Source organism: Hibiscus syriacus, unplaced genomic scaffold (assembly GCF_006381635.1).
Source record: "Hibiscus syriacus cultivar Baekdansim isolate YM2019G1 unplaced genomic scaffold, ASM638163v2 tig00110221_pilon, whole genome shotgun sequence".
Lineage (NCBI taxonomy): Eukaryota > Viridiplantae > Streptophyta > Magnoliopsida > Malvales > Malvaceae > Hibiscus > Hibiscus syriacus.
This window is the reverse complement of record NW_024062635.1, coordinates 3327547-3463640: the sequence shown is the minus strand read 5'-3', so window position 1 is coordinate 3463640 and position 136094 is coordinate 3327547. Positions and strand designations below refer to the sequence as shown.

The window sequence follows — 136094 nt, the reverse complement described above, 5'->3', positions numbered from 1 at the left end:
GTCACTATCTTCACAACAAGAGAGAACGTATCAACAAAGTCCACGCCCTCACGCTGACTATAACCTTAGGCCACCAAGTGGTCCTTGAATCGTTCAACATCACCAGAAGCAGTATACTTTATCTTATAAGTCGATTTTCATCCAATCCGAACCTTCCCCGGAGGTAAGGAAACCACCGTCCACTTCTTATTTGATTCAAGTGCTTGAATCTCTTCTTTCATAGCTTGAACTCATTGAAGGTGTTTAATGGCTTCTTGGAAGATTTTTGGTTCAGAAAAAAGAAAAATAGAAGACAAAAAAGATTGAGTAGAAACATGCAAATGGTCATAAGATATATAGTTGCTAATAGGATAAGGAATAGATGATCGAGTATTGCAAACAAAATCATTTAACCATTATGGTTGTTTGGACACACGAGAAGACTTCCTAGGACAAACCGAAGCTGCTGGAACAGAATAATGAACCTCTTGGGATGATTGCTCCATGGTATGAATAGGTGGAGATGGAGGAAGAGGTGAACTGGTAGTTTGAGGACTTGGTTGCAAAACAGGTGGACTAGAATCAGTTGCTGGTTGAGGTAACAAAACAAAAAAATCTGATCTAGGACAGTAGGATTTGAGGGAAAAATATGAGAAGTTTGTTTAAGAAAGCTGAAAGGAAAGATGTGTTCATGAAAAATGACATCTCTACTAACAAAAATTTATGAGATTCCAAATTAAACAAGAGAAAGCCCTTTTGAGTGTTCGAATATCCTAACAAATATAAGGTAACGCACGTGAAGCAAATTTGTCTAGATGATGTAAATTTGTGGCATAAGAAAGACAACCAAAGACTCTAAGGTCTGTCAAATTAGGAGGTTTATGGTACAAACTTTCATAAGGAGTTTTCCAACCTAGAACAATAGTAGGCAATCGATTTATTAAGTAACAGGCCGTAAGGACACATTCACCCCAAAATTTAATGGGAACATTGGACTGAAACCTAAGGGCTCAGGCAACTTCAAGAAGATGCATATGCTTTCTCTCAACTACACCATTTTGCTGAGGGGTACAAACACATGAACTTTGATGCAATATGCCAAGAGATGAGAACAAGGACGAACACACCGAACCAAAAAACTAGGACCTATTTTTTTTTTTATAGGAACTAGGACCTATTTTCACTATGGATAGTTTGGACAGTGGCAGATAAATGTGTTTTAACAAAAAATTTTAAGAAATAGACCAACATCATTCTTAACACGCAAAAGGTATACCCAAGTCATAAGAAAAAAATCATCCACAATGGTCAAGAAATACTTATGGCCACTATGAGTAGAAAAACGATAGGGCCCCATAAGTCTAAGTGTATAAGCTCAATCTAGTTTTAAAGAATAAGAGCATGATCAAGATCATCAACAATACAAGAAATTTTTTCATAGTAGTAGAAGAGGCATGTCCTAATCGAGCATGCCAAAGAGAAGTTTTATTAGAACTTGAAAAATTCAAAGACAATTGAGCAGAATTATCAAAACCATCATGCTTATAAGACAAAGAACTACTACAATAAGTACCAGAAAACAAACCAGCAGCTTCTTTATGAGATTCAAAGTAATAAAGCCCCTTATACTCTTTACCAATCCCCATGATCTTGCCATTGAAGTGATCCTGCAAGACACAAATATTAGGAAAGAAGAAAATGACAAAATTTTGCTCTCGATCTAATTTGCAGACAGAAAGAAGATTGTGAGAAAAACTAGGAACATGAAGCACATTGGAAACTCGAATATCATTGTTTAAACGACAAGACCCGCTATGTGTGAGAAGCTCAGTGTTTACCATTAGGCATATGGACAAAACGAGGGTTCAAGAAGAAATAGGATTTTCTAAGCCCTTGAAAACAGATAAGATGTGATCAATAGCTCCTATATAAAAAATCCAAACCAGAGAATTACTAACAACATGTAAACCACAAGCAACATTACCTGCAAGATTCCCACAGGAATCTGAAGTAGGAGCCTGATTTAACAAACCCAAGATCTGGTTATACTGCTCAGAAGTAAATGTGGGCACGACTGAAGCAGGAGAAGAAATCAGCAAACCAAGATCCTTGCTCAAATCGTTGGACTCAGCTCCCATTGCCATAGCTGCCTGAGGAGACTTCTTCCGAGTAAATTTGAAGTCAGGAGGAAACCCTATCAGACGATAGAAGTTCTCCTTTCGATGCCCTTTGATCTTACAATATTCACATGTCCCTGAAAAACGTCTTCGATCTGCCCCTTTCAAAACATTGGAGAACATAACAAAAGTCTCAATAGATCCCTCGGAAAGCTGTAATCGTTGAGATTCCTCTTGGGCAATGATAGAATAAGCTTGATTTACAGTGGACAACGGCCTCATGATTAATATTTGGCTTCTTATCGTCGAATACGTTTCATTCAAACCCATCAGAAACTAAAAGAGTTTCTTATGGACAATATGAGCTGAGTTCTGCTATGCAACCTCACAATTGCAAGAGGAAACGAGCTAAACTCATCCCATAACTGCTTAAGACGGGAGTAATAAACAGAAACGGAAGAGTCTCCCTGTACCAACGTAGCTATCGATCAGTGAAGGAAGAAACCCCTAGAACTGTCGATTTTGTCGAAACGCTCCTTCAAATCATCCCAAACGACAGCACTTGAAGCAAAAACGATCCCACTGATAATTCTTGACTCACTGAGTTAAGAATCCATGAAAGAACAATGGCATTACATCGCTCCCACTGCGGATGAAGCAGCAAATCATATTGCTCTTTGCAACAGTCGCCATTGACGAAGCGAAGTTTGTTCTTCGCCAACAACGCGATCCTCATGGAGCGACTCCAAACGCTGTAATTATCAAGTCCGACGAGCTGATGCGAAACGAGATGCACGCCTAGAGCATCGGATGGGTGCAGGTAAAGGGAATGATTGCTATCAATCTCCATTGAAAAAGGTAGAAGAAACCAAAAAAAAAAAAAGGGTCAGAAATCCAAGTGGAAAAACAGAAGAAATAGGGGCCAAAAAACCCCAACAAACTAACAAATCGGGCCTCAACACCTTACTCTTGATACTATGTTGAAAATTAATACTAGGGAAATATTTTCTCTATTTCATATCTCAAAAATACAATATGAGCATTATATTTATACGAACTTTTGAAACTGAAAAAATAATAACTAACTAAATGCAAACTGAAAATAGTTACAAAATAACTTCTATTCTACATCTGTTAACATTATATTTTTATTCGATATTCTATTCAAATTAAGTTTAAAAGAATTTCATCCTGTAACATCCGTAGTCCATATATGTCTCGATATATGAACTAAAAATATCACATTAATTTGACAATTATTTTATGAGCATAAAGACTTAAACTCTCGTTTCTTTTTAAACTTTCATTGTTTTAACATAAAAACTTTACCTTATTCATATAAAATCATAAAAGAATATTTAATCATTGAAATAAATTCAATTTCAATCAGTAAGCAGTTCAGAGCTGATCATAACTATATATCACTGCTTAAATATTGTTTAATTTAAAAACTATTAAAAATATAACATTTATATTATTCATTCAAAAATACGATTAAATAGTAAAATTAGTCAAAACTAAAACAAAGAATCATAGTTACTATTATATACCCTTTTAAAATAAATTCCATAAAGCATATCATCAGGTGTAATTTATATGTCACTAATAAGTCAAAGATAGGATGTCTTACTGATTCTGTAGATAGATTTGATTTCCATAAGATGCTTAGATAACTCATCACTTCACATTGTTTTCTTTACTCGAACCTACGCATAAAATTTTTCACGCGTTAAGTAAAACTTAGTGAGACGGTAATATAGCTAAAAATGAGATAAAACATAAATTTCATAAAATATTATAAACATAAATCTGTAATTTAAATAAAAGCAATAAAACTTTCAAACCAGGCTATTCATGCAGTTTTCATCTTGAAAAGCTGAAAAATCATTATCTCATGATTTTATTAAAAATCATGTAAATCAATATAAAATATCATAAACAACTTATGTTCTTTTCATTTAAACATATTTCAAAACTTTCTTTTCAATTCTATGTTCATTTCTTTCATATTCTGTCATAACTTTCACATTTACTTTTATAGTTCAATGTATATGTAAGAGAATACAAGGTATGTGAGTCAGACGAGTGTGCGTACTAAGCACTTTAGTGTTATCATCTCAATCAGAACATATCACCACACACAGTGTTATCATATCAAAATCATAATATAGACACAAAATGCAATCACATCTGAAATATACTAGTGTACCTACCGATAACACCACAATATGTCATAAACACACATGGTGCTATCACATCGGAATCATAATATGCCCACAAAGTACAATCACTCTACCTCATGACATGTCAATTGTACCAACGACTCTCAATGCAATATACAATGGGCTTTATTTTAAATTCATATAATTTATAATTCAATGTTTCCAATCAATAGCATTTTTTCAATAGCATTCTCAGAAAAATCATAATTTGAGTGAATCATACCCTAAACATTCATAAAGCATTCATGCAAACATTAAATAAATAATTGTATTTAAAATATAAACATACTTTAAAATAATATGAGGTTGACTTATCACAAGTCATCTTCAATCAAATTAATCAAATAAATTATTGCACTCATTTTACACTTTACTTATAAATCAAAATATAAGCCTCTCTAAGATTTAGGTTTATTCCTTTGCTTTAAATTTCTTTAATTACACAATTTTTCAAAATTTCATATTCTAGCAGTTTGCAGTACCTTCAAAGAAATATTATTCTGTATTAATATACATATTAAAAAAATATTCTGTTTGTAGTGATGAAAACTAGACTCAAATATAAATATAACCATATAATGAAATCCTTCTAGTTTCACTTGTACACTTTATAGCGGATTTTTAAAGTTTATTGACAGAAGACGTTTCGGGCAGAATCTGCTGCCATGTTTTCTGACCTATCACCGATTAAAAAATTCATATCTTTTTGTATATTCTTCGAAATCAATTACCATTTGTTCTAAACGAAACTAGACTGATATAGAAATCCAATAGTATAATATTCATCATTCAATTATCTTTTTTATAATTTCTGGTGATTTTCTAAACTTATTGTTTAGAACATAATTTCTAAGCAGATTTCACCAACTTGCATCATTAACTTATTCACTAATTCCACTAGCTTACTGTCGCAGCCATTTTTTTGGTAAAACAATTAAATATTGTTTTAAAAGTGGTTACGATTTTAATTTTGAAAAATTGGGGATTTTGAAATTAAATTGGATAGAGTCGCCATCGACCTTTGGGTTAGGTAGGTCGAATACCTAAAAGCGTTTTTTAAAAAAAAATTAAGAAAAATCATTTTTAAGACAAAAAACTGGTTTGCGTTTACAAAGACTCGATTAAAACGGGTTCGAGAGTCGGTTACAGTCAAGGAATGATTAGCACCCTTGAACTGTCCTTTCGCTACCATTTAATTTGTCGGTTGTCTTAATTACGAAGATTGAAATTTAAATTGAAATTTAAAAATTCAATTCGAATTGCTAACCTTTTATCGATTGAAATTACTACTGAAAAAGTCAAAAAGATGTTAGATGATAAAATAAAATATTGAATGCTAAACAAAAAGAATTTTAAAAGGTTAAATTAAGAAATAAGAATAAAAATAAGATAAAATAATAATAATAATAATAATGTCACAAGAGAAATAAATAAAAAAGAAGAAAATGTTAAAATAAAAAATTAAGAAAATGTTAATTTCTACCAGAAATACAAAAATTTAGGAAATAATAATAATAATAATATTTTTTAGAATAAAATATTAAAATGATATATATTAGAATATAGTGCCAAATAAAAAAAAGTAACAACAAAACGAAATAATAATAATAATATTAATAATAATAATAATAATAATAATAACAACAACAACTAAAATAAATTGCATGAAAAAATAAAGGGTTCAAAAATGAGATAATCACAACTTCATTTGATAAACATAGTAAAATATTTCAAAGGATCAAAGGACACCCCCACGTGAATATCCCACTGACCCAGAACAAGTAAATCACTCCTTTAAATAAATTGTTTATGCGTGAGCATAATGTAAATAAAATAATAATAATTATAATCATTATAATAAAGTAAAGTAAAAGAAAAAGTAGACTTAGGGAATCGAACCCACTTGATTTGTGGCAGCTTTTCTTTTCCACTCTTTTTTTTTCTTTTTTTTACTCTTCTTTGCTCTTTCTTCCTTCAACCGACAAGAGTCTCTCATTGTTCCGGTGCAAGTGATGATGGAGCTTTCGAACAGGTAAGGTTTTATCTTTTTTCGGTATACAGTTCTTTTTTCCTCCTGATTCGAATGGGTTTTTCTTGCTTCTCCCCGAATGCTCTATCACTGTTCTTGATCAAACCCCCACTGTATGTTCTCCTCCATTTTTATTCCCCGTATTTTTTCCTTGATTTTTCGTGTATTTTCTTTGAGTTTTTTCTTCAATCTCCCCCGTATATTTCTACCGTCCCTCTTGCATTTCTTCTTGTGTCTTCTTGGTGTGATTTCTATATGCATTTATAGGGCTAAAAAACCTATTTTTGGTTCGGTTTTAGACTCCTAATAGGACTAAAACTCTTGTTTTTTGTTATTTGTTGGTTGGCTTTGGAGTCTTACAACATCACGTCGCCAGGAAACTCGGAGGTGGAGGATGTTGAAATGGGTGTGCGATGCTAGGGAGGGTAGAAAATTAGGGTTTCAAAACACTAGTTGGTTCAGGTTATAACTTGGGTCAATTCGGGTTTGAACCGGGTCTCGGGTCGGGGCTCCATTCGTATTCGGATCCGGGCTGCAGTTGGGTTCTACTAAGTGTTGGGCTTGTACTTGTCAACAACTTGAAATGGGCTTCGGGTCTTGTGTTGTAATTGGGTTGGGATGCATGGGTTGTACCTAACAAAACAATGGAAAAATATTAGTTTAATAAAAATAATAATAACAATTGAGTGTCTACAATTACCCCTCTTTGTCCTTTTTCGTGTAACGAGAAATAGGACAAAGATAAAAGGACACAAATTTTCGTTCGGTATGAAGGGGTCGCTGAGTCTAATATCCTCCTTTGTGGAATTGGAAATCGAGTCTAATATTGCAATTAGGAACAATTCCTTGTTAAAATTGAGTTGCGAATGACTCCTCCGTCATGAAGTCGAGTCATTCTTGAAATGATTCCTTCTTCATGAAATTGAAAACGTAGTTCGGAATTTGAATCGGAAGGTGGCTTTTGGTTGCTAAATCGTAGTCAACCTTGGTCTTCTTCTCGGTTTAAATACCTTGGCTCGAAATTTCGATTGGTAAGTAGTTCCTTGACACTACCATGTATTTGATAGGCCCTCGAGCTGAATGGAATCGAACTCGAAAGTTTTCGTTGATAAATAGTTTTTCTAGACTTAAACTACGCTGCTGGAAGATAGTTTCTTGCCACTCAAACACGGCTAACTCATGTCTTCTTCTTGACTTAAAGACCTCGATTTAAACTTTAACCGAAAAGTAGTTGACACATCAACGAGCTGAATGAAATCGAACCCGAAAGTTTTAATTGACAGATAACCCTTCTTGCCTTGAGTTATGTTGTACTAAGCTAAGAGATTGCCCCATATCTTCTTCTTGACTTAAAGACCTCGGCTTCAACCGGAAAGTTTGAATGGAGTCGAGCTGAATAGAGTCAAACTCGATAGTTTTTATTGACAAATAGTTTTTATCGACTTATGTTATGCTATAAATTTGACATGTCTTTGAGCTGAATGGAATCGAACTCGAAGGTATTTGTTGACAGATAGTCATTCTCTCCTTGAGCTATGCTGTAAATTTGATATGTCCTTGAGCTGAATGTAATCGAACTTGAAGGTTGTTTTTGATAGATAGATCTTCTCGCCTTGAGCTATGCTGTAAATTTGATATGTCCTTGAGCTAAATATAATCAAACTCGAAGGTCTTTGTTGACAGGAAGCCTTTCTCGCCATGAGCTATGCTGTAAATTTGATATGCCCTTGAGCTGAATGTAATCAAACTAGAAGGTCTTTCTTGAGAGATAACCCTTCTCGCCTTGAGCTATGTTGTAAATTTGATATGTCTTTGAGCTGAATGTAATTGAACTCGAATGTCTTTATTGACAGATAGCCCTTCTCGCCTTGAGCTATGCTCTAAATTTGATATGCCTTTGAGTTGAATGTAATCAAACTCAAAGGTCTTTGTTGACAGATAGCCCTTCTCGCCTTGAGCTATACTGTAAATTTGATATGCCCTTGAGCTGAATGTAATCGAACTCGAAGGTATTTGTTGACAGATAACCCTTCTCGCCTTGAGTTATGCTGTAAATTTGATATGTCTTTAAGCTGAGTGTAATCGAACTCAAAGGTTTTTTGCTGGTAGTTAGCCCTTCTCGCCTTGAGCTATGCTGCAAATAGTTCATTTAAGTGAAAAATGACTCCCATTCATGGGTCTAAGCCGGTCATAGTTCTTTATACGACTCCCCTTTATGGGAAAGCCAAGTAGTAAATTCTATCCACCAGATATCATCCGTCGTGGAGTTAGAGTCTGGCTTGAAGACGTTAACTGAAAGCTAGCCACTCGTCGTTGGGTTATGCTGAACTGGATCTGTTCCGAATTGGTTCTCGAACCCGTCTGAATTTGATTCTATGATCTGTCGATCTTTCAATAGGTCAAATTGGTTGAGGTGTAGCTCCTCACTGCTGAGTTAAGCAACCACCATCAATTTCTGAAGGTATTTTTGAATCGAGTATCTTTTGTCTTGAAAGTGAAACTTGACTATAAAAGCTGCAAAAAATTATGTACGCTAAAAAAAGATAAATGTGATGCTTTTAAGTATGTCTAAGATGCATGCAACATGAATTAGTTATGTTTTATCTCTTGGATGGAGCCTCATTTTGTCTTTCTGTCTTGTACTCGGAATCGACCATGCCCCATTTTCTTCTCAGCTCGCTGACAAGATCACAAATGAGTGTTACAAGTTATATCTGATCAGTCGGACTGATTGCTTTCAAGAATGTGAGATGCTTGAAATTTGACATTGTTTATTCTTTCTTCAATAGAGGAAAAATGAGCCTCAACAGCTTCAAGGACTTTTCACATTTGAGACTGTCTTGTTTGAAAATATTTTTCTCAGTTCTTTTATTTTAGGAGGGGAAAAAAGATATGAGAATATAAAAATTTTGTAAAACATAGCCCCTTAGTTCGGGCTCATAATCAAATAACATCATAAACATGAGTTCAAATAATAGCAAAAGAACCAATAGCTCAGAGTTACAACTCTTTGACAAGTATCAAAATTGATAAGGTTTCGGGTTGGCCTCCTATTTTATAAGGTTTCGACCACCAAAATGTCATTTCTTTCTCGGCCCTTTTGAATATCACAATATGCCCCTCTTTCTTTGGCTTGGTATTTTAATCGGATGCGGACAAAATGATTCAACTAGCATAATTAATTACTAGACCCTCTATTTTGGTTATCTAAAATCTTACATTTGTTCAAGCTCCGTAGACTCCTCTAACAAAGGCAGTGCAAAAATATCGATCTAAAAATGAATTTCTCGAGTGCCCGTGTGAAATTGACTATAACATGTGTTCCTTAACTCCCTTAGTCCATCTTTTCCAAAACTTCTTATTTAGATAAATTTGATTTAATTTGCCATTATTTGGCTAGTTGAATCCATAAAGACGGGGTGTTTAACCAATTGCTCTAAAGGGACAACTCAATATTACAATCACCTTTATCAGGCTAACTGAATCTTATCCATAAAGCCAGGGCATTTAACCAATTATTTTAGAGGGATAGCTCAAGCTTTATTATATAGATATTATAATCAACTTTATCAGGCTAGCTGAATCTTATCCGTAAAGCCGAGGCGTTTAACGAATTGCTTTAGAGGGACAACTCAAGTTTTATTGTATATATATAATATTATAATATGGGTATACGGATCCAATTTCTTAAGTTATTCAAGAAGAACCTGTTATAGTCTAGGTATTGTTGAAAGTTGGAATCTCATCTTTAGAGTTCAATTAAGCAACAGATCTGAACTAGATTCACCTACTCGATTATTCTATCTACAAAGATCATAATCATCATTGAACGTCTTCAACAAAAGTATAGTAATTTCATACAAAAAAGATACCCCATGTTGCCCACTCCTATGCATACCTAATACCAAGCCTCATGTTCATTCCCTTATGAAAGGAGAAGGCTATATAGGTCCCTGCAAGAGAAGGATATGGTGTTCGAGTGTGCCTTTTGGGGTAAAACCAAGGGTCATTATTTGATTATGCCACTTTGTCAAAGATCTATAACTCCGACCATTTACAAAGTTTCTTAACTCAGTTGATATTCAAAGAATTTCAAGTTATAAATTTGGTTCTATGCTCAACAATAATTCATTTAAATATCCATATAAAAAGAAAGTTCAAAAAACAAGTTACAAAAAAAATATGAGAAAGTTCAAAAAACAAAATCAAACAAGATGCTGCAAAATAGAATAAGGCCTCATTAGGATGCCCTACTAGTTGGATCAGGGCCTTCATCTGCACTTGCTCCCCATTTCTCAATCGTTTCAGTTGTCGGGGCTCCTTTTGATGTACCCTCAGACGTACAAATTTCTGCTTCCTTTTGAGCAGCTTCTTGGGAAAATCCCACTTCCTTGTGATTTATCAGCTTTTCCTCTCCTAATTGAAAATTGGGCCCAAATTTAGATCCAAAACGATTTTCCTTGGTGATGATAGTTTTGGTTGGATCCCGAACGTATATTGTAGCTGTGATTGGTGTAATATTCGTCAGGCCTTCTAACCTGCATAAAACCCCACTTGTCTTTAGGAAATCTGATATAGGTGTTTGAGGCTTCTTTAAAGTTGCGTCTGACCCACTGATTCTTAAACCCACAGGCCAGTCTCAGACTACATTCATAGAAGCCCTTATGCCTAGATTTCCTTTCCTATCCTCTTGCGCCTTATGTTTTTCACAGGAATCCTCTGTTGAAGCAGTTTGAGGTGTCTTCCTGGCTGCATCTGCCCCATCCATTCTGAAACCCACGAGCCAGTCTCAAATTACATTCATGGAAGCCCTTATGCTTGGATTTCCTTTTTCACCCTTTTGCGCCTTATGTTCTTCACAAGAATTCTCTATTGAAGCAACGACTTCTGAGTTTTGGACCTTGATCACTTTCTCTTCTACCTTGCACCCCTGAATTTCTAGTTCTAAAGGATCCTTAAGGTTGCTAGGAACCTTAACTGAATAATCTGGGGTTCCATCCTGATTCATCCAAGGAATCTCCTTATAGGTCCACTTCTCACTCGGGGGCCACTGTGGCTGGACATATCTCGGTATAACCAATCCGACTGTGAGCATTTTTAATGTAGTTTTCCAAGCGAAAAGGGAGAGAACTAAAAATCCTACACTTTCTTTTTCTTCTCATCTAGTCCCCATGACGAGAGACTACTTGACAATGGTTTTGTAGATAGAGCTTGAGTATCCTGACTGGATGATTGTAAAGGGTTATAACCTCAAATCATGAGAGGTTGATCATTCTTAGCTTTCTTGGTCAACATTTGGTCTTCTTCTATGACCTTCTTTGGGTAAAGCCTATCTCTCACAAGGGAAATTTTATCCCTCATTAGCTCTTCCTTCATTGTTGGCCCAGTGGAACCTTCTACAACCACATTTAGTTTTTGGAGCTGGCCTGAAATATCCGGCTCCTTAACAGGTCCTCTGGCCGCTGTCATTTCAGTTTCAACACCAACATTCATAGTCTCATCCAAAATGAGATCCACTAGTGGTTTCTCTCCATGGATCACAATATTTACCATGTTCATTAACTTGGTCATTTGTTCTCTTGATTCATCCTGAAATCTTCTTGTTTGATCAATCATCTCCTGTTGGGTTTTTACGACTTGCTCTTGAATTTTCTCAATCTTACCAACACGCACTAGTATCTCATTCATCGCTTTGGATCTTCTTACAAACATGCTTCAGTTAACTTCAATTTGCTTTCAAAGTTTCTCTTTTAATTGCATTTTCTTTGAACGAGTTCGATGTGTCCAGTTTTTGTTCCTTTTTTATAAGACATCCCTTGTTAGTTAATGTGAATGTAAAGAAATGAAAATAACAAAATGCAAACTATTTCTAAATGCATGATGCATGAAATGTTCGAGGCATTGATCCAAAAGTGTGTCTGTTATTATAAATAATCCTTATTGGGACAAAAGTGTTATTTTTAAGAGACAAAAAACCACTAAGTCTTCTAGACCCCGAATGGCTTCTGACAGGTTGACTCATCTTCTGCCTTTATCTGTCGCCGGTTAAATACCCTGTCAAACCACTTCGGCTTCTTTGGCTAAGCCGTGCAAGTGTTGAGCTATTTTTTGTTCTTGTTTCCAAAAGTATCGCACAACTACCTCTCTGGCTTTCATTCTCTGCTAAGTTTGTTCCCTAACGGAAACACCATTGGAACCCTCTATCGATAGGAACTATCCGATGTTTATCTCCTTATTTCTTGAATTCATTAACAATGGCCTTTAGTTTCAGCTATCGCTTTTCCATCTTATTATTGTTGTCTTTAAAGGGACTCCCCGGGTCAGTAACCTTTTTCTCGTCTTGCCCCTGTAACTTTTTCCAACCCATTTTGGAAAAGTTGACTTTTGATGTGCTTGGTTCATTCTCAGTCTTTTCTTACCATAGTCAGACTTATGAGCTTTTCATCTCTTGTATTATAACCTCTTTGTTCATTAATGCAAATTATTTACGTTTAACGAACACGTTTTTTGTGGATCAACACCTCTTTTGAATGATGCAAATGATAAAAATAAAATGAAAGAAAACAAAAATGAAAAGAAAAAGTTAGTGAGATAAGGATAATAATCAAAACAATAATGAAAATAAAAAGTCCTACCCCACATGCTTATTATTCCTACCCAGACATGATCTTTATCCCACATGTTAATTTTGAACCAGTCCTAACCGCATAAATTTCTAGTTCACATGCTTTGAACAGAAAATAAAGCAGGAAATAATCTCAAAGCAACCTAGGGTTTGAAATGAGGTTTTGGGGTGAGCTCTAATTCGCTGTAGTCTCCCGGTTTAGGTTCTAAAAAAGGTATTTGAGTTCTCCTTGCTGGTGCCCCCTTGGTCTTGTCAGACCCTTAGTCCTAAGCCCATTACAAGCTCATGTGGACTAAGTTAAACTCGAGATGATACATTCTCTTATGCCTATGTGGTGAATAAATTAACATGAAGACATAATGTATATGAATCACGAAGGTTACTTGATAAGCCCGCACGAAGAATAAATTCTCACGAAGGCGTCGCTTTCACCCCCATTTAAAAAGGGTTTGGAGCTCGGGTTTAGAGTCAGAGATGAAAATGTTTTCAAAAATCTAAAATCATTAAAAAAAAGTCAGTACAACTATTTATTTGAAAAAATAATCAAAGATAAATAATAAGAATCGAATAAATAAATTAAAATTTAAACTTGTTATTTTCGCTTATAAAGATAACCGAAAATTAATTATGGCCTAACTCACTTACCTATCCTCAGTAGAGTCGCCAAGCTGTCGCGGCCATTTTTTTTGTTAAATAATTAAATATTGTTTTAAAAGTGGTTACGACTTTAATTTTGAAAAATTGGGGATTTTGAAATTAAATTGGATTGAGTCGCCATCGATCTTTGGGCTAGGTAGGTCGAATACCTAAAAACGTCTTTTAAAAACAATTTTAAGAAAAATCATTTTTAAGACAAAAAACTGGTATGCGTTTACAAAGACTTGATTAAAACGGGTTCGGGAGTCGGTTACAGTCAAGGAAGAATTAGCACCCTTGAACCGCCCTTTCAGTACCATTTAATTTGTCGGTTGTCTTAATTGTGAAGATTGAAATTTAAATTGAAAACTAAAAATTCAATTCGAATTGCTTACCTTTTATCGATTGAAAATACTACTGAAAAAGTCAAAAAGATGTTAGATGATAAAATAAAATATTGAATGCTAAACAAAAAGAATTTTAAAAGGTTAAATTAAGAAATAAGAATAAAAAATAAGATAAAATAATAATAATAATAATAATAATAATAATAATAATAATAATAATAATAATAATAATAATAATAATAATAATAATAAGGTGAAATAATGTCACGAGAGAAATAAAAAAAAAGAAGAAAATGTTAAAATAAAAAAATTAAGAAAATAATAATTTCTAAAAGAAATAAAAATAAAATAAAAGGCAACAAATATAAAAATTTAGGAAATAATAATAATAATAATTTTTTTTGAAAAGAAAAGATTAAAGTGATATATATTAGAATAGAGTGCCAAATAAAAAAAGTAACAACAAAACGAAATAAAAATAATAATAAAAAAAACTAAAATAAATTGCATGAAAAAATGAAAGGTTCAAAAATGAGATAATCCATACTTCATTTGATGAACATAGTAAAATATTACAAGTAAGAAAAGACACCACGTGAATATCCCACTCAACCAGAACAAGTAATCCCTCCTTTAAATAACATTGTTTATGAGTGAACATAATGTAAATAAAATAATAATAATAATAATCATTATAATAAAGTAAAGTAAAAGAAAAAGTAGAGTTAGGGAATCAAACCCCCTAATTTGTGGCAACCTTTCTTTTCCACTCTTTTCCTTTCTTTTTTTCTTACTTTTTACTCTTCTTTGCTCTTTCTTTTTTCAACCGACGAGTCTCTCCTTGCTCCGGTGGAAGTGATGATGGAGCTTTTGAACAGGCAAGGTTTTTTTCTTTTTTCGGTATATAGTTCTTTTTTTCTCTTGATTCAAATGGGTTTTTCTTGCTTCCCCTCGAATGCTCTATTACTGTGCTTGATAGAACCCCCATTATAATTTCTCCTCCATTTTTCTTCCTCGTATTTTTCCGTGATTTTTCGTGTATTTTCTCTGAGTTTTTTTCTTTGATCTCCCCCGTATATTTCTACCGTCCCTCTTGCATTTCTTCTTGTGTCTTCTTGGTGTGATTTCTACATGCATTTATATGGCTAAAAAACCTATTTTTGGTTCGGTTCGGTTTTAGACTCCTAATAGGACTAAAACTCTTGTTTTTTTTGTTGGTTGTTGGTTGGCTTTGAAGTCTTACAACATCACGTCACCGGGAAACTCGGATGTGGAGGCGGATGGAACGGGCGTGCGACGCTGAGGAGGGTAGAAAATTATGGTTTTGAAACCCTAGCTGGTTCGGGTTACAACTTGGGTCGGTTCAGGTTTGAACCGAGTCTAGGGTCGGGTTTGAACTGGGTCTAGGGTCGGGGCTCCATTCGTATTCGGATCCGGGCTATAGATGGGTTATGCTGAGTGTTGGGCTTGTACTTTTCAACAGCTTGAAATGGGCTTCGAGTCTTGTGTTTGTAATTGGGTTGAGATGAATGGTTTGTACCTAACAAAACAAGGGAAAATATTAGTTTAATAAAAATAAAAATAATATATAATAATATAATGATATACTATAATATATGTATTATGCAATGTAAATACAATAATAAAATAATAAAAATAACTTGTGAGGTCGGACGAAAATGAGTGTCTACACTTACCAATTAAACATATAGGCTTGAAACACACTTCGTATACACTAGGAGTCACTTCTTAACGCAATTATAACATTGGCTCGTCGCAAGCTAATGTTTATTCGATAACATAAATACAAGTTAAATGCACTCACATTTGCCTTGCTATTGAACCTTCTCCACGATATTCTTCTCGATCCCACACTTTTCCCTCCATTTTCAAGCTACTTGAATCACTAGATTTACCATGGTCTGACGATGTTATATAATAACATAAAAATTCAAACTATACGTTAGTATTAAACTAACATAATCTAAAATTAAATATAAAATTCAATAGAAATAAATTTGATACTTAAATCTATATAAAATTAAATCATACTTCCATCAAAATTTTCAAACTTCTCAAAATTCTTTTTTAATCCCATGTATATTTATTTCCACTATCAAATCAACCCTTTAATTTTTTGCCAAGTACACCATCAAGCCATAAATTATGAATTCTTTTTAGAATTCATATTAACTTTCCCATTTAATTCATAATGGCCCTTCACCATTATGATCATTTTACATTAATCACACAAAATTTCCAGCACCTTACTAAAATATTCAAATCAACACTTAAACATTCAAAAGGTCAAAATTTCATCCTAAACTTTCTTAGACTTTTCAAATTCAACCTCACAACTTGATAAACTTGCAATTAAATTTCAACTTAATCGTTAAACCCAAAAATCAGCATACTAAATAAAATTTGCAGCATTGCCATAATTACCCAAATGATACTTCTACATTTAATAAACTTGAAATCAAGTCCCTATAATATTGAGACTTTTCGAATTCTACCCTCAACTTTACCAAACTTACAATTTGGTTCCAATCAACTTTCTAACCTAAATTTCTAGAATTTCAACTATCATAAATCAGCATTGAACCCTTCAAATATTACATTCTTGCAATAATATCCCACAATTCTCAAAACTTGTATGTTAACCCTTTTTCTTATTCAAGCTTTGAAATTGGTCCAAATTGATCTCCAAGTTACATGAAACACTTCTAATACCAATACAAGACCATAGGAATTATTTCAACATTTCCCCCTAAATTTCCCTAATGACCGAATACCCTAAGTGAATTAGAGCTTGATTTCTATTCAATTTCAAGCATGAATTCAACCTCCTAACATTAAATTCATGCATTTCCAATCATCCTAACATCAAATTTGTTAGGATTTGCGGAAGCTCGAATCGACAATAGAAAGAATTTGACAATAAGGGTTGATTTGGTTTTTGTGTTTAGGGAGTAAAGAGATTAGAAAGATACACAAATTGCACATCGGTTTATAGTGGTTCGACTTCTCAACCAAGTCTACATCCACTACTTTAGTTTCTTACCAAGGATTTTCTAACAAATTCACTAATTTGTTCTTTTTTTTTACAGGATCAAGAGTAACCTTTACAACTCTCTAGTTTTTCAATGGCTAAACTAGAACCAATCCCTATCTTTTTCACTTGGCTAAGATAGAACCAACCCTTTTACAAAAAGGATAAAAGAAGTAAACAAATAAACCTCTCTAAGGTAGGTGTTTACAAATAATTAAGCTCACAATAACAAAAATATTTACAAGATAAAGTAAAATAGGAATGAAAAACTCTTCTCTTGTATTTGATTGCTTGGATAGGTGTTCTAACCCTTCTTCAAGTGTCCTCAACTTGTATTTATATGTTTAAATGTTGTTGTGGTCGTTTCTAGCCGTTGGAGGTGTTTTGGAGCCGTTGGGGATCAATTTTCGTGCAAAATAAAACTGCCTAGAACAGAGGGTATCGATACTCCTAAAGGGAGTATCAGTATTACCTTTGTTATTTTTAAATACAACTAGCCGTTGGGGCCTGGTGGTATAGATACTACTATGTAAATTAGTATCGGTATCCCTTTGGGTATCAATACCATTTTTGCATTATGAAATCTGTGCAATGTTGGTAGTATCGATACTACCCAGTGAGTATCGATACTTCCTTTACCTTTAGTATCGGTACCATATAAACAGTATCGATATTGTTCATGAGATATCGATACTGTAAGAACAATATCGATACTACCTGTACAAAATCGTATTTTGTGCTCAATTCCACTTTTAAGGACTTTGAATTATTTTTTGAATACTTTGAAAACTTTTGAATAAATTCAATTCAAGTCCAAAAACAGTTTGCCTTAAATTGTTATATCAAAATATAGTTCAACAAAATTAAATCAAAATCCATTCAATCTCTATAAACCCTAATTTGGTCAAGCCTAACATAAGACTTTACACATGATTTTAATCATCATACATGCTTTAGGATTATTCACTAACATCAAAAACATAAAAATCCTTCATCAGTTTTTCAAAATCCATAAACACTATATAAACCCTAACTTTCAATCTCAACACATAATCATCCTCTCCATGAAATATTAGTACCAAATGATAGAGAATTTCGTGTAGGTTAATTCTCTATCTAATAACTTAATCCAAAAATCAAGTGTATGACTTCAAAAATCAAAAGAAAATTCTTACCTTGGCGAGCTTGGTGGTTTCGGCCAAATGAAAGAAATGGTTGAAAAATTGTTGTCTCTTGATAATTCTAGTACTAATTCATAATACACATGGCATTTAAACTAATTAAATTGAATTTAAAATTCAATTCATGAGAAATTCTATTTTTACCATTAATGGACCTTAATAATTACCGAATGTCATTGAATTATCTTCCATTAAAATATTCCATAGTCAAAGATGTACAAGCTTGGCTTTGACTTTCGATTTTGGCCATGAAATTTTTGAAAATTACATTTTAGTCACTAAAATTCCACTGTTTAACCAAATTTGAAATATTACGTTGACCTAAGTTAAATTTCTCTAACCTAAAATATAGAAATAATATTTCCAACTATTTTCTAACATCCTTCAAATTTTCGTAAAATTCTGATTCGACCCAATTATTCGATTTCAATATCAAATTTTATTGCTTTATAACATTTAACACAAATCTCGTACAAAAAATCTAATTCCCACAAAAATCCTTGTTTTAAGCCAAACTGTTCATTAACGGGCTAAAATATATAACTTTTTAAAATTACATTTTTTGTCTCTAAACTTTTACAAAGTTTATACTTTAGCCCCCAAACTTATATTTTAGTGTCTAGCCAAAATTTGGACACATCCACTTAAAATTTACCCGAAATATGAAGATGAAAAATCATCTCGATCCTACCTAATCTGACATCTATCTTCAAAGTCCTAACCAAAAATATTTTTTTTACAAAAATAAAAACAAAAAATATTAAAAATAAGTTTAAAGAATAACAAAACTCCAAACAATAGAGAATAAAGGAGAGAAAAAAAGGTATTCATCTTTATGGCATGATGATTTTTGAAGACTGAGTTTTATATATATATATAAATAAATAGATTTTTTAATGTAGAAAACAATATAATTCATTCAGACCAACTAACGATGGAAGAGAGATTGAAAACAAGAAAGATGAATAATTTTGCCCTAGATTTATGAACATTGAGACATTTTTGTGTGAAACAAATACCAATTTGAAAGGCATAATGCACAATCGAATCTTGGTGATTGCGAATAGAGTAAAATGGGTTGGGAGGGTTATCTTTACTTTTACAGTACCTGATCTGGATTACTCGATTACTAGATCGAAAATCGATGGTTTATACAAAAAAATTCATTAAAAATAGTGTTTAACGTTTCCAATGTTACATTTTTATATGTCTAGACTGCATCGATTGTTAAGGGACACATGTCACATTTATAAAGTTATAATTTTTATTTAAATTAAAAAAACATAAAATTATAATTTATTTAAAAAACCCAAATATTATAAATAAAAAATCCAAAATCTCTTAAAACTCTAATTTTAATCCCTTAGCACCTTCGACTGCCACCAACGCCGTCAATCAACAAAACATCCAACATTATTCAATAAAAAAACCACTCAACGGTCAAAACCCCTTATTTTCATGATCGATCGAATACTCAACAATTGTGTAAATTCAAAATTTTGTGATCAACTAAAAGGGGTTCTCCATGATACGATTGTCGATTTTCTGCTATAATTACTTCATGAAGCATGTGGGTTCGGTCGGTGGGGGTTGGGTAGTTGCATGCCATTAGGGTTTCAATCGATGGACGGCGTAAGTGTTGATCGACGATGGTAAGATATTAAAATTAGAAATTTAGAGATTTTTAGGTTTCTTATAATTTTAGAAAATATTGAGTTTTTTTTAAAAAAAATTAAGCTTTTTTAAAAATTATATATTTGACATGTGTCAGATAACTACATTTTTTAACGGACGTTATAGCCTATGTACCTAAAAATATAACATCAGAAACAGTAGACACCTATTTTTAGCGAAATTTTTTATGCTCCTAAAGTTAACTTTGAATATAGTTTGGACACTATTTTTTAGATTAAGACAATTTGAAATTAGTAGACTTGAAAATGATTGTTAGAAAATTTTAAAGTTCAAGGATAACCGACCACAATTAGTTTAATTGTCATCGATAATTTTAGAATTTTAGAAATTCTAGAGTATAAAGATGAGAGAATTTGAGAAAGGAGAGAGTGAAGAAGGAAACATGGGAATTAAAACTAAAAAGATATTTTTATTGTAAATTATTTTGGATCAAGTGATTTTTTTTTATTCTAAATCTAATTCTGATCTAATTTCGGTTATCATTTTTTTGATATTTTTTTTAAAAAAAAATCAACTTTATAAATTTAGACCATATTAAAACTTCTCAAATATAAATCTCATTCTGTAATATCCCAAATTTTGGACTACTGATTAGAATGTAAAAATTTGAAAATTTGGGGACCAAAGTGTAAAGTTGAAAAGTACAGGGATTAAAAATATAATTAAAAGTTATATTTTGGGTTTGTAAATAAGTAGTTCAGCCCAAGACAATTATCGTAGTGGGTTTCAGATTTTTTTTTGGAGAGTGCATAAAAGTTTATTAAAGGATAAAGACCAGAAGGATATTCAGATAGTCGGATCGAATCAGAAGTCTATAAATCGAAGGAAGGTAATTTTGGGTTAGAGAAATTATATTAATATTTTTAATTAGTGGAAGTTAAGTTGGATTGGTGGAAATTGGTGAGAATTTATAGTAGGATAGTGCAATTTAATGATTAAAATGAAATTTTAGAAAATTGGAGGGTCAAAAAGAAAAATTGAGAGATGAGATTTTGATAGTTATTTAATAATATTAAAATGGAAATGAAGGAGTGGCATGGGAGTAAATTTAGGAATTCATTAATGGTAATTTAGGCTTTTTGGCCCAAAATGAATAAAAAAAGTCATTTTTAATTGGTTTTTAAAGGCTAAATTAGGAGATTTTTTTGTTAGAATTCTCTTGAACTTAGATTGGAATGAATTGGAAATGGTGGGCTGAAAAAATACGAAAGAGGAAAATATAAGTTAGATTGTAAGTGTAAATTTAATTAATGAATGGTTATAGTTTCAATTTTATCAATGCATGCCACAATATGGGTTTACTGGAAAGGTTGGCATAGTGTTTTCAAATTCAAAATGATGGTTAGATCATTGATGTTTCCTTGGGTGTTCATTATTAGTGATAGAAGCAGCATGTGAGAATAGAATTAGAATTGCTAAGGCTTTATAAGTGCTTAAGTTGAGTTTGTTGTTACTTCCTGCCCTTTCGAGTTTATTATATTAGTTAAATTATTAATTCGTATTTGAAATTGGATATGTCGGGAAATCGATGGTGTGTAGATCGCGATTGAAAACCAAATAAAAAACGAACTAAAGGAAAAGGATTAAGTTCAAGAATACAACGAAAAATAACATTAAAGTGTAGTGAGGCAACATATAAGTGCAATTAACTTTTTAACGAAACAATACGAGGAAGACTTATGATGAGTCAACCTCGATCGTTTTTATTTAAAAAGTTTTTTTAAAGTAGTAATTGAGCATAGATTTTATCAAATTGTTTTATTTTATAGTGTATGATTGCTTTGGGTATGAACTGTCCAATACAGTGTTTACGAGATTTTATTCGAATTGAATATATGATTATATTACATGCAAAATAGCATATGATTTTTAGTAAGCCTATTGTATTAAGTAAGAGTTAACTGTACAATTGGTATGCCAAGAGGTGGAGTGAACAAGTACAAGTTTACGAGTTGCACCAATATAAATTGCTCATATAACTCGTGTGTCTTAGTGGTGTCGAGGTGGAGTAATCTGGTGCAATGTACAGGGTATTTTATATGTTATATGATACGAAACTATTACTGTTATGAGTCAAGTGTCTTAATGATACACGAAGTGGAGTAACCTAATGCATTTTACACGTTTTACTAGCAGCAGTTTCGACTGCATAGTAGGCTCTCACTCATATGACTCACGTACCATAGATTTCTCATGACATTACAATAGGCAACGATACGAATTAAAAATAGAAAAGTACAAATTTTTTATTCATTGTTAAAGTAAAAGATTTTACTAATTGTTTTTATTTTATTTTATGCATGATTTATTTAAACAATATTTTTAGATACTATTGTTTATTTTATATGTTATTTATCTTCTAAGTTGCCTCACTAAGTGGAATACTTAACGTGTGATTGGTTCACATGTAGGGAAATCGACGTCAGCAAAGTAGAGAGCCAAGCAGAACATCCTACATTTTAGCATACCAGTTCAGACATCCAGAATCAGTATTACATATTTTTGATGTTTTTGATATTCATAATTGACATGTATGCATTTTTGTTTTGATGTTTTGATTCGAATGTCTTAACTCTTTTTGATCATACAATGAATGAATATTATCTTAAACATTTTATATTATAGTTTTTTTCTAAATGTTATTTCAATTATTTTAAATGAGATAAAATTTTATTGACTTTTAAACAGTATATATTTTATACTTTTGATGCGACCTCGTATATAAGACTGCATGCGAGATATAGGTGTTACACACTCCGTCTCTACATCCAACATAAAATGATTATCAATAATCTAAGATACAATGAACTAATCTTATTTAAAAAAAAAACTAATTATATTTCCTTTTATGAAAGGGTACATCCAATTGAAAGTTGAAACATGAAAGGGGGACAGAATGATGCATTAAACGACGAAGCCATTCACTACTTTAATACATGTGTAAGAATAATTCGCCAATGAACTTGGATCTTGCCTCCCATCAACTGCGTCAACCCCATATTTACACGCTCAGATTCAACGGATAATTCTGAAAAATAAAATGAACTTGCTTTTAAAGCTAACCGGCGAACCAAAAATAATAATAATTCATCTGATTATTGGATAAACCTAGTTTACTCCTAGCTTTTAAATGCCACACGGGTATTGCTGTACCAGACAAAAAATAATTAATATGGTACGTAATTTTTCATAGAATATTTATCTGATACATTGTATCCCAACAAACATTACTTCAGTTTCTTTTTAATCTGAGAAAGGAGGACTAATCCCCCTTAGCCACGTAATTGGTTTGGTAATTTGGTCAGCTTTCACACTCTCAAATCAACTTTTACCCAGGTGAACAATTACCCCCTTCTTCCTTGAACTTACCCAAACGACCGTTACTGACGCGTGGAGTTCTGAATTTAATTTAAAACGATTCCCCGTCAGAATCGTTGGGTCAAAGCTTTTATATAAAGCCAACGGCTAGATTACCGTTCCTCCTCCACTCTCTCTCATCGCCGGCGATTTTATTTTGGCGAAAAGATCGTGCAGATCGCAACAGAAACGAAAGAAGCAACGAATTCGCAGGAGTAGTTTTGGATCATCAAAGCCACGGTTGTTGTTGTTGCTGCTTTTAATTTAAAAAGCTCCCATTTTTTAACATTTGCTTTCGATTCTTTTTCCTTCGGTGAAGAATCCGCTATCCCATTTTTAACCCTTTTTTAACCTTTACGAAAGTAAATTTATTACAGCTATGGTCCGATCTCTCTGACGTCCAGTTCAGGGATTGCATTTTTTTGAGTTTCTTTCTTCGTTTTTTAATTTCCTTCCCGAACAGTGAAGGGGGGCATGTCTGTTGCTGGCGTTGCCTGGAGTCCGGTTCGTCCAGACCCGGTTCACTCCCTCGGTTATTGCGATAACCAAGCGGCTGAGTCGATCTTGTTCTACCTTTCCGTTGCCGGTTCGGTGATTCCGATGCGGGTTTTGGAGTCGGAGTCGATAGCCTCGGTCAAGCTCAGGATCCAGACAAGCGAAGGGTTCGCGCTGAAGAACCAGAAGCTCGTTTGCGGCGGCAGGGAGTTGACTCGCAACGACTCGCTCCTTAAGGATTACGGCGTAAAAGGTGGGAACGTCTTGCATTTAGTTTTAAAGCTGTCCGATCTTTTGCTTATAACCGTACGGACAAGTTGCGGGAAAGAACTCGAATTGCATGTTAACAGGAATAGAAATATTGGGTATTTGAAACAAAGGATAGCTAGGACAGGAAAGGGCCTTCTCGTGGCTGTCGGTAAACAAGAAATATTCTTCCATGGGGGGAAAATCGACGACCAGAAACTAATAGATGATCTATGTACATATAATGATGCTGTGATTCATTTGGTTGTTCAGAAATCAGCCAAAGTTCAAGCTAAGCATGTAGAGAACGATTTGGAGCTCTTGGTTGTGGCCGAGTGTGAGTTAGATGACAGTAGAAGTAGTGTAGAGGGAGAAGAAAATCAACCCGAGGGGCATCAGATTGTGGAAAATGAGCCAATTGTTAGAGATTTCTGGCTGGAACCTGTTTTTGTTAAACCCAGGGTAAAATTGCCTTCTTTTATGTGGGATATGATTCACTCCACATTTGATGGTTTGGAGATGGGGAACCAGTCGATTCGATCATCAGAAGGGACCGGAGGGACTTATTTCATGCAAGATAAATTGGGGCTTGACTATGTTTCAATTTTTAAGCCTATAGACGAGGAGCCGATGGCTGTGAACAATCCACAGGGGTTACCTCCGTCCACGAATGGTGAAGGGCTGAAAAGGGGTACAAGGGTCGGAGAAGGAGCGGTGAGAGAAGTGGCTGCTTATATATTGGACCACCCCAAGAATGGACCTCGATCTTCGTCGGGTGATGAGATGATGGGGTTTGCTGGTGTGCCCCCTACCTGTATGGTTCGATGCTTGCACAAAGGATTTAACCATCCAGATGGGTTTGAATCTGCACCTGAGAATGTTAAGGTTGGATCATTACAAATGTTTATGAACAACACTGGGAGCTGTGAGGACGTCGGTCCTGGATGTTTCCCCGTGGAGGAAGTGCACAAGATCAGCGTGTTCGACATACGAACAGCAAATGCTGATAGACATGCTGGGAATATCTTGATTGGCAAAGGAGAAGATGGCCAGACTGTGCTTATTCCTATCGATCATGGCTACTGCCTCCCTGAGAATGTAAGTATACTAATATCATTTTGATAATGACATGCTTGACACATCCAGTATTAGACGGATACGAGGAGACGTGATACATCTTGTATAGGCTTGAAACCTACTAAGAAAAGAAGCAACTGGTCGTTTATATCTTTGAACTAATCTGCTTTTGCTTTGTTTACAGTTTGAGGATTGCACATTTGATTGGGTTTACTGGCCACAATCAAGGAAGCCCTACTCTCAAGACACCATTAACTATATAAAGTCACTGGATGCTGAGCAAGATATTGCACTTCTGAAATATTATGGATGGGATGTTCCTGTTGAGTGTGCTCGCACGCTGCAGATCTCCACTATGCTATTGAAACAAGGGGCTGAGCGAGGCCTCACGCCTTCTACCATAGGAAGCATCATGTGCAGAGAAACCGTGAATAAGGAATCCGTGATTGAGCAGATTGTTCGTGAAGCTCAGGACTCCTTACTTCCCGGCATGAGTGAATCGGCGTTCATGGCAAGTGTCTCTCAAGTCATGGATTCTTGGCTTGACATGCTCACAAACTGATGCCAACCTAGAATGCTTATTGTACGTAGTCACCTAATGACGATGGGTCCATTTCTGTATGGACCTCGAATTTACGCGATGGCTTATATTCTTTTACACGAGCCTGAAGCTTTTCATGTTTTTTTAATTTTTTTTCCTCTCTGCTTTGTTTCACTCTGTCAAGTTATTACCATATATCAGTATCGGTCGAAGATATGTGTTCTAAGATTCTATATATAGATTGCAGGATCATAGCTCCAAATGAGCTACAGAACTGTAAATATTGTTAAAAAAATATTCATGGAATTAAGGTTATTGTCATTTGCAAATGACATACAATATGTATATGTTGCACCTATTTTTGTATATACCGTTTCTTACCATCATCTCATCTTTTTCATTTCTCATAAAGCATTACATTAAGATATCCAATCTGTATATCAACTCACCGGAGTCGGAATAAGATCGAATCCAACCATTCGATCGCCGTCTATTACTGTTACAGTCGAAATTTTGAAGATTTACAGGGTGTGGTGGGGGCTGCTGCAACTTATTTGATGACCTCTTGGCTATGAGTATAGCTCTATGGTCAGTTGGCGTCTCAATTATTGTAAGTTTGGCAAAGTGTTTCCCCACATCTGCTGCCCTCTGCCATGAAACGGTGTTTTTCCCCCAGTGAGAACAAGGTACAAATTTGCTTTCTTTCCTACCAATTTTAACACCATCTTGGAACAAGTTGCAGTTTTGACAAATAAGACCGGTGACCGTGTGGAGAAAATGCATCTTTATCTTACCTAAAGAGTTTGACTCGAATGGCAGGAGCATTTCACTTGAATTTACTTTTATCTATTTTATTTGAGTAAAAACTACACAGATAATCGAATTATGTAAATCTATGGTGACATTTTAAACTTAGCATAATGGTAATTTAGTCCTCAAAGTCTGTTTTTATGATTGTATGTGTTATATAAAAATATATAAATTTTATCTGAAAAAATTAAAATGATGAGATGTGATTTTTTTTAAATCCATAAATAATTTATTAATTATAAATTATGCTTAATAAAAGTTATAAATTTATAAATAATAAATTTTATAATTGTAATTTATGTCCAAAAATATTTTTTAATGGCAAAGCTTTAATTTTAAATTTTAAATTTTTTAAGTTTGAATTAAAATAATGTTAAATTTACTTTTTCTTCACAGAATACTCCATTTATCTGAAGTTATATGAAACTCTAAGGGTCCATTTGTTTCACGAAACAGATTCCGGAAAAAGAATTCCGTAAAATGAGTTACATTTCTTGAAAAACATTTTCTAGAAATCATTTTATGGTGTTTGGATGATGTTGTGTAATTTATTTTCTATTGGTTGAATTTTTTAAATTCTTTTTTATAAACATCAAATACTATAAATAATATCTTTTATTAACAAAATAATAATATCATTATTTTTGAAATATTAGAATAATTTATTTAGTATTATTTAAAAACAAAAATATTAAGATTATTTTATTTTATTAAAATAAAATTATTATAAATTATATTAATTATTTATTAAAACAAGAATAATATATTATTAATTATATTAATTACTTACTAAAATAATAATATTATAAAAATATTAAAATTATAATATTAAAATAATAATATTATATTATATTTTTATTAAATTAATAAATAAAATTAATTTTATTAGTAATTTATTATAATATTAAAATTAATGTATAATATTATATATTATAATAATATAATTATTATTATAATATTTTTATATTATTAAAAATTATCAATAAATATAATTTAATAATTAATATTTTTATTAAAATATAATAATATAATATATTAATATTAAATATATAAAATAATAATTTTTGAGTGTTTATGTTTTGAATTGAAAAGTTTGTAAAATGACTTACGAAAAATGAGACTGCAAGTCATTTTTAGAAAATGCAAAAGAAATTTAGTTGACCAAGAAAATGAATTACGTTGATCATCTGTTTTCCGCTAATCAAACACTAGAAAATGAAAAAAAAATATTCAAAAACCAATTATATGAAACAAATATACCCTAAAAGTAAATTTCAAAAACACAAAAATGATCTAAACCAAAGACTTGCCGGAAACGTAAAAAAAAAAATTGTTTCCAATTTTTGTGAAGTAGATGCAGAAACAAATGAGTTTCGTTTACAGTTAAGAACCTAAATCTGAATTTGGGCAAGAAAAAAATATCAAATCCAATATTGTCAAGATAAAAAAAATCAACTAAAGACAAATCTGCAAACAATAATTAAATCCCATAAAATTTTTACCTTTACTGTTTTACATCACTTATAGTACTTTCCCTTCTTAAATACGGCGTTTTTATCCAAAAATATCTAAATATATATTATTTATATGTCAAACATCATTTCTCTAATATTATTGATTTAAAATCCTTTGGCAATAAAATGGGATTGACCAAACGCGCCTTGTACACGTAGATGAAAGGTGTGCGTCATCAAGTGCGCCTTCCGTCCGAGCTGGCACTACAGGGATAAAGCGTGGATCCTCAGGCATTCCTTCGATTTAATACCACCTAACCATCCCCTCCCCTTTAATTCCACCTGTCGCCCTTCTCCTCTCCACTTATAAATACCCCATCATACAACCCTCAAACTACACCAAAAATTTTCTCATCTTCCTTTTATCAATCATTTTAGTAAACTTTAAGTAAGTTTTGTTATCGTTTTTATAAAGTAAAACTTTTATTATTATATTATAATTATTTAATAGTTTATTATTTTATTATATTTTATTATACTAATTTTTTATATCTTTTTACAGTTATAAAATGAAAAGCGGGTTACTGCGTTTAGATGAAAATTATATATCTAGTCATTTTATTGATACGATAACAAATTTAAATTGTGTTATTTTAAATATTGTGAATGTTTTATTTATTTATTTATTTTAGTATTAGTTTAGATTTTAATTTATATACTATTTATTTAATTTGGTGAATGACCATATATTAGATCCATTTATTCACAACGTTAAATTAGAGATAATGAATCGTGTATGACCGTATTTAGCCGAGGCTGAATTCGGTTACATAGCGAGATATGAAGGGCACTGTAACCTTAAACTTCCCCTTATTTATGCACTGATTGAGAGATGGAGACCAGAGACACACACACATTCCATCTTCCATGTGGGGAGTGCACTATTACATTTGAGGATATTTTTATACATTTGGGGCTTCCGATATATGGGGTTGTTATTTCTGGTGTGGCAAATGTTGATTAGCATTCCTTGTGTGAGGAGTATCTTGGAGGTATCCCGCCTCCTTTCAACGGTGCTCGAATACCGTTAGCAAGGTTAGCTATAAATTTTAAAAATTTGAGTGAAGACTGTTATGAGGAACAAGCTAAAAGATTTGCTCGAGCTTGCATATTACAACTCATAGAAAGGATCTTGATACCCAACAAATCTCGCAACCAAATTCATTGTATGTGGTTGTGTCACCTTGATGATTTCACGTTACTGGCTTAGCAGTTTTGGTATCTATGTATAGAGAAATGTGTCGGGCAACTTGTCGTAACCGGTTTTCGTCCGGGCACAAATTTTTTACTTGGCGGGAAAAGTGATGTGAATAAATTAATGATTTTGATTTTTAAAAAAAAAATATTTTGGGAGTCGCCATCGGCCTTTTGGGTCAGGTAGGTCGAATACCTAAAAATCAACTTTTAAAAGAGTTTTTAAGAAAACATCGATTAAAAGATAAATTGATATGCGTTTTAACCAAAAATTCATTCTTTTTAATAATAAAAAGGGATTCGTGGTTGGTTACGTTTAGGGAAGGATTAGCACCCCTACAACGCCCCAAAATTGGTACTTTTTAATTATAAATTGTCTCTATTATTAGAAATTAAAAATTCAAAATATATTTAATTTATAATCCTATTATTTTAAAATTATAATTATGAAATATATATATATATATATATATATATATATTTATAAATAAAATATTTATTTATTTAAAAATATCAGAAAAGGACTTCTAGGTGCCTTAAGATAGCTCTTTTCTTTGATATATAAATAAATAATTTATATAATTTATAAATAGGATATTTATTTATTTAAAAATATCAGAAAATGGACATCCAGTTATTTTAAGACTTCCATTTCTTAATATTAAAAAATAAATAAATATTAAAACATGATTAAAATAAGTTAAAAGTAATTAAATAAGATTTTAATAAATAAAATAAATATTTTTTATTATATAAATATATATTTATAATTAAATAATAATAATAATAATTAAAATTAAATATATAAAATTAACATATAACTAAACAATGAACAAAATTAAAACTATAAATTTAAAATAAATATATAAAATAAATAAAAATTGAAATTAGTGACTAAATTATAACTTAATAGATTTAAATACATAAATCAATATTATTTAATTTTTCAATGGCTAAATATGTTATTCTACCTTTTATTAATTTAGTGACTAGAATAAAAATTATATCAAATTCGTATATCAAATTAAAATAAGTTTAAAACATGTATTCGGGATTAAAATAAAATTAATTAGAATTAAAGGACTAAATCAGTTATTTGTCTAAAATATTTATGTCAGTGACTAATTTATAAAGAAATAACATTAAGAGATCAAATTAAAAAGTTCATAATTTGATTTCGGTGACTATAATATAAAATTACAAAATTACTGGACTACGTACGGGGTTTAACTTTTAATTAATTACAGACAGACCCCTCCCCAAAACGACGTCGTTCGGGGAGGGGTATTTAAGTCCCAAACCCCACGGCCTTAAGGCCATTTCTCTCATTTCTCACTTTCACTCTCTCTCTCTAACTGAGAGAGTTATAAAACTCTCTCGCTTATCTCTAAAACAGAGAGAAGCGGTACCGGTCGGTAGTCGTTCGACGGTGCTAACCCCGCCGCCGGCCACCGCATTCGGTGGTCGGAAAATTTTTTTTACCCCAAAATATAGATCGGACCATCCTATTGATGGTTCCGATGACCGTTTTTCTTAAAACACTCCCGATCGGAGCAAATCTTTGAAAATACCTTCGGTTTTCGAAGGTTTCCGGTGACGTGTGAAGGCTCCGGTGATGTTGCAGCTTCCTCAGTAAGTATCTCTCCGTCTTTTCCTTGCTATTTTGGTGTTTGTGGTTGCTGGTTTACTCCCCTTCTCCTCTTGTTTGCAGGTGGTCGATGGTTTTTATAACCATCGACGGTGTGGCTCTCGGACCGGGTAAAAGAGGACTGTTCGGTGAGTCACCAAACTTCCAGTGGTGACTCACCGTTGGGGCGACATGTGTGCAGCTGGAGTGGCTCTTCTTGAAGCTTTCGACGAGACATGGCAGCGGTGGAGATGGTGGGAGTAGCTGCAGCGGCCGCGTGGCCCTAGGGTAATGATACCCTAGGGTTTTGTCTAGAGCCATCTAGGCCGTTGGATCAAGTCATATCCAATGGTAGAAAGAGAGAGGCGGCTGGATGAAGATGTTTGAAACCCTAGGGTTTTCTTTGCATCTGGGTTGGGTCTCCAGATCTGGGCCGGTTCTAGTTGGACCTGAATTGGGTCATTGGGCTCCAGGATTTGTTGTAATGGGACTGTTTGTAATAATATTTATTAATAAAAATATAATAAATAAAATAATATTAATAATATTGAATAATAATAAAAAAATGGATAAAAATTAGTATCTTCAGCTGCCCCTCTTTGCTCATTCTTGTGTTAACAAGAATAGAGCAAAGACAAAAAGATAATAAAAATTTTATCCATTTGACTTTACTTGATTATGATGGTAATGTTGAACAAGTTCTTATTTGGGATTAGTTCTTCTTATTATGAACTTTTCCACTGGGGATGCCAATTTATCTCCTTCTGTGATGTAATCATGTAAAGGTTGAATAAGTTCTGCTCCTTATTCTTCAGATGAGTTCTTCTCATTATGAGCACTTCTGAAAATTTTGATGCTAGTCTATCTCCTTATGCAAAAGGTTGAACAAGCTCTTCTCATTATGAACTTCTTCTTCCTCTTCAGATAAGTTCTTCTCATTATGAACTTCTCTGGAAAAGTTGATCCATCGAATGATGAATTCAAACAAAAGGTTTGACCAAATTCTTCTTATTATGGATTTCTTTTTTCTTCTTCATATGAGTTCTTCTCATTATGAACTCTAACTGGAAATGTTAATGCTGATCTATAGAGTCAAGCAAAAGGTTGAACAAGCTCTTCTCATTATGAACTTCTTCTTCCTCTTCAGATAAGTTCTTCTTATTATGAACCTTCTGGCAACGCTGATCCATCGAATGATGAATTCGAGCAAAAGGTTGAATAAGTTCTTCTCATTATAAACTTCTTCTTCCTTCTTCATATGAGTTCTTCTCATTATGAACTCTATCTGGAAATGTTAATGCTGATCTATCTTCTTATGTGATAGAGTCAAGCAAAAGGTTGAACAAGCTCTTCTCATTATGAACTTCTTCTTCCTCTTCAGATAAGTTCTTCTCATTATGAACCTTCTGGCAACGCTGATCCATCGAATGATGAATTCAAGCAAAAGGTTGAATAAGTTCTTCTCATTATGAGCTTCTTCTTCCTTCTTAATATGAGTTCTTCTCATTATGAACTCTAACTGGAAATGTTAATGCTGATCTATCTTCTTATGTGATAGAGTCAAGCAAAAGGTTGAACAAGCTCTTCTCATTATGAACTTCTTCTTCCTCTTCAGATAAGTTCTTCTCATTATGAACCTTCTGGCAACGCTGATCCATCGAATGATGAATTCAAGCAAAAGGTTGAATAAGTTCTTCTCATTATGAACTTCTTCTTCCTTCTTCATATGAGTTCTTCTCATTATGAACTCTAACTGGAAATGCTGATCCATCAAGTGATGGATTTGAATCTTTGCTAAAATCTTTGAAATTCCTGTCAACATTTAACATGGATAAAATGAATGGAAATGCACTTATTTTTGCAAATGCCTAAATATGATGCATGAATATTAAGTTCATTTTTATTTGATTTCAAATTGGTGAACTTAGTATTTCTTCAGTTGTGTAAAAATTCAATAAATCTTTCCTCTTCGAACGGAGAATCTATCATCTTTGAAAAGTGTAGATGTAGATATGCCTGAATTTTTGCATGATGTCATAAAACCACTTGAGAATAAAACTCAATAGTATAGGCTCTTGAAAAGCTCGCACTCATGCAACATGTTGATTCTGATAACTACTTATCTGATTATGAAGTGATCTTTCAAGATGATTTCACAGATATTGATAGTTCTTTTGATACTGAGAAAATCCTGAATTCTGATTCTGATGAGGAGAGTAAACTGTTATACTTGACGAAAATGGGATACTCAAATGATATGTCTTCAATAGTCATAGAGATATAATCCTGATTCATCAAATGCAGAGTTGACAGAATTTATATGTGCTGCTCAAATGGCTAAGGCTGCTGACACATTTCTTCCGGTAAAAGATAGGAAGCCATTATACAATGATCCCAATTACAAGAAAAGGCGAAACTTGGGCTATGATTTTCTTAAAAAAGAAGAAGCAGAGGAAGCTTGAAAAGAAGCTTCTTAATGAAGACGATCATGCAATTCATCTTTCAATTCTAATGATTGGTTCTGGGGTTCCTACCAAACCAGATCAGATAACTCAAAGAACACTTCCAGAATATGCTATTGGGTCTCCTTATTTCTACTATGAGCAAATTCATCTTTTAAATCTAATGATTGGTTTTGGGGTTCATACCAAACCAGATCAGATAACTCAAAGAACACTTCTAGAAGATGCTATTGGGTCTCCTTATTTCTACTATGAGCAAATTCATCTTTCAAATCTAATAATTGGTTTTGGGGTTCATACCAAACCAGATCAGATAACTCAAAGAATACTTCCGGAAGATGCTATTGGGCCTCCTTATTTCTACTATGAGCAAATTCCTCTTTCAAATCTAATGATTGGTTTTGGGGTTCATACCAAACCATATCAGATAACTCAAAGAACACTTCCAGAAGATGCTATTGGGCCTCCTTATTTCTACCATGATAACGTGGAACTTGCTCCAGTTAATGTTTGGACTGGAATATCACAGTACTTATTCGATGTAGAGCCAGAATTTGTAGATTCGAAGCATTTTTATGCTGCTACACTGAAAAGGGGCTGTATTCATAATCTGCCAATTGAGAACAAATTTCTTCTTGTTCCGCTTCCAACTAACTCTATGTAGTAATAATTTGTTTACTTTTTTAACAATGATTGCAGACGTTGATAAGACTTGCTTTGTATTCCATTCCTTTAAAAGTATTAACATAAAGTGATATTCAGAAATCTTTGACTTATTTCAAAATTATGTTAATCTATTTACAAAATAAAAGAATAAGTTGAATTTTCGAAAATAAATTGAATCTCAAATAAATTGAATTTAGAGAAAATAAACTTAGAATCTATTAATAAATAGATAGAATTGTATTCAAAGTTATGGCAAGCATAGGAATGATAAAAATTCAAATGACTCAACAAATTATTAGCATAAGTATTTATAAATTAATCAAATTGATATAATTTAGAGTACTGATGTAAGCTTTTGTCTGAAAGATCTCAAACGTTGTCAGAATACTTGTAGATGTGAAGTTCCTCCCAAACTATCAAAATCATAAGAGGGTTCAATTGCCAAATGCCTAATATCAACATGCATTTGAGCCGCCCTTTCAGGTTTTCAACTCAAATCCTTCTTTTGGTTACAAGATGCCCTTTGCGGGTTTTCATCTTGACCCCCTCTTTTTTCTTTTTTTTTTTTTTTTTTCTTCTTCTTCTTCTTCTTTTTTTTTCTTTTTCTTTTCTTCTTTTCATTTTTTCTTCAAGCATAATATTTCTTGACAAAATCCGAGTTTATTGGATTTCTCAGAATTTTTCCATCTATTTCTGCCAAGATCAACGCTCCTCCGGAAAAGGCCTTTTTTACAACGTATGACCCTTCCCAATTAGGCATCCATTTCCCACAGAAATCTTTATGTATAGGCAAGATTTTTTTTAGTACTAGATCACCCTCTTAGAATTCTCTTGGATGTACTTTCTTGTCATGAGACTTCATCATCCGTTTCTGATACATCTGTCCATGGCAAATAGCTTTCAATCTTTTCTCCTCAATAAGGTTCAATTGATCAAATCTAGCTTGGATCCATTCAGATTCATCCAATTTTGTTTCTCTCAAAATTCGAAGTGATGGAATCTCAACTTCAATTGGTAAGACTGCTTCCATCCCGTAGACTAAAGAAAAAGGCATTGCCCCAGTAGATGTTCGAACAGTAGTTCGGTATGCATATAAAGCAAAAGGTAACTTCTCGTCCCAATCTTTGTAAGTTTCAGTGGTCTTTGTAATGATTCTCTTGATGTTCTTATTTGCTGCTTCAACTGCCCTATTCATCTTTGGACAATATGCCACTGAGTTTGCATGTTTGATCTTAAATTGTGCACAAAGTTCAGTCATCATCTTGTTGTTCAGGTTCAGAGCATTATCTGTAATGATCCTTTCTGGTAGGCCATACCGGCAAATTATTTCTTTTTTTATGAATTTGCAGACTGTGGACCTCTTAATATTGGCATACGAAGCAGCTTCAACCCACTTGGTAAAATAATCAATTGCCACAAGGATGAAACAATGTCCATTCGATGCTTTTGGTGTGATTGCCCCAATGACGTTTATTCCCCACATAGAAAATGGCCAAGGTGCTGTCATTATATGTAAAGGAGATGGGGTACATGAATCTTATCTGCATATATCTGGAATTTATGTCATTTCCTTGCATAATCAATGCAATCTGTGTGAATGGTAGCCCAATAATATCAATATCTCATTATTTTTCTAGCCATGGAAAGACCAATTGCATGTGTTCCACATATTCCACTGTGTACTTCCTCAATGATGCTTCTGGCTTCGCTGGTATTTAAACATCTCAATAGCATTTGATCATTGCTTCTTCTATATATAGTCTCGCCATCAAGAAAATATCCAGCAGCCATTCTTCTCAAGGTTCTTTTATCAATTTCATATGAATTTTGTGGATAACTTTGATTTTTGATATATTGCAAGATATCATAATACCATGGTTTTTCATCTACCTCTTCTTCCACACTATAACAATGTGCATGAATTTCATATACTTGCATTTTGATTGGCATCATATCAACTTTCTTAGTTGCCTGAAACATAGCAGCTAATGTAGCCAAAGCATCTGCCATTTGATTTTCTTCTCGAGGGAGATAATTGAAGGTGACTCTCTCAAATTCTTTCACTAATTCGAGGGTAAAATTTCGGTATTCCAACAATTTGGGATCTTTTGTTTCCCATTCACCTCGTAATTGATACACCACTAACGATGAATCTCCATATATCTTGAGACATTTGATTTTTCTTTCTATAGCTGCTTTCAATCCCATGACACAAGCTTCATATTCTGCCATGTTATTGGTGCAAAAGAACTCCAGTCTACTTGTAAAGGGATAATAAATATTTTCTGGAGAAATTAACACTGCCCCGATTCCTCGTCCCAATGCGTTGGATTCTCCATCAAAGTAAAGCTTCCAAGATGCATCATTTGTTCCGACTTCTTCATTCATGGATATGCACAACAAATCTTCATCTGGAAAATTAAAACTCAAAGGCTGATAATCATTCGATACACGACTGGCCAGAAAATCAGCTATGACACTTCCTTTTATCGCTTTTTGGTTGACATATACAATATCAAACTCGGATAATAACATCTGCCATCTAGCCATTCTGCCTGTCAAAGATGGTGATTCCATTAAGAATTTCAAAGGATCAAGTTTGGATATCAATCAAGTAGTATGATATAACATGTATTGTCTGAGTCTTCGAGTAGCCCATACCAAGGCACAACATAATTTTTGTATTGGTGGATATCGAATTTCACAATCAGTAAATTTTTTGCTCAGATAATAAATGGCTTTTTCTTTTCTTCCAGATTCATCATGCTGTCCCAGTACACATCCCATCGAATTTTCAAAGACTGTCAAGTAGAGAATTAACGGTCTATCAGGCATTGGTGATACTAAAATGGGGGCATTGGATAAATATTTCTTAATAATATCCAAAGTTTGTTGACATTCATCATTCCAGACTTCAGGATTGTTCTTTCGAAGTAATTTGAACACTTGGTCACATTTGTCAGTTAATTGAGAAATGAACCGAGATATATAATTTAATATTCCCAAAAAGCCTCGAACTTCTTTTTTTGTATTGGGTGGTGGAATATTTTGAATTGCTTTTACTTTATCTGGATCAATCTCGATTCCTTTTTTACTGACCACAAATCCCAAAAGCTTCCCGGAAGTTACCCCAAAAGTGCATTTAGCGGGGTTGAGCTTTAATTGATACTTCCTCAATCTTTGGAAAAGCTTTCTCAAATTTTGAATATGTTCTTTTTCAGTTTGGAATTTGGCAATCATGTCATCTACATATACTTCAATATCTTTGTGCATCATGTCATGAAACAAAGTTACCATGGCTCTTTGATACGTTGCCCCTGCATTTTTCAATCCAAATGGCATTACTTTATAGCAGAATGTGCCCCACATGGTTACAAATGTTATTTTTTCCATGTCTTCAGGATTCATTTTTATCTGATTATAACCTGAAAAGCCATCTATGAATGAAAACCATGTATGTCCTGTATTATTGTCCACCAAGGTGTCTATGTGGGGTAATGGAAAGATATCTTTCGGACTAGCTTTGTTGAGATCTCTGTAATCCACACACATTCAAACTTTCCCATTTTTCTTTGGTACTGGAACAATGTTGGCTACCCATTTTGGGTATTTGGCTGCCTGTAGGAAACCTGCATTAATCTGCTTCATCACTTCCTATTTGATCTGCAACAACATTTCTGGCCTCATTCGCCTGAGCTTTTGTTGGACCGGTTTATATTCTGGATTGATTGGAAGCTTGTGCATCACTATATCTGTACTCAAACCAGGCATATCTTGATAAGACTAGGAGAAGATATCTTTGAACTCTTGAAGGAGATTTATCAATTCTTGTTTTATCTGGATTGTCAGAGTAGTACCAATTTTTACCTCTTTCATTTCTTCATCTGTTCCCAAATTTACAGTCTCAATCTCTTCTTTGTGAGGTAAAATTTGCTTATCTTCTTTTTCTATCAGTCTTAATAATTCAGTAGGAACATCACATTCCAGTTCATCCTCACACTCATTGATTTCCTCCAGACATATGAGCTGCTCTAAATTTATCTCTCGATTAAATTTAGGAATAAACATGCTATTAACATTGTGACACCTGTAAATTTAAGTCGGACATATTTCCGAAAGAATATAGTAAATTTATGAAATAAATGAATGTAAAAATGTAAAGAATGATTGCCATTTAAAAATTTTAAAGAAAATTTCTTATATTTAATATTAGGTGAACTTATCATAATTTCCTTTACAAGATAACAAAAAGTTTTCATACTCTTGGGCTAAACATAAAGATTAGTTCTGAATATTACTCTGTGTTAATATTAAAAACTACAGGAAGGTCTTCAGCAGTCCAATTGTTGAGTGTTTCTCCAGGAAAACAAGGGCGAATCCTAGCCAAGTATTTTCCAGTCTTGTTTTTATTCATGATCATGTTGATAAATAATCCTTTCATAGTTTCTTCAACTATGCTTTGATATTTCGTCAACTTTTCTTCTTTAAAGGCCTCAACAAGCTGTTGTTCTACATTAATTGTTCCCCCTGATCTGAATATGGTCTTCAACTGTGGGAAAAACATGTGCTCCCAAAGGATTTCTTCTCCTTTCAACCTTGCCTTTCTATCTTCACATCTTCTTTTCATCTCTTTGTTCTTTTGCTAAAAATTGGGCTTAAATTGAAGCCCAAAACGATCTTTCTTCATCTTCATACTTACAGGAACTGAACTCCCTTGAAGATTCTTTCCTAAACCTTTCCCAGTTTTAGCTCCGATGCCTAAAGTCTGTCGTACAGTCATCTTGGTGCAATCAGAGAATCTGGGATATGGAATTTGCTTCCCTATGCAATAAAGGTTGCATTGACAAATTCAAGAGCTCAAAAAGAGCATTCGAGAGCATTATCATTGGTTTTAATACATGGAACATCACTTGTTATAGACGCAATGATTTCTTCTTCAGCTCCTACGCATATTAGTTGTCCATCAACAACGAATTTCAATTTCTGATGTAATGAAGAAGGAACGGCTCCTGCAGAATGAATCCATGGCCTCCCTAATAAACAATTATATGTAGGGTGGATGTCCATCACCACAAAGTCAATATTGTACACGACTGGTCCGATTAACAACGGTATTTCCATTTTCCCAAGCACCTCTTTTCGAGTGCCATCAAAAGCTCGCACTACATTCTGATAACTTTTCATGTGTGATTTATCCACAGGCATTCTTTGAAGTGTGACTAGAGGCATCAAGTTAAAAGCGGATCCATTGTCAATCAATACTCCTGGCAAAACATGACCATGACAATGTGTGGTAATATTCAAAGCTTTTACTGACCCCATTCCGCCTTCAGGTATTTCATCATCCGTGAACGTTATGTAATTGTCAGCGGCTATATGTCCCACAATTCTATCAAGTTTATTGAGGGATATATCTTCAAGGATAAAGGTTTGATTAAGCATTCTCATCAAAGCATTTCTGTGTGCTTCTGAATTCATCAATAGATCAAGAATAGAAATTCTCGCTTGTTGTTTATGTAGTTGTTCAACCACACTATGTTTCAGGAATTTCAAAAATTCTTGCGCTTGTTTTTCTGTTACAGGCTCATTGAATGCTGGAGGGGATTCATCATCAAATACCTTTTGGTGTATTACCATGGCTTTTCCTTTGTTTTCACCTGTTCTGATGCATTGGATGTTCCGGGAGAGTAACATCTCCCACTTCTTGTAAAGAATCCGACTTCACTCACTGCTTCAGACGTCGAATCCAGACTCTGTATTTTCTCTTCTGTTTTTTCCAGAGAAACATATCCTCCTACCATTGAAACATTGGTAGTATAATTCCAAGGTACCCTGCGGGTATCCTTGTATGGGAATGGTAAAGGGGTTGTGATAACTACTTTCGGCTTTGTTGGTGCAAGAATCACTGTAGATGATTTCACATTAATGATCACAGGATCACTTGTTCTCTGATTAGTTTTAGAATCTTCCGATGAGCAAACATCATGCTTTGGCCTGAATTCTTGTGGAATTATACCAGATAAGGAGAGTTGTTGAAATATCCAAACAAAAGGAGATTTAATTTCAGAAACGTCAGTTTTTGCTTTCTTTCTGTTCTCTTCCTGAATTGCATTCACGTTTTTATCTCCATGATTTGGCAGTGGATGATTTGATGTAGATGGTGAATTGAATTCCAACTTTCCAGTGTTGATCAAATTTTGAACCACCCTTTTGAATGCCAAACAATTTTCAATAGAATGACCTGTAATTCCTTCATGGTAAACACAATGTGCCTTTACATCATACCATGGAGGGAATGGTGGTTGCATAGGAACCAAAGGATAGGGTCGTATGACATCTACTTTTAATAGTGAATCATAGATTTTAGCATAGGGTACTGGTAAAGGTGTAAAAGACAACCTTTCACTTTCCCTTCGAGATCCTCTGGACTCTACTCGATTAGTGTTTGTTTCTTCTTTCTTAACCCTTGGCTGGGTTATTGTAACACTTTTCGAAGAATCCTTGTTGTAAGAGTTTGTATTGTTGACTTCATTCTCTTTTTTCCGATACATAGGTCTTTTGGAACTAGACCCCTCATTTGATTCAATTTTGCCACTTTTCAAGACATTTTCAATGAGTTCTCCAGAAATGACCAAATCTGCAAAATTTCTGGTTGCATTCCCCATTAGATGATTTAAATAGGGAGCTTTTAACGTATGGACAATTATTACTGTGGCCTTTTTTTCTGATAGAGGTGGTTGAACTTGGGCTACTGTGTCACGCCATCTCTGAGCATACTGTCTAAACGTTTCATTATTCTTTTTCTCCAAATTTTGGAGAGTCCATCTATCAGGGACCATGTCTGTTACGTGGCGGTACTGCTCTAGGAATGCCTTAGCCAGATCTTTCCAGGATCTAATGTTGGCTTTGGTCAATTAAGTATATCATTTTAAGGCTGATCCTGTCAAACTATCTTGAAAGCAGTGAATTAACAATTTCTCGTCTTTCACATATCCTGCCATTCTGCGAAAAAACATAGTAATATGGGATGAAGGGCATGTGGTACCGTCATATCTATCAAATTTGGGAACTTTGAACTTGATGGGGAGGATTAGGTCTGGAACCAAACTCAACTCACTAGCGTCAAACCCATAGAATGATTCAGTTATTTCCATGGATTTCATTCGTTCTTCTAAGATCCTGATCTGTCTGGTCAATTCTTTATTTACTTTTTCTTTCTCATTTAGCTCATTCAAATATGGGATTAGATGCTCAGCATTAAAATCTCCTATTTTCACATCTGATATAAGTGGATTTTTACTTGAAGATGCAGGATCCACTTGTCGATTTTCATGTGGTTTGTCTTCTTGAAATGCTGATGTGCGGGCATTGATTTGTATAGGTGTAGTACCAGAGTGATAAATTGGTTCTGGTGGGAAACCTAGAGGATACATAGGTTCTTGGTCGAAAGATACAGGATTTTCATGCATTTTTCCAATGATAGCCTATCTTTTAAACATGTTTTCTATTTTCTGCATCATGCTGTCTTGTGAGTTTGCAATACTGGCTTCAATTTTCTCTAGCATCATTCTCATCTCTGCTTGTTCTTTATTATGATGTTCCTCAATACGTTGTATTTTATCCTCCATAATTTTCTTAGTAGCTTGTCTAGTACCGTAGTGATGTTGTATTTCTCTTTTGGCCAGAATAACTGCGATTGAAAATTCTTTTGATATTATTTTTTCAAATTTTAATTAATGAATGTTATCTTAATAATAAAAATTATACATAAAGAAAATAATGCAATGAATAATGAATGTATGCAAAAATGCATGTATGCAAAAGGTATTGATCCCAAAAAGTTAACTGTCATAGAACAACTTTCATCGGCATACAAAAGTTTCTTTATAATAGTTCATAACTACAGATAAGGCGTAGCTTTCCTATTAAGCTCTATAATTTCTTTCATTATCTATGACACATTCTTTCCGAACTTAGAAACTAGATCAACGTGATGCTCAATTATTTTTGCTTCAACAGCTAGTTCCCCAACATATCTAGCAACTTCGCTCATTTGTACCATGGCCTTGAATACCATATTACTTCTTTCTTCACTTCTTTCTACATAGAAATCAGTTGATTTTTGCCATTGTTCATTAGTTCCTGTGAGAGTTTGTTCTAACTCAGTGATTCTGACTTGACAATTGTGCAGAGTTTTTTCAAGATCTCTAATGCGTCTTCGCAGTGAAGCACTTTCCTCATTACTTTCTTTAAGATCACTAGGTCCTAGACGAACCTTTTCTTGAAATAATGACTCTTCAAGTTGCAAAATGTAAGTATTAAACTCTGAGTTTTTGTTTCTAGACTGATTCAGATATTCTTCAAGTTTTGTTCGCGCTTCTTGTGTCATTTGATTAAGCTTCTGGATTTAAACATTCTTGTTTATGCATATTTGCATCCAATTGCTATCTTCTTGCTCTACCTCAAGTTTGGTATTGAAATTCTTTCTTTCCAGCTCCCATTTTTCTTTTTCAATATTGAACTCTTCAATCTTTTGGCCCCTGACTTCAAGTTCGGCAATCAGATGGTTCATTTTAGATTCAAATCCCTTGAACATGATATTTTTCTCACCTTCAAATTTACCAAGGATGTCATTCTTCATCTCTTCTAAATCTTTGACTCGATCCCTTTCTCTTTGCATTTCATTCATGATCTCACGGTGTTCAGCTTTGTGTTTTATAATTCGCTCTCTTCTATCAACTTCAAAATCTTCCATTTTTTGCTTTCCTTTCTCAAGACTTTTGAGTAGACGACTATTCTTTCTTTTCAGATCTTCAACTCGACTTTTCTCGATGTTCAATTCTCTGGTCATCTGTACTGTTGATCGGCTCGGTCCTGATGCTTTCCGGGATTTATATAACTCCTGGTAATTTTTCTTTAATGTTCTGAATTCACCATCAACTTTTTCTTTGTTTTCTCTCAACATTGCACATTGTGATGAATGAAAGTCAATGTCAACACCAAACATAGCTTTATCTCATCTCATTTGCTCTAATTCTCTTGACCAATCTTCTCTTTCTGCTTCAAACCCAGCTCTCAAGATTTCAATCTCTGATGGAACCACCTTAATGCGATCTTCCATAGAGATATCCTCATTTTGGTCTGGTAGAGGGATATTTTCATTTTTCCTGACAGATCTCCATTCCTCATAATCAGGAGTTAGCATTTCTTTTGTTGCTTCAGCTCGGATACAAAAAGTTGTTTTCCAAGCTGTAAAGGCCTTCATGATATTTCTTTTATAATTTTTGCTATGGAATGCGAACTCAGACGAATGTAATCCAGCAGTGACAGGTACAAATTAACGACCTTCATACTGTCTTATGACCAGAAGTGGTGCATATCCAATTCCTCCCCACAATCCGAGCAGCATTATCCAGTTGTAATCACCACATTTGTAAAAGAATTCCCTTTGGATTTGCCACGGGGTTCGCCAAACAATGTCATCACGTTGCAGATTTCGAAAGGCATTAATCCACATATATTTCGTAATTTCTTTCGGCCATTCTTGCTCCAGAAATTCTTTCAATGGTGAGTAGTCCATATTACAACGTTGGTATGAAACCTTTTATGTCCTCCAGAAATGGCTGCGAATCCAGACATATAACAATTGGGTACACCCTGAGAATCGTCCACCTTTTAGCTTTCTACAAGCGTTTAACGACCTGAAAGTCTCTGCTAGAATTGCAGAAGCAGGATTAATCCTTTTTGGTAGCTGCTCAAACAAATCTACTACTGCAGCTTCAATATATCCCAATACTTTTGGGAAGATGACCATACCATACATACCCAAAGCAAATAGATCGAATCGTACTTTAGTGTCTGGATGACTTTGAATAAGTTCTTTAATGTTGGTCCAAGCAATGCCTTCGCTTTCGCCCTTTTGTTTTGTACGGGATACCACCCATTTCTCTCGTACTCCGGCAATCTTTGCTAATTTAACTCGAAAAGGTTGAGTTTTAATTGACCTTGAATAAATTTGATTCTCCAAAGCCCCTTCTATATGTAGCAAAGTTGTGTACTCTTCAATAGTAGGAACCAAGTCCTCCTTATTGAGAGTGAAGCAATTGTACTCTGGATTCCAGAATTGAATTAGGGCTCGAAGTAAGCCATCATTAACTTCGACAAAGAGAAAATATGGGATGTCTCCGTAAGTCTGATAAAACTGCAACTTTTTGTTTGAGTCCCAACTCTCCCAAATGCCTCGCAAATCTTGCATATCATTTCTTTTTAACGAAACTGGAGCATAATTGGCTAAGTCAGATACATAGTTACCTTGCAGACTGTTTCCTCCTTGTATTTGTAAGTCCTCAGCCCACTGTCTTACTTATGAGTTTAGAACTATTTGATTTGAACACTTTTTATCCATGGATGAAGGTTTTCCAATGAGACAATTAACACGAGGATCAATGCCTTTTATCCTGTATGATGCTATGCAAACAGAAGAAATAAAACACACAAAAAATGAATTAGTTTATATAATAAAGGAAAAATAATTTGATAATAATGTCTACTTAAATATTTCTATTTAAACATGCTTTCTTCATACTTTAAATAATTTAAATTCACATGCAATTTATTTAGTAAGAAAATAAATAAATTAAAAGAAAAGTTAGAATTCATTTCTCCTGTGTGTACACCTATTTTGGACAAAATTTCGGCATGGCTTCAGATCGGAAGAATTTCTAGGGTTTTTTATATGCAGGGTTTCAGATTTAAGAATAAAGGTACCCGAATTGTCCTTGTTAGTACCCCCTTGGGCTGTTAACCCTCAATCATAGTCCATCACAGACTAAAGTGGATCGAGTTCAATTCGAGGGGATACACTTCTCTATGCCTGACACGGAGAATAAATTCTCACGAAGGCGTCGCTTTCACTCCCACTTAAAAGGGACCAACTCAATTATAGAGCTTTATGTTATGCAATGCAAGTGTTGTGTGTGAGAAGAAATGTTCAAACCTCTGACAGAAAAATAAATAATGAAATAAAATACTTGCAAGTAAAATGAAATATTAATATAAATACTATAAAAATAATAAGTATATAAAAAAATTGAAAAGAAAGAATTATAAATTAAATATATGAATTTTTAATTTATAATTAATAGAGACAATTTATAATTGCTTTTTAAAAGCCTGACTGTCCCCAGCGGAGTCGCCAAGCTGTCGTAACCGGTTTTCGTCCGGGTACGAATTTTTTACTTGGCGGGAAAAGTGATGTGAATAAATTAATGATTTTGATTTTTTAAAAAAAAATATTTTGGGAGTCGCCATCGGCCTTTTGGGTCAGGTAGGTCGAATACCTAAAAATCATCTTTTAAAAGAGTTTTTAAGAAAATATCGATTAAAAGATAAATTGACATGCGTTTTAACCAAAAATTCATTCTTTTTAATAATAAAAAGGGATTCGTGGTCGGTTACGTTTAGGGAAGGATTAGCACCCCTACAACACCCCAAAATTGGTACTTTTTAATTATAAATTGTCTCTATTATTAGAAATTTAAAATTCAAAATATATTTAATTCATAATCCTATTATTTTAAAATTATAATTATGAAAAATATATATATATATATATTTATAAATAAAATATTTATTTATTTAGAAATATCAGAAAATGACTTTTAGGTGCCTTAAGACGGCTCTTTTCTTTGATATATAAATATATAATTTATATAATTTATAAATAGGATATTTATTTATTTAAAAATATCAGAAAATGAACATCCAGTTATTTTAAGACTGCCATTTCTTAATAATAAAAAAATAAATAAATATTAAAACATGATTAAAATAAGTTAAAAGTAATTAAATAAGATTTTAATAAATAAAATAAATATTATTTATTATATAAATATATATTTATAATTAAATAATAATAATAATAGTAATAATAATTAAAAGTAAATATATAAAATTAACATATAACTAAACAATGAACAAAATTAAAACTATACATTTAAAATAAATATATAAAATAAATAAAAATTGAAATTAGTGACTAAATTATAACTTAATAGATTTAAATACATAAATCAATATTATTTAATTTTTTAATGGCTAAATATGTTATTCTACCTTTTATTAATTTAGTGACTAGATTAAAAATTATATCAAATTCGTATATCAAATTAAAATAAGTTTAAAACATGTATTCGGGATTAAAATAAAATTAATTAGAATTAAAGGACTAAATCGGTTATTTATCTAAAATATTTATGTCAGTGACTAATTTATAAAGAAATAACATTAAGAGATCAAATTAAAAAGTTCATAATTTGATTTCGGTGACTATAATATAAATTTACAAAATTATTGGACTGCGTACGGGGTTTAACTTTTAATTAATTACAGACAGACCCCTCCCCAAAACGACGTCGTTCGGGGAGGGTATTTAAGTCCCAAACCCCACGGCCTTAAGGCCATTTCTCTTATTTCTCACTTTCACACTCTCTCTCTAACTGAGAGAGTTATAAAACTCTCTCTCTAACTGAGAGAGTTATAAAACTCTCTCGCTTCTCTCTAAAACAGAGAGAAGCGGCACCGGCCGACAGCCATTCGACGGTGCTAACCCCACCGCCGGCCACCGCATTCGGTGGCCGAAAAATTTTTTTTACCCCAAAATATAGATCGGACCATCCTATTGATGGTTTCGATGACCGTTTTTCTTAAAACACTCCCGATCGGAGCAAATCTTTGAAAATACCTTCAGTTTTCGAAGGTTTCCGGTGACGTGTGAAGGCTCCGGTGATGTTGTACCTTTCTCAGTAAGTATCTCTCCGTTTTTTCCTTACTATTTTGGTGTTTGTGGTTGCTGGTTTACTCCCCTTCTCCTCTTGTTTGCAGGTGGTCGATGGTTTTTATAACCATCGACGGTGTGGCTCTCGGACCGGGTAAAAGAGGACTGTTCAGTGAGTCACCAAACTTCCAGTGGTGACTCACCGTTGGGGCGACATGTGTGCGGCTGGAGTGGCTCTTCTGGAAGCTTTCGACGAGACATGGCAGCGGTGGAGATGGTGGGAGTAGCTACAGTGGCCGCGTGGCCCTAGGGTAATGATACCCTAGGGTTTTATCTAGAGCCATCTGGGCCGTTGGATCAAGTCAGATCCAACGGTGGAAAGAGATAGGCGGCTGGATGAAGATGTTTTAAACCCTAGGGCTTTCTTTGCATCTAGGTTGGGTCTCCAGATCTGGGCCGGTTCTAGTTGGACTTGAATTGGGCTCCAGGATTTGTTGTAATGGGCCTGTTTATAATAATATTTATTAATAAAAATATAATAAATAAAATAATATTAATAATATTGAATAATAATAAAAAAATGGATAAAAATTAGTATCTTCACAACTGATTATCGAAAAAATACTATCATTCTTCTCCAATCTTAGGTGTGGTATTGCATGCCCTTTTTATATCCGATCGTGAATAATCTATTGGTCTTCCTGTTATTGTTTAGGTAATTTCAATACTAAGTTCGTATATAAAAAATTTTGTGAGTATATAATGAAATATTTTTTTTACATTGAATAGATGGTCATGTAGAAGGAAAGATCAGCGTGATATACCAGGCGAATCGAAAGAAATTTGGCTACTCATTCATCAAAAAACTGGTATAGAGGTATGCATTTAAATTTTATTATTTACCTTTAATTATAGTTATATAATTAGAATATTTTATTTATAAGAATTATATTTATTTATTTTAGTTTGAATGGGCTCCTAATTCTACTGAAGAAATGAGGTTGTGAATCCCACCTCACTTGAGTGGTTTATCAGATGTATGGATGGCGATGATCCATCTGATATGTTATGCTATTTTTTAGTGGCATCCTGTTTATCGCGTGCTCCACCAATTTGACTTCGTGCAATATATTTCTGAAGCACCTAGAAATCTTGACCATCTGCATAACGTCGATAGACGAGGCAAAAAAGGATGTCAACTGTTGATAAAGAAAATACAGTGGATAATGATCTGGGAGGATCGACGTGGACGTATTTTCCCTAGAGAGTCGATATATGTGGATCATTATTCGATTGTGGTTGACTATTATCAGTGGTTCAACACGTTCGGGAAACCATTCCTATTTTTTGAGGAAGTATGAGGCATGAGCATTCATCAGCGCCAAGAAAAGTGTCCACTGTCACAACATCATCGTCCCCCGACTCGTGGACGAAGAACAGGATTTTCGGTTTGTCCTCAATTGCCCGACAAGAACCATCATAGCATGCACTATCTACACCGATTTACATGCCCAGCCCGACACTATACATAGGTACACCACCGGTTCAGATGGCACTATAACTATTTCAGATTGCACCAAAATCGTTTTAGATAGCATCACAACCATTTCATATAGCACCACAGTCATTTCATATGCCACTGCAATGTTTTATGAAACCTCTTGACGGACATTATATTTTCATGCCTATAGATCCAGCACGGGCTTCATATGTTGTTTATTTGACGGGTGGTGCTTTACCATAGACACAGATACCTCAAGCTCATTATGGATCACAGTCTTCGATGTCGATGTTTTCACAGTTTTCACAATTCTCTATGAGCGGTGGGATGGTTAGTCATACTCCTTAAGGGTTCTTATTCTATGGAGGTGCTACATCGTCATCCGTCCCTCATCAACAAAATGTAGGTGCTACTGATGATGATGAGAGTCGGGAGGAAGAGCAAATTATATGAATAAACCCTCATCGAAATAGACAACCACCAACCTGTGGAACACATTCAAGATACAGACATCGATAGACTTGTTAATGTTTTTATTTAATTTTCTTTGTTTATCAGTAAACATAATGAATTATGGACTTTTTATTTAAGTCGTTTCTTAATGTTTTTATTATTTAATTTCTTGAGTTGTAACATTTATATTTAATGTTTCTATTTAATTATTTTTTATTTAGTTTGTAATATTTTACTTTAATGTTCAAATAACATTCTTAGAAAGTAAACAAAAATGAAATAATAGAAATTGAGATTTCAGAAACCATAATTACATCGTGATGCTCAATGGTTACGTGATGTTAAAAGAGATGGACATTTTTCCTATTGTGGCCTAGATTTTTCCTATTGTGGTATAGGTTTCTACAAGACGCACATCTTTTTTTTCTCCTTTGGACGTCTCTCAAATATCCATATCACAATGAATTCAAGTGGATTTTGGTCGACCTGGCTCCCTTAATAAGGATGTATCTAGTACAATTGAAAGTCAATTATGAACCTCGTCTACATCCAAAAAAGTCGGTAGAATTGGCATCGACCGCGAAGTACTCGATCATTATGGTTTGCATGGCAAGTTCGAAGTTAACTATTTTTCCTAGGATTTTAGTATGCGCACTACGTTAAACCAACTTGGTAGTTCTTTGTAAGATGAATCTCACTGGTCGTGAAATTTTTTAATATCATTCTGATTTGCCTTCCATGCTTTCTTGTAGGAGACGATATACCCATATTGAGATTGTATAGCTGAAATCAGCACCGCAATAGCTATATGGAAGCTTGCTTTGACCATGGACATTATGGCTTGGCAGATAATGTCGGAGTCTAATATGGGATAGTCTTGGTTGATCCTTATAGCACAACATGTATGAGGACTGTTGTATACTATTAGTTTCAATATATTATTTTTCCTCTTCTTCTTCATATATAAACCATCCAATTACATTCTTTATCATGCTGGATGCAGTGGGAGACATAATTTTTGTTGGTTGATCGGTCAACTCTAGAGTAAATAGAATTAAGAATGTTGTAATTCTTAATTACAATCATCACTTCTTTTTTGGATGAAAACTCCATCCCCTTATATAGATCACCATAATTGACTGATGAGTTAAATTTATACTCACCAACATTAGACATATCCGTAAATTATGTCCCGTACATTGCATCATAGTCAGCTTCATACATGTGTGCTGAAGGGTCAGTGTGTATCGTATTTGTGGGAACTTCATCTGCATCATCACCATCGGAGTTTATGTTGAACTGCGGTGATTCGAGCTTAATGAATAGTTCAGTCTCAACATCATTCTCACCTAGCTCATGAAGAGGTTCTTTTGGTGGAGATGAGGGTTCCTCTGTGATACTGATATTTAGGTCAAACAAGCTGACAGTTGAATGCATTCCTATTGAACTTGAAGGTATTTTGTCAAACGGGATTTTAACTGAGCGTTGTGTCGCATTCATCTCCACATTGAGGTCGAAGAAACTTGCAGTTGAATGCCTCCCTTGGGACTTAAAGGCGTCATGTCAAATGGGTACTGAACATATGATTGTGTCGAGGGAATCTCCATATTCAGGTCAAAGAAGTTGGCAGATGAATTCATTCTCCTTGAAATGGAAGCGATGTTGCCATAAGGATTGTTCGTAGAGCCACCTCGATAAAGATTGTAACAAGTTGATTAATGTCTTCCCATTGAACTTGTTGCATGATATCAAGATGTGGATTTCCCATTAACGAGTTAAAATCATTACACATTATTTGAGTTGGGCTGTCAACTTGATCAGCTTATTAAGCCAGCTCATAATGTGAGCATAATGACATACCACGAACCGCATATACTTCAACAAATGTGGCATACATTTGTGTAACAACATATTTTGATTCTAAGCATCAACCATCATAGCAACATTGTCATCGTTGGAGAGTTCAAATTTTGTATAAATTAATAGAAATAGTGACTTTGGAAATTTGTACTGAAGTGAGGACAGTCTTCTAGTATTTCCAACATGGACCTTCTTTGAAATTTTAGTGATTAGTTCCTCAAGAGTGATGTTCCTCTTGAAGGATAAGTTGACAGAATAATTTGAGCTGAAGACCACGCCGATTTCATCTTCCCGTATTTCTCTATCATAGTAAACAATAGCTGAAATATACCTCATTTTGAGAGTTTTAGAGTTTGAAAGATTGAGTCTTATATATGAAAAAAACGACGTTAATTATTTCTAATACAAGAATTAAAATATAAACTAATATTAAAAAATTAAAATATTCACAATAATTTAAATAACACAATGTAATATTGTTACTGTATCAAAAAATACCTCTAGATATGCTATCGTCTTCCATTTTACAACTGTAAAAAGAAATAAAATTTAATTAATACAATAAAATTTGGTCAAACAATTCAATATGAAATAAATATAATATAATATAAAATAATTTTACCTTCTAAAAACTGTAATTTTTTTACTTAATTTGATAAAAGGAATTTATAGAAGAAAAATATCACTGAATTTGTGTGGTTCGATATTTACATTTGAGGTAATATTTATAGGTGAGGGGATGGCTAATTGTCAGTTTGGGTAAATAATTGAAAGGGCAATAATTTTGGGGTTAGTGTCTTCCAACATGTGTCAGAATCCTAGGGAAGGCACGGCTAAGGATCCGTGATTTACCCCTGTGATGCCAACTCAGACGGAAGACGTGTTTGATGATCCACACTATACCTCTGTGGCGCCATCCATGTGTGCAAGGCGCGTTTGGTCAACCATGCTTTACTGCCAAAAGGTATTATATCGGTAATATTTGGAGAAACAGTGTCTGACATGTAAATAATATATATTTGGGTTATTTTTGGATAAAAACGCCCTTAAATACACTTTCCTCACGTCTAAACAGAATCCTCCTATTTTGCTTCTTCCATTTCTTGTCATTCTATCAAGGCAGTTAAGTAGAAACTACATTGTAGAAGATGGCAATGCCCCAAAAGCCTCATCTGGCCGTACAAATCTAGCTTCGTGTATTGTAGCAACAATTTTCTTGATCTTCCTTGTAACAATAGTTCTCATCGTTTAATTAACCGTTTTCAAACCCAAAGATCCCAAGATATTCGTCAACTCCGTCCAACTCCATTCCTTCTCCGTAGCTAACAACTCCGTCATCTTCACTTTCTCCCAATACGTCTCCGTTAAAAGCCCTAACCGAGCCGCTTTCTCTCACTACGACAGCTCTATCCAACTACTTTACTCGGGTTCTTAAGTCGGATTCATGTTCATACACGAGGGGAAGATCGAGGCGGTTCGGACCCAGTATATGGCCACAACTTTCGCCATTCAGTATTTTCCATTGGCTGTTGCAAATGAGGCGTCGGCCGCCACAACAATGCCTGTAACTGCGACGGAGCCCATTGGTTGGCTTCACGGGAGTAATAATGGGTACTGAGTTGGACCAACGATGGGGATTGAGTCTCGGATGGAGATGGCGGGTCGGACTCGGGTCCTGAATTTCTTCACCCATCACGTGGATGCTAAATCTGAGTGCAAAGTAACCATTGCAGGGAGTGATGGTTCTGCTTTAGGTTTCCACTGCTAATTGTTAATTTCATCCACGTTCGGTTCATGTAACTTAATGGACTAATCAGCCTTTTTCTTTAATATTTTTCAGTTTTGAAGATTTGGGTATCAATTTTGGTATACCAACATTTGTGCTGAAAATTTACCAACTATTTAGTGTCGAGATATTTTTTTTTGTTTTGTTTTTGAAATGGTAGTGTTGAGAGAATTGGGTGGCAGTGTGAAAATGCTACATTGAGAGGGGAATTAAAAGTGGGAATAGTGGAGTTGTTTTTGGGCAAGTGCGCCCATCCCATGCATTTGAAATTAGAGAAAATAACCTCAGTGATAAAAAATGTCTTATAATATACGAATTTAATTAATTTTTTTTAGATTTACCAAAATGACCAACAATTTCGCAACTCAGTTTCCAATTTCGCAACGTGAATATGTAAATCACATTGCGATTTTCCAAATTCAATCGCAACGCGATAGTCAAATTCGCAACGCGAATTTATAAATCGCAACACAGAAGTCAAATTCGCAACGCGATAGTCAAATTCGCAACGCGAAAGTCAAATGTTTTTACGCGAAACACAATATTAATTTCGCAACACAAATGTAAACAATATTATCGCAAATCATCTCTAACCTAAAACCCTAAAGCACAACTCAGACTCATCTCCATCTCTCACTCTCTACGGCGACATCTGTTCCCATCTCCGACGAAATCCGTCCCCATTTCCGACGAAATCCGTCCCCATTTCCGATGAAATTCGTCTATCTCCATCTCTCAGATCAACCCTCACAACCATTCACGGTCAGAAATGGAAAATCAACCACCGATGGTTAGATTTTTTAATCTCTTATTTTTATTTAATGAATTTTTGTATTATTATTAGATTAACCATTTCACTGAGATTGCTAAATTCATTCGGTTGCTGCCAATACTGCTAAACTGTTTAGTCTTTAACCCTGTGAAATTAGTATTTGTATTTGTTTTGTCTTTTAATTTTGTCTTTTTTTTGAAGAAACCCTAAATCTCAACACCAAATTCGCAACCCGGTATCTGAAGTAATTTTGACATATTCCAGTTATACTCCCGTGACATTTTCTTCTTTTTCCTTTCTTCGGGGACTTCTTCTTCTTCTTCTTCAGGGTTATATGAATTACAGAATGGATGTTCAACATGTTCATTCACAGTCGTAACTTCCTCCTCATTATCATCAACAACATCTTCCTCAGCAGCGGTTGTTTCATCATCAAAATTCGGGTATTGACCAATATCAAAATCATTACATGCAGGGTCTGTTTCTTCTTCCATCACATCATCAAAATCCGAGTATTGACCAAGATCAAAGTCCGGGTATTGATCAAGATCAAAATTCGAATACTGACTAGTACTCACAATTTTTTCTGTTGGCTCATAATCGTCTAACTAGTCAATACGAAAACTGAAATTTGGTGCTGAAAGTTGATTGAGATTTGGATTAGGAAAAGGTTGTGGGTTTTGAGATTGTGTTTGATATTGTGTTTGGTATTGGAAATGTGGTGAAACAAAATTTGCTTGGTGATGAAATTGTGGTGAAACCATTAAATTTTGGGTTGAAGAACTTAGTTGATTACTACCCGCTATTGACCCAACTTCACTACTTCTAGGTTTAACAACATATAATGTAACATCATCTTCTTGCGAAACACTAATGTAAGCAATGAATCATTCAACATCTTCATTGTCGGTTAACAAATAAACTTTACCTTTTCTCAGATAAGATAGCCTAAATCCACTTAGAGGCTCTAAATTCAATTTCTTTGCAACACGTAACATTAGAATTTCACAAGTTAACTTTTTAATGACAGTTTTAGTTGAAGATTCATGAGTAAAGACACATATTATAAAACACCATGAACATTCTCCCATGACCCTCCAAAACACAAATCTATCCAAACATGATCAATATTAGATGATTTCATTCTAAAAATTGTAAATTAATTTACTAAACAAACGAGCTATAAATTAGATATCATCACTAACTTAGAGAAAAATATACCTTTATTAAGTTGATAGTTGATAATTTGGGAGAGAAATCATTGAAAAATTATATAGAAATAAAATTATGTAAAAAAAATAGAGATGGGAAAGGATGTCGTTGGATATAGGAACGGATGTCGCCGAAGAGAATGATAGATGGAGATGGAATGAGTTGCGATTTAGGGATTTAGGTTATAAGTTGTTGCTGCTGCGTTGTTATATACCCAAAACATTTGTGTTGCGAAACTAAAACCTGTTGCGAATTTGAAATTCAGTTGCGAATTTGACTTTCGCGTTGCGAATTTGGAAAATGGGTTGCGAAATTAAAATTTGCGTTGCGAATTTGTTGGTCATTTTGATAAATCCAAAAAAGATGATTAAATTCGTGTATTATAAGACACTTTTATTCACTGATGTTCTCTTGAAATTATCACCAAATTTTCACCAGTCTCAAAATTCAAGTCTGTCTCAAAATACTCCATTTTCTCTTTCCTAAGTGGTTGTGGATTAACTTCATGAACTTTCCTTCCATTCTTACGTTGCCTTCTATGGAAAATACTACGGCGTAAGGTTATAAAACATATTATTAAAGTGATATATCGACCAGTTAAATTCTTCTTATTAATTAAGTTTTAAAAAGGATAAATTACAGTTTTATACTTATATTATCATTTTTGTTTAATTTTATTATTTAAACTTTATTTTTTAAATCATTGACGATAATATTTATATGATATGACATATCAATATTTTTATTTTTTTAATTACCACATCATTTTTTTATTTTTTATTTTTAATTAATTTTATTCAATTAATTAGGTGGTGATATGTGTCACCATTTATGAGATAAAAGAATAGAAATCATTCTTGATCTTGAGTATCTTACAAGAGAAACAAAGTCACTCAATCTTTGAGTTAAACTAATTATTTGGGTAAATTTCACCACATTTTGAATTTAATTTATATAACAATATCACCATTGTCGTAACCTTCCCTCGGGTGAGCCCAGAATCGAGTTATGACTTAACTTTGATGTGATGGAGTCGCCATCGATCATTTTTTTAAAAAAGATTAGGTTTACCGGACACCTCAATTTATCATCTTACATGATCTACATTTTACCAGAAATTTGACAGGTTCGAAAATCGATTACAGTCAAGGAAGGATTAACACCCTTGTACTGCCCTTTCGGTGCTAATTTAATTTTCCGGTTGTCTTAATTGCGAATTAAAAGTTAAACTGAAACCTACAGATTTGATCTGAATTAATTACCTTTGATCGATTAAAATTGCCCCTAAAAAAGAGAAAATAACACAAAAAAAATAAAAATGATAAAAATGCTAAAAGAGAACAATGAAACAAAATAAAATAAATTGGAATAAAATAAAAAATATTAAAATTTAAAAAGAAAAATAAAATAAATAAAAAATGATGAAAACGTTGAATTTTAAAACAAATAAAAATAAAATGGAAATGTTAAAAGAAAAAAAATAAAGAAAAATTTAAAGAATCCAATTGAAGCAAGTTGAAATTGATGGATCGAATTAATGCTAAAAGTGAACTGCAAGGGAAAAATAAAATATTAGGGGTTAAATTGCAAAATATAAGAAATATAATTAAGGATTAATTTGAAATAATTCAAAATTTAGGGATAAATTTATAACATATGACCAAAATTAATTACACATCAACATACCAGGGAATGCAGAAATAATTTAACTATTCCATATTTACAACATGGTCCCTCGGTTATAGATACCCAAAACAAAACAAAAAATCATTTTAAAACCCAACTAAAAAAACAAATAAACATCTCTCAAAAACACTCTCCCCCATTCTCTTCTCCGGCCGAGCGTCGGTCTTCCCATCTTCGTAGCACATCGCCGACCGACGACGGCCAGAAAAAATTACAACTACACCAAAATGTTCCTTTCGACCTCGGAGGCACAAAATCGAGGCCCAAATCTATAAAAAAAAATGCCCCTCTCGACGTAAATCTAAAGAAGAGTTTTCGTCTTTTACTTTTTTGGCGATGATTTCCTCTTTTCCGATGACCTTTGGCTTTCCCTCGACCATGCTTCTTCCAACACAAGACCGATGATAACCTTACTTTTTTTTTTGCTTCGAATGCTATCTTCTGCTCTATTTACTTTGGTTCTTACTTTGGTGTTTTTGCTTCTTGTATATTTTGTTGATGTTGCTTGTTTTTTTTGGGATTTTGCTGCTCGATTTCTTGGTGTTTTGGTTTTTTCGGTGATGCATTTTCTCGGTATTGTTCTTGATTATTCGGTGTGTCTCACCAAAGCTATTTATAATACTCAGAAAAGGGAGGAAATCCCTTGAATCGGGTTGAAATCCCGATCTTGTGTGAATTTGTTTGTATGTGGTTATGGTCGATTTTCTCAGCACATCGTTGCCGAAAAAATCAGGAACAATGTGTCTTGTGATTTGCTCCATTTTTTGTTTAGCTTTGGTGCCGGCGCGTGATACTCACGTGCCTGATAATACTTCCCTATAGCGCGCCCTTGCTTGACATAAAACCCTAATTTGTTTGGGCTGGGTCAGGCCCCTTACCAGACTTGCTTTGCTGGGTGGTATGGCCCGATTTAACTCTGTTGTTGGACCTCTTGGACTGTTGGACTTGGACATGATTTTTTTGATTTATTATACCCTAAAAAATGAAAAAAATAATATTAATAACAATATAATATAATAAAAAATAATATATATATGTACATAAATAATATGTATACTATACTTATTTTTAAAAACTTTGAAAATATTTTAGAAACTATATACTATATGTTTCAAAAATATTTAAAAAACTATATTATATATACGTTTTCAAAAAAAAATTTAAAAACCATATATTATATATGTTTTCAAAATTATATATTATATGTTTTTTAAAATCGATTTTTAAAAACTATATATTATATATGTTTTTAAAAATATGTTTTCAAAATTATATATTATACGTTTTCTACAAATATTTAAAAAAAAACTATATTATACTATAATAATCCCCGGACGAAAATGGGTGTTTACAACCATAAAATCAATATTTTTTTATAATTATAAAATTCAAATTTAGGACACTTTAAATTAATCATAAAAAACTTAGCACTCAATGATAGTGTGATTTTTTATTATACTGAACTTAGCACTCTGCTGAATGGAGGGGGCTCGGTTCTTGCATGGTTTACTGTATTCGAAACCTTCTGTCGCGAGACTGGGAGGTGTGCTTGTGTTTCCTGCCAAGGGAATAGAATCGGGTAGCTGATTGTTTGACGAAACTAGCTCGGAAGAATTCGATCGGGTTCCAGATTCATCATGATCCTCCCTTGGAAGTGGGACGCGTTTTCTTTGAAGATAGCATGTTTAATTAGCCCTCTTCGGTTTCTTCTTCATTCAAAAAATATTTATTTATTTTTTAAAATTCAATTAATTATTTCTTTGAAATAATATTATTTTTAAATTATCTATTTAATTTTAAATAATTTAATTTCAGGATAAATTATATGTTTACTATCTAACTATTATTTTGATTCGGTACAATATTATTTAAAATTAAATAGATAATTTAAAAAATAATATTATTTCAATTAAAATAAACAAATAACTAAAAAATAAATAAATATTTTAAAACAGTTTCAAAAATATTATAAATAAACTTTTTAGAATAATTTGATATAAATTTTATAAATACATAAAAGTAATTATTTAATTATGTTTTATTTTCAAATAAAATGAAAAAATTATTCTTTAATTTAATAATGATACAAATAATTATTAAGTTTGATATAATAAAAATAAATTCGCATTATAATTGAATGACTAAAATTTCTACTATTATTTTAAAGTGTCACATTCAAATTTTATAATCATCAGAAAATATTAATTTTATTGTGATATTATTATATAAGTTAAATACAAAATATGATAAAATTAATATAAATGACTAGCTTAATTCAATTGTTAAGCATCTTACATTTCATACAAGAGGTTTAGGTTTAATTCATGCTAAGAGCAATAATATTTTCTTTTATTTTATCTGCATAATTGGTAACTGTCGCAACCGTCTCTCGGTTGGACTCTGAAATTGGGCTTCGACTTGAAAATGTGGATTGGAGTCGCCACCGACCACTTTAAAACGAATTTAGGTGGGTCGGACACCATCTTACCTGATCTGCGTTGTACCAGAAACGTATCGAGTTCGGGAGTCGGTTACGGTCAAGGAAGGATTAGCACCCTTGAACTGCCCTTTCGGTACCAATTAATTCACCGGTTGTCTTTAATTACGAAAATTGAAATTTAAATTAAAATTTAAAATATTCGATTCAAATTACTTACCTTTGATAGATTGGAGTTCTTCTAAACAAGTAAAAAATGTTAGATAACAAGTAGTAAACAAATATTAAAAAGGTAAACAAAAAAAATGGAGATGAATAAATAAAAATAGAAATAAAAGAGAAAATATTAAATAAAAAAGAAAAAGAAAAAAACATAGATAAAAAACGAAGCTAGTAAAAAATATGATAAAAATAAAATAAAAATAAAATAAAAACATGAAAAAATAATGATAAATAAAAATTTAAATTTTGAAAGAAAATATAAAATTTAATAAAATAAAAAAAATTAATTCACGTTAGTGACTACAATATAAATATTGAAATATGCATGCTCAAAATGAAGTAAACTGGAACTTAATGAAGTGATTAAAATAAAAGGTTACAAACGGTCGGGGACTAGAACGTCATTTCCCCTAAAGTCTCAAAAACACGGGTGTATATGGGGCAAAACTGCGTCGTTTTGACTTCGCTATTTAAGGCCAAAATATGGCCTTCCTCCACCCGTTTCCCCTCATTTGTTTCCTCGCACTTTCTCTCTAAGAGAGAGATCTCTCTGGACTCTCTCTAGAGAGTCCCCACCAGGAAGACGTCGTTCCACGGTCAACCACCGTTAGCCGTCACTGTCGGCCACCGTCGACGGTGGCCGAAAAAACAAAAACACCCGCAAAACTCCCTCTCAACGTCCTCAACCCAAAACCGAAGTTCAAACACCCAAAAAATGCCCCCACATGCGTAGATCTAAACCAAAAGTCTCCGCCTTTTACCTTTCCGCTTTTGTTCTCGCCGTTTGGTCTTTGTGTTTCGTTGTTTTGCTTGTTCTCTTGGTTTTATCGTAGCGTTTGGTTGTTGGTGTTTTTGTGTGTGTGGTTTCGATGCTTTTGTAGTCTCTCGGTTTTGTTTACTGTATATGGTTGATGTTGTTGTGTTGATATCTCTCGGGTTCTTTCTGTTCTCGGACGATGGTTTTGGTTTACTTGTGTGGTTTGGTTTATCTGTTGTACGTTGAAGTTGGGTACGGTTGATACCCGGTGATGGTAGTTTGGCTCTGTTTTGGCCAATGATCTCTATGTCTGGTTTCGTTTCTTGGTCGTCCCCCCTCTGTGATGGTTGGCCGTGGGTTTTTATAACCTACGCCGGCCGTTGGGAGTCCCGACGATCTCGGGATCGTGGTTGGTTGGCCGTCTTTTTATAGCCCTTGAAAGGGCCGTTTGGTCCCGATAATCTCGGGGACGATCTGCTCACGTTGAGGTCGTCGTTGGGCCGGAAATCCTGGGATGGTTCAGTCCCGGGATCTCGGCCGGTCGCTTCGATGATTGGCTCCATTGGCTGTTGGCGTTCATGCTTCTTCCCTTGACTTGATCTCGGCCGTTGGATTGGGTCAGATCCAACGGTCCAGATTGACTTGTGCCTTTTCCCCTTTTGCTATTGGATTTGTGCGGCGCTTGGATACATTCGTTGAAACCCTAATGCTCCCTTGGGCTAGTTCAGGGTCTCCAAACTGGACTGAGACTTGTTGGACTTAAAATGGATCTGGACAAAAAAAAAACAATTAAATTAAATTAAATTAAATGAATAAAATGAAATGAAAATAATAATAATAACATACTAATAATAATATAATATAAACTATATAATATATATATTTCAAAAATATTTTTTAAAACTATATATGATATTCTTAAAAATTTCCAAAACTATATATTATATAGTTTTCAAAAATGATTTAAAAATATTATATAAGAAAAAATATGTTTTTAAAACTATATATTATATAATTTTTCAAAAATGTTTTTTAAAAACTATATATTATATATATTTTCAAAATGATTTCAAAACTATATATTATATATATTTTCAAATGCATTTTCAAAAACTATACATTATATATGTTTTCAAAAAAAAATTTTAAAAACTATACGGACGAAAATGAGTGTCTACAGCTGCCCCTCTTTGTCCTTTTTTCGTAGAACGAAAAAAATAGGACAAAGATAAAAAGACACAAATTTTCGTTCGGTGGAGTTGAAGAATAACTTCCTGTCGGATTAGGTTGCAGATGGCTCCTTCGTCGTGAAGTCGAGTCCGTATTTCGGGATTTGAATCGGAATGTGGCTTCTCGTTGTAGTCCGCCTCGGTCTTTTCCTCGGTTTAAAGACTCTGGTTGGAAATTCGACTGGAAAGTAGTTCATTGACTCCATCATGTGATTGCTTGAGCTGAACGAACTCGAACTCGAAAGGTCTTCGTTGACAGATAGCTTTTCTCGACTTAAGCTATGCTGCTGGAAAATGGCTTCTTGTCACTAAGGCACAGCTAACCCAGGTCTTTTTCTTGACTTGAAAACCTTGATTACAGCCGGACAGTAGTGTGATTGAGGTATCATCGAGCTGAATAGAGTCGAACTCGACAATTTTATTGACAAATAGCCCTTCTTGCCTTGAGCTATGTTGTAAATGATATGACCTCGAAGTTGAGTGTAATCGAACCCGAGGGTCTTTGGCAGATAGCCTTTCTCGACTTAAGCTATGCTGAAAATGATGTGCTTTAGAGCTGAGCGTAGTCAAACTCGAAGGTCTTTTGGTCACAGATAACCCTTCTAGCCTTGAGTTATGCTGTAAATGATGTGCCGTTGAGCTGAGCGTAGTCGAACTCAAAGGTCTTTTGTTGGCAGACAACCCTTCTAGACTTAAGTTGTGCTGCAAATGATATGCCTTGGAGCTGAGCATAGTCGAACTCGAAGGTCTTTTGTTGGCAGACAACCCTTCTAGACTTAAGCTATGCTGCAAATGATATGCCCTCGAACTCGGGGGTCTTTGGCAGATAGCCCTTCTCGTCTTAAGCTATACTGCAAATGATGTGCCTTGGAGCTGAGCGTAGTCGAACTCAAAGGTCTTTGGTTGGCAGCCAACCCTTCTAGACTTAAGTTGTGCTGTAAATGATATGCCCTCGGAGCTGAGCGTAGTCGAACTCGAAGGTCTTTGGCAGATAGCCCTTCTCGACGTAAGCTATGCTGCAAATGATGTGCCGTTGAGCTGAGCGTAGTCGAACTCAAAGGTCTTTTGCTAACAGATAACCCTTCTAGCCTTGAGTTGTGCTGTAAATGTTATGCCCTTGAAGCTGAGTGTAATCGAACTTAAGGGTCTTTGGCAGATAGCCCTTCTCGACTTAAGCTATTCTGCAAATGATGTGCCTTGGAGCTGAGCGTGTTCGAACCCAAAGGTCTTTGCTAACAGATAACCCTTCTAGCCTTGAGTTATGCTGTAAATGTTATGCCCTTGAAGCTGAGTATAATCGAACTTAAGGGTCTTTGGCAGATAGCCCTTCTCGACTTAAGCTATTCTGCAAATGATGTGCCTTAGAGCTAAGCGTAGTCGAACTCGAAGGTCTTGGTGGCAGGTAGCCCTTCTGGCCTTGAGCTAAGCTGCAAGTAGTTTGTTTAAAAATGGCTTCCCTTTACGGGTCGAAAACGGTCATGATTCTTCCGGTGGTTCCCCTAAGCTGGTCTGGGAAAACCTACTGATAAATTCTGACAGCCGGATATCTTCCGTCGTGGAATTGAAATTTGGCTTGACAGTGTTAACTGAAAACATGTTGCTCCTGGTGAGTTTGAACCGAACTAGATTTGATCTGAATTGGTTCTCGAACCCATCTGAAATTGGTTCTGAGATCTGTAGTTATGTAAAGTCGGTTGAGGTGTAGCTTCTTGCTGCTGAGTTACACCATCGTTTTTTAAAGGTGCTTGCAAGTCGAGTAACCTTCATCCTGAAGTCGAAGCTTGACTCTGAAAGCTGCAAAATTATGTATGCTAAAATGATGAATGTGATGCATCTAAGTATGTCTAAGATGCATGCAATTATGTGTTATTTCTTGGATGGAGTCTCGTGCTTTGCCTGCCAATCTGGTCCATGGAATCGATCGTGCCCCATTTGCTTCTCGATCTTGGGCTTTACAAACATTTCATATCTGAGATTGTTCTGTTTGAAAACGTTTTTCTCCTTTTTCTTGTTTCAGGAGAGAGAAATGATAAAAATGTTGTAAAGTATTGTTCGCAATTGAATCAAATTGTAAATGTGAGTTCAAAAAAATATCAAAGGAATCAAGAGCTCTTTTAATGCTTTCAGAGTTACAAATTTTTGACAAATGTTCAAAGGGACGAGTCGGCTTTAGGTTGGCCTCCTTTCTAAGGTTTTTTGGTAAAAAATGTCATTTTTTAAATGTCGCAACATGCTTTGGCACTTTAATTGGGTGCGGACAAAATGACGCAACTAGCATGATCAATTACTAGACCTCTTATCTCAGTCCTCTGGAATTTTTCATTTGTCCAAGCTTTGTAGGCTCTTCCAACAAAGGCAGTGCAAAAAATATCGGTCTAAAAATGAAATTCTTGAGTGCTTGTGTGTAGTCAACTATAACAGGTGTTCCTTAACTCCCTTAGTCCATTTTACCAAAAATTTCTTGCTTAGATAAATTTGATTTAATTTGGCGTTATCTGACTAGCTGAATCCATAAAGCCGGGGTGTTTAACCAATTGCTTTAGAGGGACAGCTTAATATTATAATCACAGTTATCAAGTTAACTGAAGGGTTCATCTCATCACAGAGTCTTCAGCCTGACAAGAGCAGTGGAGCAAACACCGAATTGCCAAGTGTCCGAGCAATGTCATGGTTTGAACGTAATCTACTCATAAGGCCAGGGCTTTCAAGTTTCCTCTATAACCAATTGCCTTAGCGAATAGCTCAGTTTTTACGGATTTAATTTCCTAAGATTGTCAAGAAGAACCTGTTATAGCCTAGGTGTTTTTGAAAGTCAAGGAATTTCATCTTTCGAGTTCAATTTTCAAGCAACTGACCTAAACTGGATTCACCTACTCGACTCTTTCATTTGTAAAGATCATCATCGTCATTGAACGTCTTAAATAAGAAGTATAGTAATCTTCATATGCAAACGATGCCCCATGTTGTCCGCACCTTATGAAAGGAGAATGTTATATTGGTTAATTGCAAGAGTAGGGTATGGTGTTTGAGTGTATATTCTGGGTAAGGTCAAAGTCCTTGTTTTTAAATCATGTTACTTCGTCAAAGATCTTGTAACTTTGAACCATTTACAGAGTTTCTTAATTCAGATGATATTCAAAGAATTGCGAGTTTGCAAATGTGATTCATTGCTTACAACCTTTAAAGTAGCATAAATTTATTCAAATATCCAAAGAAAGTTAAAAAACAAGTCCCAAACATGAAAAAAAAATAAAACAAAATAAAAACAAATTCAAACAACATGTCTCGAAATTGAATAAGGCCTCATCCGGATGCCCCACTTGCCATGACTCTTTCTGCTTTAGGAGTGTCATTGCTTTCATCGTAAAATTCCAGCTCTTTCCTGTCCATCATTAGTTGGATCAAGGCTCTAAATTCGGCACATTCTTGTACATCATGTCCATCTTCATTGTGATAACAACAATAACTGTCACTTTTGGAATCTGATGTGCTAAGATGTGGTGCAAGAAACCCCTCATTTATCATTTGCCTCCATACCCAAGCAAGAGGTAACTTCACTTCAAAAACTCTGGTTTTGGCCTTTTTACCTTTTTCCTCGGTGACTGCACTTTCCTTATTCTCTTCATGATTTGGTTGGGGGTTCTGTGCAACGTAGAGTGATTCTGAATTATTAAAATGAATCCAACCCCTGTTGCGCATCCTTTGGATAACCCTCTTAAAGGGGAGGCAATTTTCGATAGCATGCCCCGGAACACTGCCATGATATTCACAGTGCGCATTTTTGTCATACCACCTGGGGTATGGGGGCTTTAGAGGTGTCTCGGGATAGGGTGACACCACATGTGCGTCAAACAGTTGTTGGTAGAGCTCCTTATATGTCATGGGAATGGGATCAAAATGCTCTTTTTCTTTCTTCGGTTTTTGCCTACAAAAGGGTACGACTGGAAACGACTTTGAAATGTTGATGATCTCTCTTTCCTTCTTCTTCAGGGGAGGCTTTCCACCCGTTCTACCTCCTGGGTTAATGGTAATTTCTACCCTCTCTGTTTTGACCTCTTCTTCAAATTTCGGAATGCGATAACTATCCGAATTATCTTGAAGTCTTGGTAAGATTCTGGGTGAGACAACCACTTGCGGGGTAAGTGGCATGGTTACCCCTTCCGATGAATCTGCCCCGAGCACACTGGACTGTTGCAGGCCAACTAACTTGGCAACGATCTGATCAACCAAGGACTCTTGGTTCTTTTTGATTGTTTCTAGAGTATTTCGACTATTTTGGTCTATCTTATCTTCTAGCTCTTTCTGTAATTTCAACATATTCTCTTCGATTTGTGTAATTCTGGCTTCCATCCTCTCCTTCTTCAAACGAGTGTTATGTGGATGGGGTGTGTCCAATACTTGAGGCGGTGTATCCAGTATTTACTCCTTTTGATGAGACATGTATATATTAGTTAATGTGAATGCAAAGAAAATAACAAAATGCAAAGAAAATAACGAAATGCAAAATGTCTAAATATGTGATGCATGAAATGTCCGAGGCATTGATCCAAAAAATGTGCCTGTTATTCTGAATAACCCTTATTGGTGACAAAAGTGTTATGTCTGAAGAGACAAAAAAACTCTTTTTGATGGTACAAATCTTGTACATCTTCTGACAAGTTAATTCGTCTTTTTCACTAGTTGAATATCCTGTCGCACCATTCCGGCTTCTTTGGCTAAAATGTGCAAATAATGAGATGCTTGCCCCAAAAAAAAAAAGATCTCGAATGACTGCATCTTCGACTTTCACTTTCTACCGAGCTTGTTTCTAACGAAAGTGTCATTGGAGCCTTCCATCGAGAGAAATTATCCGAAGCTTGCCTCTTGAATTCGTCAGTAATGGCATCCAGCTCAGCTAGTGTTTTACCATCTTGTTCTTGTAGTTTTCGAAAGGATCGACCGGGTCAGTGACCTTTTCCTCGTATTGCCCCCTGTTACTTTGCCTTTGAGTATTCTTTGACCACGGTTGGACTTCTGAGTTTTTTTGTTTTTTTATCTCTTTGTATTATAACCCATTCGTCCATTAATGCAGATTATTCATGTTTAACAAACACATTTTTGGTGGATCAACACATCGTTTTAAATGATGCAAACGATGAACACAAAATAAAATAGAACAAAAAATAAAAGGGTTAGTGAGGTAAATCAAAACAATAAAAAAAATGAAAAATCCTACCCCACATGATATCTACCCCTCATGCTTTAATTCCTACCCGGACATGATTTCTATTCCGCATGCTAATTTTAAACAAATCCTAACCGCATATTTGTCTAGTTCGCATGCTTTGAACATAAAATAAAGCAGGAAACAAAGCATCCTAGGGTTTGGAATGAGGTTTTGGGGTGGGCTCTACTTCCCTGTACTCTCCCGGTTTAGGTTCTAAAAACGGTACTCGAGTTCTCCTTGCCGGTGCCCCCTTGGGCTTACCAGACCCTTAGTCCTAAACCCATCACAGGCTTGTGTGGACTAAGTTAAACTCGAGGGGACACATTCCCTTATGCCCGCACGGTGAATAAATTCACACGAAGACATAAGGTATATGAATCCCGAAGGCTACTTGCTAGGCATATGCGGTGAATAAATTCACACGAATGCATCGCTTTCACCCCCACTTAAAAGGGTTCGGAGCTCGGGTTTAGAGCTTAGAGATGACAATTTTGAAAAAAATCTGAAATCATTAAAAAACATCAGTACAACTATTTATTTGAAACAAAATAATCAAAGGTAAATAATTGGAATCGAATAGATAAATTAAAATTTAAATTTACAATTTTCGCATAAAAAGACAACGGAAAATTAATTCTGGCCTGACTCACTTACCTGTCCCCAGCGGAGTCGCCAAGCTGTCGCAACCGTCTCTCGGTTGGACTCTGAAATTGGGCTTCGACTTGAAAATGTGGATTGGAGTCGCCACCGACCACTTTAAAACGAATTTAGGTGGGTCGGACACCATCTTACCTGATCTGCGTTGTACCAGAAACGTATCGAGTTCGGGAGTCGGTTACGGTCAAGGAAGGATTAGCACCCTTGAACTGCCCTTTCGGTACCAATTAATTCACCGGTTGTCTTTAATTACGAAAATTGAAATTTAAATTAAAATTTAAAATATTCGATTCAAATTACTTACCTTTGATAGATTGGAGTTCTTCTAAACAAGTAAAAAATGTTAGATAACAAGTAGTAAACAAATATTAAAAAAGGTAAACAAAAAAAATGGAGATGAATAAATAAAAATAGAAATAAAAGAGAAAATATTAAATAAAAAGGAAAAAGAAAAAAACATAGATAAAAAACGAAGCTAGTAAAAAATATGATAAAAATAAAATAAAAATAAAATAAAAACATGAAAAAATAATGATAAATAAAAATTTAAATTTTGAAAGAAAATATAAAATTTAATAAAATAAAAAAAATTAATTCACGTTAGTGACTACAATATAAATATTGAAATATGCATGCTCAAAATGAAGTAAACTGGAACTTAATGAAGTGATTAAAATAAAAGGTTACAAACGGTCGGGGACTAGAACGTCATTTCCCCTAAAGTCTCAAAAACACGGGTGTATATGGGGCAAAACTGCGTCGTTTTGACTTCGCTATTTAAGGCCAAAATATGGCCTTCCTCCACCCGTTTCCCCTCATTTGTTTCCTCGCACTTTCTCTCTAAGAGAGAGATCTCTCTGGACTCTCTCTAGAGAGTCCCCACCAGGAAGACGTCGTTCCACGGTCAACCACCGTTAGCCGTCACTGTCGGCCACCGTCGACGGTGGCCGAAAAAACAAAAACACCCGCAAAACTCCCTCTCAACGTCCTCAACCCAAAACCGAAGTTCAAACACCCAAAAAATGCCCCCACATGCGTAGATCTAAACCAAAAGTCTCCGCCTTTTACCTTTCCGCTTTTGTTCTCGCCGTTTGGTCTTTGTGTTTCGTTGTTTTGCTTGTTCTCTTGGTTTTATCGTAGCGTTTGGTTGTTGGTGTTTTTGTGTGTGTGGTTTCGATGCTTTTGTAGTCTCTCGGTTTTGTTTACTGTATATGGTTGATGTTGTTGTGTTGATATCTCTCGGGTTCTTTCTGTTCTCGGACGATGGTTTTGGTTTACTTGTGTGGTTTGGTTTATCTGTTGTACGTTGAAGTTGGGTACGGTTGATACCCGGTGATGGTGGTTTGGCTCTGTTTTGGCCAATGATCTCTATGTCTGGTTTCGTTTCTTGGTCGTCCCCCCTCTGTGATGGTTGGCCGTGGGTTTTTATAACCTACGCCGGCCGTTGGGAGTCCCGACGATCTCGGGATCGTGGTTGGTTGGCCGTCTTTTTATAGCCCTTGAAAGGGCCGTTTGGTCCCGATAATCTCGGGGACGATCTGCTCACGTTGAGGTCGTCGTTGGGCCGGAAATCCTGGGATGGTTCAGTCCCGGGATCTCGGCCGGTCGCTTCGATGATTGGCTCCATTGGCTGTTGGCGTTCATGCTTCTTCCCTTGACTTGATCTCGGCCGTTGGATTGGGTCAGATCCAACGGTCCAGATTGACTTGTGCCTTTTCCCCTTTTGCTATTGGATTTGTGCGGCGCTTGGATACATTCGTTGAAACCCTAATGCTCCCTTGGGCTAGTTCAGGGTCTCCAAACCGGACTGAGACTTGTTGGACTTAAAATGGATCTGGACCAAAAAAAAACAATTAAATTAAATTAAATTAAATTAAATGAATAAAATGAAATGAAAATAATAATAATAACATACTAATAATAATATAATATATAAACTATATAATATATATATTTCAAAAATATTTTTTAAAACTATATATGATATTCTTAAAAATTTCCAAAACTATATATTATATAGTTTTCAAAAATGATTTAAAAATATTATATAAGAAAAAATATGTTTTTAAAACTATATATTATATAATTTTTTCAAAAATGTTTTTTAAAAACTATATATTATATATATTTTCAAAATGATTTCAAAACTATATATTATATATATTTTCAAATGCATTTTCAAAAACTATACATTATATATGTTTTCAAAAAAAAATTTTAAAAACTATACGGACGAAAATGAGTGTCTACAGTAACAATGCCACCATAAATTCTAACATAGAAATAGGAAAGCGATGTGAAAATTTAAAAAAAATAAAAAAACATGATATGTCATGTCATATATCATTGTCGTTAATAGTTTTGAAAAAAAAATTAGGTATTAAAACGAAATAAAAATGATAATGCATGTATTAAACATATAATTTATCATTTTAATAATTTCTTCATAAGAACAATTTAATTAACCGTATGTTTCGGTAGATCACTTTACAATGTACAACGTCGAAGGTGGACTCATCCCATCTTCTATTCATCTTTTCTTTTTTCTTTTTGATTTTTCTGTCTTCTCCGGGGACATCCTTTAACCGTTTTGATTTTTTTTCTTCTTTACATCCCATGGGCCACCTTCGAGTTTCATGATGTGGGTCCTTCAGTATATTATTCTATACTTTTTTCTTCTTCTTTGTTTGATTTCTCTCTCTCTTATAAGTACGGATTTAAATAATGGATCATAATCGTTATTGTTTGATCATGGTACCTATAATAATTAAAATAATGTTTATTATATCTACAAATTGATAAATGTAATGTATTTAAAAACACAACTACAACGACAATTTAAACCCTACCTATAAGTGTTTGGGGGTATATTAATGAAGACAAACAGTTCATCCCTGGTGTTGGGGTCTGGGATGCTCATGGTTCCTTTTATCGTGTTCGAGTTCCAAGGCAAACAACCTGGTCAGTGGTCACCTATGGAATTTGGATCTATCTCTATTGGATCAGATACGAAATAGGACAACCGTTCTATTAACATCCCTAAAAACAATAAGACACAGGGAGAAAATACATATTCAATCATCAGAAACGACATTATTGAGTGGGACAACTATAAACCTCAAATATAGTCTATAAAATAGAAAAAATATTAGAGAAAAGGCATAATGCAAAAACTAGTCCCTCAAGCTTTATCAAAATGATTATTTTGGTCTTTCATCTTTTTTTAGTATTTTTAGCCTCCAACATTTTATCTTAGGATAAAAAGATCATAACATTTGATTGAATATTCACTATGAACCTTATTCTTTTTTAGAGCATTTTAGCTCCCAATGTTTCACTTTAGGTGGTAAAAAGGTCTCTATCTTGGAGCTTTAATAGTTTATTTACTAACAATTTCTATCCACGTAGGAGCTTTTTTTGTTAAAAAAAAAATATCAGGGGTCAAAATGTTCTAAAAAAATAGAGGCCAAAATAACTATATAATCAAATGTTAGAGGTGTTTTTTTTTTTTGACATAATGCCCGGAGAAAATTAAAGTTCAATTGACAACATTGTTAACTAATTTTATTGATTTTGAGTATTGAACATCTAATTTTTTAATATAAAATTTAAATTTTTTATTTAAAAATTAAATTTAAATTGATAAAATATTTAAAATTAACAACATTCAGTTAAAAATATTATCAATTGAGCTTTATTTTTCAAACCAAATATATAAAGGGATTAAATTCTTGTAGCTAAATGTCAAAATTCCAAAATGTAAAGGGCCTGAGCTTATGATTAGACCCTTATAAACGAAATGACGACGAAAGAACGCGCTTCGTTTTAAGGAAATAAAATTGCAGAGGATCAAAAGCTAAAACAAACAGAAGGGAGTTAAAGCCAAGGAATCAAATGGTGGCCAGACGTCAGCTAACTGCAGCTCAAAGATCAGCAAAGATAGAGCATGATCGTCGACTCCGCCGAGAACGTAAAGTTCGTATCCACAATTCTATTTGTCTCAACGTTTCGTTTTCGTTTAGTTGTTTTGGTTCTTATAGTTAAAGTACTAGAACGTACTGATTATCTAGTTTTTTTTTTGTTTGTTTATTGGTATCTTTCCAATCAATGAAGTTGGAGTTTGAGAGATTGCAGAACACGGAAAGAGAATTGCAGGGTTTGGTGGTGGCTCAGAGAAATGAAAACGCGAGCTTAAAAGTTGAAAATCAAACGCTCAACGACATGGTTTCAGAACTCCATGATACCGTAAATCAACTACGTGACCAGAACCGAGAACTACGTCTGAAGAAGCTGGGCCTTGAACAAACTATGAAGCTTGTATTGTCTTCCTGTTCCTCTCTGCTTTCTTTTCCCCTGGTTTTTTTTCTTTCTTTCTGTTTGTTTTATTTTCATAATATTTCTTTAGATATTCATCCATAATTCATCGTGAAAATTGCAATACCAAGGGGAAAATGCCTCGAATTTATGGGTTTTCACTTTTCATCGAGGAAAGCGACCCGAGTTTTTAACTTTTTAATATGATTATTGTAAGGATCTTAATTTGTGAAGGAGATTCGGTAGCTCTCTTCTGTGTTAAATTCACCCAGTTAAGTGTTTGATTGACCATGAGCTATGATCATATTTAATGAGCGAGATAATTGCACAAGATTACTTGCTAATCTGTTTTTGCCCTTTTCTAAAGCTTCCTTAACCTTGAAAAAGGATTTCATACATTAGCATATCAACAAAAGCCCTTGCCCTTGTTTACTTACCTTGTTGATTTTCTAACTTCTCTTTAGCTCAGGGAATTGATCTTCTTATTCTGAAATCTTGATATCCATATCATTCTTTCCTGTATACTTGTTTTCAGGCTGACTCATGGTTTGCATTTGAGGAAAGTTCGAGTCCCAATGAAGAAGTTGCAAACAATGAGTCTATTGCTGAAGATCCAAGGAGTTCTCAAAGTGGTACTCCAAAGAGGATTTCCGAGCGAGCCATGCTTAGAAAGTAGAAGATATTAAGGTGAGGAAACTGTGTGTGCTTGATGCAGAGTATTCAGTAGGCAAGTCTATGCATGCTGCTCTATTGCATTAGCATCCTTCCCAGTAAATGCCTAAGTTTATGAACTTTGACAGTAATACTTGATGATTGGAATATTATCCTCACCAAACATTGCTATCTTTGTGTATCCACCTTTTGTAGAATCACTAACCTTTTGTGTATCTATCATTTGTTAAGAGTACCATGACCTTTTGTACAAGTGCATCTAGTAAACTGCCAAAAGTTGAATTTCATGTCTTAAAGCGACGACAGATTCTTAGGCTTGTGAAAAGTTGGTTCTGTTGGATTAAAAAAAAGTTATCCTGTTTATGATAGCAGCGTTTTCAACTTCAAGAATATTGCCAATCTTTTATAGCTTCTTCAAGAGAAGGTCAAAAAGAAGTTGAAAGATGAGAAATTATGGCATAAGGAATCACATTCTATACTTTTGACAAGGAAATCAACAGGAACTCATCAGTTTGCTGTCACATGGAAAACAATACATGTTTCTCCGTTTAACTTAACCCACAAGGTCACAGCAACATTAAACAGAGATCAATGGAAAGGATTCGTCTAATGGTGTTCATATACAAGCAAAACCTGGATAAGGGTGATCTATTTATACTTGTAAAGATTGCACTTCAGGTGCAGATCTGGACTCCACCATTGTTGTATTCCATGGGCTTGCTTGAAATCTTGTGAAGGGGTAAGATTCACATTCAAATATGCCGAAGGAATCAAATGCAGTGGTTCAGCTGTTTCATCACCCCTTCTCACGACACTCATTAATAGATCTCTTAATGAATGCTGGGTTGCTAATCTCTCGATGGCCCCGGCTCCAATCTCTTCCATCTTTTTCCTATGCTCAAAATAACCAATGTATTCAGAGCATAAGTGGTCTGCAGGGTTCACAAATAGACATGGAGTCCAGGCAGACAAAATAGCAAATGGATCTTCAGACCGACTCGTTTCACTCTTTCCCTTTGTGGCAAGAACCAGTCCTGCTGTAATGAGACTGCTTGCAAACCGCAGTCCATGTTTCACGTTCCCAACATTGATTCTCTCGATAGGGGCAGATAAGAATGGAGGATTGAAGAGGAAAGCTTCCAAGAAATTGCCCGTTTTAGCCATGGTCTTTCCCGCCAGCATTGCCATTGCTGCCCCGAGGGAATGGCCGGCCAACCATACATTTGAATCACCCACAATAGCAACCACATTTTGAACAGCTGTAATGGCAATCTCGAAGCGAGAAGTTTGGTGAAGTCCATTTCGTATGATGTCAATATCCAAACTAAAGTCTCTCGAGAAGGAGTCGGGTTTATTTATGGTACCTCGAAAGGCAATCACATAGCGGGGGCTTCGATCAATTGTGTCATTACAATGAGATGATGGCGGTGTATACTCATAAATGGAACCAAAGATGCAGGAACCAGCATCGTCAACAAGCTGACGAAGTAACTTGAAATGGAAGAATTCCCACCATGGAGGAGCCAGTGCTTGAGAACCTTGACGTTTTTCTTGGCGATCTCGCTCCAAAATATAGGCACCCTGAACCAAACTAGCAGCTACAGACCTTCGATGATTTGAGTCCGTCCTGCATACATGTAACATACAACAAATTTTTCATCAAATAAGTCAGCATCCAGCCATCCTCCAGCCAAGATTGAAGTTCTTAAACCTTAAACATCTAGGGGTTTTCTGCGTAACGGTGAAGATCTTACCAATCTATACTGTTTAGGTGCAAGGAGCCTGAAAGACCAAAATCTTCGCTCTCAGAGCTCATCACAGCATATGCAGTTCTTTCCTTTCCGATATTTAGAAATGCTAAGCTGCATTCAATAGCCAGTGATTATTACACATGAATGGAACATGCAATCTAAGGACTTGCTCAATGAGATGCATTTATCAAGGCCAAGAAAGCATCAATAAGAACAAACGATGTTCCCAAATTCATTTAGAATTTAAAGCACAACAAACCAAGTAGCCGGTGGTTTGGAACCATTTTTAAACACCTAATTAAGGCTCAGAACAATTTAGCAGGCTTCGTCCGGTGCAGAATCAAGTATCAGTACATGAACCAAAATTTTCCGAAACAATTGGTGCAAAAGCAGCCAGTGGCAACCAAAAAATTTATTGAGAAGTGCAAAAATTCATATTCTAATTGGCAATTTGTTAATTAAATGCTATGGACTTGTGCCTCAACTTCCAAAGAATGCTACAAATTTGTCTTTCACAGTTTGTAGCCTAGTGATATGGCTGTAGTTGTTGCCAAATAGCAAATATTCTCAAAACGAATCAGAAGAGGGAAAAAGTTATCAAACATTCCAAAACTGTAAAAAAAAAAAGAACAAACAAACCCTATAATTATTCAATTAGCTCTATCTAAAGTACCCTCTGTACCTGATTTATACTGATTATACAAAATCACAAACTGATATAGATCTATCAACATCCGTACAGACTGCATCCTTTCAAAATTAGCCATGGCACTGAAACAAAGTAGTTTTTTTAACAAATTCACTTAAAAAAGATGAAACCCATCAAAGTACATGACGAAAACAATCAAACATCGAGAATAAACCAAAGAAGAAGAAGACAATTCCTGCTTCAACATTACATTTTTTACCTTTTTGGTGGAAGGCGCAGATCTGTGTGTGTGTTTTTTTTAATGTTATGGAAGGTGTTTTTTGGTGTTGGTTGGCGAGACAGATATAAGAGAAAGGAGAAATGATGAAGTCTGTGTCATCTAACACAAGTTTATAATCGTGCGAGCTGTCTGGTTTTATTGCGCTTCCTGTAATGGGGAAGAAAGCAACAGATCCCGTACGATATTCGCATCGTACGACGTCGTGTTTCGTAGGAAAGGTGAAAAGTCTACCCACTATTTATATTATTACGGTTGTAATCTTCTTATTGGTTTAACTGAAATTTCGGCTTTAATACAAGAGATGAAACAAATTTAAAACAAAGCGAGGCTGATACAAATGTTTGGGTAAACTACAAATGTAATCGTTGAGCTTTCTTACCATTTTTATTTTAAGAACTATATTTTACAACATTCTAATTGGGCCACTAAATTTTAAAATTTAATTTTTTGAGTTACTGTACTATTATCTAGCAACTCAGTGATGATATGGCTTATTATGTGGTTATTTGAGATTATGATGTGAGTCATGTTGATTTGATTTCATCTTTGCTCGATCATTTTAAAATTTATGCTGTTGGGTCAGAGGTAATCGGAGTTCTAGTGAGCTCGACTTTCGATTCCAATTTCAAGTCTAATTTATTGCATCATGTTAAAATATCTTTAACAGTGGATATTTTAAAAAAATGGTCAATTGAGAGACCAAGATCAACCGTACAAGGTTGATTAGGATGCTATTTTTTTTTTGGGTGGGTGGGGGGGATGATTTTGCATCAGAAAAGTTGAAAGATAAGAAGCACCAAAATAGGGCATTGTCTGGATTGAGTTTGCTCAAAGTAATTTGTTTTCATGAATCGGTTAGGAACTCTTTTTGCCAAGGTTGGGCCAATCCCTCAATATGTTCAGCTGATGCTTGGGATAGGATTTATAAACTTTATAAAAGCAACTAATGAGGCTATTTTGCACATTAAGATTTATAAAAAATGTATCATGCGAAAACAACTTACGTTGCTTGCGGAAATAGGATTAAGCCACCGCCTTCAAATACAACCGGGATGTACATAAGATTTTATGTTAATGGGATGAATTAAAATTTCAGGGTGACGAACTAAAATTCTAGGGAACAAAATATATTTTCAATAGGAAATACATAAAATAATTTAAAATATATAGTAATTTTAAATTTTCAGGGGCGACTGCTCCCACCCGTCACCCTCGGTCCATCCCTGAATACAACAAACCAAGTAAACCCTCTTGGCTCTTATAGTAATACCGACTGATTCTGCTTATAGATGAGATGAACCGGTGGTGCTTTCACCCGTCTCTACTTGGACCAGGCAACCATGTCGATTTCTGCTTGTGCACTCCTGTATAATTCCAGCCTCTTGGCAAGAGCGCTACGCCGTTCCATGATTGCTGGATCTTCGTTCAACAATGCCGATAATCGGTTTTGCTAGCCAAAAGAAAGGGATCTCCATATAAGAATTCACATTGTTCATCTGTAATAACAAAATGACTAAATAGCAACAATTCTTACCTCCAGTTTACCCAACTCAGTGTAGTAAAAGTCAAGCAGGCTTCTTTTAGCTTCCCGGACTTGACAATAAACAATGGACTTTGGAATCGAGTGGCGCAAGCCGGCGCAGACCGCATTAACATATGATAGAACTGTTGTTCCTGCACATACATAGTCAGAGAAATCCATGATCATCAGCAATACCATATTGTATGTCAAGAAACATACTTTTTCCATTCTTTTCATATGTTTGTTTGTGTATGTGCGCCTACCAATTCTCCTCAGGTATGCCTCATTGTATCTTTCAAATATTGATTGTGAATGGTTGCCAACCTTATCCACTTCTTGAGGTAGCCTTCGGAAGAAATCGACTGTAAGGTAACAACATTCCATATCAACCAGTTGAAGTGCTGCCTTTTTGCTTTGTTCCCTCATTCTCTCAAGAGATTTCATTGCAGCATTCTTGACCTCGGTTCTTAGAGCAGGATACTGCTTTAACTCCTGGAAACCAAACCACAACAATTGCTAAATACCAGGACGAGCTGGCATATTTTTCTTTTATACATGAACAAGAAGATAAGTAAAGACAGGAACATGCCGTGGTCTCACTGATAGCCTTGTGAACCAGATCCTTCAGAATGGAATGAACCTGGAAAAATGTCGATAAATGAGTACGATACGATTTTGTACTGCTTCTTAAGACATTCCAGAATAATCTCTTCATGCCAAATTGAGTGTAGTATCCATTTTTTCTCTGAAAATTTATTTCTTACCGCTTCAACAGAAGCCTCAGCTGGACCTTTGATGGTAATTAAAGTCGATTCAATCAAACGACGATATCCTTGCTCGGGAGCTATTAGATGAGGCTGATATCCATCAGCTTCAGTAACGAGCTTCCTGATATTCTCCAACGACAGTTGTTTGTCAAATTGCAACCGTTGCAGAGCAGCAGGAAGTTGGTTGTCAAAGAAATTGTAAACCTTATCACCACCAGGACGCCTGTGAACGACGGTGGAAGTCAAAACAGGAAAAAACGAATGAAGCTGGATACAGGTGAGTTAGACATGCTAAGAACAAGGCATGTTTATACATACATGCCATTCAGATGTTCTTTGTAGTTTTGATCGAAAAGACGGCAGATCTCCATGATAGTGTACAACTTCCCCTGTATATGCACCTTAACTTTTAGCAATTTTCGAAGAAGTAACTGAGAATCAACTGAAAGTGGAAAATCAATAAAGCCAAACACCACACAAAGTGGAAGAGCACACATACACCAGCATCAGCCGCCATAGGTTTTCCAAGGTGGCTCAGTTCAGTTTCAAGTTCAGCAACTGTTTTATTAATAAGGGACTGAATGCCTGGGATTCTGGACTTGATTACACTTTCCAAATGCTAAGACATGAACCAATACATCTATGTTAATACAATAGAAGAAAAAGTAGCACTGAATTATCCAAAAACAAGACATGAACGAATGGGAGTAGTAGTATACTGTATACCTTTGAGAGCATCTTAGCAAGATGCTCAGAACCCATTCTGTTAGCAAGGTGCTTATACTCTGGTGTACTAGCGAAATACTCACGCTCTCTACGCCTAGCCGCAATCATGTCGACATTCTTGTTAATATCTGCTTGTGAGCGGTTCACAACACCAATCCAAGGGAATTTCAGCAGGTAAGATCTTCCTTCCAGTAACTAAGTCAGCAGCAATAGGCCTCAGAACATCGATAAAGCACAAGGTATTCACAGCTAAAGACTTGATAAGTGTTTTTGCATGATTCTTAATCATGCATAAATCAACTTACATCAACTGCATCAGTACCCTTATCCATCAGATCAATCTTTGTCAAGACACCAATTGTCCTCTCCCCTGAAAGGTTTATACCAATAATGAGTATGACACATAGGATACTATTAGAACCACATTTAAGAACAAGTAGAGATGATAAAAATTTATTAGAAGATAGAATGAACTAGCTTTGCAAAAGATTACCTGAAGGGTCCACCTCACGTGAGATTTTGATTGCATCAGACGTAGCAAGATCTTGATTAGCAGGTGAAATAGCTAAGATTATAGTGTTGGGCTGCATTCAAGTTCACCAAACAAATATAGTGCAAAGCTGTTCAACTTACATTCTTAAACCACAATTTACACAGCTTACATGAAAATTGTACACTCCAAAGTTATTGTGGGAAAAGGGAGGTAGCAATTTACGGCAACAACCATCCACTTTTATTAACACTTTAAAAGTAAAAAGGTATAACGAGAGCTAGTCAGCCGTATTTAAGTAAATCGAGCTTATAGTGGTAGAAGGCAACGTTGGTTTTCATAGAAAATCCGAGTTTGAGCTGAGTTCAAGCGGTTATATTTGTAGGGTGTGTATGTTGTCAATAGGTCAAATTTTTTTAATATATGTTATCTTATAATTATCTTATACCATTCAAAAAAAAAATGGAACTACAGCACTATAATTCTTTAATGGTTATAATTTTACCTTCTCAATATACGAGCGAACCATATTCTCAATGTCTTGCACAATGCTGTCTGGCTGACCCTCTGCATTTAACAACAAAAACCATCAATTTCATTAAATATTATACAAATTAATTAATCAACAGCTCAGCTAATTCTATTGCAATGAGAAGAGAGGGAAAATAGGAGGGTTAAAATACTACAGATATAGTTATTATAAGGATTATTTGAAAAATAAATGTTCTTTTTGTCGTGTGTTTAATTTTTTTAATCAAAGGAATGGGTTAAGATTTTGTTGTAATGTTCGTTTATAAAATCAATTATTAAATAAATGTACGATTGTTGACTAGTAAAGTAGACAACAATTATATAGAATGGTCAGAGAGTAGTTCTAATAGGTATTATCGGGGTTTTGTGGGGTTATTCTTGATAGTGAGGAATAATTAGTCTCCTCATGTTCGGTGTTGCATGATTCTTTATAAAGTTATGGACTGGTGTTGATCGAGAGTTATCGTGATATTAATGTTGACTGAATGTCTTAAAAAATGATAGTATAGACTGATTTGTCATGAAATTAGATCGCGTACGACAACACGAGATTGTTGGCGACCGTTTGCAAAATATGTCCACGAGATTTACAGGTGATAGACACGTGTTTGTTGGTGGACATTCGCGAGGTGCTCTTGATGTGGCTAAGGATTCACGTTAGTAGTAGTTTGCATATTCATGGAGAACTGTGACAAATATGAATAAACTGAAGCAACCAAAGTGGATAAAGAAAAGAAGCATTTGCCCTTCTTTATCGTAGAAGGTGACCGATCAGACTAGAGACGCAAAGGTGGATGACGACGACGAAGAAGACCCGTTTTAATTATCTTTTTTAAATTAATTAAAACAAAAAAATATTTTTAATATAAAATAATAAAAAAAAATTAAATATAGTCACATATCGTGTTATGATTAATTAAGGATTTGAAGATTACAATTGGTTCAACTTACCTACTGCAACCTTGGTAAGACCGGGAAGGTCAACCAGAGTCAAATTGACAACTGAAACAAAGAAGAAGAAGAAGAGCTTGTTAATTTACAAAAAATGGAACAATGTAGAGAATAATTATAGAATGATTATACCGCTGGGAGAATATATAGTAAGATGAATTGGAACACTGGAGATTTGTTTGGTTTCACCAGTTTCTCTATCCGTCTCATCTTGGATCTCCTTCCTAACCGCACCTATAACACACAAACTTCAAAACTTAGGTGCTGCTGATTGGCGATCAGCGTGAAACCTAATGGCCAACCAAATTACCAAAATCAGTGAATCTTTTTCTTTCAAGGTGAAGAAACTCAGCATATTCTCTGCTTCCTTCTTCACTCTTATGAAGCTGCAACACCAAAGGTCGCCGAGTAACAATCCCTGCATTCATTTTTAATCCACAGTAAAACAAAATTCACTTTTCGGAAAGAAAGATTGAAAAGTGCAATTCATTCATTGTTTTACCTGATCCACGCGGTAAAAAATCCTTGCCGACGATGCTTTCCAGCACCGAGGATTTCCCAGAACTCTGTTGAGATTCGAAATTTTCAGTTTAGAACAAGTGGATGACGAAGGGAAAAAAAAAAAGAGAGCACCGACCTGCCCGCCAACGACGGCGATTGAAGGTAAAGAGTCCCAAAGAGTAGGCAACGCGCTTGCTTCGCCGTGGTCGCCAAGAGCCGTGCAAGCTCTTTGAATCTTGTTGACAAGGGAAATCAAATTGTCCATTTTCTATTGAAATTCAGATGAACTGGATTTGTTTTTGAAATGGAAGAAGCTTGCTTGCTGTGGCTTTAAATTTTGGAGTGAAGGTGAGTTGAGAGGATACGACAATGAGAGGCTCGGGCATTGATGACTACAATGGAGGAGGGTTAGTTCTATGAATAAAGTGGGTTTTTGTTTTTCCCTCTATTTTTCATATTCGTCCATATGGCGGCGGACAACCGGAACTCCAACCTGCAATTTCCAAGTTTACAGATGGCAGCGTTTGCTTACTCATCAATTTCTTCTCCTGCTGTTTTTGATGGAGGGCCTTATCCACCCAAACAAACAAATACTAACAAATGCAATTTTATTATTTCATTCCAAATATTCCTTTGCTTGCTGTTACAAACGAAAATGATTTTTTTTTCTATTAAAAACCAAGTAAGAATGTGCAAAGAAACCGATCAAATCGAATTTTACATTAATATTTAGATGACTATAATTCATAAGTTTAAAAAATCATGATCATCTATGACTGCTGGCCTTGTATGCCTGTTGTAGAACACGTTCATATTATTACATACAATTTGCAGCAAAAATTTACAAGTGCCAACATGAATTCCATGAGTTCATTCATTACATGAGAAAAATGGATTCTAACATATAAACAGTAACGTTTGAACCAAGTCACCCAGCAAGTTGTTGGAGTAGCTCTTGGTTATATGACCAGGCAAGTAGGCCAACATACTGATGTTTTGTTGTTACCATCTTTCCCACACCTGATCCACGATTGGATTGCAATATGGTCCAAAGGGTATTCGGATCAGTTTCAGACATTCGAATATTCCTCCACCTTTTTGGGAGAAAGTGTATGATGATCCACCAGATTGATGGTTAACAATGTAAAGGGAGTGTTGCTTGAATCACATATTTACTAGCCAGATATCTAAATCTGTTCGGTCGGTATGGATTGGGAACTAAGTAGTCTCTCTGCCTCATCATTTGCTTCGGCTTGCAGTTTCCATTTCTGTAAAAACAGGTAAGAAGACATATTAGAAGTCGAATGGCATGCCGAAAAGAGTAGAAGGAAAATCGTGTTGAGAGATAAGGGCATGCCTCTTCAAGATTCTCAAGCTCCATGATTTGTTGTATCTGCTCGGCAATCGTTTCCTAGAAAATTCACTTAATTACATTAATACATAAGCTTGCCAAATGCCATATAAGATATATAGAGACTGGTACTCACTGCACTGCTTGCTGCTTCGGCAGCTAGGACATCAGAGTCCATTTCCACCTCAATTTCAATCATTGAAGAGATCTGATGGGTAAAAATACCACGTGTATCAATCTGATTCCATCCATAAAGAATAAACATAAATGAAGAGTTGTCAAGGTTTCGATAATAGAAAAGAGTTACTTTTGCAAAACTATCAATGAGTTCAATCCTTCCCCTGAGCGAATTCTCCAAACCTTCTCGCACCCTTTTGATTCTACTTCTTCGGGCACTGAAAACAGAAAACAAAGGAAACATTGTTCCACCATACTGAAAATAAAGCATAAAATCTTTGAGCCATGAGAAGAGACAAAGAAGGCCGACGGAAAAGATGTTTAATCTTAAGATTAGAAGGCATAACATTAATTAAGAACACAGTAATCAGCATGTGTAAAGTGTTTCACCGGTAAGAAGGTTCTCCTACAGCAAAAATTTTGTTCTCCAGTTGACACATGCGAGCCAGCATCCACACCTACACCATGAACAAGCTTCTAGAATAAAACATCATGCCACCCTAGGGTGAACAGAGTTAGAAAAACACTACTGACCAATGATTGGTTGAGAAGTGTTATTTATCTAACATATTTGGAACGATATGTTTTTTTCAACTAATATCAAGAAGATTAACAGATAATCCAATCAAGCTCATACTTAGTTCAACACTGCTACATTCACTAGCAATATACAATACCAAGTTGATAACTGTCGAAAAGAAAAATCATGTAACACCATTCAATTTTAAGAGAATCAATAGTCACATACACATGTAGACCAAGAGGTAAACTGAGTACATAATCTTCACATTGGATGTCATATAAGGCTTAACGTTGTGATGATCAAATTTCATGACTATCTTTGCAATTGCTAATTTCAAGTCGCTTACCCCGAAGAAAAACACATTCACATTGACCCAGATTAATTCTTAATTAAGTTATTAGCTGCAACGCTAGTTTTCGAAACAAAAATTCGATGTTGATGATGAGATATTGTGTTAAGACTGCCAGGGTGGGAGAGATTATGAATTTTAATACACCCTAGGGCCAAAGTTAAACTCCAAACACTCTGGAGCCCATGTGATAGATATAACTAGAAAAATTGTCAACTATGAACAGTTTCCAGTTGCAAGACCATACATCTTCTTTGACAGCTTCTTTTAGATCCCTGATGCGAGACTGCAGTACATCATACTGAGATAACAGTTGCTGTTTGATGGCAGTTGTTTCCACTGATCTCTGGGGAAGCTGTCACCATCAATCACTAAATGAGCATAAACTTATTTTCTCCAAATAAACAATTGTTTTAACAGGTTCCATTGAAAACAGATACCTAAATCACTGAAGTGAAATCATGAAACAGGGTTTAAGTGATAGGCCTGAAAATGGTTGGGACCTCAATGAAAACAGGGTTTTAAGGGTTTCTTCGCATAATGGTAGAACTAAAGCAAGCCAAGATCATGGCTTACCTGATTTAATTGGGGGAAAACCACAGCATTTAAAGTTGCTCCAACAGCAAGTGATCCTACAGCAGCCACAGAAAGCAATTTTGGTAAGCTTGGGTCTATTATCCCTGAGGCAACATCTCCAGCAGTCAGAACAGTGAGAAGTGGAATGATAAACTGAGGCTTAAGGATCGACATGTTTCCATCATTTGCAGGGGCTCGTAGTAATTGTGATTCCCGGCCATCTTTGTGGTTTGTCAAGCACATCGGTTCCCCAGGGTAAAAGTTAGGTGCCTTAGGACTAAACTTGAAGGGCCCTACCTCTCTATAAACATTTGAAGGAGCAGCACAAGCAATCGTTACCCTTTCTCCTTCTTGTGCAGGAATATCAACTGTTTCAGTAGCAAACCTGTGTGTACGGGCCATACCAGAAGGCGTTTGCACCTAAAATGCGGATGGTGGAACTAATCAAAGAAGGCCCGACGGGGTTATTGTACATAAACTGAGAATTGGCAGAAAGTCACTGAAAGTGATAATTCATATAAAGAGGGTGAATTTGCTTTCCCTAATAAGAAGACTGAAAAAAAAATCCTTTCATCAATGATGAAATAAATAATAAGAAGAAATAGCACACTTAATGATACAAAAACCAAGTTTTGAATCCAAAAGATCATCTTCAAATCAGAAAAACAGAATGACTAAACAAGGTAGTAAATGCATACCAGAATAGAGTGAACAGCAGCAGGAACTCTTTCCTTCAGTATCTGCAGAGATTTTAGCCCCCTTTTCCATGCTGGAATCTCCATGCTGCGTTCGGCAGGAGGAGTTCCTTAGAAACAGTGAATATTCCAGCATCAACACCATACATGAATATTGTGTGTTATCAACACTAAAACCAAAATGGAGAAAATAAAATTTGTTTCTTTAGTCTGTCAGTTCAATTTATGTGTCAGTGTGTGCCATGTAAGTTTCAGAAATTAAAAAGAAAGTGTGTCCAACAAATAATTTCTCGTCCAACAAGAGTATGCTCATTTTTAGAAGTATTTCTACATATTTAGAGTACCATATTTTCATACTCATTTTGAACATGTGTTGACATAGTTGCAGGACATGAGCACTTACAAAAAAAATAAAAATTGAAGGGTCTGAATCACATAGATCACAAGTATCCACTGAAAATGCTTGACCTTTGCTCTATTGTTATGACAGTCATTTTCTAAAGTATTCTGAGAGTGCACTAAATGACTGAGATATAACACAAACGAAACTTAAAGCAGAATGCCATGGTAGATAAAAACTCGATTGAGGAACATATGTTTAAAACACAAATTAGGTAAAATCAAATTTACTCCTGCTGGGAAAAGTCAAACATCCCAGAAAGTAAATATACAAAAACAAACCAACCTGATTTCTTCTGAATCAACACTAACTATGTTGCCAGAAACTAGCTCGTACTTGTAGCGGCATTTGGCACAACATACAATCTGCAGAAATGTATAAATATAGAAAGCAAAATCTTGAGTAAACGATGCATAGATTGCAGCTCAAGCCTCAAGAACTTGAGCAAGCAATTCCATAGAGGTGCAGAAACAGAACTTACAGAAAAAATTCAGACAAACTCCAGAGAAAAGTAGGTTCATTTACAAGCACAAATTACGAAGAATAACTTTCAGAAATATGAATAGTGCAAACATTAAAAAGAGAGAAGAGCACAGTTTAAGAACTAGCAATCAACTGAGCAAGCAAATATGCAGTTATATTTTCTTCCTCTCGAGGCAACCTGACCATGACCATGGAGTTGGCATATTAACGTAGTGGCCGTGGTAGTACTCTTACGAAGCTTCAAATCCTACGAGTTGCAAATAAAGAATAGGTGATGTACCAGCAACAAGAGGCTAAAATGTATTTTTACCTGAATTCCAAGTTGTGGTTGTGCAACACCAACCGCTATGGAACAAATAGGGCATCTTACAACTTTCCCAAAAGGTACCTTTCATAAGAGAAACAAAAAGACCCATTAGGTTTTACCAATCAGAATGATCAAAAGGAACATTTTTTTGCATGGATAATGAAGTTCAAAGAAAGGACTTAGTCCATACCTCCTCACTTGGAGAAACTCCAACTCGGCAAATATCATCAATAATTCTAAAAGCATCAGAGATCCTTAACAATGCTGCTAAGCCCTGAACTAATGTAGAGTAAATCCCAACATCGGGTCTTGACCATTTCCATCTTTCAACCAATGGCCCATGGCCATTATCACTTACACCGACTAACAAAAACTTTGAATAAGTACAAATTAAAAATACCATATTTCATGTTTTAAGGTTAAGCAGAAAAGAAAAGAAACCTGTGTCGAAACTGCAACGCATGGCATAGAAAACAGACAAAGCCAAGTCAGCATTCTTACGATCAAGCGCAGCGTTTATTAGCAAACGACAGTCAGAAACACTCACAACGCCGCCTTTTAGTTGATCACTACTTTCACGCTGGTTCTGGTCGATCATCCGGAGTGCTTCTTCGGCATCTTTAGAAGCCGAGACTCTGCTCAGTAAAGCCTCGTCTAGAACTGAGGTTTCCTCCACGACACCGTTCGATTGGGTTTGTTTTAAGGAAGCTCTAGGTTTGAAAGATTTGTTGGTTTTAAGAGAAGAAAGGGAATTGGAGCGCAAAAGGAGAGACAGGAGAGTGAAGTTGCTGTTGGGAGAATAGTCGGGTAATTTAGCGTTTGGAGGGGAAAAGCGTGACAGCCATGTTGAAGAAGCTAAGCTCAGACTCATTTTTCGAATTATTAGCTCTTTCTTAGAACGGGGAATACAATATTTTATGTTTGAAATTTTCTTTTCTGGTATCACTTTGGAGGAAGGAAGAAGATGAGGAACGAGAGGTTCAGAAGCCAGAGGCCAAATGGATGGGAAAGGATGTTTTGTTTGTACCCTGCACTTGTTTTAACCGAAATAACCAAGTGATTATAACTTTAATTCAGTTAATCGTTTGGAAAATTAGATATCAGATTCGTCGAGGGTTAATATTTTTTTTTAAATTTCATGTTACTTTAGTTTAAAATAGATTAATTAATTAAATGAAATAAAACTACTTAATATTTAATATTTAATATATATATATATATATATATATATATATATATATATATATATATATATATATATATTAAACTATATTCGATTAAACTATTTTTTAATTACACTAGACCTATTAATTTTAATCCAAACGAAAAAAATGTATCAATTAAAAATTACAAAAATTCTAGTTAATTCAAAAACTGACCGAATTATTCGAACTTTGTTCGATTAGGTTAATAATTTTTAAAAATAATTTAGCTAATAGTTAAAAAAGTCAATTAATTTGATTTTATCGGTGACCGAATTAACCGGTTGAACACCCCTGATAACGTGTCTAGCTTTTATCTGTGCAAATTTGTTGTCAAAGTTTCTTTTTGTTTAACCGAAAATTAGGTATCGATTTTAGTTTTAGGTATTTTTTTTATTAAAGTAGATATTTAACATTTTATTTTTAAATATTTTTATTATCCTTCATTGTTGAGTTTTTCAAACTATCTGCAACTATATTTTATTCAGATTATCATTATAAGGAAGCAAATATTGAAATATACTCCAATGCTTTTGGGTTTCTGTTACTTTCTTCTTGTGTGAAATATTCTGATGCAAAAAAAGTGTAATGTTATGCCAAAATCAATCCCTCATGCTTATACTGTACTCATAAAGATGATATATTTTGTAGGTTGAGAATGTCATTCCTTCAAGAAATATTTACAAATGTTGAAGTAACGTGATAACACATCAGAGTGGCGCAACAGAAGTGTGGTGGGCTCATAATCCACAGGTTCCAGGATCGAAACCTGGCTTTGATATGTGGGCTTGTGGGCCAAGGGTAGCGGTTATCTAAGTCATGGATTTGCACAAATTGTGTGGGCTTTTTGATATTCATGTCTGATTTGGGGTCGAAAGCTTCGTTTCGGATTTGCTGAAATTATTATAATGATCTTCAAGTAAAGGCTAAAGCCTAGCAGGAACTGTAAATGTAAACTGAGGCAGGGACTTCCCCACGAGTAGTGGGGGCGCGTACGAGGCCTTCGGTTTCTAAAAATTTATGAAAAAATCCTAAAAATTATTTTAAAGCATTTTAAGGTACTTTTCAACATCGGTGAATGGTGAAGAGTTTGATTCGATAACGTCGGGAATTTACTTCACTCGCCCTCCACACGCTAGCGACGACGACAACGAGGCGATCACCATTAAACTTAGGACGGTGTAAGTCCAACGACGATCAAAGTTTATTGGCCGAAAAGGAAAGGTTAAAAGAGAGAGAGAAAATGAGTTTTCAAAAAATGAAAACTGTTGAATTTTGGGGTTTTAAACCCAACCAAAAAGGAAAATGTATAAATTACACTATAGATCCTTAGGCTTTGGTTACTTTTTGATTTAGGTATAAATTTAGCTAAAATTTTATTTTGGTCCCCGAATTAAATTAAAATTTTAATTTAGTTTTCGAAAAAATTAAAAAAAAATAGGCCCTAATTTGGGGTGTGACAACTCTCCCCTTAGAAGAAATTTCGTCCTTGAAATTTACCTTATGGAAATAGATGCAAAAACTGAACCTCCATCGACTTAACTGTATGGACTGACCTACGGACTCTAAACTGTCACCGAACTCTCAGTATTCTCAATCGAGTACTAAGGCTCCGAGAAATGGAATGTGACACGTAGGAATGGGTAGATCCATTATCAAATAATGTTAGAGTATGCCTAAAGACCAATCATATGATGATTATAATAATACATTTATTTACCGATTTTATTGAATAAAGGCATTGATGTTATTATTTTCAGTTATATATATGTGTTTAACATAAACTGGAAGATAATAAAGTCCATATAATAACATTATTGTTATTATTAAAAGATCCATAGTCAAGTATTATTATGGGCGTGGACAATAATAATACGCTTAAGACTAACATGTTATTAATTGATGACAACGAGTTGTCATTGACATAGAGATGTCAGAATTGATACATGATTATATTGTTAGAGAACAATGTATTGGATTGACCTGCCATAAGCATATGTCTTGGATTATTATGTGACAGTCATAACATTGCTCATGGTGATGACTATATGTATAATCCTCAGACTTGAGATTAATACTATCCCAACATATATTGTTATATATTTTGATGCAGTTAAACAAGCTCCGTAACTGATTGCTATATAAAGACTGTTATTGAATATATCTCAATATATGTAGTGGGTATGTATGATTAAGATATGATTTGTCATTCATAATAGGAAATATATCATAGGCCACTTGATATGTAATATATGGGCTATACAAGTGTGACTATTCCAAGACTTGTGCCTATTCTAGATATAAAGGACATAAGGATGTAATATATAAAAGAGTTAATCACAAAGATGATATGCCGAATCATATTTTCTTGTAACTTAGGTGACAATGATATATTGCTAGATCTCACTCATTGTATGTAATATTAGAATTGTTCTAATAATTACTGCTAATGTTACAAGAACCTACAGGGCCACACCCTATGATTGAAACGAGCAAAGATGTACAATTTGTTGTACGTTACTAAAATATATCTAGAGTTAATATATGTATGTTTGATATACATATGTTTTAATAATCCCAATATTTAATTTAAATTAATTAAATAAAGATTTAATTAATTTGAAATAATAAAATCCCTAATATGTTAGGGTAACTTGGATATAAAAGGAGGTGTAAGGTCTAGCAGCCTTTTTTTTAACACACGCCTTATCTTCAGCCGTTTTTCTCAAAACAGTTTTGGGAAAAAACAAATATTGCTCTTAATCAGGTGAACTGAGTAGAGGTCGAGACGTGATTTCATGGAGGCTTACGATTCGAACCGATCGACGCTGTTATCCTTGCTATTTTTCAAGGAATCCGTTGTAAGTATTCATATTCATTCCTCCCAATTTTGGTTTATCGTACTTGTATCGCTGATGAGACCGTCAAATTTTTTATTTTTATTGCGCCATGGGGTGAGCCGACGGTCCCAACAGTGGTATCAGAGCCACTTGTACCATCCAAATTCGTGTTAAATTCGTTTATGGAAAATATGCATGATATCATTGTTCGATTAAATAATTGCAATGATTAATATGTTAATTTGTTAATCTATTTTTACAATCTATGCATTGTTGTAAGGATTTTACGAAATCCATATGTCAATTGTTGACATGATGATCCGTGGGTGTGTGATAACAGATCGTGTTTGATAGTCAAACAATGGTTATTCCGATGTAGAAAACCTTCGGGATTGAAAATCCCAAAAACACAATTATGTTGGTAAGTGTTATCAAATCGTGAGGTTTTTCTATAGAAACGGAAATACTATTTTTCAAAAAAAAAAATCCCACCGGCACTCGATGCGCGCTAAGTGCTCTGCCCCTTGCTCCTTCATCAACAATACATATTGTAGGCCCATATTAATATTTTTTAACAAAGGCGTAACAACGTGTATATATATGATATGTTTGTTTTGCACGGTGTTTGACAAGTATGGTTATAGCCCTTGTTCAATTTAGAATTATTGAATTTGAAATAGGGCCTGCGAGCCGTGCCTTTCTATATCTCAGTTGTATTTCTCTTCTCATCTTACTCCCTCGTATGTAAAACGGGTTTCTTTTAAAATTGTAATCCTATGAATATTCACAAGGAGCAGAAGAATGGATTGAACTAAAGACAAAAAGATACCTAGAGAGCAGTCTTAGGTTTTAGGGTTTTTTGGTTCTCTCATTGGCTTGAGATGGGTCACCTTAATCATTTTTTTGGGCTATAACCATTGCATCTTATTTATTGTTATATATGTTATGTATGCAATGCATCAAATGATAAAATAAGAATGAATATTGATGAGATCAATAAGGGCCTAATATTAAAGCGAACAATGATGAGATAATTACGCAAATCCCTCTTTATAATCTAAGTTAACTTAACTGTCCAATATTTACCCTCATTAAGGCTTCAATTGATATTGTGCGGGCTTTGCCAAAGCATTGGCACATAAATCTATCTTGGTTAAACGTGAAGAATAAGCAAGTGATATTCACCAGTTGAGATATTGGTATTAACTTAGCTAGATTATTCTCATAGGATTAGAAACCTAGAGATTAAGTATTTGGATAAGTCATGAGATGACTTGAATAAGAGTTGTTCACCAAAAGGAGGAGTTACATGAGATGTAACTAGTAAAGTGTTACTTACCTAAATAATCACTATCCTAAAAGAAAAGCCAAAGTTGATTTAGGAAATTAATGTATTATGGATCCTCACCCACTAGAAAAATTTTCGTTGAATTTTTCCGAAATTAAAACAAAGAGTGTTTTTAATTTTGAATAAAATAGCGGGAGTAATTTGTAAATAAAGACCTATTTATAAATTTTAAATTCGATAAATTTACTTACTTTAATATTTCCATTGTTGTAGATTTAATGGCAAACAACACTTTATCATTGTGATCACTCCTTGAGAAGGAGAAGCTTAATGTCATAAACTTCCTTGATTGGTTTCGTAATTTGAGATTTGTTCTCAAATAGAAAAGGAATGAATATGTCATTGAAGAACCTGTTCCTGATGAACTAGAAACTAATGCTTCAAGAACTGACAAAGACAAATTCAAGAAACATATGGATGATATGTTAGACGTTGGATGTCTAAGACTTGCCACCATGACTCCTGAGCTTCAGAAGCAACATGAGGACATGGTATGAAGCTCAGGAGTCATGGTTGCATATGAGATGATTCAAAATCTCAAAGAAATATATGAAGGGTAAGCACGTCAAGAGAGATGTGAGACCTCTAAAGATCTATTTCAATGTAAAATGGCAGAGGGAACTCCTGTAGGAGCTCATGTCATCAAGATGATGGGCTACATCCAAACGTTGGAAAAGTTAGGATTTCCTCTCAAAGATAAATTGGCTATCAATGTTATCATGCAATCGTTGCCAGATAACTTTAGCCAATTTGTCCTTAATTTCAATATGAATAAAATTAACAAGACTTTGCCACAATTACTTGGCATGTTACGAACTGCTGAAAGTAACATGAAAAAGGTTGGACCTAAGCCCATTATGATAGTCCACAAGGACAAAGGAAATGGAAAGAAAAAGGTAGCGATAAAGTCTAAGGGCAATGGTAAGGCCAAACTGAAAGGGAAAAATGCATTAAAACCCAAAGGGGGAGTTAGCAAGGAAGGAAAATGTTTCCATTACGATAAGATAGGACACTGGAAGAGAAATTGCATGTTTACCTCGAAGAGGTCAAAAAGGCAAAAGCAAACGGAACGTTTGTTTTAGGTATTTATGTTATTGATGTTAATTTGTCAACATATACTTCTTGGGTATTAGGTATCAGTTGTGGTTCTCATATATGTACTTTTGTACAATGACTGCAAAAGAGAAGGAATCTGGCTAATGGTGACGTAGACCTACGAGTGGGAAATGGAACAAGAGTTGATGCATTAGCTATATGGACATATGTTTCATCTTTGCCTAGTGGACTTGATTTAAATTTAGAAGATTGTTATTTTGTGCCTAGTTTGACTAAGAACATTATTTCTATTTCTTGTTTGGACAAGATTGATTTTGAGATTATTATTAAGAATAATTGTTATTCTTTTTTTCTCGATAATTTTTTATGGTACGACACAATTGGTTAATGGTCTATATATTTTGGATCAAGAAAATACCATTTATAACATAAATACTAAAAGATCAAAAATAAATGACTCAAATCAAACTTATCTTTGGTATTATCGTTTAGGTCATATAAGTGAGAAACACATATCAAAACTCCATAAAGATGGATTCATAGATTCATTTGTTTTTAAACAATATGATGTATGTGAATCTTTCTTGTTGGGAAAAAATGACTAAAGCTCCTTTTAATAGTAAAATTGAGTGAGCAAGTGATTTATTAGGGTTAATATATGGTGATATATGTGGACCGATGAATATACAAGCCAGAGGTGGATTCTATTTCTTCATTACTTTCACCGATGACTTCAGTCGGTATGGGTATATTTATCTTATGTGCCATAAATCTAAAGCCCTTGAAAAGGTTAAGAAGTTTAAAAATGAAGTACAAAATCAACTAGGCAAGAACATTAAGGCACTTCGATCAGATCGAGGTGGAGAATATTTAAACATAGAGTTTGATGAACTCTTGAAAAAATATGGGATTGTCTCACAGCTTACACCACCTGGTACACCATAGTGGAATGGAGTTTCTAAAAGAAGGAATCGAACATTATTAGACATGGTTCGATCGATGATGAGTCATAGTGATATTTTGACTTTTTTTGGGGACATGCACTTGAAACAGCCGCTTTCACACTAAATCGTGTTTCATCTAAATCGGTTCAAAAGACACCATATGAGATATGGACTAGGAAGCATCCTAGTATGTCTTTTATGAAGATTTAGGGTTGTGAAGCTTATATAAAACATAATATGTCTACAAAGCTCAAACCTAAATCTCATAAGTGTATATTTGTTGGATATCCTAAAGAAATCAAGGGATACTATTTCTTCAACCTTAATGAGAACAAAGTGTTTGTTACTCGAATAAAAGTTTTTCTCGAAAGAGAATTTATCTCAAAGAAAGGTAAGGGTAGAAATATTGAACTTGGAGAAGTTCAAGAACAACAAATCAATGAACTTGAAGTTGAGCATGTTTCACAAGTTGTTAAGAAACAATTAACAGATTTAGAAACACAACCACTGCGCAAATCTACAAGAGAACGTCGTGCACCTAAGAGATTTGGATTTCTCGTTACTGCTTTAGAGATGTTCTTCTTATGGATCAAGATGAGCCTAGGACTTATCAAGAGGCAGTGTATAGCCCAGACTATGAGAAATGGCTTAAAGCCATGAGATCTGAGATGGATTCCATGTCAGTAAACCAAGTGTAGACTTTGGTTGAACTACATGAAGGGGTTAAACCTAAAGGGTGTAAATGGGTTTTCAAGAAGAAAACTGACATCGATGGTAATGTACAAATATACAAGGGGCGATTAGTCGCTAAAGGTTTTCAACAAGTTTATGGTGTAGACTATGACGAAACATTCTCCCTTGTAGCTATGTTTAAGTCCATCCAGATCTTGCTCGCAATAACTGCATTCCATGATTATGAAATATGGAAAATGGACGTCAAAACCACTTTCCTTAATGGAAAACTTGAAGAGGATGTGTATATGACACAACCAGAAGGTTTAGTCGCTTAAGGAAATGCTACAAAGGTTTGTAAGCTAAAGAGGTCTATTTATAGACTAAAGCAAGCTTATCGAAGCTGGAATCTTCATTTCAATGATGCAATCAAAGAATTTGGTTTTATTAGAAATGACGATGAGCCTTGTGTTTATAAGGAGCATTGTTTCTTTCCTAAACTTGTATGTAAATGACATACTCTTCATAGGAAATGATATACCTACTTTACAATCTGTTAAGACTTGGTTAGGTAGTTATTTTTCTATGAAAGATTTGGGTGAAGTAACGTGTATCTTAGGAGTTAAGATCTATAGAGATAGATAATGACGACTTCTAGGTATGAGTCAAAGTACATATAACATATATAGACAAAGTTTTGAAAAGGTTCAGTATAGAAGAATCAAAGAAAGGATTTTTGCCTATGAGACATGACATTTATCTTTCGAAGGAAATGTGTCCTTCAACTCCATAAGAAAGAGAATGGATGAATAATATTCCATATACTTCGACTATTGGTTCTATCATGTATGCCATGATATGTACTCAACCAGATGTATCGTATGCTTTAAGCATGATGAGTCGGTATCAAGCAAACCCTGGTGAAAATCACTGGGTTGCGGTTAAAAATATCCTTAAGTATTTAAGAATAACTAAGGATAAATTTCTTGTCTATGGTGGAGAGGAAGAGCTTAGTGTAAAAGGTTATATTGATGCCAGCATCCAAACTGACAAGGATGACTCGCGATCGCAATCGGGTTTTGTGTTGGTGCTGTGAGCTGGAAAAGTTCAAAGCAAGACACAATAGCTGATTCTACAACAGAGGCTGAATACATTGTAGCCAGTGAAGTAACAAAAGAGGTTGTTTGGATCAAGAAGTTCATATCGGAATTAGGGGTTGTTCTCAGCATATCAGATCCTGTAGAACTTCGTTGTGACAATAATGGAGCCATTGCACAAGTAAAGGAACCCAGATCTCATCAACGATCCAAACATATTCTTAGGCGCTTTCATCTCATTCGATAGATCATAGATCGATGAGATGTGGAAATATGCAGAGTACACACAGATGACAATATTGTTGATCACTTGACGAAGCCTCTTACACAGCAGAGGCATGATCGTCACACTGAGTCACTCGGTATTATATATGTGAGTTATTGTTCTTAGTGCTAGTGGGAGATTGTTAGAGAATGCCCAAAGACCATTCATATGATGATTGTAATAATACATTTATTTACCGATTTTATTGAATAAATGCATTACCGCTATTATTTTTAGTTATACATATGTGTTTAACATAAACTAGAAGATAATAAAGTTCATATAATAATATTATTGTTATTATTAAAAGATCCCTAGTCAAGTATTATTATGGTCATGGACAATAATAATACACTTAAGACTAACATGTTTTTGATTGATGACAACGAGTTGTCATTGACATAGAGACGTCAGAATTGATACATGATTATATTGTTAGAGAATAATGTATTAGAGTGACCAACCATGAGCATATGTCTTGGATTATTATGTGACAGTCATAACATTGCTCATGGTGATGACTATATGTATGATCCTCAGACTTGAGATTAATATTATCCCAACATATATTGTTGTATATTTTGATGCAGTTAAACAAGCTCCATAATTGGTTGCTCTATAAAGATTGTTATTGAATATATCTCAATATATGTAGTGGGTGTATATGATTAAGATAAGATTTGTCCTTCCTACATAATAAGAAATATATCACAGGTCACTGGATTGAGTGAGACTAGAAATGCATGGCCATGCACGAATAAGTTGCTATGAGATATCATAAATTATTTGATAATTAAAGTCTACTCTAGATATCAATAAACAATAGATGGGCTATACAAGTGTGATTATTCCAAGACTTGTGTTTATTCTATATATAAAGGACATAACGATGTAATACATAAAAGAGTTAATCACAAAGATGATATGTCGAATCATATTTTCTTTAACTTAGGTGACAATGATATATTGCTAGATGTCACTCATTGTATGTAATATTAGAATTATTCTAATAATTACTGCTAATGTTACAAGAACCTACAGGGTCACACCTTAGGATTGAAACGAGTAAAGATGTACAATTTGTTGTACGTTACTAAAATATATCTATAGTTAATATATGTATGTTTGATATACATATGTTTTAATAATCCTGAAAATTTAATTTAAATTAATTAAATACAGATTTAATTAATTTTAAATAATAAAATCCCTAATATGTTAGGGGAACTTGGATATAAAAGGAGGTGTAAGGTCTAGCAGCCGTTTGTTTTAACACACACCTTATCTTCAGCCTTTTTTCGCAAAATAGTTTTGGGAAAAACAAATATTGCTCTCAATTCATCTCAATTAGGTGAATTGAGTAGAGGCCGAGATGTGATTTCATTGAAGCTTACGATTTGAGCCGATCGACGTTGCTGTCCTTGCTGTTTTTTTAAGGAATCCGCTGTAAGTATTTGCATCCCTTCCTCCCAATTTTGGTTTATCGTACTTGGATCGCTGGTGAGACCATCGAATTTTTGTTTCCACTGCACCATAGGGTGAGCCGACGGTCCCAACAAACAAGGCAAAGTAGGGAACTGAATGAATAGTAATAGTATATGTAATCACATCAGGCTTATTGTCGTTCTATCGACTTCTAGAAGCTCGACCTTTACTAGTCGATCTCGATGCTCTCTCTTGACTATGAACCCCTTCTGGAGTTTAAACTATACTCTAAGTATGAGCGAGAGTATGAGCTAGTGTCTGAACTATAAGAGCTGACTCTGTAAAATCCCTCAGTAGTGGTCAGAGGAACCACATCTAAAATAGGTACCCAAATTCTTCCTGCATTCACCAAAATGACGTCTCCCACAATGCTCATATGACGAAAAAGGTTGCGATCTAGAAGAACACCCTGAATAGAAAGTGTCACAACTGACGAACTTGACGCCACAGACATGACATTCGCACTGCTTATGTGAAAAAGACTCACCCCTACATATCTTGTTGGGGCATGCAAAAGAGTCAACAGAACCAGAAGGCCTCCTGAATTGGTCTCGGTCTCTATCTCTCCTGCGCTTAATACCCACTCTCCCTATCTCCTCAGTGATATTGGCTATCTCAACCAAGGTATCAAGAATCCTCTCCCGGTGGGTAGCAACTCAACTTTCAATCTCTTACATGAGTCTATTTTAAAACCTCAAGCACTGATCCAGTTAAGTATCAACAAGTCTAGTAGCATAGTGGCTTAATCTGATAAATTCAATCTTATAATCCATAACAGACATATTACCCTGCTCCAAATTCTGAAACTCTTGGCATCGCTCCTGCAAGTATCTCTCACCGATGTAGTGACTCCGAAAATATGCTTTGAAAAGATCCCAAGTCAAATAATTCCCCAAAATACTACCAGAAATCGATTGCCAGCATCGAAAACTCTTATTCTTCAATATAGCTAAGGTCTATTTTAACTTTTACTCAGGCCTCAGAGCCATCTCATCCATAATCCTAGCTATATCCTCTAACCAATACTCAATGTCAGTTGGAGGTCCACCAGTAACGCCCTCGAACGGAACTACACTAGCAACTACCAAAGACTTCGAAATCTCGACCGCGAACATATTACCAGGGACTCTAGCAACTTTTTTGAACATACGAAAAAGAGCTCTATTAATGTCATCCTCATCCAAATCAATGTCCACGTCCTTAGTTACAAGAGGGTCTCTCACAGGAGTAACCGAATCATCATGAGAAATAGAAGGATCCACGTGCGAAATAGGAGGATCTCGCGGTGACATCAGATCGTCTATAGTAACAGAAGGTCGAGTCGCTCGCCCTTGATCACGATCATGACCTGACCTATGACCTCTAGCCGCACTCATTGGATAAATATACAAGGCTCTACAAAAAGAATTTGAACCTAGGTTGACTAGCATAAGGAATCTCGATTATATTTAAAACTTATAAAATAAGGTGACACAATTTTTTGAAAATGTCAAAAATATCTTATAAATCTAGATTTTAGGACTCATCCACAGTCTGGGCGTTTAAAACTAATAGCTTATATACCACCAAGTGTAACCCCCTAGACCTTGCCTAGACGTTATGCCCAAATCTAGGAGGTTACATGTAATATCCCAAAAATCCGATTAGTGACTAAAATGGGAATTTTGAAAGTTTTGTGCTCAATTTAGAAATAAATTAAAAGTTCTGGGATTTAAGTAAAGAATTTTAATATTGGATTAAATAGTAAAGATGGATGAATTAAAGGGCAAAATGGTCTTTTTATGGGAAAGATTTTTATATTTCCTTTTTGAGTATTATAAAATGTGGAAAATGTGAGAAAGTTTCCAGACTTCTCTTCTTCATTCTCTTCTTCTCCACCGTGAAGCCATAAGAAAAGGTAAAAATCTCTTGTTGGTTGATATTTAGCTGAATTTAAGATTTGGTTATGATCATTGGGTGATAATTAAGCTTAAGGAAAGCTTAAATTATCTTAAAAACAAAGGATGGTGGAATTAGCAGAGATTAATGATTAAGAGTTTTTGAATGAAATTCTAGAATAGAGTTCTTTACTCAAATTAGAAGATAAATTTGACTTGTCAATGGTTGAATTAAGAGATATGAAGTGATGGAATTGAATTTAGAACAAGTAGAAAATTTAGTGTGATTCTTGAATTCTATTAGAGGATTAGATTTTGAAGTTAAAGATGTATTGAATGAGTAGTAATGAGTTTAAGCATGTATATGTAAGTTAAGAATAAGAAAGGGGATGATATATGAAGTGTTTGAGAGGAAATGAAGTAGTTTCGTGCTGAAAAATGTGATTTCTGAGCTAGAGGAATCGATACCCATTCAAGGGGAACCGATACCCCCTCAAACGAACTAGAATTACAGAATGTCATGGGGGAACCGATACCCCCATAGTAGGGAACCGATTCCCCCTAAAGGAAAAAAATGAATATTGGTTTATTAAGTTTGTTTAAGTTACTAGTATCAAATTACAAGGTGTAGGTATCTAATAGTTGTCTTAAAATTTATATTAATTTAGATTCAAAGCTTAAAGCAATTCTGGAACATTTGGCAAGTAAGATTGATCAAGGGAAAGATAAGAGATCGAATTGACTAGTGAGGCCAGGTGAGTGCATATTAGATATTATATGATGTTGAATGGAAATAAGACTTGCGACAAGTCTATTTCCGATAGTTTTATGCATGAATTCATGAATCTGAGCATGTGTTTGCTATGAGTGTATGAGTAATATGTTATTATATGTGTGTCACGATTTGTATGAATATATGTTAGTGTGATAAGATATAGGGACTGATATAATTAAGATATAGGTTTACATAAATTATATGATGATATCAGAATAGATATGAAATTAGATGAGTATAAAAGATAAGTCATGTGATAAGATTTATGGAATTTATGGAAATGAAAATATATGAATAGGAAGAGTTATAAGAGAATAAATATAAGTTATATGATAATAAAACATAAGACTATGTGAATATATTATTATAAGATAAAATATGTAATAACAAGAGAATATGATGAAAGTGAATTCCTGAGAACAATATGAACTAGGTAAACATGTGTAAAGGTTATATGAATAATAGAAACATGAGTTAGCCCAATACATAGTGGTATGATCAATTATGAGAAATAATGTATTAGAGTTATAGGATTTATGGAGAGTTGAAGGAAACTAGATAAGATTGAATTATAGAATAAACTGGGAATAATATATCACTTAGGAAACTTGAATATAAAGTGATGATATGTACCTATAAAATAAGATATATGTTTATAAATAGGACATATGTTATGTAATATTAGTGCATACCCATAAATAAAGAACAATATAGATGATATGATATAAACTATATTATGAATTAGCGATGTAGGAATGTGATATAAATATGAAATAAAAGTTATGTGTTATATGATAAATATGAACATATGAGAATAAGAGATAAAATAAGTGACTTTTTGATAGAAGCTATATGACCATGAATTTTGTAAATAGGAACAATTTAAGTGCTATGTGACTATGACTATTTGAATATGTATCTATGTGATGTGATATATGAGGTCATATGAAATATTATATGACTACGTAATTATATGGAAAAGAATATATGTGCATGTGAATTATATGGAAATGAACTACGTGACTGGATGTGATCTTATGAAAATTGACAATGAGCTATGTGAAAGACCTATGAGACTATGTGTATATGTGGTATGAATATGTGAATGCATAATAATATGAATATTACTGCCTATGTTATGTGTCATGAGAGCTAGAGGTATAGCTGGCATGCCAATAGTCGAGGGTCTACGCGGTCCTTCGGGACATATATGTATTCTTTGGAACATGTGTGAGGTCTTTTGCGACGCATACTTGATCCTTAGCATATGTATATGATTCTTAAGGAATTTTTTCTACGTGGTCCTTAGGGACATCTTATATGGCACTTCGGTGCATTTCCACGCGGCACTACGGTGCAATTCTACGTGGCACTTCGGTGCAATTATACGAGCTGTGGTGACATCATTAGTGCACAACCTCTATAGACTCACATATATATAGTTCTCACATATATATAGTTCTCACATGTGTACATGAGCTAATAAAGAAGATGATATAAAAGAACCTTGTATGATATTATGTGCTTTGTTTGTAATCTTTATGGTGTGAAATAATATCTGTGATATGATGAGGTATATATATGTATATAGCTTGGTTAAGAAGAATAGGTACAAGAACATATGATTAAAAGATAAAGAACGAATATAAGACTATTAAAGAGATAATAATAAACTTATTACATACGATTTATATGCTTTGTGTTATGAAATGTGTGACCAGAATTGTATGATGATATGTGTGTTTCTTTGTGAAGCAATATGTATGTGTATGATATACAAAATGTAATAAGTATAATATATATGAAACCTGAGTAATAAAAATAAGTAAAATGAAATGGTATATATATATATATATGCGTTTATGTTTGGATGCATTCTATAGTTTATTATGATTACATGAAATGTGCATAATAGGAATTAGTTATGATATGCTATATTCAATTTATTTATGCCTCACTAAGTCATCGACTTAGCGTGTAGTGTTTCACACGCAGGTTATGGAAAAGTGAAAAGAGAAGCTGAGAGGAGCAAGATAGGTCAGCATCTCCCTTACAAAATTTCATATCAGAAAATAAATAATTTAAATGTGTTTGGTTAATTGGAATATAGTTGGTATGTACTAATTGATTGAGTTGAATATGCTCTGATCGATTTTTATTATTTTGGTCAATTTATGTAAATAAATCGCTTTTATTTTAATGAAAGTTTTAAATTTTCTTTGAATTTTGTCAAGAGTCAAAGTTTGAAAAGTCAATGTGACATCTCAGAATTCGTATTCGGGTCGGGTACGGGTTGAGGGGTTGGGTACGGGTTGAGTGTGTTACATTTAATGGTATCAGAGCTAAGGTTTAGCCGATTTTTAGGCTTAAACCGAAGTCAAATGAGGTGGATCGGGATACAGTTGTATATTTTGATCATAATAATGTGACATAATGAAGAAGGTGAGGATTCGTATGTTTGAGTAAAGCTAAGGATTGATAAGAAGAGTTTAAGAAGGGGTACATCGGTGATCAGTTTATAAGATAAAGGAAGTTAGAATGTTGAGTTAGAACAACAAAAATTACATGGTGTATGGGAATAAATGTGGATTTGATAAGTTAAGTAAACTATTGCTGAGATAATTCCGACTGGAATGAATGTATATGAATGGTTCGATGAAGGTTTATGCTTTAGATTAGAATAATTAGTGCTGACTAAAATAATTATGTGATGGTAAGTGTATTAAAGTTAAAGGATTAGAAGTTGATGTCAGGGTAAATTAACTAAGTATGGTGTGAATTGAGACATGATTATGTATTTTGATCATGGAAATGTAAGGTAATGGAAGAGACAAGAGAATAATAGTATTTATGAATAAGAGTGTGGGTTGGATAAGTGAGTAAATTGCACTGATTGGATTTCAACTGAGAAGATGAATATGATTAGTCTGATTAGGGCTTATGCCCTAAATTGAAAAATTGTTATTGATTTATTGTAATAGTATGGGTAATAAAGTTATAAGATTTGAAGAAAAGATAAAGTTAAGTTAATCAAGTATGATGTGGATTTGGATATGGTTTTGATCATATAGATATGATGTAGGCAAGGAAATAAGTATTTGTATATAAAAAAAAGGGGCTTTGAGGAAGAAAATGCAAGTGCAAGAGATGGTAAAGAATGAGGTTCAATATAAGTAAAGCGGATTATCAAAGTTATGAAGATGCGATGAAGATCGATAATCAGGGATAAGTATAAGCGATATGAAAAGAGTATGAGATCCTAAAGTAAAGATGTGATCTATGTTATAAGGAGATTTTTATTTGAGAAGGAATTAAAGGATTAAGTATGACAAATTTTATATGTAAGTGTAGATAATAAGTTCAATATAGAAGTAAGAAAAATGTGTAAGATGATGTGAAAAGATTGTTCAATCCCGTAAAGTATATGTTTAATTACATTTGAAGAATGTTTCAAGTTGTGTTCTTGGTCAAGTGAAGATGGAATAAAAGTTTGGTATTGTTATGAGGTAATTAGAGATTAAAAAGAAAATAGATTGAGGTTATTGGTTACTGTGTATATGATAAGTGACAATAGATGAATGTATAAAGGAAAAAGGTAGTTGAAAAAAAAATATAAATAAAGGAGGCAACATGAGAACATTAGAAGGTATGTTCTTATGGGTATGTGCAATGAAAATTCGAGGACGAATTTTCTTTAAAGGAGGGGAGATTTGTAATATCCCAAAAATCCGATTAGTGACTAAAATGGAAATTTTGAAAGTTTTATGTTCAATTTAGAAATAAATTAAAAGTTTCGGGATTTAATTAAAGAATTTTAATATTGGATTAAATAGTAAAGATGGATGAATTAAAGGGAAAAATGGTCTTTTATGGGAAAGAGTTTTATCTTTCCTTTTTGAGTATTATAAAACGTGGAAAATGTGTGAAAGTTTCCAGACTTCTCTTCTTCATTCTCTTCTTCTCCACCGTGAAGCCATAAGCAAAGGTAAGATCTCTTATTGGTTGATATTTAGCTGAATTTAAGATTTGGTTATGATCATTGGGTGATAATTAAGCTTAAGGAAAGCTTAAATTATCTTAAAAACAAAGGATGGTGGAATTAGGAGAGATTAAAGATTAAGAGTTTTTGAATGAAATTCTGGAATAAAGTTCTTTACTCAAATTGGAAGATAAATTTGACTTTTTCAATGGTTGAATTAAGAGATATGAAGTGATGGAATTGAATTTAGAACAAGTAAAAAATTTAGTGTGATTCTTGAATTCTATGTAGATGATTAGATTTTGAAGTTAAAGATGTATTGAATGAGTAATAATGAGTTTAAGCATGTATATGTAAGTTAAGAATAAGAAAGGGGATGATATATGAAGTGTTTGAGAGGAAATGAAGTAATTTTGTGCTGAAAAATGTGATTTCTGGGCTAGGGGAATCGATACCCATTCAAGGGGAACCGATACCCCCTCAAACGAACCAGAATTACAGAATGTCATGGGGGAACCGATACCCCCACAGTAGGGAACCGATTCCCCCTAAAGGAAAAAAATGAATATTGGTTTACTAAGTTTGTTTAAGTTGCTAGTATCAAATTACAAGTTGTAGGTATCTAATAGTTGTCTTAAAATGTATATTTATGTAGATTCTGAGCTTAAAGCAATTCTGGAACATTTGGCAAGTAAGATCGATCAAGGGAAAGATAAGAGATCGAATTGTCTAGTGAGGCCATGTGAGTGCATATTAGATATTATATGATGTTTAATGGAAATAAGACTTGCGACAAGTTTATTTCCAATAGTATTATGCATGAATTCATGAATCTGAGCATGTGTTTGCTATATGTGTGTCACGATTTGTATGAATATATGTTAGTGTGATAAGATATAGGGACCAATATAAGTAAGATATATGTTTACATAAATTATATGATGATATCAGAATAGATATGAAATTATATGAGTATTAAAGATAAGTCATGTGATAAGATTTATGGAATTTATGGAAATGAAAATATATGAATAGGAAGAGTTATAAGAGAATAAATACAAGTTATATGATAGTATATGTGAATATATGATTATAAGATAAAATATGTAATAACAAGAGAAATATGATGAAAGTGAATTCCTGAGAATAATAGGAACTAGGTAAACATGTGTAAAGGTTATATGAATAATAGAAACATGAGTTAGCCCAATACATAGTGGTATGATCAATTATGAGAATTAATGTATTAGAGTTATAGGATTTATGGAGAGTTGAAGAAAACTAGATAAGATTGAATTATAGAATAAACTGGGAATAATATATCACTTAGGAAACTTGAATATAAAGTGATGATATGCACCTATAAAATAAGATATATATTTATAAATAGGACATATGTTATGTAATATTAGTGCATACCCAGAAATAAAGAACAAGATATATGATATGATATAAACTATATTATGAATTAGTGATGTAAGAATGTGATATAAATATGAAATAAAAGTTATGCATTATATGATAAATATGAACATATGAGAATAAGAGATAAAATAAGTGACTTTGTGATAGAAGCTATATGACCATGAATTTTGTAAATAGGAACAATTTAAGTGCTATATGACTATGAGTATTTGAATATGTATCTATGTGATGTGATTTATGAGATCATATGAAATATTATATGACGTAATTATATGAAAAAGAATATATGTGCATGTGAATTATATGGAAATGAACTACGTGACTGGATGTGATCTTATGAAAATTGATAATGAGCTATGTGAAAGAGCTATGAGACTATGTGTATATGTGGTATGAATATGTGAATGCATAATAATATGAATATTACTGCCCATGTTATGTGTCATGAGAGCTAGAGGTATAGTTGGCATGCTAAGAGTCGAGGGTCTACGCGGTCCTTCGGGACATATATGTATTCTTTGGAACATGTGTGAGGTCTTTTGTGACACATACTTGATCCTTAGCATATGTATATGATTCTTAAGGAATTTTTTCTATGTGGTCCTTAGGGATATCTTATATGGCACTTCGATGCATTTCTATACGGCACTACGGTGCAATTCTACGTGGCACTTCGGTGCAATTATACGAGCTGTGGTGACAACATTAGTGCACAACCTCTATAGACTCACATATCTATAGTTCTCACATGTGTACATGGGCTAATAAAGAAGATGATATAAAAGAACCTTGTATGATATTATGTGCTTTGTTTGTAATCTTTATGGTGTGAAATGATATATGTGATATGATGAGGTATATATATGTATATAACTTGGTTAAGAAGAATAGGTACAAGAACATATGACTAAAAGATAAAGAACGAATATAAGACTATTAAAGATATAATAATAAACTTATTACATACGATTTATATGCTTTGTGTTATGAAATGTGTGACCAGAATTGTATGATGATATGTGTGTTTCTTTGTGAAGCAATATGTATGTGTATGATATACAAAATGTAATAAGTATAATATATATTAAAACTGAGTAATAAAAATAAGTAAAATGAAATGGTATGTATATATATATATGCTTTTATGTTTGGATGCATTCTATAGTTTATTATGATTACATGAAATGTGCATAATAGGAATTAGTTTTGATATGCTACATTCAATTTATTTATGCCTCACTAAGTCATCGACTTAGCATGTGAGTGTTTCACACGCAGGTTATGGAAAGTGAAAAGAGAAGCTGAGAGGAGCAAGACAGGTCAGCATCTCCCTTACAAAATTTCAGATTAGAAAATAAATAATTTAAATGTGTTTGGTTAATTGGAATATAGTTGGCATGTACTAATATATTGAGTTGAATAAGCTCTGATCGATTTTGATTATTTTGGTCAATTTATGTAAATAACCGCTTTTATTTTAATGAAAGTTTTAAATTTTCTTTGAAATTTGTCAAGAGTCAAAGTTTGAAAAGTCAATGTGACACCTCAGAATTCGTATTCGGGTCGGGTACGGGTTGGGAATGTTACATTTCATATCGTATTCAGAAATTCTTTTCATATTTAAAACAATATTAAAATCCATATAATAGTATAATATGAAATTAGTCATAAGAAAGGTTCATATGATATATATATATATATATATATATATATATATATATATATATATATATATATATATATTTATCAGAAAACCATATAAAACACATACAAAAAAATACCGGTAATATAAATATATCGAGACGGTTGCAAATATATGTGGCACCAAAGTATAACAAAAAACCATATAAAGATATACAATGGTACAAAAATAGAAGTATTCGATCCTCATGATGCCAAGTCTGCTAGCTTACGGTCTGCTACTATCTGAAAATGTTAAAATTTATAGAATGAGATAAAAAGCTCAATGTGCTCCTTACGATGTATAAAAGCATACTAATAAAATACTCCAGTAAAAATCAATTTATCAAACATGTTTTAAAAATATGAATACTACCCTCATCCGATCACTAGAATGTGTAGGTTCTCCAGAATCATACACGCACCTATACACCTGGTAAGAACTTTATACATATAGCATAAGGACTTGCGGTTAGGACTTACCCTGTGCACAAAACAGAAGAGCCTATGGTAAGGTCTTACAAGTCATATACTAGGCCTGATATACTTCCTCAAATAATACCCCCCAATGACAGTAATAAAAATGTATGTATTCAAGTGAAAACGGTAGGGACATTTGTGTACTTTACCCTAAAATGTACACAAATTCCTTCCATTATTTTATTAATATGTCAATATAATTCATTATACAAGGTTGTAATAATTATTTAAGTTGCACCATACATAGGATATCTAGAGTTATTAAATGTACAATTAGGATAAATATATATTTAACTTTAAATTTAAAAAGTATGATTAATAGATAGTTAGATTTGTATAAAAGATTAAATTACATAAAATTCAATCCTTAGTATTAATTATAATTGTATCAATTAGACTAATAAGTTTTACATTTTAGAATAAAGTATACAAATGGTCCATAGATTATAGGTTACTACTTTTTTGAGTTCTTAAATTTTTAAAAGTTTCAAAATGATCCTCTGACTATAGAGAGTTACTTTTTTGTGTCCTTTAACTATTAAAAGTTACAAATAGCCACCTGACTATTCATTGTGTCAAAACTCATCATTTTTGTTAAATATTTGACGGTATTCTGAGTTGAACGTTAACCTGCTGATTGTGATATGATAAAATCTAATATCTGAATCTCAAACGACTATCATATCTCATTCATCATTAGACAACCGCCAATTTTTAATGAAAAATGATGACTTTAGAACATAATGAATAGTTAGGTGACCATTTAGTAACTTTTAATAGTCGACGAACGTTCTATAGTTGGAGGGTAATTTTGTAACCTTTAATAGTCAATGAACTTAATAAAGTAGTACCCTATAATCAGAAACCGTCTACATACTTTACCCTATATTTTATTACTAGTTTTTTCAACTCAACATATACACAATGTAAAACTCTTTAGCTTTACACAAAAATTATGACCGTTGGATTAGTAAAAATAGATGACTGAGATTGATTCCTTATTTTTTCCAATAAATATATTCACATTTTCTATTTTTAATCTCAGTCATTTGTTTCCACTCATCTAACGGTCATAAATCTGTGTAAAACTAAAAGCGTTTTACATTGTGTAACAAGATCTAATTACATTGTGTAAAACTCTTTTAGTTTTACACTTTTTTAGGACCACTAGATGAAAGAAATTAAAGGTTAAGACTAATTGCAGAAAATGATAAGATATTCACTGAAAAAAAGTGAGGAGTTAATCTCAGCTTTTGATTTCCCTCAATCCAACAAACATAAAAAGATGTAAAACTAAAAGAGTTTAACACAATGTAAATGGATCATATATATATGTATGTATTATTTTTAATTAATTTGGGTAAGTACAAGGTAGTATATGTTCAAAGATAACTCTCAATCATTTAACATTGAATACTCACACCCCTGGCATTCCTGATGCTCAAACTCAGGACCTCAAGGAATAACAACAATTCCTTTACCACTAAGGTTGCTCGGTTCGTGCCAATTTAATTCAAATTTATAACCTATAAGTAAATATCTTTTAACTCATAATAAAATAATAATTTTTCTTTTTAAGGTTGTGCTTTACTATTTAGGATTTAAGATTTAAGCTTTAGGGTTAGGATCTACTTACATTATGTAAAACTATTAAGTTTTACATCAATTTATAGCCATTTGATTTAAATAAATAAATAATGACTTAGATTTAGTTAAATTTATAACACATAAATAATTGTTTTTTGGATAAGTAAATTATATTCATCCAAAAAGAGTGCAGCAAGCTGCTACAAGAACAAGGCAAAATTCAACACTATATTAACCCCAATTTATACCCACTTGCCTACTTACATCATCAATCCCCTTTATACTATAGCTATATAATTTGATTTTTACAGCATCTTTAATACTACTCACAATCATATCAACAGAACGAGAAACACCCCTGAAGCTTTTGTGGTTACGTTCCTCCCAAATATGGTACAAAAAACCAGTCCAGCCGAGCTTTAGAATTCTCACCCTGAGAGATTTACCCTTCAAGTTAACAATCAACCATTGAAGGCGATCATTCCATTTAAGCGAAGCAGGAAGAATCCCACAGGAGACCTACACAGCATTCCAAGCTTCTTGAGCAAAGGAGCAATCAACAAAGAGATGGTCACGGGACTCAATCCCAGACCCAAACATGACACATCCATTATCCAAGACCAAATCGAATCGAATCGAATCAGCCTATCTCTCGTAGGCAGTCTATCAAGGATGGCCATCCAAGCAATAAAGGAGAATTTCAAAATATGAGAAGGAAACCAAATGATCATGTGCCAACTAACTTTCTCTGCACGAACTCTAATATGGTCCCAAAGCCATTTACCCTTGATCAGGTTCCAATTAGCACAAGGAATAAACAAATTCCTAGCCTCCTCATGAAGCTTCAGCAGCTTTTTCAAAATCCAGTTGAAGTAGGCTTTGTACTCAACTTCCCAGAAGCTTACAGCTTTAAGACAGTATGCATGTAACTATGCAATCTAGAGTGAGCCATCATTTGCCAGAATTTTCTTAATGAGCAATAGGCAGCAAGCCTTACTCCAAAGAACAAGACTTCTTAGACCCAGACCCCCCTCAGACCTAGGTGAGCAGACCTGGCTCCAACTTACACGAGCATCTCTGGCAAGGGCATCACAACCTTTCAAGAAAAACCGCATGCAAAGCCTCTCAACATCATTGATGATCCCCTTGGGGAGAACAAGCTGCCTGCTCCAGAAATTAAAAATACTGAACATGACAATTTTCACCAACTGCAGCCTGCCACCAAAGCTGAGCTTTTTGCTAGACCAATGAGCTAGTTTACCTTTAATACGTTCCAAGAGAGCAGAGCAGTCCTTCCCTGTGAGTTTACGAGTGACAAGGGGTACTCCAAGATACCTGATAGGGAGCTACGCAATCTTAAATCCAGTAGCTTGATGGATCATATCAAGAGTGTTTATGTTTAAGCCACAAGCAAAAAATTCTGTCTTCAATGCATTTAGATTTAATCCTGACAGTTCATAGAAAACCTCTAAAGTGCTTTGCACTCCCAACACAGACTCAAGGGAACCATGGAAAAAGACTAGCAGATCATCCGCGAAGCAAATGTGAGTGAGAGAGACTTTCTTGCACTTAGGATGGAATCTAAAAATTCCTCTCTTGGCAGCAACATTCAACAGGGAGGATAGGACATTCATTACAATAACAAAAAGATAAGGGGATAGAGGATCCCCTTGCCTAATCCCTCTAGCCCCTTGAAAATACCCCACTAAACTACCATTCAAGCAAACAGAGTACATAGGGGTGGTAATACAAGCCTTGATCCAATTAAAAAACACATCAGGCAACCCCATTGCCTCAAGAACAGACAGTAAGAAATTCCAATTAACAGAATCAAAAGCCTTTTGCAAGTCAATTTTTACAGTACATCTAGGAGAAAGATTTTTCCTAGAATAACCCTTTATTATTTCCTGAGCTAACAGGGTATTGTCGACTATGTTTCTACCCTTGAAAAAAGCTAATTGATTGCATGAAATCATGCCAGGGAAATAAGGGGTAAGTCTATCAACAAGAATTATGGTGATAGTTTTATATACAACTGAGCAGCAAGAAATAGGTCTAAATTCCTTAGCTAAGGTAGTATTTGGGGATTTAGGAACCAAAACTAGGGCTGTGGAATTGAAGGCATACAATAAGTAGGAAGTATGGAAGAAATACCTCACAGCAGAAGTGAAATCACTGCCAATAATGCTCTAGGCAGCTTTGAAGAAGCCAGTAGTGTAGCCATCAGGACCTGGCCTCTTATCCTCCCCTTGTCTGAAGAGAGCCTCTTAGATCTCCACATCACTCACCTCCTTAGTAAGACATATATCAGCACCTTCAGGCAAACAAACATTAATCAAGCTCTTTAGACTTTCAGCAGAGTAGCCTTTAACTGAGGGGTCAGGAGAGCCAATGAGGTTAGTGAAAAAACCCACTAACTCAGCAGCCATATCTTTAAAAGAATCACACAACTGCCCATCCTCACTTTTTATAACTCTAATGGTGTTTCATTTTTTTGTTAGCCTGAACCTTCTGATGAAAAAATTTTGTATTCAAATCCCCCTCTCGAAGCCAGTGTGCTTTAGCTTTCTGTTTATAGAAAGTAGCTTCAGCAGTTTCCAAATCCACAAGTTCAGAGTGAACCATACTCTCTTCATCAATCCTTCTTTGAGATGTGTGAGCCAGATTAAAAGTTTGGATATGTTCCAATTCAGCCCTTTTAGCTTTGACTCTACCAGAGATGTCAGAGAAAGATTCATTGTTAAGTTCCTTAAGTAATGGCTTAAGCCTCCTCAGGTTATTGAAAAAACAACACATAGTAGAGCCAGAACATTGTCTATGCCAAGAGTCTCTAACAATAGCCAGGAATCTATCATGGCCAGTCCAATAATTGAAGAACTTAAAGGCTTAGGGTGCTTGGTCATTGCTGCCTTGTCTGACCACATTAAGCCTAAACAATGATCAGAGACCCCCTGGGCTTTATAATCTACAAAAGTGTCTGGGAAATCCAATAACCATTGATCATTGACTAAAATCCTATCAAGCTTGCGGGCTAAGAAAGAGCCATCCTGCTTGTTGGACCAGGTGAATAAAGGCCCAAGAAAAGGATGATCAATAAGGTCTAGGCTCTCCAAACACTCCTGAAAATCCTTCATATCAGGGGTGCAGTAGACTCCCATGACATCAAAGTCAGAACTCTCCTCAGCTTTGGAAATGATATTAAAGTTCCCACCCACCAGCCAAGAGGAAGGACCAATGTCCCTATCAACAACACTAAGATAATCCCAAAGGCCCCTTCTAGCAACACCATTGTTACTGACATAGACAACAGTAATGGTTGTCATGTGCCCATCAACAGCCCCAATGATAGTTATAGCCTGGTCACAACAGCTCAAAACATTGAACAACAAATACTTCCTCCAAAAGATCCAAAGCCTACCTCCCTCAACAAAATCATAGTTCTCAGCATAATTCCAGTCACCAACCAATGCATTAGAAAACCTATCAGAATTAGCTCTTTTAATGCGAGATTCCATCACACAAAAAACATCCACACCACAAGCATTAAATCTTCTAATCACCTTCGACTGCTTAAGGGGGTTATTAATCCCCCTGACATTCCAAAAAGCAACCAACATTCAAGATAGAGGAGGTTGAGTACTACTGCCAGTGCTCGGAATACCCACCGTACACCTAGTTTTCTCAAGATGATCTTTTTTCTTAGATTTGATCTCATTGAGCAATATTTCCACACCCATAGAAGCCACCCGGGCTTTCCTAGGACCTTCAACCATAATCTCCATTTTATTAGAAGAGCCAATAACGTATTTTTTCCTTCCCTTAGTCCTCTTTTTCAAGGAGTCTTGGAGGGAAGGGAAATCCCCATATTGGACCACTTCCTGTAGCTGACTCACCAAACTACCCTCAGTAACATGGTCCTTATCCTGCTCACAAGGGTCAATCACCTTCTGGGGCACAGTACTCGACAAATCAGCAGCAGGATACTGTGAGGGAAGTAACAACCTGCATGGCTTCCTTCAAAATAGGCACAGTAGCCTTCTTCAATGCATGTACTGTTGTCTCAACAACTACACCGACTTGCAGACCACTCACCATTCCTTCTGCATTGTTATTTACTCATCCAGAGAGAGAATCTATCATCTCCTTGGAACTGTTAACTGAACCAACAATCTCTATAGCATCAGGAGAAGTTTCTGGTAAGTCCCCCTTACTTACAGGCGCTATAACCTCCTTTTTCCTCCATACTTGAACCTCTTTGAGCTTTTGAGAAATTTGCCTATCCACAGAACAAGAATTGACATTGTGTCCAAATGATTTGCATTTATCACAGCACTTGGGCAACCAAGGCACATGCACTTTAATACCAACAGAGGATCCATCACTTAGAATAACATGAATAATATCAGGTATGACAACCCCTGCTTCAACCTCCACACAAACCTTGGCAAATTTGAGTCTATTCTTTGAAGCTGTAACCGAATCCATAAACAGAGGGTTACGTAAGGCACTCTCTATGTAATTCAAACCCTTCCGAGAATAGAGCTCTAAAGGAATATTATAAAGCTGGATCCAAATTGGCATAAAGGAAAGATCAAAACTAAGCTTCTGCATACCAGGGATCCAATTCCTTAATACCAATGGCTTGTTCTGGACATGCCAGGGTCCATTATCCAGAACCCAGTCCCTCAGGCCAGCATCCAAGAATGAAAACACATAAAGATTAGGGCCGGCGAGACTTACCTTAACCTGCGCAGAATTCCCCCAAATTATTTCAATGATTCGCTGCATAGATTCGAAACTCGGGGCTGAACCAATAAATTCCCCTACAAGAGCATTATTCTAATCAGCTATACCTTCATCGATTACCTCAGGCGGAGGTATAACAGTGGCCACTCCATCGCGTATCTCAGGGGGAAAGAAGTCGAGGGACTGCTCCTTCGATCCCACGAATAGCTTCTTCCAATCAAGGCTCAAGGATTGTGATTCCATACAGCTAATAAGAAGAAAACCTAAAAATCTCACTAAAATCAGTAACGAGGAAGAAAATCTGAGAGACCATTAGGCCTGCTAATGTGCACCCAGAGCATTTCCATCGTTTTTAACAACTTTTTTCTTCAATAAATATTTCTTTAACTCGCAATATAATAATATTTTTCTTTTTAGGGTTATGGATTAGGATTTAGGGTTTAATATTTAAATTTTATGGTTTAAGATTTATGATTTAAGGTTTGAGATAAGATTTTTGGGTTTGGTGTTTTGAGGGTTTGAGATTTGAAATTGGGGTAAAAAGAAATACTATTTTACTATGAGTGAAAAGATATTTATTTACGAGTTATAAATAACTTGATAGTTGCCTTCCATTATTTTTATTAATATGTGAATATAGTTCATTATACAAGATTGTAATAATTATTTAAGTTGCAGCACACGTAGGATATCTAGAGTTATTAAATGTATAACTAGGATAAATATATATATTTAACTTTAAATTTAAAAAGTAGGATTAATAGATATTTAGATTTATATAAAATATTAAAATTACATAAAATTCAATCCTTAGTATTAATTATAATTGTATCAGTTAGACTAATGTCCTTAACCGTAAAAATATTATGATATAATTTTAGGTAAACTACATATTTAGTCACCCATATCACTTTAGTTCCATTTCGATCACTCCATTATTTTTTTAAAAAGAATATATAATGTTATATTTTAGTTTCGTTTCAGTCATCCGTTGTGAAAAAAAAGAGCAGCTGACGTTGTATTCTTTTTATTTTTCAGTGTTGACATGTCATTATCTTATGATTACACATCGGCATCAACGTTATTTTTTTAACACCGAGTGACCAAACAGAATCAAAATATAATTTTATGAATTATTTGAAAAAAATAATAGTTGAAAACGAAACTAAAATGATATTATAATTTTTCTTTTTGAACTTTTACTGACTTTAAACATTAAATATGACTCTTTAATATTAAAGAATTATTTTACTAGTACGAATTAAGGGTCTATTTGTTTCACTAAAAATATTTTCCAGAAAATGTTTTCTGTAAAATGAATTACATCTTTTGGAAAACATTTTTTGGAAAATGTTTTATGGTGTTTGGTAGATGTTGTGTAAATCATTTTTCACTAGTTGATAAATTTTTTAGAAATTATTTATTGCAAATATAAAATATAATAAATAATATTATTTATTATAAAAACTTAATATTATTATTTTAAAAATATTATAATAATTTATTTAATACTATTTATGCCAATATTATTATTAAAATATTATTTCTATAATTTTATAAATAAAAATATTAACTCTAGTATATTCTATTAAAATAAAAATATGATAAATTATATTTAATATCTATAAAAATAAAAATATTATATTATATTTTAAAATTATTAATAAATATATTTTAAGGAATTTTTATAATATTATTAGACTATTATATTAATATTAAATACATAAATAAAAGTATTCAATATTAATAATTCAATAATATTATTTTTAATAAATTAATAAATAATATAACTTTTATTAATAATTTATTATATATTATTAAAATAAGAATATAATATTATCATATATTATTATAATATAATTGAGTATATTATTATAATAATAATATTATTATATTATATTATTAAAAAATATTAATAAATATATTTTAAATATGTTAATAATTAATAGTTTTATTAAAATGATACTAAAATATCATATTAATATTAAATTTATAAAATAATATTATTTTGAGTATTTATATCAATGATTACTAAAAGCATTTGGGAGGAGATATGAGTTAAACACAGAAAGGTTCCATGGCACAAGCTTATTTGGTTTCCCCTTCACATTCCTAAACGCAACATTATCTCTTAGATGACTATCCTTGATAGACTACCAACTAGAGTGAGGCTCTCTTGAATGGGAATTACCACTACTCTTTCGTGTGTTCTTTACAACGACTCCATTGAATCGCGTAAACACTTGTTTGTTGATTGTACAACAACAACCAACTTATGGAAAGTTATTTTAAGTCTCAATCAACTAACCAAGCCTCCTATGTCATGGGATAATATGCTTCCATGAGCTATTTCTACTTGGAAAGGTAAATCTCTCCTAACTTCCATCATGAAGATTTCATGGTGTACCTTCATTTACACTGTTTGGGAGGAAATAAACAGAAGAATTTTTCAGGGAAGAGTTCGAACAGTGGAAGAGATGTTAAGTTCCATAAAGGATATTGTTGGTGCTCAACTTAGCAACAGAGACCTAAATAGACTTGAAAATGTTAACTCTCTTCTTTGTAACAGTTGGGGTATAGGCTAACCATTTTTTGTAGTACATAGTTTTCTTCGATCCTTGATTGGGACGTTTTGTATTGAACTCTTACTTGGATAATAAAATTTTATTTATCCAAAAAAAATTAAACCGTTAATAATTTTCCAGAAAATGCAAAAGAAATTATGTTGACTAGGAAAATGTTTTCCACTTACCAATATGTTTTCCTCCAACCAAACAATGAAAAGTGAGGAAAACATTTTTCGAAAAATAGTTTACGTGAAACAAACGGACCCTAAGTGATATCGGTGGTTAAATAGATGAGTTGTTATTCCTAGAGTTATTAGATTCAAACACAACAACTGAAGGTATGAACGTTTATTTTTGAATAATTGAGGGTCTTTTAAATATATATTACCTTATAATCACTCGTAGCTTATAAAAGAAGAAGAAAAAAGAACTTTTTTACTTTTATAAAATAGTTCTTTTAAGTATTTCTTTTAAAATTGTTTATAATGAACTAAAAACGTTTTTTTTTGCTTTTTAAAGATTATTATGACTGCTTTAGAGGATTAATAATCTTTAAATTTCAATGTTATGTGTATTATATACGGTCTAAATTTTAATATATAAATTGATAAAGTTGTGTAAATTTCAATTTACACCATCTGTGCATCATGTCATCAACAAATTATTCTGAATAAAATAAACTTGTTATAAAAGTAATATATCAACATATTATTAGTTAGGGTAAAGTATATAAATAGTCTCCGAATTTTAGGTGCTTGCATTTTGATCATCTAATTTTTAAAACTTGCAATACAGTCATCATACTTTTAATTCGTTTTCAATAAGGTACCTGCCTTTCCTCCCGTTAGTTTTTACTGACGTGGCACTTAACTTCTTAACCCTTCTTCTTTTTCTTGATGGTATGTATTTTTGTTACAGGCTCTGCTTGTGGTTGTGTCTTTCCGGCTGCAATAATCATTTTCTTATGAGACTTGTAAAAGTTATTGATCTGTGGACTCACCTGGTGATTGTGTTTGAGCTTCGACTGTTCTCCGCCTTTAGAGTCCACAAGCCTGATGACTGCCATTGCAGGACAACCAGTTATTGTTTCTGGTCTCGGATTGTTGGCTTCACTCTTTCTTGAAGCCTGAACTACTACAGCTAAGTTTTGCTCTATATCGCTCTTTTCTTTTGGTTGTAAACCACGAATTACTAACTACAATGCCAAAACCCTGCTCCTTAGCATAGATATTGTAGAAGTCATAAGCTTCGTCAACTGAATCAAACTCCAAACCAACAGTAGGTGGAGGTGGTTCTTTCTTCGAATGTTTTGCATCGTTTTCCTCCTCATGTTCCACGGCACTGCAGTCTCCCTCACCCTCATAGTCATCAACCACATCAAATACTGGCTCACTATTAAGACGGACTTCTTCCATCTGGGAAGCAAAATGATAAAAACATAATCAGTATTAGATATTGCTAACCAAGAAAATCAACTACACATAACTGTTCTACTTGGACTAAACATTGAATAAAACCAAAAATCCAACTTAATGTCGAAGACCAGACCAAACTCTATGGAGCTTCAACTCATAGAAGAATAGAATTTTCTTAATCAATGCTAATATCCAGTCACAAGGGTTTGGTAAAAGAAAAGACAATTACTTTTTTTTTACCTAGGAGGGCATAATTACAGTTATATGTCATTTCTACTACATGATCCCATGGAAAACTCAATGGCCTGTTTTCATGGAACATAACATGCATACCCGATAGAAAATAAATCATACAGAATGTAAATAAGGGAGTACAAACTAAACAATGAAATCATACCTTCAACTCAAAATATAACATTGTTTTTTATATTGTCCATGCCAAGGATCACGTCCATCGATTTTCCTATCAAACAATAATAAAGCAAAATACCCTGAAGCACTGAGAAGCCCATGGATTATATGCTTACAGTGCAAGCTTCCCCCTGTGGCATAGTTTTAATAACTATAGCAAGCCTACAACATTCTTTCACTGCAAAATGAAAACTTAACCTTAACTCGTGCAAAATGAAAATATTCTGCTTTCGAGGAAGAGAGGAAAAGGAGTTGGTTGATGGATTTGAGTGTGGGAGTGAAGTATCTTTTTAGCAATGTTTGGAGAGGTGGGATTCTAGTAATGGAAGAAGAAGAAGGAGGAGGGGTTAACGGAAGTTAAAGTGCCACGTTATAAAAAAACTAACAGGTAATGATATAATTTTATAAAAACGAACTAAAAGTTTAACGATTGTGTTGTAAGTTTTAAAAGTTAAACGATCAAAATGTAGTCCTAAAAGTTTAAAGATTATTTATATACTTTAGCGGTTAATATTTGTGATTTCAATTTATGAAAATATTTTTTTTTATAATTTTCATTTATTATTAAATTTATTTATGTAAGGTCATAATAAAAACTATTTAATCAAATCATTTATTTTCCTTTCCTTTTATGAGAGATCTTAAAGTTTGTTTGTTTATTATTATTTTATTTTTCTTAAGATTCATTTTCCTTTCTTTCCTCGAGAAATATCGTATAAAACCGGAGAAATTCTATAGCACGACACTCTTAATGTATAACTAAAAAAAATATTACCGGTTTTGTTATTATTTAAATAAAAAATTAGTAAAAAATTACCTAAAACATTATTATTTCTACCTAAAAGATCAATATTTTTTAATATTTTTGGTAAAGTGTCAAATAATAATAAAACCGATAAAAAATAACAAAATCGATAACGTTTTATCGATTAATAATAAAATCGATAAAAAAAATAATATTTCTGATAATTTTTGCTGATTTATTATTTAAATAATAATAAAATCGATAATATTTTTTTAACCGGTAAGATACTTTACTTGGGAAAAATATCAGTGGGATTTGGGAAGGGAAAGGCCCACCAAAAAGCAGTTGAAACAGTTAACACCACCCACATGGCAAGACGTGTATGGTGAAAGAGTGTCGGCATTAGCAAACTTAATGTTTGCTTTTCCCGCTTATAAACGGAAAGGTCAACTCATTGTCTTGTATTTCCTAAGATCAGATCAAATCAGATCGCAATTCTCATTTCTCGCTTACTTCACTCTTTTGTTGAGAATATGGACGGACTAATCAAGGGTCTCACCGACGTTATTATCGGCGATGCTGGCCGTGACGGAGAAAACGAGGCTCGAGATGAACGTTCCAGATCCAGCTGGGCGCAGGTGGTGACAGGGGATCAGGATGACGGAGCTCGTCCCCCGTCTCAGTGGAGAAAACAGGTTTTCCGTTTTATAATAGATATTCAGTCTTCTTGGATCTGAAATCGGAGTGAATTGAAGTTGTTGTTCACTGTTTTATTCTTAAAGCCGGGAATTCTATTGATTTCGTAGGAGCCTAATCAACAGGTTGACGTGGGTTCAAGACCTTCCAGGAGACACCGAGAGGTAAATTTGGATTTTTTTTCCATGGGTTTGGTTCTTAAAGTCGCATATATTCATTAACTCTTTGTTTTTGGTGATGGATATTTGAATCCTAAATCTAATGTGTTATTCTAATTAAATATCTATAAACCTCGAACGTAGACTGAGTATGGAAGATACGAGAAGGATGAGCGCGACGAGCGACAAGCTTATAACCAAAATGAGTGGAATCGGAAGGTTGCCTCTTGCTTTTAATTTACAGTTATTGTATCTTTGTTTTGATTAAATTGTTTTTGTGTATGCTCTGGTTGACCCGATTTAATTTTTGCACAAAGGAACAAGGAGAGGAGAATAATGATGGCTGGGAAACTGTTGGAAGAAAGCCACGAAGGCGACCACAGAAGGTGCATTCACTACTCTTTCTCTATCTTTTGACATGTCAAATTGTCGTGTTATGAATTTGTCTGCTACACAGGCATCATGCTGAGAATTATTAGGACCAGTTTGTTATTATTTTATGGATTTTAGACCAGTTTGTTATTAGTAGTCGAATAGTAGTTTGTTATTATTAGGACCAGTCTGTAATTATTTTATTGTGAGAATTATTAGGAACGAGTTTATTACTACCAGTAGATTCTATGTATTAGTATTTCATGGTCTTAGAAGCCTTTACTTTGTAGGTTTGCTTAGCAAGTCTTTTAGTCAAACAATGTATGCAACCTCTATTTAAAGAGCCTAATGTGCATCAATAAAATAAAATTCAGAGTTTATTAGAAATTTATGAGGTCTAAGATTCTCTCTAAACGAGTTTGAGGTCTGGAATTACCTTCGACGAGTTCTGTTTGATAATCATAGGTCATAATCCTGGAAGAAGTAAAAATAGGGAAAGAGACATTTGAAACGTCACCAGGGGACTTGATCCATTAGTTGGGACCGTAACATTACTTTAGGTTGTTTATTTCTTATTTGACCCCATACCAAAGAAATATCACAGCTCCAACCACACCCCAGGTAGCACCCAGTTGATGCAATAGTTCCGAAGTCATTCTCTTCAGCTTCATTAACATCTTCCAATTCCAACTGACATTCTGATGATCTGGCTGTTCTAAACTTCAACCCTTCCTATATCTTCTACGTTATCAACTATGTGAGGGTGCGACTTGGTAGCAATGTGAACTTGATCCTTTGTCACCGGAAGGTCATGGATTCTGCTAGTGGAAAAGGCCAGGGGAAATCCTGCATAAGATAAACGACTCTCCTCAAATCCTCAAAGTGAGGAGTCCTGTACACTGGGGAATGCCCTCTTATCAACTACGGGATTCATTGATGAATCCTTTTTGTTTTAGCTGGAGGGTTCTGTGATCATTCGCTTTTTTTTTTCTTTCTTTTTGAGTCACTGTGTCTAATACCGAATGGATGAAACATTTGCAGGTTCATATGGATAACTGGCAAGGGTATAAAAAGGCTCCTAGTGAGCAAGAATATGGCGATGAGGTTGAAACAGATACTAGCATTGAACCCTCAGAAGAGGAACTTTCTGACTTGTCACAAGCTTGCAACAGACTGTGGCAACTTGATTTTAACCGTCTGGTACCTGGAAAGGATTATCAGCTTGACTGTGGTGAAGGGAAGAGGGTACATCAGAAGGAAGATATGGCAGAAGAAAGCCTATTTTATTCTCTGAGTGAAGACGTTTTTAGAAAACCTACTTTCTCTCGTTTCTGTGCTCTCTTAGATAATTATAACCCAAATGCTGGGTGCAAAGAAGTTATTACAACTGAGGAGAAACAAGAGCAGTCTGCTTTTATAGAAGAAATCAGTAGAACTGCACCTATTAAATATCTTCACAAGTACCTATCTTTGAAGGGCATTGCATCTGATAACTATCAAGATTTCAAAAGAATGTTGACAAAGCTGTGGTTTGATCTTTATGGTCGAGGTGGAACATCTGGTTCCTCTTCTGCTTTTGAGCATGTATTTGTCGGGGAAATCAAGCAACGTGGTGAGGAAGAAGTTACTGGCTTCCACAATTGGCTTCAGGTGTGTTTTTAGTGTATTTTTTCCCTTGTTTCTCAATTCAACTAGGTTACTGCTAGCATTAGTTCATGACCTTGCTTCTTTTATATCACCTAGTTGTCTGGAGGCAATACTGAAAAATAATACTACTTATAGAAAAATGTTCAAGTTTATCTGTTCGAAGTGTTGGTTGCAATAAATTGGTGATACATCCTCAGTATAGTTGAAAGTATTTAAATATAAATTACTACTTACTAGTATTTAAATTCATTGTCAACCCTTGTCTCAAGAACACCTTAATACATTTTTTCTTTTTCAAGAAGTTGGTCTTTAGGTGCCTTGTAGACAGGTTTGCTTTTGAATTAAAAACATCATTTCCTTCTCTATAGATGTTTATTCCTAATGCCATATTTCATTTTCCAGTTTTACCTAGAAGAAGCAAAAGGAAGAGTTGATTATCAGGGTTATATATTACCCCGAAGACGAGGGGAAACTGTAAGTCTTCATCTTCAATCTTAATTCCAGTGTGATGCTCAGGTTACAGAGAACTAGGGAAAGAAGTTCAAATTAGACGTTTTTTTCCTGTTTTGTGTCTTTTAAGTCTTGTCTATGCATGCAAGAAAAGAATACAGTCACTTTGATCAAGTTTATAAAGACATTGAAGCTGTTTTTCAATATTCAACTTGTCTTGTACCTGTGTCCTTTTGCAGCCAGACTCTGAAACACAGTTGCTTACAATTCAGTTCGAATGGAATGGAGTTCGTAAAGCTGTGTCAAGTACATTGGTTGGGGTGAGCCCCGAGTTTGAACTTGCTCTCTATACACTGTGCTTCTTTGTAGGCGCAGAGGATAACTATGTGCAGCTGGGTCCATACTCTGTTAACATCAAGTGCTACCGGTTTGGAGATAAAATTGGTTCTGTGTTTCCAATAGCAGAATGTTGATTTCGAGCTGTGTATTATTATTATTACTCTGAAGCTATAAAAAGACTAAAGACATATGTTTCATGTTCCAAACATAAGTTTATGACATCTTAATAGATGTTTCTTGGATCATTTACTTGCAAACTTGGTATTAAGATATGTGTAAAACTATGCATTTCCCTATGGCTTAATCTTATGATGATTGAGGAGTCAAATTCTGTCTATAGTTGTGAGCTTCCATGTTTTGAGCATAATCTTACGAGGAAAGCAAGCTTATGAAGCCTAGTGAACTCTACTTGGAAACATGGCAATGGGGATGATAAGCAGATAAGTCGCATGGGAGTGACGTTTTATACATTGTAATACCAGAAAACTTTATCTTCAGTAAATCCAGTGTGATGGAGCTTTAATATTGAAAAACAGTTCATAATTCATGAAATCAAAGGGATTTGCATTAGTCTTATTGAGACTTAAGACCAGGGTAACCGAGTAGTTGCGGGTTAGTCATACGGATTATTATTGAGCTTGACTCAAAAGCTTGTAAGTGTAAATTTGTGAAGTTTAAAATAAAAATTAAAGCTCGACTCAAGCTTGAAAAAAATTAAATTCGATACATTCTCAGCTCGATTGAAGCTCGAATATGAACTTTAAGTATATGAAAAACCTTATATTGCATTTGAAAAAACAACATATAAATATTAATATGAATAATAATTTAATTTTAAAGTGTAAACTACAGAGTTGATCACTTTTGTTTCATTTTTTAAACGTATGGTCACTCGATCCAGTAAAATCAATACGTGATCACTTTTGATTCATTTTAATTAAGATGTGATCACTTAACTTATTGATCCATAAATATTTAGTCGCTAAGACTTTAACAGACGTTAAACCATTAACGACCGGATGACTTGGCACAATAATTAAATAAAATATAAAACATGTCATATCCACGTGGATTATATGTGGATTAAAAAATTGAGAGGATTTGTTGACCGACCGTTTGACTTCATTAGATTAACTTGACCCTTTTCTTTTAGGATTCAAAACCCTTTTTCTGATAATCAAATAAAAGTACAAAAAACTTTTCTTTGGGGATTGAAACGTTTAAAAATCAAAAGCGTTGAGGAAAAAAGCTTTGAGGGGAAAAATTATGTGGGAAAAAACCATATGTTGAGTGCTTTGAGGGGGTAAATCAAATCTGTTTAGGGTTGATTATTTGAGGGTTGGTAATCTCTTGTATTCTCCGGATGAAATCTAAACTTTTTGGGGTATTATTTGGGTAAAAGCATTAATGGTTTCTCTGGGTGTTAATTGTTCGTCGTATTGTCGGTTTAAAGTGGGTTTTTATTCTCTTGATATTTTTTGTCTGTATATAATATGTGGGTATTCTCTGTAATCAAATAATGCTTGATTTTTGTTGGTTTCAGAAGATGCTGGAAATAGGTTTCGGGAGAAGGGGATAATGTGATGGAGTATGGTAAGTGATTCCCTTTTTTCTGTAAATACTAGGGTTTTTTTTTTTGCTTTTTCTATGGGTTTCTTTGATTTTGTATATAAATCATAAAGTGTTTGTTTGTAATTATTTTCAACCATTTTTTGTTCTTTCATATCCATAGTTTAATAGTTTTGTTTTATTTGTATGCTATGCTTGATTCTTCAAGAGCATGGAATGCTTGTCTGGTTGTATATAAAGCATGCTTGTCTGCTTGTATATAAAGCATTATTGTTGCTTTTTAGAAAGTGACTCCTATTAAAATACATTATTGTTGGGTTCGAGAATATGTAATATGGAATTCTTGTCTTCTTGTGTGCTTTTATTGTTTAGTTTAGGGTCTACAACTATAAGAACATACATTATGTTTGCTTTAATTGTTGACTTTTATGTCAACTACTTTTGTGTCCACACATATTTATTGTCGGCTTATATGTGTTGTGCATATCCTGATTCAGAAAAATTTACTGTTGCAATTCATTATGGTGAGAATTTTATGTTTTCGTATGTATGAAAATACACTTCCAAATCTGTTGCATATTTTGATCTTGTTGATTGTGATACCTTCTCCATGTTAGAAGTATGTGATATAATAGACAAAGTTAGGTTTGGGTGGTGCTTTTGAAGTGTATTGTCGAGTACCAGATGTTTCTTTAACTAAATATTCCATTAGGCCATTGGTAACTGATTCTGATTGCATGATAATGGTTAACAACCTACCTAGTAATAAATACATTCAAATTTATCTGTTTTTTTTTGATAGAATAAGGCCTCATTAAAACCCCCTTCTTATCCTCCATGTTACAAACATAACATGAAGGACATTGGAAGGAGGGAAAGAGTGCTCTAACTTTTATTAATAGGAACAATAATACACCTCCACATCTCTACAACAACAACTTCTTACACAACAAAACAACCATAATTCTGAAAGCATAAAACACCCTAATACACTTTTAATAGTAACAACCAAGACAACACCTTAACAGTTACACAACTAAAATCAGCCTATGCCAGCTTTGGCTAATTCATCAGCTTCCCAATTAGCTGCTCTCGAGATATGCCTTGTGATAATACCCTTCATCTCCACAGTAGAAGCTATATCCGTTACCAAGGATTGGAACAAAGTAGAACTAAGGATCGGATTATTAATCCACTTCAGAGCATTTGAAGAGTGTGATTCCAAAATAAACCTCTGTTTTGAATAGAAATCAGTTTCAACTTCCTCAATAAGAATCAACCCTCTTTTAATAGCCAAAAGCTCCGCGAGCAGAGGAGGACCTCCCCCAACCTTCTCTGAAAAAGACCCAAGCACCAACCTGCTGCCATCCCTAATCAAGCCACCTATACCACCCTTATCCCAATCTTTAACCATTGCACCATCAACGTTTACTTTTAAAAACCCTTCCGGAGGAGGACTCCACCTGGAAGAAGGAAGATTCTTCTTATGCGAATTGCCCAGTTGATCTGCAAGTTTTAAATCACCCATCAAAGAATCGAAATGAAAGTGAACATCCTTAACTGATGTTTCAAACCAAGAAACAGTTCTGAAACGTGTAATGAAGAACAACAACACTGGATCAACCTTCCCATTCTGAAAAATCACTTCATTCCTACATTTCCAAACAGACCACAATACTGCTCTTGGAATAAACTTCCATATGTGAGATCGTGGCACTAGATCATCCCAGGCCATAAAGAAATCCATCAACGAACCAGAAACCACAAAGAAAACATTCCATAAATTTAAAAACTTAGCCCACAAGGCTCATACCACTTCGCAGTGAAGAAATAAATGAGTGACCGACTCATTAAACTTCCTGCACATAGGGCAGACAGAGTCTTCAACCCCAGTTACTCCTCTCTTCAGCAGTTTCTCTTTCACCGCTACTCTATGATGAGCAAGTTGCCAAACGAAAGATTCCACACGAGGTGGAGCTATTCCTTTCCAAACATATCTTTCCCAATTGCTTTCTAATTCAACATTACCTTCTCTATCAAAATAAGCATTCACACATGATTTTGCTGTAAACAAGCCCTCTCCATTTCCCAACCAAATCCAACAATCTTCCTCAACTAGGGACAAAGAAGAGTTGTTCAACAGAGAAATAATTTGCAGCCACTGTTCAACCTCCCAATCTACCAAATTCCTTCTCGTTTGAATATCCCAAACCCAACCCGCATCAGAATGCAATCTGAATTCTGCAACCTTACCCTCTTTATTATTCGAAAGAGCAAATAACCTTGGAAACCTATCTTTAAGAGGAACCGAACCCAACCAAACATCATGCCAAAACTTAACTGTTTCTCCATTTCCTGCTCTAACACACAAATTTCTCCTAAAACAGTCCCCAAATGCATCACATGAGAAGAAATTCTTAACAATTCCTCTCCAAATCCAAGAAGTATGAGCTGTCCAAGAATTCCGAATCATCAAAGAATTAGGATCCAAATTGTAGACACAGCACAAAACAGATTTCCACCAAGAGTTTTTCTCTGCAGTAAATTTCCACACCCATTTCCCCAAAAGAGCCCTGTTTAATAACAACAGATTCGGGATCCCTAAACCCCCCAACTTCTTAGGCTTACACACCAAATCCCACTTAATCCAATGAATGTTCTTTTTCTCTGATGCTCCCCCCATAAAAACGATGCCATGATAGAGTTTAATTTATTGAGAACGCTACTAGGGATTCGAAAAATAGAAAGGTAGTATATTGGAAGAGAGCACAAAACGGATTTGACCAAGACATCCCTTCCAGCCAGAGATAAAGACTTGGCCTTCCAACCAGCCAAACTCTTATAAAATTTTTGAACTACCGGTTCCCACATGGAAAAGGAATTCCTCTTGGCCCCCAATGGAAGACCTAAATACTCCGATGGAAAAACTCCCTTTACACACCCTATTTCCTTTGCCCATGAAACTAACTCCTCCTCTCCCACGTTAATTCCAAAAATTCTACTCTTGGACAAATTCAACTTCAAACCCACCAGCAGTTCATAAATTAGAAGCACCCTCCTAATATTCACCAAGTCATGACTAGAAGCCTTACTAAAAATTATTAAGTCATCCGCGAATTGCAAATGAGATAGCATGAAAGAACGATCATTAAAGCCTAATTGAAAACCCGAGAAAAGCCCATTGTTCACTGCTTTCACCAACATTAAATGTAGCAATTCCCCTCCCAAATTAAACAACAAAGGGGATAACGAGCAGCCCTGCCTTAGACCTCTAGTAATGTTGATTTTCTCCGTAGGAGTGCCATTTACCAAGACTGAAATAGAAGCTGTTGAAACACATTTATACATCCAAGAACTCCATCTAGCTCCAAATCCCATTTTACTCATTATTTTCAACAAGATCTTCCAATCAACCGAATCAAAAGCTCTTTTGAAGTCCACCTTAAAGACAACTCCCTTCAATCCTTTTTTCCTCCAGCAATCAATGCCTTCATTTGCTATAAACGCACAATCTAAAATATGTCTCCCCGGAATAAATGCGAATTGTGATGGACTAATAACATCATTAATACACAAGCTTAACCTTCTAGTTAGAACTTTTGAAAGAATTTTGTAGAAACCCCCAACAAGACTAATAGGCCTAAAGTCTTCAAGCCCTTCCGGATTGTCCCTCTTTGGAATAAGAGAGAGAAAAGAGTGGTTTGTTTCTATGTCCCATTCCTTACCCTCATAAAATTCCTTAAAAAACAGCAGTAAAACTTCCTTTAGATTTGGCCAAAACTTCTTAAAAAAGCCTAAATTCAGTCCATCAGGACCAGGTGCTTTGTTACTATCCGAATTAGCGATTACACCCCAAATTTCCTCTTCGGAGAAAGGCTTCTCGAGGGCCATACTCTACTGTTCCGAAAGCTTTAAAAAATCCAAGTCCAGTTCTTCAACTTCCAATGTATTATCCTGGTTTAACAACCCCTTGAAAAAGTGAACCACCGAATCTTTAATTAGATTTGGATCTGAAATGTCTTCATTATCAACTTTGATGGATTTGATGTTATTTCTCATCCCTCTACCTCTTGCACACTGATGGAAAAATCTGGTGTTTTTATCCCCATTCAAATTCCACTTCAATCTTGACTTTTGAAACCAAATCAGTTCGTCTTTTTTATACAAGTCCCACAACTCTTTCTTTGCTACCACTAGGTTCTTCATAGACACCAGGGAGAGACCTTGCTGCAAATTAAGTTCCATCACCTGAATTTCTTTTTCCAACCTATTTATTTTCCCAGGAATCTCAAGATAGCCCTTCCCAGACCATTTCTTCACTGCTCCCTGCACCCCTTTTAGTACACTAGAGATTGGTTGCCTATTCTCCACATCAAAAAGCTTGACAAGTTCTCCTTCCATCATCTTACAAAACCCATCCTCTTCCAAGACATAATTAAACAATTTGAAAGGTTTAGGGCCCCAATTCCAGCCCCTAATTTCCAACAAGATGATGTTATGGTCAGAAACAGACCTTTCAAGGAGTCTTTGAGAGATCATAGGAAACAAAGATAAAAATATTTGGTCCACTAGGAATCGATCTAGCCGCTCATAAGTTGGGATATCTCTATTGTTGCACCATGTAAATCTGCCTCCAACCATAGACAATCCAGAAGATTAGCTTTGCTCACAAAATCTTTGAAAGCAAACATTGTAGCTAAGTTAACTGCACCTCCGATCTTCTCTTCCTGTGACATTACCACATTGAAATCTCCTCCTAGACACATTGGACAGTCTATATTCTCTAAGAATGATAACAGCTCCCCAAAAAACGCCTCCTTTTCTGAATCAACACTAGGACCATACACATTTATGAACCAACATGCTCCTTGTGCCTCATCAATAATACCTTTAACTGCTACATATCTCCTATGGATGACCTCCTCTATAACCTTACACTCTACCTCATTCCACAAAGTAATCAAACCTCCAGCAGAACCTTCAGATGCTGAAATTACCGATGCTGTCAATAAATTACCTCCCATTTTCCTCACAACCGACGGGGTCAACACTTCCTTTTTCGATTCCTGAATGAAAAAGGTTAAAGGCTTTATCTTATCAACAATCCTCCTTACAGCTCTAGCCTTTATCCTCCTACCCAAACCTCTAACATTCCAAGTCAATAAATTCCAACTAATCATCTATATCCTATCAAAACCTTGTAAACCATCACCCTTTAATTTCCCCCATGTACTCCTCTCTCCTTAATCAATGGAATTGCTCTGTTCATAAAAGCTTTTTTCCCCCCTCTAAATGTGACCCCCAACAATTTACTAACATTCCAGCTCTCTAATGCCTCTGTCCCCTCCTCCTCCTCATTGCTATTTACATAATCCGAACTTGTACCTAAACAGCTCCTAGTTCCCCTTGACCTAGATCTTGAATAAACATGTTTGTATATGCCCCTTCTCAATTTACTCCCATATACAGTCCCCGAATTCCTTTTGGAGGTCAGGGAAACAGATCCCACTTGCACAGAAGTTTGCCCTTGCATAGCATTATTTTCTGTTATTTCGAAACAGTCACCCTTGCTTAGACTCTCCTCCTCTTGCTCCAGCCCACTCCTGAAATTTAAAATCGGGCCCCTAATAGGCCCATTTTTACAGTCAACTATATCATGCTCTCTAAGGACATCTCCCAAACTTTTCTCATTTTCTCTCCCCTCATTAATTTCTTCTGACTTATCCCGCTGTGTAGAGACATCACCTACTTCTGTCACTTCTTTGCACAAGTCAATTGTATTTTCCCTTCCTATGTTTAAATTCAAACCTCCCTCAGTAGTTGTGTTTTTGCCATGTTGAGAACTTCTAACCCCATACTCAATCCTATTTTTGGTTACTGACAACTCCTGAACTGCCTCCTGCTCTTCTTACCGAATCTGCACGTCTTCATTGCTCCACTCCGAAGAGCTTTCCTCCCATGGATTCTCTGCAGCTTCTTCTATCTCCATATCTGATAATTCTGGGAAAAATTCCTCAGCACCATCAACTTTAATTTTAATCATGAATTTTCTCCCATACATAGTGATGATGGTTTGATTTGGAATGTCAAAAGGACTCTCAACCCTTAGTAGCAGCTGCGCCACTCTGCAATCCACTCTATGTGCAGTTTGATCTTGGATTTTTACAACCTTACCCCATCTGGATGCTAAGCTAGTAAAGAACGGGACCGACCAACAATTTAATGGGACACCAATTATTGAAATCGCACAATAAGCTAATGGGATACCCCCCCCTCCTCTACCACCGGCTCCAATATATCAAACCAGAACGTTAGAGCATCCCATTTTTCTTCCATTGCAATTCTTCTCTCATCCACCGACTGAAACACCACCAGACACGCATTCTTCACACATCCCCACCTTATCACCTTAACTTTGAAGCCCTCATTTCGTAAGGCTTTCTGCACAAATTCTACTTCAAAAATCTCTTTGCAAATGCCAGTAAGTGAAGATCTCAACCATAATCTCTCTTCCATCGGAATAAAGACATCCAAAGATTTCTTCTCTTCCTGTGTATTCTTTTGACTGTTTACTTGATGACCTTCTGGAACTTTTTTCACCCCAACCACAATGTCTCTATAAGTTCTTCCATCATTGAACTTGTTCATTCGTTCCATTTTCTCATTCACTTGCACTGAAGAAGCCATTCGACTGCCCTTCCACTCTCATTTTTCTACCCTTTTGAAGCCCTCCTCAGTATTCCCTTGACGATTCTTCATCCCAGCTAACTTGTCATATTTAGCTACTGAAACAGAAATTATCTTCCCATCAATCCTGACATTGTTCATTTTCTCCTCCGCATTGCATAGATCATTCTTGCTAGCAAAATGGACAAATGCAAACGTACAATCCTTGTATTTTGGTCTGTTATTAATAAAAGGAATAAACACCCTAATAACTTTTCCATGATAACTAAAAAGTTCCCCTAATGTTCTTCTGCTCACTCTTCTACTAAGATAATCAACGAACGCAGACCAAGTACCCCCTCCATGAACCTCTCCTTCTTTGCCTTCAGAATATCTGCTCTCTCACTCTCTCGCTCTCTCCATCGCTTAATATATGGCAATACACTTGGGCACACCAAAGATTTTATTCAAATTTATCTGTTGCAAAAACTTGCTGGAAATAGTGATAGAGGAGAAGTAAATACTGAGGAAAAAAGTTGAGGAAGAAGTTAAGGAAGAAGAAGATGATGTAAAATAATTTGAGGGTAGTGATACTTAATAGGGGTTTGATGAAGACAATCAGGAGAATGAGAATATAGGAATTAGGGTTCAACGAGAAATAGATGGGTTTAGACCCGATGGTGTAAAATCAAATCTCGAGTCAGAATAAGATACTGACAAATCTGATGAACTTTATAGTGATCGTGAATCTGACACAAATGATCCTAGGTTTTCTGAGTTTAATACAGAAATTGATATGATGAACCCTAAATTTAGTACGAGTTTAATCTTGCATGATATGACTGTGAGAAAGGAAACCTTAAGACAATATAAGAGTGTGAATAAGGTTCAAGTAATGCTTAGGGTTAATGATGCCAAAGGTTTTCAAGCAGTTTGTAAGAAAACTTGTCAATGGAAACTATGGGCAACCCCAATAAATCCTAAAGACTATAATGACCATACTTAGCAAATAAAAACCTTTGTTGACTCTCATAATTGTTCTAAGGTAACTAAGAATAGAAATATCACTTCTCGTTGGTTGGAAAAATATTATATAGGGAAATTTATGGCAGATCATAATTATGTTGTAAGATCACTGAAAATGGATGTCATAAATGAATTTGTAGCAGCAGTATCAATTATAACTTGTGGTAGGGCTAGGTCTAAAGCAAATTAAATGATTGAAGGAAATCACAAAGGAGAATATGCAAGAATTTATGATTACTTACATGAGTTGAGGAGTAAAAATCCTCGAACAACTACAATTTATGATCGTGATTGTAGATTATTTCAGGGAATGCATGCTTGTCTACAAGGTTGTAAAAATGGTTTTAAAGCAAGTTGTAGAAGGAAATCAATCTTGATGGTTTCTTTTTGAAGGGATATTTTCATGGGTTTTTGTTGGCACCAGTGGGATTTTATGCAAACAATGCCATATACCCTATAACATATGCTACAGTGGAGAGTGAAAATTATGCATCTTGGCATTAGTTTTGGGCATACTAATAAATGACTTGGATATTAACAACTCTTTCAATATATCTTTTATTTCTAATAAACAAAAGGTAATCCCATTAAAGTTGCATTATTTTGTTTATTATTTTTATCAATTAATTATTTTTCTGGTATTTTAGGGACTCATGGAAGCTGTCCAAGAAATCTTCCCTAATGTAGAGACAAGGAAATATGTGAGATACATGTATAATAATTTCATTCATAAAGGGACAACTCTTAAAGATGCTATATGGAAGGCTACTCGAGCAACATATATAAGAGAGTATGAAGATGCAATGAATCAAGTCAAGGCTTTGTCTATTGATGCCTATAATTGGGTTAAAGAGAAGGATCCAGTTTAATGGTCTAGATCACATTTCTCCACAAGGAGAAAGTATGATATGCTCCTTAATAACCTCTGTGAATCTTTCAACAAGGTAAATTTGATAAGTGCTTTTTTAATTTGGTTTCTTTAGTTAATAAGTAATTTGATTTTATCTTTTCTTTTGTAGGATATATTAGAGGCTAGAGATAAGCCATGAAAATTATTCAAACAAAACTTATGAAAAATTTATCACCAAAAGGGACGAAGTTGAAAAATTTCCAGGGCCTTTGTGTCTTAAAATTTAAAAAAAAGTTGGACACGACCATCGAACAAGTTTGCATGTATTTGATTTAAAAACTATTGTGACTTGTTTGTGTTATAAATTTTTGTGAGTTTGACTTATAAACTGTTGTGAGTGTGACTTATAAACTATTATGACTTGTTTGTTTGACTTATAAACTATTGTGACTTGTTTGTTTGACTTATAAATTGTTGTGATTTATATATTATTTTGATTTATTTGTTTAATTTATAAATTGTATATAGATGTTGGCCTACGCATATAGTTGGTCCCGGTAATCAGCATATTATGGATCTTGGTCAAAATTCATGTTCATGCAGAAAGTGAGACTTCACTGGAATCCCTTGTGTCCATGCAGTATCTGTCTTTTTGTTGAATAATAAAAGACAAGAAAAATAATAAAAGACTAGAAAGCTATGTTAATGAATGCTACAAAAAGAGCACCAAGTTAGTTATATACTCTAACATTATTTACCCTGTGAAAGGTATTGCCTCTTTATTGTCAAAGTGTTTCTGTTTACAATTAGTCATCCAATAATTTATATTTTTAATTCTAAATAGGTCCTTACCATTGTTCAAAGATAATCGACATGGAACCAGTATTGTCACATGCTCTAAGGAGGCCACCAGGAAGACCGACTAAAAAGAGGATAAAGGAAGCCGATGAACCTATCAATCCCAACAAGTTTAGTAAGAGATGGAAACAAGTAAATTGCACCAAATGTGGTAAGCACAAACACAATCAAAGGACTAGTAGAGGAGAAGTGGGTGCAAATCAGCCTGTAAAAAGACCTACAAGATAGATGCAAAATATGGTAAGCACAAGACAACAACAAAATCAGTAACCATCATCTTTCCAACATCAAACTCGAAGGTAGAAAATACCACCAAAAAGACATCCTCTTCCTCCACCAATCACAATTAGATGGATGCCAAATGTCATTGTCAGTCAATAATCAAATGTCTCCAACCCTGCACCTACAACTCAACAATAAACTAATCTTCTAAATCCAGAATCATAAGCTTCAACTAGGGATTGAAGTTTCACAAGAAGCTAAACTTATTTTGTGCATGACCTCAATATATGATTTCTTTTGTGAACTACCTTGTTTTGTCTACAATGTCCTTTGCATGGACATTACATTTTGAGATTACATCTACCTAACTTTGGATAGATTTTAGGTCATTATTTGTTACCTGTTGATTTTAGCATTGTAGACACTCGTTTAATTTCTGGATTTTTTTTATATTTAGTCCCTGTTATTTTATGCTCTTTGCCTTTTGGCCCTCTATGCTTGGTTATTTTATGTTTATGTTTTTACACTTTGATACTCTAATCATTGTTATGTTTACATTCTTGTCACGGAAATTATTTATTTTAGGACCATCATATTCATACTCTTACATTTAAATCCCTTTTATGCAATATCGGCATACGTAATTTGCCTCATGTATATTTGTTTTATGTGTTGTTTAAAATATAAATATTTGTATATTGCATGATATTTTATACCTTTGGTGATTCTATTTTGAACGATTAAGCATATGTATAAATATATAAATATATATATTATATGTGTTGCATTTTAATGTATATATTTTATATTACTTAATATGTCAATATATCCCATGTTTTATGCAACCTTTTTTATATATGTATATATATATGTAATAAAATATTAATTTATGTATATATGTATAGGATTATTATTATTATTATTATTTTAATTTTTAAAAAATGAAAAATGAATGAAATGAATGTTATATAGATATATTTGTTCGTACATATAGGTCTAGACATTCCTTTATGTAATTTGCATGATATCCTTATAAGCGTTACTTGGATTCAAATCAAATAATGGGATTAAAGGTATTATCTTTTTATTTTAAGTTCATTATAAGTGATTGTCTTAACGAATAAGAGGTCACTTTCAGTGGTTTAAACTAAAAGGGTATCCTATCAAGCGAAATAAATAAAATTGATTTCATTTAAAATTTGGGAGTGAGAAAAAGATATGTTCTTTTTATTAAATTCACCGAGAAAAAAACTATTAGAATGAATCTAAGTTCTATTCTCGATGTCTTTAAATAATAGAATATCCTTATTCTCATTAAAGGTTGGTAAAATAATTAATAAATCGTATTTGTTTGATGTACGTTTTTTAATTTTCGTCTTATTTTGTATGTGTTTAAAAAGGTTATCAAAATAAATTGTATTTGAACTTATAAGTTTTATTGAAAGGAAAACTAATTAATTAATTAGGTATAGATTTAGAGCGATGTGGGGGTGCTAATCATTGCCCACGCATAACCGACTCCCAAAATCAAATTTTTGGTAACATAAACCGTAAAATTATTGTTTAATTAAAATTAATATTTTATTAAAATGAAAAATATATTTTTGGGTGCCCAATCACACCCTAATCAAGATTTGTGGTGACTCCATGAACTGATATTATTGTTTTTTAAACTCGAGTCCCAAATTATTCAAGGCGAACATTTTTACAAAATCTCAATTTTTAATCGACATAGATTTTAAAAAGAAACATCTCAACAGCTTGGCGACTCTGCTGGGAATGTTCGAGAGTTAGACCATTAATTAATTAATTAGTTGATTTTGTAATAAAAAGTGTAAATTCACCCTAATTTAATTTGAGATCCCTTGGGTGTTTTGATTTGTTTTGTGTTTATAATTTGATTAACCACTAAATAGTTGTACTAATATGTTTTTTAATGATTTCAAATGGAATAATTGTTAAAGGATTTGAGAACACTGTTTTTGTGTTGTTTATATTGTTTTTGCTTTTCCTCACACATTGCACAACTGTATTTGCATAACATGAGCCAAAACCCCATTTCGTCTCACTTAGGTGGAAGTGAAAAACTACTATCTCGTGATGGTTTTCACCTCTATATGGCATAGCTGATCACTCACGTGGCACACACTTTATGATCCTCGTGATGGTAATCGCCTTCGTATGGACATAAGGAATTGTACCTCCTCGAATTGAACTCAATCCGTATAATTCTGTGATGGGTCAGGATTGAGGGTCTGATAGCCCAAGGGGCACCAACAAGGACAATTTGACTACCTCTTGCCATAGAGATGAGCCCAACATATAGTGAGCCAGGACTATAGAGCTTGATCAGACCTCAGAAATCCTGTGAGAAGAGTACACAAGGAAAAGCTTTTATGAGTCTTGGATAATTTGATGTTCTAAATAAATGCATGAGAACTAGATATCATGTGGTTAGGGTTTTTTTTCGAAAAATATTGTTTCTAAATAAGCATGCGGATTAAATATCATGCGATTAGGATTTTTTGTGAATAACAAAGCATGTGGGTAGAAAGCATGTTCAAGTAGGATTTATTAAACTATGTATGGGTAATCAACCAGTGAGGATAGGTTTTATTCTATGCTTATGGTTCTTACTATCTTGTTATTTATCTTATGCGTGTTAACCCATTTTTGTTTTATGTTTATTTTATTTTGGTTTTATTTTTCTTGCATTTGCATCTTCATTCCATACAAAGGTGTTAATTTGGAAGTGATTGACTTATAGAAGGTTGTTCATAAAGAGCCAAGGAACTCTTAGCCATGTAGTTAAAACCAGGAGATCCAAAGATTTTCTAACGATCCGTGAAGAAAGACAACTGATGAATGAATAAATTTGAAACATATTGAATACTTCCATTGAAGCCATAAAGGAAAAGATGCTTTCTCAAGAGACAGATGCAGTCAGATAAATAACAAGAAGACTTTCCAACAACAAGCAATTTAAGGACACCAAACATCATCAAATGCGATAAAGTACAATGAAAACTCTGAGTGCAATGTTATATCTCATGAAGAATGCTACTCGAGAGAATAAATAAATGAAGAGTCATAATTTTATTTTGATTACATGGTGCAATGAAACCTTGTAGTCTAAATGAAGGTTGTTCTTTGGTGGACACTTTTGGAATTAACACCTTTTGCATTTGCATTTTTCATCTGCATTAATTTAAGCATTTTTGCATGTATCAATCTTGGAGTATGGGGTAATTTGTGAAGGACTCCATGACAGAAATATTTTATGGTAAATTGAAGCCATCTTGTTCGTACCTAGAGAAGAATTGAGAGCCATGAATATGAAGCTTGGGGCATGCCACTAAGAACTGTGGGGCAGCGAAAAGTAAATTTCAGAATCTGATTGATTCAGGGGCATGATCTTTAATGAGCGAGAGGACATTCTAATGCTAATGAAGAATAAATCATTCCACATGCCATGAAGCTTTGTTGCTTGCATTGTTATGTTTGAACTTATTTTTGTTCTTTATTTCTTATTTTCTCAAATATTTGTAAATATTTTAATTCTTAAACTTACTAAATGAAATGATGCCTTCTAAGGCTATGATCAATGAACACATTTTAATCTTGAAATTATTTAAATATCATTTGAATTAAAATCTCTCTTGAGAATCAAGGTTATGGCCTCGAGCAAGTGGTAAGATCAAACCCTCGTAAAACAAGATCCATTGATCCTAGTCCAGAGGTTATATCCGAATATTATACCCTTCTCTTGTAGTGATCAAGATAGCCTTCTCCTCTCATGAAGAGATGATCAAAGGGCTTGACATTCATGTATGTATAGGATCAAACAAGATGGGCTTATACTGCATATGATGTTGCAAAGCGGATTGGATTATGCTTCTATTAAGGATGTTCAATGATGACCATAATCTTCTTAGATGGAATGGTGAAATAGATGAACTTAGTTTCAGACAATTTCTTGGGAAACAAACTCTAAAGATGATGTTTTTCTGACTTTTAACGACACCTAGAGTATAACATGTTCTTCTTGATGAGCTTAAGAAATCTTGAAGTCAAATACTCAAAAGGTTAGAAAAAATATATAGTGATAGATGAGTGTAACAAAACGGGGCCACTATGCTAAAAACATTAAGCTGATAACTTGAAGGTAATTTCAAGCAGATATTGAGGTAAGTATGAACTTCATG

General features: G+C 34.2%; 9 protein-coding genes across 9 annotated transcripts; 3 read left to right on the top strand and 6 right to left on the bottom strand.

Annotated features, from left to right (window-relative positions):
- Positions 1-1567: 1567 nt before the first annotated feature.
- On the bottom strand, positions 1568-2926 carry LOC120114263. Its single transcript, XM_039135229.1, has 2 exons — positions 1964-2926; positions 1568-1646 (listed from the first exon to the last, which is right to left on the bottom strand). The coding sequence occupies exons 1-2, from the start codon at positions 2424-2426 to the stop codon at positions 1612-1614; spliced, it is 498 nt and encodes a 165-aa protein (XP_038991160.1). The 5' UTR covers positions 2427-2926; the 3' UTR covers positions 1568-1611.
- Positions 2927-23696: 20770 nt separating this feature from the next.
- LOC120114309 (phosphatidylinositol 4-kinase gamma 2-like) lies at positions 23697-25669 on the top strand. The gene is made up of 2 exons (XM_039135268.1): positions 23697-25079; positions 25243-25669. The coding sequence occupies exons 1-2, from the start codon at positions 23715-23717 to the stop codon at positions 25618-25620; spliced, it is 1743 nt and encodes a 580-aa protein (XP_038991199.1). The 5' UTR covers positions 23697-23714; the 3' UTR covers positions 25621-25669.
- Positions 25670-70293: 44624 nt separating this feature from the next.
- LOC120114308 lies at positions 70294-71664 on the top strand. Its single transcript, XM_039135266.1, has 3 exons — positions 70294-70400; positions 70539-70742; positions 71275-71664. Exons 1-3 carry the CDS (start codon positions 70320-70322, stop codon positions 71413-71415), a joined length of 426 nt encoding a protein of 141 aa, XP_038991197.1. The 5' UTR covers positions 70294-70319; the 3' UTR covers positions 71416-71664.
- A 189-nt stretch (positions 71665-71853) lies between these two features.
- Positions 71854-74184, bottom strand: LOC120114307 (GDSL esterase/lipase At4g10955-like). The gene is made up of 3 exons (XM_039135265.1): positions 74071-74184; positions 73166-73273; positions 71854-73038 (listed from the first exon to the last, which is right to left on the bottom strand). The coding sequence occupies exons 2-3, from the start codon at positions 73225-73227 to the stop codon at positions 72060-72062; spliced, it is 1041 nt and encodes a 346-aa protein (XP_038991196.1). The 5' UTR covers positions 73228-73273; positions 74071-74184; the 3' UTR covers positions 71854-72059.
- Positions 74185-75400: 1216 nt separating this feature from the next.
- LOC120114232 (dynamin-related protein 5A-like) lies at positions 75401-79844 on the bottom strand. Its single transcript, XM_039135199.1, has 16 exons — positions 79716-79844; positions 79581-79644; positions 79389-79496; positions 79211-79312; positions 79079-79129; positions 78102-78163; positions 77600-77690; positions 77412-77476; positions 77107-77301; positions 76880-76999; positions 76699-76769; positions 76378-76603; positions 76203-76253; positions 75877-76105; positions 75626-75765; positions 75401-75541 (listed from the first exon to the last, which is right to left on the bottom strand). Exons 1-16 carry the CDS (start codon positions 79842-79844, stop codon positions 75413-75415), a joined length of 1833 nt encoding a protein of 610 aa, XP_038991130.1. The 3' UTR covers positions 75401-75412.
- Positions 79845-80369: 525 nt separating this feature from the next.
- On the bottom strand, positions 80370-89693 carry LOC120114306. The gene is made up of 13 exons (XM_039135264.1): positions 89690-89693; positions 84882-85371; positions 84631-84803; positions 84444-84521; positions 83936-84015; positions 83254-83338; positions 82556-82975; positions 82227-82334; positions 81518-81565; positions 81238-81363; positions 81067-81138; positions 80937-80990; positions 80370-80847 (listed from the first exon to the last, which is right to left on the bottom strand). Exons 2-13 carry the CDS (start codon positions 85309-85311, stop codon positions 80767-80769), a joined length of 1755 nt encoding a protein of 584 aa, XP_038991195.1. The 5' UTR covers positions 85312-85371; positions 89690-89693; the 3' UTR covers positions 80370-80766.
- A 17920-nt stretch (positions 89694-107613) lies between these two features.
- Positions 107614-109581, bottom strand: LOC120114231. Its single transcript, XM_039135198.1, has 5 exons — positions 109441-109581; positions 108605-108990; positions 108362-108487; positions 108205-108316; positions 107614-108081 (listed from the first exon to the last, which is right to left on the bottom strand). Exons 1-5 carry the CDS (start codon positions 109579-109581, stop codon positions 107614-107616), a joined length of 1233 nt encoding a protein of 410 aa, XP_038991129.1.
- Positions 109582-117492: 7911 nt separating this feature from the next.
- On the top strand, positions 117493-121031 carry LOC120114304 (poly(U)-specific endoribonuclease-B-like). The gene is made up of 7 exons (XM_039135263.1): positions 117493-117731; positions 117843-117896; positions 118035-118109; positions 118208-118276; positions 119304-119912; positions 120312-120383; positions 120599-121031. Exons 1-7 carry the CDS (start codon positions 117570-117572, stop codon positions 120830-120832), a joined length of 1275 nt encoding a protein of 424 aa, XP_038991194.1. The 5' UTR covers positions 117493-117569; the 3' UTR covers positions 120833-121031.
- Positions 121032-123309: 2278 nt separating this feature from the next.
- On the bottom strand, positions 123310-124014 carry LOC120114230. Its single transcript, XM_039135197.1, has one exon. The coding sequence runs from the start codon at positions 124012-124014 to the stop codon at positions 123310-123312; it is 705 nt and encodes a 234-aa protein (XP_038991128.1).
- Between the last annotated feature and the right edge of the window lie 12080 nt (positions 124015-136094).

Excerpts from the sequence above, each read along its gene's own strand:
- LOC120114307 (XM_039135265.1), bottom strand. The coding sequence starts at position 73,227 with ATGAGCTCTGAGAGCGAAGATTTTGGTCTTTCAGGCTCCTTGCACCTA. Across the intron at positions 73,039-73,165 it reads CACCTAAACAGTATAGATTG|GACGGACTCAAATCATCGAA; the intron begins GTAAGATCTTCA and ends ACATGTATGCAG.
- LOC120114263 (XM_039135229.1), bottom strand. The coding sequence starts at position 2,426 with ATGGGTTTGAATGAAACGTATTCGACGATAAGAAGCCAAATATTAATC. Across the intron at positions 1,647-1,963 it reads TTCCTGTGGGAATCTTGCAG|GATCACTTCAATGGCAAGAT; the intron begins GTAATGTTGCTT and ends TGTGTCTTGCAG.
- LOC120114230 (XM_039135197.1), bottom strand. The coding sequence starts at position 124,014 with ATGGATTTCTTTATGGCCTGGGATGATCTAGTGCCACGATCTCACATA.
- LOC120114306 (XM_039135264.1), bottom strand. The coding sequence starts at position 85,311 with ATGAGTCTGAGCTTAGCTTCTTCAACATGGCTGTCACGCTTTTCCCCT. Across the intron at positions 84,522-84,630 it reads GAGTTTCTCCAAGTGAGGAG|GTACCTTTTGGGAAAGTTGT; the intron begins GTATGGACTAAG and ends CTCTTATGAAAG. Across the intron at positions 82,335-82,555 it reads TTTTCCCCCAATTAAATCAG|CTTCCCCAGAGATCAGTGGA; the intron begins GTAAGCCATGAT and ends TGATGGTGACAG.
- LOC120114308 (XM_039135266.1), top strand. The coding sequence starts at position 70,320 with ATGGTGGCCAGACGTCAGCTAACTGCAGCTCAAAGATCAGCAAAGATA. Across the intron at positions 70,401-70,538 it reads GACTCCGCCGAGAACGTAAA|TTGGAGTTTGAGAGATTGCA; the intron begins GTTCGTATCCAC and ends CAATCAATGAAG. Across the intron at positions 70,743-71,274 it reads TTGAACAAACTATGAAGCTT|GCTGACTCATGGTTTGCATT; the intron begins GTATTGTCTTCC and ends ACTTGTTTTCAG.
- LOC120114309 (XM_039135268.1), top strand. The coding sequence starts at position 23,715 with ATGTCTGTTGCTGGCGTTGCCTGGAGTCCGGTTCGTCCAGACCCGGTT. Across the intron at positions 25,080-25,242 it reads GCTACTGCCTCCCTGAGAAT|TTTGAGGATTGCACATTTGA; the intron begins GTAAGTATACTA and ends CTTTGTTTACAG.
- LOC120114304 (XM_039135263.1), top strand. The coding sequence starts at position 117,570 with ATGGACGGACTAATCAAGGGTCTCACCGACGTTATTATCGGCGATGCT. Across the intron at positions 118,277-119,303 it reads CACGAAGGCGACCACAGAAG|GTTCATATGGATAACTGGCA; the intron begins GTGCATTCACTA and ends AAACATTTGCAG. Across the intron at positions 119,913-120,311 it reads GCTTCCACAATTGGCTTCAG|TTTTACCTAGAAGAAGCAAA; the intron begins GTGTGTTTTTAG and ends TTCATTTTCCAG.
- LOC120114231 (XM_039135198.1), bottom strand. The coding sequence starts at position 109,581 with ATGGCTGCTGAGTTAGTGGGTTTTTTCACTAACCTCATTGGCTCTCCT. Across the intron at positions 108,991-109,440 it reads ATATATGTCTTACTAAGGAG|GCTTTTGATTCTGTTAATTG; the intron begins GTGAGTGATGTG and ends GACTTGCAAAAG. Across the intron at positions 108,082-108,204 it reads CTCGTGTAAGTTGGAGCCAG|TTACATGCATACTGTCTTAA; the intron begins GTCTGCTCACCT and ends TAGATTGCATAG.
- LOC120114232 (XM_039135199.1), bottom strand. The coding sequence starts at position 79,844 with ATGGACAATTTGATTTCCCTTGTCAACAAGATTCAAAGAGCTTGCACG. Across the intron at positions 79,130-79,210 it reads TACTATATATTCTCCCAGCG|TTGTCAATTTGACTCTGGTT; the intron begins GTATAATCATTC and ends TCTTTGTTTCAG. Across the intron at positions 76,106-76,202 it reads AGGCTATCAGTGAGACCACG|GAGTTAAAGCAGTATCCTGC; the intron begins GCATGTTCCTGT and ends TTTGGTTTCCAG.